This window comes from Oncorhynchus mykiss, chromosome 16 (assembly GCF_013265735.2).
Source record: "Oncorhynchus mykiss isolate Arlee chromosome 16, USDA_OmykA_1.1, whole genome shotgun sequence".
NCBI lineage: Eukaryota > Metazoa > Chordata > Actinopteri > Salmoniformes > Salmonidae > Oncorhynchus > Oncorhynchus mykiss.
Window position 1 is genome coordinate 18,861,902 of NC_048580.1, and position 140,692 is coordinate 19,002,593.

The 140,692-nt window shown below is 43.0% G+C and overlaps 7 protein-coding genes across 18 annotated transcripts in view; 2 read left to right on the forward strand and 5 right to left on the reverse strand.

Annotated features, from left to right (window-relative positions):
* Positions 1–1,120: 1,120 nt before the first annotated feature.
* tap2t (transporter associated with antigen processing, subunit type t, teleost specific) lies at positions 1,121–13,677 on the reverse strand. Its single transcript, NM_001124243.1, is given in 12 exon segments — positions 1,121–2,394; positions 2,665–2,801; positions 3,078–3,237; positions 5,332–5,505; positions 8,450–8,638; positions 8,742–8,870; positions 9,077–9,274; positions 11,551–11,756; positions 12,011–12,141; positions 12,307–12,421; positions 12,607–13,160; positions 13,632–13,677. Coding segments are annotated over 11 exon segments (2,142 nt in total). The 5' UTR covers positions 13,118–13,160; positions 13,632–13,677; the 3' UTR covers positions 1,121–2,202.
* A 4,823-nt stretch (positions 13,678–18,500) lies between these two features.
* On the reverse strand, positions 18,501–26,718 carry slc16a5a (solute carrier family 16 member 5a). Of its 4 annotated transcripts, XM_036946402.1 has the most exons (6): positions 26,558–26,715; positions 25,091–25,330; positions 24,863–24,958; positions 21,240–21,383; positions 20,195–21,025; positions 18,501–19,260 (listed from the first exon to the last, which is right to left on the reverse strand). In XM_036946402.1, the coding sequence occupies exons 2-6, from the start codon at positions 25,221–25,223 to the stop codon at positions 19,001–19,003; spliced, it is 1,464 nt and encodes a 487-aa protein (XP_036802297.1). In that variant the 5' UTR covers positions 25,224–25,330; positions 26,558–26,715; the 3' UTR covers positions 18,501–19,000. The 4 variants fall into 4 exon arrangements, with proteins under 4 accessions (XP_036802297.1, XP_036802296.1, XP_021420715.2 ...); XM_036946401.1 differs by having other exon boundaries at positions 24,863–25,250; positions 26,558–26,718; XM_021565040.2 differs by having other exon boundaries at positions 24,863–25,330.
* Positions 26,719–36,841: 10,123 nt separating this feature from the next.
* Positions 36,842–47,631, reverse strand: kctd2 (potassium channel tetramerization domain containing 2). The gene is made up of 6 exons (XM_021565044.2): positions 47,003–47,631; positions 46,623–46,731; positions 46,375–46,466; positions 45,990–46,085; positions 45,697–45,822; positions 36,842–41,079 (listed from the first exon to the last, which is right to left on the reverse strand). Exons 1-6 carry the CDS (start codon positions 47,450–47,452, stop codon positions 41,050–41,052), a joined length of 903 nt encoding a protein of 300 aa, XP_021420719.1. The 5' UTR covers positions 47,453–47,631; the 3' UTR covers positions 36,842–41,049.
* On the forward strand, positions 46,593–61,443 carry LOC110491524 (gamma-tubulin complex component 2). 3 transcript variants are annotated; one of them, XM_036946404.1, is made up of 18 exons: positions 46,593–46,713; positions 48,477–48,634; positions 48,723–48,851; positions 48,960–49,136; positions 49,378–49,540; positions 51,195–51,402; positions 52,033–52,232; positions 53,362–53,551; positions 53,731–53,876; positions 54,057–54,237; positions 55,204–55,384; positions 56,621–56,793; positions 57,035–57,163; positions 57,266–57,386; positions 57,713–57,856; positions 58,091–58,219; positions 60,551–60,714; positions 61,013–61,443. In XM_036946404.1, the coding sequence occupies exons 1-18, from the start codon at positions 46,692–46,694 to the stop codon at positions 61,086–61,088; spliced, it is 2,691 nt and encodes an 896-aa protein (XP_036802299.1). In that variant the 5' UTR covers positions 46,593–46,691; the 3' UTR covers positions 61,089–61,443. The 3 variants fall into 3 exon arrangements, with proteins under 3 accessions (XP_036802299.1, XP_021420717.2, XP_021420716.2); XM_021565042.2 differs by lacking the exon at positions 46,593–46,713 and adding an exon at positions 47,180–47,300; XM_021565041.2 differs by lacking the exon at positions 46,593–46,713 and adding an exon at positions 47,738–47,892.
* A 1,958-nt stretch (positions 61,444–63,401) lies between these two features.
* Positions 63,402–71,771, forward strand: LOC110491526 (zinc metalloproteinase-disintegrin-like 4a). 3 transcript variants are annotated; one of them, XM_021565045.2, is made up of 23 exons: positions 63,402–63,560; positions 63,875–63,981; positions 64,149–64,222; positions 64,321–64,399; positions 64,535–64,611; positions 65,016–65,214; positions 65,358–65,423; positions 65,523–65,585; positions 65,823–65,992; positions 66,235–66,459; positions 66,579–66,756; positions 67,020–67,109; positions 68,164–68,359; positions 68,611–68,713; positions 68,914–69,085; positions 69,205–69,285; positions 69,408–69,492; positions 69,577–69,697; positions 69,813–69,987; positions 70,262–70,309; positions 70,421–70,471; positions 70,608–70,859; positions 71,064–71,771. In XM_021565045.2, exons 1-23 carry the CDS (start codon positions 63,515–63,517, stop codon positions 71,124–71,126), a joined length of 2,721 nt encoding a protein of 906 aa, XP_021420720.2. In that variant the 5' UTR covers positions 63,402–63,514; the 3' UTR covers positions 71,127–71,771. The 3 variants fall into 3 exon arrangements, with proteins under 3 accessions (XP_021420720.2, XP_021420722.2, XP_021420723.2); XM_021565047.2 differs by having other exon boundaries at positions 70,608–70,838; XM_021565048.2 differs by having other exon boundaries at positions 70,608–70,838; positions 71,067–71,771.
* Positions 71,772–75,953: 4,182 nt separating this feature from the next.
* Positions 75,954–88,743, reverse strand: LOC110491527 (inhibitor of nuclear factor kappa-B kinase subunit alpha). The gene is made up of 22 exons (XM_021565049.2): positions 88,349–88,743; positions 88,040–88,146; positions 87,496–87,590; positions 87,227–87,344; positions 86,864–86,933; positions 86,698–86,786; positions 86,425–86,514; positions 86,173–86,297; positions 85,913–86,020; positions 83,886–84,021; positions 83,433–83,627; positions 82,783–82,885; positions 82,427–82,550; positions 81,634–81,785; positions 81,380–81,441; positions 80,690–80,799; positions 80,047–80,096; positions 79,783–79,888; positions 79,377–79,524; positions 79,073–79,209; positions 78,856–78,955; positions 75,954–77,423 (listed from the first exon to the last, which is right to left on the reverse strand). Exons 2-22 carry the CDS (start codon positions 88,142–88,144, stop codon positions 77,358–77,360), a joined length of 2,289 nt encoding a protein of 762 aa, XP_021420724.1. The 5' UTR covers positions 88,145–88,146; positions 88,349–88,743; the 3' UTR covers positions 75,954–77,357.
* Positions 88,744–93,630: 4,887 nt separating this feature from the next.
* Positions 93,631–140,692, reverse strand: part of LOC110491528 (PH and SEC7 domain-containing protein 1) — a 67,124-nt gene continuing 20,062 nt past the window's right edge. For 2 of the 5 annotated variants that reach the window (XM_036946410.1, XM_036946411.1), the window contains 12 exons: positions 139,749–139,937; positions 138,832–138,912; positions 138,387–138,499; positions 138,238–138,296; positions 135,902–135,991; positions 114,617–114,660; positions 105,191–105,384; positions 104,601–104,671; positions 103,060–103,217; positions 99,602–99,746; positions 99,175–99,318; positions 97,672–98,947 (listed from right to left, as the gene is read on the reverse strand). In XM_036946410.1, the coding sequence (XP_036802305.1) occupies positions 98,681–98,947; positions 99,175–99,318; positions 99,602–99,746; positions 103,060–103,217; positions 104,601–104,671; positions 105,191–105,384; positions 114,617–114,660; positions 135,902–135,991; positions 138,238–138,296; positions 138,387–138,499; positions 138,832–138,912; positions 139,749–139,937 (1,555 nt within the window). In that variant the 3' untranslated portion in view covers positions 97,672–98,680. Of the gene's footprint in view, positions 94,414–94,619; positions 94,730–95,083; positions 95,482–96,391; positions 98,948–99,174; positions 99,319–99,601; positions 99,747–103,059; positions 103,218–104,600; positions 104,672–105,190; positions 105,385–114,616; positions 114,661–135,901; positions 135,992–138,237; positions 138,297–138,386; positions 138,500–138,831; positions 138,913–139,748; positions 139,938–140,692 lie in introns of those variants that run through there. The other 3 variants (XM_036946407.1, XM_036946408.1, XM_036946406.1) reach the window with 3 other exon arrangements.

Here is a 140,692-nt window from a genome sequence, read left to right on the forward strand (position 1 = left end):
CTGTCAACACTGCCTGCTTCAATTTCACCCAGTGGTGCAGGTTTAGTGGTGGCCACAGATTTACTCACTAATTACCATAGAGAATAATTGAATATAGATTGTTATATTTTTCAATCTTAATTCCTTTAATCTCTACCATTATTAGGTGGGAATGACCACCTATAGCTAGCTACGTACACCATATAGACAATTGTTGATAATTAATTACTACTCACCTGATGCAGAGAGGTGGTGATGGTCAAAATGTATGTCAGCTGGGGCTGGATAGCCTTGAATGATCCTTGTACAGTGTACAGACAGGCACATACACCTGTTTGGTATGATTGCTAGCCAGTGGTGATTTTAGCATGTCAATATGGGTTGGCCAACAAAAGGCCAACAAAAAAAGTGGGATGCATGCCAGCAAAGCCACTACACAACACAACACTAAACAATACATTAATTGCACTATACTTTGCAGTTCCAAGTTAACAGTTGCTTTGGGCGCGGCATAAATAATGCTTCATTGACAGCATGGCCAATGTTGAATGTTTATAATTTTCAGCTAGGAAAAGAGACCCTTAATCTTAGACTTGGGACCAAACAGCCACTCCACTGAATAGCAGGCTAACGATTGCTTTGCAATGCTTGCATTTAGCCAATGATTCCTTCCAAACCACTCATTGTTGAATTTGCAATTTCCAACTTGGTGTGTAATGTCCAATGGCCGATGAGAACCGATACGTTTGATCTACAATTTCTCTTCATATGACAAGGATTAAACAGGATTTGCCAGTAGATTGTCGACTTGATTCATGATGATGACTGCTAGCTAAGATTTTTCAGTCCAATCAAAGCTACTGTTTATGTGATTTGACGTCATTTTATCTGTGGCCAATAACCTTGAGCCTTCTTGGATGGGCACTTCTAATGTAACTCTATGGCAGCACCCAAGGGGCTAGAATTTTAGAACTCTACCCTTGGACCTGGCAGTGACGTAGTGTCCCCATGAGTGACAGAACACCAATCACGCCGCAGCGCTCTGTATTTTCTGCTGGCTTGCCCCACCACCACAGAAAGCATTGAGCTAGGCTGAAACACCTGCATTTTGGAGCTGCCTTACTCAAGAAAACAAAAAAGCGACCATGTTTGTATGCAGCTTTATTAACTCAATGATATATATTTTTTACATTGTTTGCAAACTGATATGTTACACGTACTCATGCCAAAATAACATGCAAAACAGGCAAGCCCCAAAAAATTCTAAATCATCTAAATATGTGAATGACATGTGAATGATGTTGCTAGCTAGATTTAGCCTTTTAATATAAGCTCCTTCTCTTGTCTGCCAGTAAAGCCAACAAGCATTGAAGGCAGCTAATTTGCATGACTTGCTGGTGGCCCTTATTTATAACTAACCTGGTAAAAGCTAGCTAGCTGGAGCGATGGGTCAGGTAACATCAGATATTCACATACTGTAGATTTTACTCTGAAAACAGCTAGCACACGTATTCTTTTGCAGTACCTCTATCGCTGTGCATTAATTCAATATTATGGATGACATAAGAAAAATACATTTATGCAATCTAAATGATTATCCTTCTTAGTTGTTTACATTCAGATATTGATTGAACGAACCGAACACGGATCACCTTTGCACTCATTTTCAAAGATGTTTATTATATATATTATACATATATTTTTAAAACTAATTTTCAGTGTTCACAAACTTGTTCTTTAATTTTAACATTTCAGTGCCACTGAAAAAAACATCACATTTTTATTTGATTGTGAATCAAAGCAAGGAAAATAGATATATGTGGATTTCTTGCAGTAAAAAAAACTATTAACATGCGTCATATTCAGGTCTGATCATTGAGTATCATTAGCTATGTTTCTATTAAGTTTGAATGGAGAATAGATGCGACAATTGCCTGCTTAGGGCGCATATCCATTTAACCATAGATACACACGGTTAATTTTGGATATGCTTAGTTGGTCGTTTTTTAACAACCATGTAGTTGTGTCGATTACGTAATGACGTCAGACCAACAAAGAATATTTTTTGCGGCATTGTTTTTGTCGAATAAACCTGTGTCTATGGAAACATGCCTCGTGATAGAGTGTGCAGTTCAATCAACATTTTCACTTCTCATAAATGGAAGTATTTTGTGTGGGTCTCTCTCTCTCTCTCTCTCTCTCCGACAGCTGTGTGATTCCTAATCAGTCCTCAAAGAGTTTCTCTTTGAGCCGATGGTAGCGCCCCTTGCTAGCCATGAGCTCCTGGTGTGTGCCCTGCTCAACCACCTCCCCGCCCTCCATGAAGATGATGTGGTCAGCCTTCTCCACAGTCTGCAGCCGATGGGCCACCACCAACACTGTCAGGCCCACTGAGCCTGCCAGGACGCCCTGCACCTGGGAGAGAGCATTAAGAACCCTATTGACATCATGTTACTGAAGCTATTAGATTTAGTTTCTATGACAATATTGGGTCCTGGTTATAGGCTATACCTAGGACCCAGAGTTGTTCCTGCATAAGTCCAATTCTGACTCCTAAAAAAGATTCAGAGTCTGTAGTCTGTTGTAGTTAGACAGGTTCATTTTGCAGTTGGTTTAGTTCTATGTTTTACGTTAGACATGAAAATCATGTAATATTGTTGTGCTATAGAGGTCTTGAATGTGTACCGCATGCTGTGTGTTGATGTCCATGCCGCTGGTTGCCTCGTCCAGAATTAGGACCTGTGGCTCTCGAACCAGAGCTCTGGCTATGGCGATGCACTGCTTCTGTCCAGAAGACAGCTGCCCTCCACACTCACCTACATCTGAGAGATACACAGGACATTAGTGCTAGGCCAGCTGGTAGCTACACAGACAGATAGGCCTGTAACTCACAATACGACACACAGCAGATTCCTCCCTCAAGCATTGTACAACCGGTTGTTCCAGTCTTACACCTTACATGCTAACTTTGTTAGTCTTTTTGGCAGGCTTTTATGAAGGTAGAACAGCCCCTCTACAGAAAATACAATGCTTGTCAATTAATAAATCTGATGAATAGTGTCAATACAATGGCCACAAGATGACCCATCACTATCTACCTGTGTCGTAGCCCTGTTCCAGCGTACAAATAAAGTCGTGGATGTTGGCGCTCTTCGCAGCCTCTTTCACCTTCTCCAGGGTGCATCCCACGAGGCCGTACTCTATGTTGTGTCTGATAGATCCAGAGAAGAGCACTGGTTCCTGGGACACCAGGGCCATCTTACCTCAAAGAGAGATAATCATTGGGGATGTTTGGTTTAAAAACATATTAAAAACAATTGAACAAGTCACATGGTATGTCTATATGACACGAAACAAGTGTTATTTTCTTCTCAGGAAGGCCAAGTCTGAATATTTTATGTCTGTTACCACTGATAACCTGAATGACCCTAGAAAGTTTTGGAAAGCTATTAAGTCTATGTCTGGTAACAGTAATGTTAATGAATTACCGTCATGTGTTTTGAAGGACTCTGTTGCTATATATGACAAAACTGAAATGCTGAATTGTTTCAATGAGCACTTTGTATCATCTGGTAGGCTGTTTGATTCAGTGTCCTCTGTCTCTGTACAACCCTGTGTGGATGAACCAGTGAGAGCTGGTCAAACTTTTAGCTTTTTGCCATTCTCAGTGCAGGTGGTAGGTAGGAACATAAAGCCCTGAAATCCTTAGATCAGAGAAAGCCTGCAGGTCCTGATCTTTTAGATCCCTGCTTTTTAAATCTGGCAGCTGATTTCAAACCCTTGTGAGTGAACAGCTAAAATAGTTTTTATTTACTAACTCTATTTTATCAATGTACCAATCGGGCTTCAGGAAGAAGCATAGCACAATTACAGCAGCCATGAAGGTTTTAAATGATATCACTGAAGCCATTGACAAAAAACAGCACTGTGTCTCACTTTTTATTGATCTCTCTAAGGCTTTTGATACAGTTGATCATGCTATACTAAGGCAGAGATTGTCGAGTGTAGGTCTTTCGGAGCATGCAGTTGCATGGTTTGATAACTATCTGTCTGATAGAACTCGGTGCACTCAATTTGATGGGCTTATGTCCGTTAAATTGTCTGTCTTGAATGGTGTGCCCCAAAGCTCTGTACTTGGTCCTCTCTTATTCACTATTTAAATAAATTATTTAGACAAAAATGTCCAAAATGCACAACTTCATTTTTATGCTGATGATACTGTTATTTACTGTTGTGCCTCGTCTCTTACAAAAGCTTTCCAGAACATGCAAACTGCTTTTTATACTGTTCAACATACCTTGTGTCAATTGAAGCTTATCCTCAATACTGAGAGAACTAAACTAGTGGTGTTTTCTAATGCAAGAAATAGAACTCTGAACCTTTCACCTATTACTACCTGTCAGGGCAAGGAGATTGAGGTTGTAACCTCATATAAATATATTGGAATTTTAATTGATGACGGCCTCACTTTTAAATGGCATATTCAACAGCTTACAAAAAAATTGAAGCTGAAATTGGGATTTTATTTTAGGAATAAGGCCTGTTTTTCTTTTGAAGCCAGAAGGAGGCTACATTTATGCTTTTACTAGACTATGGGGATATTTTATATATGAATGCTTCCGCTCAGTGTTTGAGATCAATTGACACTCTTTACCATGGCACTTTGAGATTTATTTTAAACTGCAAAACCTTACTGCACTTTGTATTGGCTGGCCTTCTCTAGTCACTCGTAGGCTCAGTCACTGGTATACTTTTATTTACAAAGCCATTTTGGGTTTATTACATTTTTATTTGTGCATTTTTATTGTTCAGAAATGTGGTGGGTACTCTCTTCGTTCGCTTGACTTTATCCTGTTAACTGTTCCAAATGTCCGAACTGAATTTGGTAAAAGGGCTTTTATGTACTCTGCGCCATCGTCTTGGAACACCATACAAAATACTTTTAAACTGGAAGAACTTGTCCCGATTGGTGTTTTTAAATCACTGATGAAGGATTTTGAGGCTGATTCCCTGACCTGTCAATGTTTTTAATTTGCTGTTTTATACTCTTGTGAATTCAATGGTTTTTACTAGATTACTTGTAGTTTTTCATGTTGTCTGTCTGTAATTTTTTTTGTAATGACTTGGTGCTGCCTATCTTGGCCAGGGTGCTCTTGAAAAATAGATTTTAATCTCAATGAGCTCTTCCTGGTTAAATAAAGGTTAAATAAAATAAAGAGGGAGTGAGCTGAACAGTCCTAGTTTGCATAACGGTTGTTCACACATGTATAAAGGATTATGGAAAGCAGAGCCCTATCAACGTGCTAAAGTACTACAGCACATTATTGGACATGGCGGGTTTCCTGTCTGTACCTTCTGATGCAGGTACTGGTGCTGGTAGCAGTGCAGGGGCTGTCCATCCAACAGCACCTGGCCCTCCTTGGGCTCATACAACCTTGCCAGCAGGCTGACGCAGGAGCTCTTCCCGCCACCAGAGGGCCCCACCAGCGCTGTCATCTTCCCCGGATGCAGTTCCAGACTCACAGCCTGGCAGATAGATGGTTAGAGACATTTAACCAACGATATACTGGAAATTATTGCAGATACAGGCAAGCATGGCAGGAAGATAATAGAGTGCCTTCAGAAAGTAATGACACCCCTTGACGTTTTCCACATTTTGTTGTGTTAGAAAGTGGGATTAAAATTGATTTAATTGTGTCATTTTTGCTAACGTTCTACGCAAAATATTAAAAGGTGGAAGAAAAATCCGAACATTGGTAAAAAATAAAAAAAAAAGATTAAAAAAAAGAAAACATGAATATATCTTGATTATATAAGTATTCAACCCCCTGAGTCAATACATGTTAGAATCACCTTTGGCACCGATTACAGCTTTCTGGGTAAGTCTCTCAAAGAGCTTTGCACACCTGTATTGTGCAATATTTGCACATGATTCTTTTTTGAATTCTTCAAACTCAAGTTGGTTGTTGATCATTGATAGACAGCCATTTTCAAGTCTTGCCATAGATTTACAAGCCGATTTAAGTCAGAAGTGTAACTAGGCCACTCAGGAACGTTAAATGTTGTCTTGGGAAGCAACTCCAGTATATTTGGCCTTGTGTTTTAGGTTTTTGTCCTGCTGAAGGGTGAATTTGTCTCCCAATGTCTGTTGGAAAGCAGACTGAACCAGGTTTTCCTCTAGGATTTTGACTGTGCTCAGCTCTATTCCGTTTATTTTTATCATAAAAAAACTTCCTAGTCTTTTCCGATGACAAGAATACCCATAGCATGATGCAGCCACCACCATGCTAGAAAATATGAAGAGTAGCACTCAGTGATGTTTTGTTTTGGGCATAAAATTAATTTCTTTGTTACAGAATGCATGTTTTGGAATATTTGTTTCTGTACAGGCTTCCTTCTTTTCACTCTGTTAATTAGGTTAGTATTTTGGAGTAACAACAAAACTAAATAAAAACACGATTATTGCACACACAGTGAGTCCATGCAACTTGTTATGGTCTTTATTAAGCCCACGTTTTAGGCTTGCCATAACAAAGGGTTTGATTACTTAGTCAAGACATTTCAGCTTTTCAAAAATGTCTAAAAACATAATTACACTTTCACATTATGGGGTATTGTGTGCAGGCCAGTGATATACAATCTCAATTTAAGCCATTATAAATTCAGACTGTAACACAACAAAATGTGGAAAAGTTCAAGGGGTCTGAATACTTTCTTACGGCACTGTAAGTGCTTGGCCAACAGACATAAGGTACAATGCATTCGAAAAGTATTCAGACCCCTTCACTTTTTCAACATTTTGTTACTTTACAGCTGTATTCTAAAATTGATTACATTCAAAAAAAAATCCTCATCAAGCTACAAACAATACCCATAATGAGAAATAAAAAACAGGTATTAACTGTTTGCAAATGTATAAAAAGTAAAAAACAGAAATACCTTATTCATATAAGTATTCAGACCCTTTGCTATGAGACTCAAAATTGAGCTCAGGTACATCCGGTTTCCATTGATCATCCTTGAGATGTCTCTACAACTTCATTGGAGTCCACCAGTGGTAAATTCAATTGATTGGACATGATTTGGAAAGGCACACACCTGTTTATATAAGCAGTTGACAGTGCATGTCAGAGCAAAAACCAAGCCATGAGGTCAAAGGAATTGTCTGTAGAGCTCAGAGACAGGATTGTGCCGAGGCAATGATCTGGGGAAGGGTACCAAAACATTTCTGCAGCATTGAAGGTCCTCAAGGAACACAGTGGCCTCCATCATTCTTAAATGGAAGAAGATTGGAACCACCAAGAGCTGGACACCCGGCCAAACTGAGCATTTGGGGGAGAAGGACTTTGGTCAGGGAGGTGACCAAGAACCCGATGGTCACTCTGACAGAGCTCCAGAGTTCCTCTGTGGAGATGGGAAAACCTTCCAGAAGGACAACCATCCCTGCTGGCACTCCACCAATCAGGCCTTTATGGTACAGTGGCCAGTAAAAGGCACATGACAGCCCACTTGGAGTTTGCCAAAAGACACCTAAAGGACTCTCAGACCATGAGAAACAAGATTCTCTGGTCTGGTGAAACTAAGATTGAGCTATTTGGCTTGAATGCCAAGCATCACATCTGGAGGAAACGTGGCACCATCCCTACGGTGAAGCATGGTTGTGGCAGCATCATACTGTGGGGATGTTTTTCAGCGGCAGGGACTTGGAGACTAGTCAGAATCGAGGGAAAGATGAAGAGAGCAAAGGACAGAGAGGTCCTTGATGAAAACCTGCTCCAGAGTGCTCAGGACCTCAGACTGGGGCAAAGGTTCACCTTCCAACAGGACAAGGCAGATGTGGCTTCGGGACAAGTCTCAATGTCCTTGAGTGGCCCAGCCAGAGCCCGGACTTGAACCCATTCGAACATCTCTGGAGAGACCTGAAAATAGCTGTGCAGTGACTCTCCCCATTCAACCTGACAGAGCTCGAGAGGATCTGCAGAGAAGAATGGGAGAAACACCCAAAATACAAGCGTACCAAGCTTGTAATGTCAAACCCAAGAGGACTCGAGGCTGTAATCGCTGCCAAAGGTGCTTCAACAAAGTACTGAGTAAATGGTCTGAATACTTATGTAAATGTAATATTTCCAGGGGGGGGTTTATATACATTTGCAAACATTTCTAAAAACCTGTTTTTGCTTTGTCATTATGGGGTATTGTGTGTAGATTAATGAGATGGAAATTATTTTTTTAATCCATTTTAGAATAAGGCTGTAACATAACAAAATGTGGGAAAAGTCTGAATATTTTCAGAATGCACTGTATATTTCAATAGTTACATTTTAAAAAATGTGCTGGTTCAAAGACAAGTCTCCCTATTAAAAGATGTAATGGTATCGGTAAATCCATGAAAATAGCAGGGCCATTACGCTTTTTTTGAATATTGATACAATCTTTCATAACAGCTCATATCCTATGAATAGATGCTTACCTTCAGTGCGGGTGTATTTTGGCGTGAGGGATAGTAGAAGCTGACATGGTAGAAAGCAAGTTTCCCCTGAAGCTTTGCAGGAGCCAGCTCTCCTGCTTCTTTCTGGTCTGGCTTTCTGTCCAGAAATGTGAACACCTTGGCTGCCGCCCCGACAGTGCACAGCATGTCTCCAAAGACATACACAAGTTGCTGACAACAACAAAGAAAACATTTCAGTCAGTTTCACATCAGGTATTCCAGAACAATGACCTGAGAATTCAAACGCCTGCTGGTGGTTCATTTGCTTACTCACTTTCATATTGGTCACCATGTCTTTCTGGAAGAGGACAAAAGCCAGCACACTGCCAATGCTCAGCTGGCCAGCCGAGATGAGCCTCCGACACAGGAACAGCATGGCCACCTTTAGGCCCACTGTCACCACCTGGCCAGACAGAGAAAAGACACAGAGGGGTATTGGATACAGGAACACGTCACGTATATAGAGTACTGTATACAAGTTAAAGGTCTTCAGTGTGTAGGGATGTAGGGAGGAACAGACACATCATGTGAGATAGACTACATCTCCATGTTATTTACAGCACCCAGGTGTCTCAAACATCCTAGAGTTATCATTAGTTGAATTTTTACCCTTCTCAGTAAAAGGTGGACGGCACTGATGATGCCCTTGTGCTCCTGGACCTTGTACATCCTCTCCAGTGCTTGGTTGTACCTATCTTGCTCCTTCTCCTCAGCTCTGAAGCTGCGAACCGTTCTCACCGCCCCAATGGCCTGGGATGCCAGCTCCTTGATCTGGGCCTGGCAGTCCTGCAGCTGCTTAATGAACTCCTGTTGGGTGGTAGCAGTCAGTCAGTCAGTCAATTAATCAATCAATCATAATTCTACAAGCATCTATCACTAACCAGTCAATAATCCCATTACTTTTCTATATTTGGTCTTTATTTAGTCTGCATTGCTGTCAGAGTTATAGCTGCATGGGTGTTTGGGTGTTGTTCTAGCTGTAGGTAGGGTAGAATGGGGTAAGTTGAGCCAGTATCACTCCGTCAAGGGAAATATGTATTCTGTATTCTTTCTAAAAAGATATCGACATATATTTTAGGATGTTGTGTGTCCCTGGAAATAATCAGAATTCATGTAAACATTACAGGTTTGAAAACATCACTTGTCCTGAAAAAATGGTCTCTTGGCACAACTTACCCCGGGTTTGGGGTAAGTTGAGTCACGGGACAGGGTAAGTTAAGCCACCTACAAATTTCTGTACTGATTGAAATATTACCTCTACCTTTTTAAAACCATGTATATCTTTATTTCCCCAAACACAATCATTTTTTTGTATTTTAATCATTTTAAGTCTTTTAACACTGGCTTAACACCTAACAAACACTTTGTACTTTTTTGACACTTTTAACATAGGCCAGGCCCTGTTGTTACCTCATATCCCAACAACAATGCCTTGCATTATGCCATGGAAGAAAACACTTCAATTTGCTTAACTTGCCATTGGCTCAACCATTGTCTCAATTTCCCCATGGCCATTGGCTCAACATACCCCAAGGCAAGCATTTTGACTATATTGGCCCACACAGATACAAGGATGCCTAATTTAGGACTTCATATTGAAGCTTATAGAGACCCCAACTGATGTATAGTACAATCTTAAAATGATCTACTTTGGTTTAGATACAAGTATCATATAACACAATAAATTCACGGGGTGAAAATCCTTTTTTTTGGGCCTAACTTGTTTACCACTTGTTCCGTGTGGTTTCTTCCTTCACAGACTCCATGAAATGATGACCTCTTCCTAAATATTTGGTCAAATTATTACATCTGTGTATGGTTTCCAAGAAACCAGAGTGGCTCAAATTACCTATTTGGCTCAACTTACCCCCACGCTCCCCTATTATATTTTATGTGTTTGGCTGTTGTTATGTCCATCTGGCAGCAGGTGTTTGGATGTTGTTGTGTCTATCTGGACGTATAATGGTGTAGGTGTTTGGATGTTGTTGTGTCTATCTGGGCGTATAATGGTGTAGGTGTTTGGATGTTGTTGTGTCTATCTGGACGTATAATGGTGTAGGTGTTTGGATGTTGTTGTGTCTATCTGGACGTATAATGGTGTAGGTGTTTGGATGTTGTTGTGTCTATCTGGACGTATAATGGTGTAGGTGTTTGGATGTTGTTGTGTCTATATGGACGTATAATGGTGTAGGTGTTTGGATGTTGTTGTGTCTATCTGGACGTATAATGGTGTAGGTGTTTGGATGTTGTTGTGTCTATCTGGACGTATAATGGTGTAGGTGTTTGGATGTTGTTGTGTCTATCTGGACGTATAATGGTGTAGGTGTTTGGATGTTGTGTCTATCTGGACGTATAATGGTGTAGGTGTTTGGATGTTGTTGTGTCTATCTGGACGTATAATGGTGTAGGTGTTTGGATGTTGTTGTGTCTATCTGGACGTATAATGGTGTAGGTGTTTGGATGTTGTTGTGTCTATCTGGACGTATAATGGTGTAGGTGTTTGGATGTTGTTGTGTCTATCTGGACGTATAATGGTGTAGGTGTTTGGATGTTGTTGTGTCTATCTGGACGTATAATGGTGTAGGTGTTTGGATGTTGTGTCTATCTGGACGTATAATGGTGTAGGTGTTTGGATGTTGTTGTGTCTATCTGGACGTATAATGGTGTAGGTGTTTGGATGTTGTTGTGTCTATCTGGACGTATAATGGTGTAGGTGTTTGGATGTTGTTGTGTCTATCTGGACGTATAATGGTGTAGGTGTTTGGATGTTGTTGTGTCTATCTGGACGTATAATGGTGTAGGTGTTTGGATGTTGTTGTGTCTATCTGGACGTATAATGGTGTAGGTGTTTGGATGTTGTTGTGTCTATCTGGACGTATAATGGTGTAAGTGTTTGGATGTTGTTGTGTCTATCTGGACGTATAATGGTGTAGGTGTTTGGATGTTGTTGTGTCTATCTGGACGTATAATGGTGTAGGTGTTTGGATGTTGTTGTGTCTATCTGGACGTATAATGGTGTAGGTGTTTGGATGTTGTTGTGTCTATCTGGACGTATAATGGTGTAGGTGTTTGGGTGTTGTTACCTGGTTGTATGTGTTATATTTGGTCTGCAGCAGGGTGAGGAGGGGCATCTCCACCATGGTGAGCAGGGTGAGCTGCCAGGACAGGCCCAGCATCAGGAATAGCATACCAGCCGTCTTCACCAGGCTGCGCACCAGCACATTACTGTTCAGAGCCACAGAGCGTCCCATCTTGTCCACATCATAGCCGAGGCGTGAGACAAGGCTTCCTGTGGGAGGAAGGACATCATTCCTAAATCAATTGGATTATAATGGTGGAAGAGCTGTAATATTTATACCAGAATCATCTGTGAGTAAGGATAGAGATCACATCACATGCCACCAAAACAAGCGAATAGGACATGGCATGACAATATTTGCTCTCATTCTATTACCTCGATGATATAATACCCATCCCACTGGGCACAGACGTCAATTCCACGTTGGTTCACCCAGTGGGATGTTCCTGTGTACATCATCTCACCTGGTTTGTTCTCCTCAAAGAAGGGTATGTCCTGTTGTACCAGGTTGTGGAACAGCATGTGTCTCATCCTCTTGTTGAGTCTGGACAGGCTACACATGAACAAGCCCCCTCGCAGGCCTGAGCACAGAGCACTGAGGGGAAAAACCACAGAACGGTCACAGACAGGTCAATCAACAATCACAGAAGGGTATATCGTTCTTCTCTCTGTTTATTCACAGATAAATCAAAACACAGAGGAGAGGAAACAACCAAAGGAAAAAGTGGAGAAACTAAAAGAGGAAGCGAAACCTGTGTACCTTCCTAGTGAGACGAGTCCCATGCCTCCAATGGCGTACATGAAGCTGTTGTGCTGGTACTGACCACTCAGTGTATCAATGACCTTCCCCTGGTAGTAAGGGATAAACGTCTCACCTGCAACAACAAGATTGGCTCGATCAAAAACGGTTCACTGGAAAGGTTGGCGTAAGTAAGATTAATTATAGCTCAAAAATAACTAGCTCAACAAATTCCTTGAAAACAATTGATAACAGAATACAAACGAACGCATGTGCTTGATATGCACATTTGAAATTACTTTTACACAACGCTATACTCACAGATGACAGCCAGGCTGAGGAAGAGGAAGGCTGCAGCCAGGTAGAGGGTGTCTGGTTTGCAGTATCGCACCATCCTCATCAACTGTGCCCTGGCCTCCTGTTTCCTCTTCTTCTCCTTCCCTTGGTTCCCTCCATCATCAGGGAAGCCCAGCTCCCATGCCAGGCAGGCCACAGTGGAGGATACCAGGGCCAAGACCACCATGCTTGGGCCAGGCACCAGACCCAGGTCGTTGGCAGTCGATGCCGGCACCATGACCATACGTCCACTTTCAAACACAGGAGGTAAGAGGCAGAGCACTGCCACCCATCTCCTCCGCACTGGCTGTGGCTTTCCTTCAGAAAGCACCAGGGTGATTGAGTGGTGCAATGCCCACCTTAGGGCTCCAAAGGCCCATAACCCCACCAGTCCTCCACTACTGGAGAACTCAAGTAGCACTAACCCAGTCCACAGTGCCCCCCACAGCACTAGGTCATAGAGAAGGACCAGCCCATATGTTTTTAAATGAGCCATGGCCAATAGATAGAGTTACAGCAGTATCTCAATTGTGCTTATCCTGGAAAGAAAAAAAATAAACAGGTATGTCGATATGGTGCTCATTATTAACGTAACAATAGCAATGCCTTTACATGCATGATATGAATATCCATAATGAGCACACAAGACACATGGGCAGTATATATTTCTGAATGTATAGTATAACATTTGTATAGTAATACAATTAAGCAATAAGGCTCGAGGGGGTGTGGTATATGGCCAATATAACACGGCTAAGGGCTGTTCTTAAGCACAACGCAAAGTAAACCTCCAACCACCCAGTTTATAATATAGTATAATGCATACATGGAAGACCGGGAGTTTCAGAAAAAGATAGGGCCCATGGCATGCCCATCATAAAATCTATGGAGACTGTAGTGCAATAGACAGCTAGTTTAGTCATATGAAGTCAGAAAACGTATTTGGTAGTCTACATTGACAATCGACCTGCATAACTCTACTTTCTTAGAAAAGCTAACAATATTCTTACCATCGTCTTTGCTGGCTGATGTAAAAGTGGCTTTATAAATACATTTGATTGATTGTTTTCGTGCAGCAGGTTAACGTTACCAAGTAAGGTAAGGTACTTGGATACTTTTACTTTCCCTTTCTACTGACCACCGGAACAACAATGTCTCTGTGAGCGAGCGGTTGAAGTGTCTAGCCTACTCCAGTCCTAGCCTCTCTGTCAACAACATTTTACTATAGCTTTGTAACGGACAACTTGAAAAGTACATATAAAATAATGTAAATATAAATATTTAGCTTTGGGAGAATATCATTCGCTTTTCCTTGGAACAATTCTCAAATTCGATAACCTCGCGTCCTCTCTCATCGACTCCTCAAAATCCTTTGGAAGACAATGTCAGGGGGGCGGGACCGCTGATATTTTCATCCAATGGGTTTTGAGAAGAAGCGAGGAGATGACGCGAGGAATCAAGGAAATACAATTGAGATTCTCCTCTTTGAGTTCAGCTGAAAAACTATTCCGCCTTATTTTCAGCTTGAACTGGCAGGCAACATGGCAGGCAACACTACACTGTCGCCACATCATGTCATACAATGACAACATTTGTCAAATTGGAACACTCCGTTCTCAGAACATTAAGGGATAGCCTACCTTTCTGACCTCGAACGACAGCTTATTTGCTCTTTTTTTTTTTTACTTATGTTTTTTAAAGTGACATTTATCATTTCCACAATTATTTTATATAAATAATGATTTGTATAAAATGAAATAAATAACTATTTGGCCCCAGCGCAAGACACAATAGACCTTTCTATAAAAATACCTAGGAATCGTTCCATGACAAGGGAGCTATAGCCAGGGGCAGACTGGCCATCTGGCATTTCTGGAAAATAGCAGATTGGTTGGTCCAATTTTTGCCTAGTGGGCCTTCTAAGTTGTTGTTTTTTTGTGCAAAATTATAATTATTTGGCCAATAATGGGGGCCTCAAGTATAAATGGGCCAGTGTGTAAGAAATGCCATAGCCTAAAAAGTAGGGTTGCCACATACAGTACCAGTCAAAAGTTTGGACACACCTACTCATTCAAAGATAAAAAAAAAAACTATGAAATAACACCAAAAAAGTCTTCAACAAATCAAAATCTATGTTACATTTGAGATTATTCAAAGTAGTCACCCTTTGCCTTGATGACAGCTTTGCACAAACTTGGCATTCTCTCAACCAGCTTCACCTGGAATGCTTTTCCAACAGTCTTGAAGGAGTTATGCTGAGCACTGAACTCCTCCCAAACCATCTCAATTGGGTTGAGGTCAGGTGATTGTGAAGGCGAGGTCATCTGATACAGCACTCCATCACACTCCATCTTGGCCAAATAGCCCTTACACAGCCTGGAGTGTTGGGTCATTATCCTGTTGAAAAACAAATGATAGTCCCACGAAGCTCAAACCAGATGGGATGGCGTATCGCTGCAAAATGCTGTGCTAACCATGCTGGTTAAGTGTGCCTTGAATTCTAAATAAATCACTGGCAGTATCATCAGCAAAACACCCCCACACCAACACACCTCCTCCTCCGTGCTTCACGGTGGGAACCACACATGCAGAGATAATCTGTTCCCCTACTCTGCATCTCACAAAGACACAGCGGTTGGAACCAAAAATCGTAAATATGGACTCATCAGACCAAAGGACAGATTTCCACTGGTCTAATCCCCATTGCTTGTGTTTCTTGGCCCAAGCAAGTCTCTTCTTATTGGTGTCCTTTAGTAGTAGTTTCGTTGCAGAAATTCGACCATGAAGCCCTGATTCACGCAGTCTCCTCTGAACAGTTGATGTTGAGATTAGAGGTCGACAATCGGAAATCAGTATTTTTGGACACCGATTTGGCCGATTACATTTTTTTTTTTTACACCTTTATTTAATATATATTTAACTAGGCAAGTCAGTTAAGAACACATTCTTATTTTCAATGACGGCCTAGGAACGGTGGGTTAACTGCCTCGTTCAGGGGCAGAACGATAGATTTTTACCTTGTCAGCTCGGGGGATGCAATCTTGCAACCTTACAGTTATCTCGTCCAACGCTCTAACCACCTGCCTCTCATTGTACTCCACGAGGAGACTGCTTGTTACGTGAATGCAGTAAGCCAAGGTAAGTTGCTAGCTAGCATTAAACTTATCTTATAAAAAACAATCAATCAATCATAATCACTAGTTAACTACACATGGTTGATGATATTACTAGTTTATCAAGCGTGTCCTGCGTTGCATATAATCGATGCGGTGCGTATCGTTGCTCCAATGTGTACCTAACCATAAACATCAATGCCTTTCTTAAAATCAATACACAGAAGTATATATTTTTAAACCTGCATATTTAGCTAAAAGAAATCCAGGTTAGCAGGCAATATTAACCAGGTGAAATTGTGTCACTTCTCTTGCGTTCATTGCACGCAGAGTCAGTGTATATGCAACAGTTTGGGCCGCCTAATTTGCCAGAATTTTACGTAATTATGACATAACATTAAAGGTTCTGCAATGTAACAGGAATATTTAGACTTATGGATGCCACCCATTAGAAAAAATAAGGAACGGTTCCGTATTTCATTGAAAGAATAAAAGTCTTGTTTTCGAGATGATAGTTTCCGGATTCGACCATATTAATGACCTAAGGCTCGTATTTCTATGTGTTATCATGTTATAACTAAGTATATGATTTGATAGAGCAGTCTGACTGAGCGATGGTAGGCACCAGCAGGCTCGTAAGCATTCATTCAAACAGCACTTTTGTGCGTTTGCCAGCAGCTGTTTATGACTTCAAGCCTATCAACTCCCAAGATTAGGCTTGTGTAACCGATGTGAAATGGCTAGCTAGTTAGCGGGGTGTGCGCTAATGGCGTTTCAAACATCACTCGCTCTGAGACTTGGAGTGGTTGTTCCCCTAGCTTTGCAAGGGCCGCGGCTTTTGTGGAGCGATGGGGAACGCTGCTTCGAGGCTGGCTGTTGTCGTTGTGTTCCTGGTTCGTGCCCAGGTAGGAGCGAGGAGAGGGACGGAAGCTATACTGTTACACTGGCAATACTAAAGTGCCTATAAGAACATCCAATAGTCAAAGGTTAATGAAATACAAATGGTATAGAGAGAAATAGTCCTATGATTCCGATAATAACTACAACCTAAAACTTCTTACCTGGGAATATTGAAGACTCATGTTAAAAGGAACCACCAGCTTTCATATGTTCTCATGTTCTGAGCAAGGAACTGAAACGTTAGCTTTCTTACATGGCACATATTGCACTTTTACTTTCTTCTCCAACACTTTGTTTTTGCATGATTTAAACCAAATTTAACATGTTTCATTATTTATTTGAGGCTAAATTGATTTGATTGATGTATTATATTAAGTTAAAATAAGTGTTCATTCAGTATTGTTGTAATTGTCATTATTACAAATGAATAAAAAAAATTGCCCGATTAATCAGTATCATTTTGTTTTGGTCCTCCAATAATTGGTATCAGTATCGGCGTTGAAAAATCATAATCGGTCGACCTCTAGTTGAGATGTGTGTTAATAGGCCGTTATTGTAAATAACAATTTGTTCTTAACTGACTTGCCTACTGTAGTTAAAAAAAGGTTAAATAAAACATTTAAAATTGAACTGTGAAGCATTTACTTGGGCTGCAATTTTTGAGGCTGGTAACTCTAATGAATGTATCCTCTGCAGCAGAGGCAATTCTCGGTCTTCCTTTCCTGTGACGGTACTCATGAGAGCCAGTTTCATCATAGCGCTTGATGGTTTTTGCGACTGCACTTGAAGAAACTTTCAAAGTTCTTGAAATGTTTCGTATTGACTAACCTTCATGTCTTAAAGTAATGATGGACTGTCATTTGTTTTTGCTTATTTGAGCTGTTCTTGTCATAATATGGACTTGGTCTTTTACCAAATAGGGCTATGTTCTGTATACCACCCCTACCTTGTCACAGCACAACTGATTGGCTCAAACGCATTAAGAAGGTAAGACATTCCACAAATGACCTTTTAACAAGGCACACCTGTTAATTAAAATGCATTCCAGGTGACTACCTCATGAAGCTGGTTGAGAGAATGCCAAGCTGTCATTGTCAAATCTCAAATATATTTTGATTTGTTTAACACTTTTTTGGTTACTTTAACATTTTTAACTAGGCAGTTCATTAATTACAAATTCTTATTTACAATGACGGCCTACCGGGGAACAGTGGGTTAACTGCCTTGTTCAGGGGCAGAACAACAGATTTTTACCTTGTCAGCACAGGGATTCGATCCAGCAACCTTTCAGTTACTGGTCCAACGCTCTAAACGCTAGGCTACCTGCCATCCCCCCAAAAATGGCACATGTGTTATTTCATAGTTTTGATGTCTTCACTATTATTCTACAATGTATAAAATTGTTCAAATAAAGAAAAACCCTGGAATGAGTAGCTGTGGCCAAACTTTTGACTGGTACTGTATGTGACTATGTTCCTTAGAGTAATCTTTTCTTGATGATACCTGAAAAACGAGCAGGTTGAGAAGTAACAAATCTCTAACACCTACAGTACTTGCTTCAGATCTTTGACAATGAATAGCACCCATGTCCTCGTAACTCCTGCACTTTTACACAAGACATTCTCAGTCATACCAGTAAGCTACTGATCGTTCTATAACTCTGTTACACAATGAACATAAGAACAAGACATGAACAGTATCATAAAGAAATGTTTAGCCCCCCAAAAAATCCAAGAGTTCTTGGGATAAAGAACTTGACTCAGTCAATGATATCCATCTTAATAAACTGGTAGGCCTACAGTACTCATCATTCAGTTGAGGTTTCTTCTGGTGTAGTATATATATATATATATGACATTTATTAGGCCTACAGATATTAAATGTTTATTTTGATTGATTGCATGTACAAGGCACATCTGTTTTTTTTCACAATCTTGGTTGTTGAAGGGTGGGGAAGGATTCCTAAGGTATGTCTTCTTGAACAACTTGATATTGATGAATGTGTAACAGGGTGTGAGGGGGAAAGGCACAGGTTTGTGGAATGTGTGAAAAAGTACTGTATTCGATCACCAATAACAGTATTAGTCCGTATAAACAATGCAGACTGTAATAGCAATGAATAATCCACTCCTAGCAGGAACCCATTGGATTAAATACTCAACCCATTTGCACTCACCAATACTCTAACAGTCAAGAGGCAAGAGTGTGTATACTATAATTGGAGTGTCAGATGCTAACAGATTGGGATATCATATCAATTATCATACACTTGTACTGTAAGATCAGCAGCACAGGGTATACAATCACAAAATCATAGGAAATATACATCTGTGAGTTTGGGGTATGTGTTTGGACAATGATGCTGTTCACAGGCAGCTGACATCCCCAGTCTCAGAGTCTGAGGCCTTGTCTTTGTCCCCCTTGGTGGGCACACTGCTGTACTGGCACTGGGGGACCACATTGTTAACACTGGCAAGCTTTGGTGGGGAGACCTGCGGTGGCACCTGCTGCCCCTTTCTGTCCAGGCAGTAGAAGGACACCATGAGGAATACAGCTGATGAGGCAACAGTCGCACTGCAGGCGAAGAAGACATAGAAATACTCCCCAGTTCGGTCCACCAGGATTCCTGTAACAACAACATAAACAACAATATCAGGAGCCAATCAGCATGAGTAAAGCCCCAGCAGTGCATGACAGACAGTTCATGATGACATAAGGGAATAACTACAACAATAACAGAGTATTACCACAGAAGTTCTTAAACCCAGAGGCGCAACATCGTATGACTTCCGGAAACGCTTGTAAAGGAGACCAGGCCGGGGTTTGAGAACTCAATGAGAGAAGTGAAACATTCTACCTTAGTTGTTCATTTTGGAAAAGGCACAACCTAGACTAGAGCCTATGTCTTAAGCAGTTGAACATGTTATTACTCCAACCTGGTGAAAGTGACACGTTTCCATTTTCATCATAAACAACTATATCGAAGGTGTGCCTTTGATTTTGACAGCCTGCACATGCACAGTTCGGCGCAAGATGACCGTTAGATCCAATGATGTGTTTATGCACGAGCTTAGCTGGCCAACGTCGCCATGACATTGCCTGCAAGTGTGATCAGGGATTTCTATTGGAAAAGCAGTTCCATACTATGCCGTCTTTGATTCTACCATTGCACAGTGAAACACAACCAACTACATAAGCAGTCAGACAGAAGTAGGTTGCATACCTGACATTTGAGCTGGAATGCCCCCTCCCCAGGAAAGAGGGAGCTGAAAATTCCATTCTTATTCAAGTTTGTCTTTAAGACCCCCGCAACATGCACAAACAGGCATGAGCACACACACATGATTGGTTGGATGTCCGTGGAATCCAAGCAACAGGATATGCTCCTTGCCTCTGACCACAGCCTGTCTTAAGCCTAGCACTACTTCAAGTTACACTACAACACTTACTTGATGAATGTGTTCATCATTGAATAGGACATCTCCTCGCCTGGTTTTCATGTAGGGGAGGGAGGCACACACACACACACACACACACACACACCTCAGGGAGTTCGGTACCTGCGAGCGGGGGCCCGATCAGTAGCGTGACACTCTCCATGATGGCGAGCAGGCCCAGGGCAGCGGGGAAGCGACTCATATCCAACGTATCCATGAGGACAGTGAACATCAGCGAGCCCACCACGCTCATGGACAGGCCATAGGTCACCACGTACACCAGCAGCACATGGAAGCTGGCATCGATACAGCAGATACTATTACTCAGTCCGTTCATCAGCACAGCAGCAGAGAACACATAGATGTAGCGCCCCTTGAACCAGGGCAGACTGAAGAGCAGGCCAATGGACGGCCGCACCATGATGTTGACGATACCCAGGATGGAGAGGAGGAGGGCGGCCCGGCTCTGCTCCATGTCGTGGGCCGTGGCGTAGGGCACAAGGTAGATCAGCGGCACCAAGAAGCCAAGCATCATCCAAGTGATGCCCACAGAGAACACGCGGTAACGCAAGTTGTTACATAAGAGGTCAAAGGCCATGTGATGGTGCAAGGCGGCCTTCAGGCCACCCCACAAGGCCCTCATACTCCCCTTTGGCTTTTCCTCCTCCGGCTGAAGAGGCCCGTGGTTCATCAGGGGCTGGCCACGATGTCTGTGGCTCCACAGAGGCCTCATCACAGCTCCACACACACAGCAGTTGAGCAGGACGGCCCCCAGAACCAGAAAGCTCCCCCGCCAGCCCAGCTCAGTGTGGAGGTAGTTTCCCAGGAGGGGCAGGGTGCACAGGCCCAGGGCAGTGCCCGTGGACGACATTGCGTTGGCGAAACCCCGCCGACGCATAAAATAGTGCCCAAGAATAGTCACTGCGGGCTGGAAGCTGAAGCAGAATCCAAGTCCTGTCAAAGGAGAAGACAATGAATAAGGCACATGGCTGAATGCATGGGAGAAGGTAGAGGTTGCCCCTAACCACTAATACAGGGTGTGATTTTTTTTTCCTTCCCTAAAAATAAAGATGGTAAAGATTGGGATGTAGGGTTATCTGATTCTAGATCTGTTGTTAGGGGTTAACTGCTTTGTGGAGTGATTCCATTTTTTTAGGAGGTTAGTGACCTGTAATAACCCCAGCTGTGACGTAGAGCTCAGTGATGGTGTGGGTAAATGAACTGGCCGCCATTCCAAGACCACTCAGGACCCCACCCACCATCACCGTCGTCCGGCAACCAAACCTCTCCACCATTACACTGCAGAATGGACCTAAAGGAGGAGACGTGCTATTGGTTAAACACACAAAGACCTCAAAGAAAGTACAGTAAAACTTAGAGCCTTAGGTACAAGGGAATTTCCCTAATCCAACAATCTTAGCATAACTGCCATCTATGGCTATCTTTATCTTCAACAAAGTGGTGGTTTGTGCAGGGCCTTTTGCCCCAGATGGGACCCCAAGCACAACCCTAAAGAGATACAATGACTTCTAGTAAGTCAAACAACGTTTGGGTTGTGTTTCACTGCTAGGATCTGCTGTTGAGTGAAAACAGAAGGGTCAATGCTCTGCGAGATCCCGCCCCACACACACCCACTTCTTATTTTAGCCTATCCCATTGTTATGCTTACTAGAAGGAAATCTGTGGAAGCAGTCATTGCAGTGGGTGCACCAGACTCAACATTAAAGACAACCATGTCTCATTGGCTCCTTGTCTATATTCAGTTTTTCATTGCATTGGAGTCAATCAAGCTTTGGCACAAACATGGAGTTCCAGGTAAGATGCCAGTAAGCAGTGGTGTAGTGGTACATGGAAAAGTGGGTATACTCTAATTTGTTCCAAAATTTCCCAAATGGCCCACCCGGTGAAGGAAAGGCACCCCTGTGTGAAAAATGCTATGAGAAACAGTGACATACACGCTGAATGACCTCAAATTATAAATCCCATATTGGTATTTCACAGTCAGGGCAACCTGTACTGTGGAAGTAGGCTTACTATTGAAACATAAATGAGATAAATTAGACTGTCAACTGAGTCAGACATATTTTGTGTGAGGTTTTCGCTCTCAGTCACACTTTTTTTATGATTTGAGTGTAGTTACCTTTCAATTCAACTGTGCCGGCACATAGCACTGTTGTTTGGTTAGTGTGTGTCTTAAAGGCCTTTATGGTAGAGTGGCCAGACTGATGCCAATCCTCAGTAAAGGGCACATGACAGCCCGCTTGGAGTTTGTCAAAAGACACCTAAAGACTCTCAGACCATGAGAAACAAGGTTGTCTGGTCTGATGAAACCAAGATTGAACGCTTTGGCTTGAATGCAAAGCATCATGTTTGGAGGAAACCTGGCAACATCCCTACGGTGAAGCATGGTGGTGGCAACATCATGCTTTGGGGATGTTTTTCAGCGGCAGGGACTTGGAATCTAGTCAGGATAGAGGGAAAGACGAACGGAGCAAAGTACAGAGATCCTTGATGAAAACCTGCTCCAGAGCTCTCAGGATCTCAGACTGGGAAGGTTCACCTTCCAACAGGACAATGACCCTTATCACCCAGCCAAGACAACACAGGAGTGGCTGCACGACAAGTCTCTGTATGTTCTTGATTGGAAAAGCCAGATATCGGACTGAAACCTGACCGAACATCTTTGGAGAGACCTGAAAATAGCTGTGCAGCAACGCTCCCCATCCAACCTGACAGAGCTTGAGAGGATCTGCAGAGAAGAAATGGGAGAAACTCCCCAAATACAGGTGTGCCAAGCTTGTAGCGTCATACTCAAGGCTGTAATTGCTGCCAAAGGCGCTTCAACAAAAGTACTGAGTAAAGGGTCTGAAGACTTATGTAAATGTAATATTTCAGTGTTTTATTTTTTATAAAATCGGCTATTTAAAAAAACAAAACTGTTTTTGCTTTGTCATTATGGGTTTTTTATTTAACTAAACAAGTCAGTTAAGAACAAATTCATATTTACAATGACGGCCTAGGAATAGTGAGTTAACTGCCTTGTTCAGGGGCAGAATGACAGATTTTTACCTTGTCAGCTCGGGGATTCGATCTAGCAACCTTTCGGTGACTGGCCCAACGCTCTAACCACTAGGCTACCTGCAGCCCCGTGTGTAGGTTGATGAGCTAGTTAACATTTAATTGAGTAGGGACAGCCTTTCCATCTACCTGAAGAGTTATATTTTTCCTGTTCCTTTAAATTGTTTGAAACCTGGACATTTTACTTCATATTATAAGGCATGTGTTACCTTGCTTTAAAGTAGCCTATAGCCAAAATCCAACAAAATAAACGTTCTTTCATTGTCTAGCAGCCAAAGCCATCATCCTAGTCATATGATATTTGTTGCATCTTTAGATCTCACCTCTTTTAAAATGTCTAAGATATATTTTAATCTCTGTCCATGAAACCGCTTGCATGTGAGGTGATTATTTTAGAACTGTGTTTTCCCGCAAATTGCATTTTGGAACATTTGCGCGTAGGCCTACTGCCATGTGCACATAGCGGCGCTTAAAATGTGAAAAACATTTTAAGATAAACATTCTAAAATATATATATATATATATAAAACATTGAAAAAACATTTTAAGATAAACATTCTAAAATATATATATATATATATATATTTTAGAATGTTTATCTTAAAATGTTTTTCACATTTTAAGCGCCGCTATGTGCACATGGCAGTAGGCCTACGCGCAAATGTTCCAAAATGCAATTTGCGGGAAAACACAGTTCTAAAATAATCACCTCACATGTATATATATTTTGATACACCATATACCTCAAAACTATTTTGATACGCATCATGGGGATAAGAAGTGAGTATACGCAATGCCCACCAAAAAAAGTGGGTATATGGAAAAAGTACAAAATTGTCATACTTGAGTAAAAAGCAAAAAGACACCTTAATAGAAAATGACTCAAGTAAAAAAAATCACCCAGTAAAATACTACTTGAGTAAAAGTCTTAAAGCATCTGGTTTTAAATGTACTTAAGTACAGTGGTTGAAAATGCACTCAATATCATACTTAGTGGAGCCAAGTGCTACGCCTAAGGGAACTGAAGCGCAACAAGTAGTACAAACTGTAAGGTCACGGCAAGTACACCCTGACGTTGCAAGGCCATTGAAATAAGTAATGTACCAGCTTACTGGTTCACGCTCAGTTTATCTTTTGGCTCATCTTTGATTTCTTTGTTGTTGCGCAAAGGCAGTGGACATACACAACTTTCCCAGATGTTTAGGGCTTGAAACCCAAACAGAAATAGACCCCCTGTGAGTGGCTGACCAAACGAAGGCAGCTCATGTGGCGCTACACAGCGTTAGTGTGTGTGTGTGTGTAAGGGTGAGAGACCATCCCCTGAAATCCCACTTATCAAATAAACAAACAGGGGATGTGTTGACTCTCATAATGTACACCTTTTCTATGCTTTTTGTGGCTGTCTGTCTGCGTGTGTCTGATCTGACCAGTCATTATTAGACTGCAAACCTCGGCACTGTAAATCAAATGTGTACACAGTGAATGATCATGACATGCTGAGTGGGTTAGACAATTTGCTTCAAGAGTTTTAAAAAGTGAGGAAGTATTGTACTGTAATAGACTGTCCGTGATTACTGAACTTACTTTGAGCACATTTCCCTGCAAGCATATATGAATGTGTAACTGCAAAAATAACCCTGAAAAAGCCCTACTTAAAATCAGAAGGTGAATCTATGGAAATCTATGGAAACTAGGATGTGACTACTACCATACCTCCAGCATGAAGCACTGATGTCATTATTGAAGGCACCCAGGAAGTCTCTTGGTTGCTGGCCTGGAACTCTGTCTGTAGGTCCGCGTAGAAAATGCCTATGCAGGAGGAAAAGCCCAAAGTCAGGGCTTGCACCAGGATGGTGGACACCAACACCACCCAGCCCCAACCCCCATCAGGTGCAGTGACGGGCCCATCCATGGCCACAGGAACTATGGGTTCAGACTTGCCATTCTCCACCTCTTCAGATTCCATGATCTCTCCATTCTTCTGCCCGATGTTATGCGTCTGCTCGGATGTCTTGCTCTCCATCTGGAGGCTGTCACAGTCCCCTGCCACCTTGCTGCCTTTCCTCAGGTTCATCCTCTGCTCAGATGCTATGGAAATGCCCTAGTAGTACAGTAGTTTGCCATGGTGAATGACGCTCACTAATATATTCCATCTCACAGTCTCCTCAGCAATGAACATGCCTGTTAATAGATGGGAAAAAAAACATGAGCAACCCGATTTGTCCTCTGGCTATGTTGTGTAGTCTTGTTTGTATCAAAGCTTTAGACACACAATTTGCATAGCTTGTGGCAAAAACTATCCAGCTGTCACTTCATATATAGGAAAATACTAACTTTTCCTAGGTTTAGTGTAATTCTGTATGTATGAAGGTAAGGGCCGATTTCCACTATTGGTGTCTGTTAATGAAGGGGGAAGGGAATAGGATATGGAACATATCTGCATGTGCTTGATGAAGTCAAAAAATTCAAATGAATGGCCTACTGTGCAAGACCTTTTCCAGTTTAGATGTCTGGCTGTAATCTGTTAGTTTAGTGGTATTCCTTACAAAAAAAAGAAGATTGCAGTTGTGAAACTGCAGTAAAAATGCATTTAACTGCAGTCAACAGTGGTATTTTGGATGCAGTGACTGCTGGTATACTGCACTCTGACTGCTGGTATACTGCACTCTGACTGCTGGTATACTGCACTCTGACTGCTGGTATACTGCACTCTGACTGCTGGTATACTGCACTCTGACTGCTATCTTTTTTCGTAGGGGACACGTTCGAATTATGAGTGCAATTAGGCTTTAAGATGTCCAAACATAGCCTCTAATTCGCATTTAAGCGCACATTAATGACATAATGAGATGCACGTAATTTAGCTGTAGTTTATCCCATGTGAACGCCTCAGTGTGTGAGCCACTCTTCAAAGACGGCAGACAAGTACAGTGTATGCAATTTGGGCGGCAAAATCCAATTCAATGTTCAGTAAAATTTGGTTGTCATACGTTGTAATCGCTTTGGCACTCTAGTAGCCTACTCACGTGGAATGTCAATTTATTTGATATTAGGAATCTTAACTGTTGGAGATATCCGGGCCAAGAAAGACAGGCGTCGATCCATCCGAACTCCTAATTACTAGAGCGGCTACTTTGAATCTATGTACAGCAACAGCACGACAACGCTCCTCGAGATAACAGGCTACGATGGTGAGAAAAGTTTGCCTGCCCTATAGTTTACTCTCTTATTATTGTTGAATATCATCGTCGTGGCTCAAATACTTGACGTCAAAATACATAGGTTACATTTAATTTAAATCCAGTCTCAAAATAAAAGCACTGACTTAACAAGCAAGATCACTTGTTTTCTGTAGACCATCAGCAAGATCAGCTTGTTTACACTAACACGTTAGCACAATTTGCTTACCTTTTGCGGCTACTCATTATATCTGACGACCATTAGCCTACTCCGTTTCGAATATTTTTACCCTCTCTACCACATCATAAACAAGCCAGTTGTAAGTCCTAGCCCCTGCCATGGAGCAAACATATCGTGTTATGGGTGGGAGGAGACAGGACGTACGAGCGTTGATGGATGTTTATCACAAATTACATTACGGACACTCACATTTTTGGCCATTGGTAGGCTACTGTTAATCCAGACCAATCTGTCGTGTAGCCTAATGTGGTCTCAAAAGCATCAGTGTACCAGGACTATGGCTGAGTGTACACAGGCAGGCTAATTCTGATATATTTTCACTAATTGGTCTAGATCAGTTCTGAAAAAAAGAACAAATAGTGGAACAAATATCAGAATTGGGCTGCCTGTGAAAATGGTGCCCATGTAGCTCAGTTTAAGACCATGTACCTGGAGCGCTACCCTCCTGTAGGTTCTCTCCAACCCCAGTTGTAACTAACCTGGTTTAGTTTATCAACCAGCTAATTATTAGAATCAGGTGTGATAGATTTGGGTTGGAGTGTATTTGTATTTATTAGGGATCCCATTAGCTGTTGCCAAGGCCAAACATATTAAAGCGCTTACATTACAAATAAAACAGTACATCATATAATTTACACCATTACATATCTACAATACAAAATGTTTAATACCACCATACAACAATATCACAATGTATGCATGTGTCTGTACCTTTGTGTGTCTCTTCACAGTCCCTGAGTTAAGGTGTATTTTTGCCTGAGTCTACTGCTTGCACCAAGGGGATTTAACCATTTTTACAGTCATTTTCTTAATGGGCTCCCGAGTGGCACGGTGGTCTATGTAACTACAGACAACTTGGTTCAAATCCAGGCTGTGATTGGGAGTCGCATAGGGTGGTGCACAGTTGGCCCAACATCTGGGTTTGGCCGGTATAGGCCTTCATTGTAAATACAGTCGGGGACTCTTGGTGCTGTTCTGTGAAGGGAGTAGTACATAGACTGATGAGTTTCATAAGAAAGTTATTTGTTTCTGGCCATTTTGAGCCTGTAATCAAACCCACAAATACTGATGCTACAGATATTGCTTCTTTAATCAGGACAACAGTTCAGTTGTGTTAATGTAGTGGAGTTAAAAATGGTTATTCCATCAAACTATTTGGAATAGTACACAAAAAAATCTGATGGCCGAATGGTAAAGAACATCTAGCAATTAGGTTTGTGGTATATGGCCAATATACCACGTCTAAGGGTTGTTCTTATGCGCAATGCAACGTGGAGTGCCTGGATACAACCCTTAGCCGTGGTAAATTGGCCAAATACCACAACCCCCCGAGGTGCCTTACTGCTATTTTAAACTGGTTACCAACATAATTAGAGCAGTAAAAATAACTTTTGTCATACCCGTGGTATATGGTCTGATATACCACGGCTGTCAGCCAATCAGCATTCAGGGCTGAACCACCCAGTTTATAATTGTTATTTACATAGGATTCAAACCTATTTTGCGTCATGCGTATAATTTTGTGAGATTGAAATGCATCCACAGTCAATCATAACCAATGTCAACCATTGTCAATTATGTTACATAGCTAGTTAGTAAAATGATTTACAGTTGCTGATGTTACACATCATTGCTAGCTAACAAGTTACAAATCTGAGGCGCATAAAGTTAGCTGGCGCCAGGCTAACTAACTAGCCAACTCCAGTCATGTGCTAACGTTTGCTGGTAAACCAAGTGGTGGCTGGTTGTAACGTTGTAATTTACTGTTTAATAGCTAGAAATATCTACGTCTAAAAAGAGAAGAGGTTTTTTCAATCGAGATACAAAAGATCTATTGTAAAACCTACCCTATTTTTTTGTCATAGGTATGGCTACGGAGTTGTTTAGCTAGCTAACTTAGCTAGTTAGCTAACGTATCTAGTTAGCTAGCAAATATATATATTTTTTTCAATTTCCTCCCCTGACTTTGAGAAGCGCCGATGTGACTTGCATCAAGCACACCCACCTCATTAGTGGTGGTGAGATGAGAGAAATTAAGTCTGACTAATTTGCAATTGACTGTTATAGCCCCACATTGAAAGTATCTGATGGTGAGTTAAGAATACAATCGGAAATACTGTTAGAACGTTTTGCATTTGACTTCCATAGCACCAATTTAAAAATTTTTTTTTTTTTAAATCAGATATCAAAAAGGGGTCATGGGCCAAAAATGTTGGGGAACCCCTGCCCTACCCCCTAGCCTAGCTAACGTTAGCCTCCTAGCTAGAATTCGTAACTTATCATGCATTTCGCAAATTCGTAACATATCCACCTCATTTTGAACATTGCTATGGGCACAGCCAAACAACGGAAGTGATCGATTCGACTTCCACTTTAATTTATAGAGTATTAAAGTAAAGGAAATGAGTATAAGTGTAATATTATTTATTTATTTCAAGTTTGCTAACGTTATAGCTAGACCTACTAGTAGGCTTGTTCTGATAATAACGTTAGTTGTGTTAAGGGCCATCCACTAAGCCAATAACTACAATGATAAGATATAGGCTACATAACTATAAAATGTGGGTGAGCATCCACACGAGGAAAGTTGGAAATGTTTATCGTTCTACAGTCCAACAAACACCTGTCAATCAACTGATCAATGCATCCTACTGCACACTGCCTATTCATAAGGCAGTAACGCAAGACCACTTGAAAAGGAGAGCCGCACACTCCATGGCCTCAGATGCAATAATTTTATAACCAACATTTCGACAGCCAAGCTGTCTTTATCAAGGTATAATGACAAACACTGTGGTTCACCAGTTGTATGTACAGTGCCTTGCAAAAGTATTCGGCCCCCTTGAACTTTGCGACCTTTTGCCACATTTCAGGCTTCAAACATAAAGATATAAAACTGTATTTTTTTGTGAAGAATCAACAACAAGTGGGACACAATCATGAAGTGGAACGACATTTATTGGATATTTCAAACTTTTTTAACAAATCAAAAACTGAAAAATTGGGCGTGCAAAATTATTCAGCCCCTTTACTTTCAGTGCAGCAAACTCTCTCCAGAAGTTCAGTGAGGATCTCTGAATGATCCAATGTTGACCTAAATGATTAATGATGATAAATACAATCCACCTGTGTGTAATCAAGTCTCCGTATAAATGCACCTGCACTGTGATAGTCTCAGAGGTCCGTTAAAAGCGCAGAGAGCATCATGAAGAACAAGGAACACACCAGGCAGGTCCGAGATACTTTTGTGAAGAAGTTTAAAGCCGGATTTGGATACAAAAAGATTTCCCAAGCTTTAAACATCCCAAGGAGCACTGTGCAAGCGATAATATTGAAATGGAAGGAGTATCAGACCACTGCAAATCTACCAAGACCTGGCCGTCCCTCTAAACTTTCAGCTCATACAAGGAGAAGACTGATCAGAGATGCAGCCAAGAGGCCCATGATCACTCTGGATGAACTGCAGAGATCTACAGCTGAGGTGGGAGACTCTGTCCACAGGACAACAATCAGTCGTATATTGCACAAATCTGGCCTTTATGGAAGAGTGGCAAGAAGAAAGCCATTTCTTAAAGATATCCATAAAAAATGTCGTTTAAAGTTTGCCACAAGCCACCTGCGAGACACACCAAACATGTGGAAGAAGGTGCTCTGGTCAGATGAAACCAAAATTGAACTTTTTGGCAACAATGCAAAACGTTATGTTTGGCGTAAAAGCAACACAGCTGAACACACCATCCCCACTGTCAAACATGGTGGTGGCAGCATCATGGTTTGGGCCTGCTTTTCTTCAGCAGGGACAGGGAAGATGGTTAAAATTGATGGGAAGATGGATGGAGCCAAATACAGGACCATTCTGGAAGAAAACCTGATGGAGTCTGCAAAAGACCTGCGACTGGGACGGAGATTTGTCTTCCAACAAGACAATGATCCAAAACATAAAGCAAAATCTACAATGGAATGGTTCAAAAATAAACATATCCAGGTGTTAGAATGACCAAGTCAAAGTCCAGACCTGAATCCAATCGAGAATCTGTGGAAAGAACTGAAAACTGCTGTTCACAAATGCTCTCCATCCAACCTCACTGAGCTCGAGCTGTTTTGCAAGGAGGAATGGGAAAAAATGTCAGTCTCTCGATGTGCAAAACTGATAGAGACATACCCCAAGCGACTTACAGCTGTAATCGCAGCAAAAGGTGGCGCTACAAAGTATTAACTTAAGGGGGCTGAATAATTTTGCACGCCCAATTTTTCAGTTTTTGATTTGTTAAAAAAGTTTGAAATATCCAAAAATTTCGTTCCACTTCATGATTGTGTCCCACTTGTTGTTGATTCTTCACAAAAAAATAGAGTTTTATATCTTTATGTTTGAAGCCTGAAATGTGGCAAAAGGTCGCAAAGTTCAAGGGGGCCGAATACTTTCGCAAGGCACTGTAGTTTGAAAGAACACAGGTGTCTGTAATCATGGCCGGCTGTGGCTTAATTTCATTGGTTGATTTACAGATATAAATAGGGCATATAAAAAAGCATGAATGGATAACATACAATCAAAGATACAATTTGGCTACATAGGCCTACAAACATTATTTACAACAGATAGCAAAAACACAAGAATCACAAGAATGGCTTCAGATCAAACTCTACATTGAGACCGAAAGGAGCAAGGGTCTTTAAATAAAAGATCCAGGCGGCCTCTCATTTTAACAATAAATTGTCAAGGTCACCCCCCCCCCCCCTCCCCTCCGACTAGGGAGGATGAAATGTTCGATGCAGAGTGTAGCGAAGGGACGAAATAGGGTACGTCGAGTTTTTGCACCCAATGGTGCTACGATGCTCAGATAGTCTTACTTTTAGTTTGCGCTTGTCCACAAGGACAAGCTATAAGACAAATACAGTGCCGTGAAAAAGTATTTGCCACCTTTCTGATTTTATTTTTTTTCACCTTTCTGATTTTTGATACTGAATATTCTCCGATCTTCAACCAAAACCTAATATTAGATAAAGGGAACCCGAGTATACAAATAACACAAAAATGTATACTTATTTACATGGGTGCAACTTTGGTCTTAGAAGTGGGAGTGACATAATTTTTTAAATGTCTTATCCAGTCAGATAAACACTCTACCCGACCGTTCGGAGGCATGGTCCTAAAGCACACCGTTGCCTCATTTTGAATCACATTCCAATGATAAAGCTGGGGGGCGACAAAAATTCAATTTCAGAATGTGTCCCCAGGGAAAGTTGCACTGCTTATTTAATTGGTTTAATTAACAAAGTTATGTAAGACCCAATTCCCCTGTATGAAAAAGCAATTGCGCCATTACTCTCAATAGTTTGTGACACTTTTAACTGCAATTACTGCAACCAAATAGTAGTGGAGCAGGTTGAGAGATTCAAGTTCCTTGGTGTCCACATCACCAACAAACTAACATGGTCTAAGCACACCAAAACAGTCATGAAGAGGGCACGACAAAACTTATTCCCCCTCAGGAGACTGAAAAGATTTGACATGGGTCCTCAGATCCTCAAAAGGTCTACAGCTGCACCATTGAGAGCTGCACCTTCTACAGCTGCCATCCAGGTCCTCTATACCAGGCGCTGTCAGAGGAAGTCTCTAACAATTGTCAAAGACTCCAGCCACCCTAGTCATAGACTGTTCTCTCTGCTTCTAAACAGCTTCTACCCCCAAGCCATAAGAGTCCTGAACATCTAATCAAATGGCTACCCAGACTATTTGCACCCCCCCCCTCCCCCCTGCTACCCTGTTATCATCTATGCATAGTATGTTATGGGATTTTTATGAATAATGACTAAATTATGTATACATTTAGCTTAGAAATATAACTAAACAGAATACTACTCGGTTACTGTATGAATGTATGAATCTTATTATAATCATAATACTGAATATAATGTGTGTGGTTTTAGTCAAGAATTAGAACAAGGACTTTCTGTTCCTTGTTAGAAACTAATGGAGCTATCGTCAGACCGGCTGGAATACTGTGTTCCTTACTGGACATTCTGTCCCCACCCAGGGAGGGGAGAGACCTTGGGCTTGTAGTAGATTGTTTAACAGGTGGCAGACAATGTGAGAAGGCTTGTGAATTATATTGCCATTGTATCTGAGAGGAGGAGAGACATTTATGACGAAATGTGAGGTATATAAACCAATGTACATGGTATTATGACCAGAGCTCTCGGAAATAAACGCTATTGATTAATTTTGAGACTGGTCTCTGTCCATTTTATGCAAATATGAATCTTACAAATTCTTAGAAACGGACAGAGTGTTTTAATTGAATTGATTAATGAACACAAGAACTAAATTCATCTAACAATAGTCACTTTAATAACTCTACCTACGTGTACATATTACCTCAACTAACCGGTGACTCTGTGTATAGTCTCGCTATTGTTAATTACTAGTTACTTTTATTTCTTATTCTTACTCATATTTGTTATTCTTACTCATATTGGTTAATTTTTTAAAAACTGCATGGTTGGTTAGGGGCTCGTAATTAAGCATTTCACTGTAAGGTCTACACCGGTTGTATTCGGTGCATGGGACTAATACAATTTGATTTGACATTCTCCTGTAGAGTTCTCTGATACAGAGCAGAATTCATGGTTCCTTTTATTAAGGCAAGTCGTCAAGATCCTGAGGCAGCAAAGCATCCCCAAATCATAACACTACCACCACCACCATGCTTGACCATTACTATGAGGTTCTACTGTGGAATGCAGTGTTTGGTTTTTTCCAGACATAATGGGACCCATCTCATCAAAAAAGTTGACTCAAGTTTTCCAAAAAGCACCTGGAAGCGCCTGGATACTAGCTTGGAAGAATGTTCTATGGACAGATGAGTCAAAAGTAGAACTTGGATGACAAGTATACAAACCCTCCCCTAACCCGGACGACGCTGGGCCAATTGTGCGCCGCCCTATGGGACTCCTGACCACGGCCGGTTGTGACACAGCCTGGGATCGACCCTGGGTCTGTGGTGATGCCTCAAGCACTGCAATGCAGTGCCTTAGACTGCTGCGCCACTCGGGAGGCCCCAATACAGCCTTATTCTAAAATGGATGAAATACATTTTCCCCCTCATCAATCTACATACAATAACCCATAATGACAAAGCGAAAACAGGGTTTTAGAAAAGTTTGCACATTTATAAAAAACAGATACCTTATTTACATAAGTATTCAGACCCTTTGCGAAGAGACTCGAAATTGAACTCTGTTTCTACAACAGTTGACAGTTCATTTTAGAGCAAAAACCAAGCCATGAGGTCGAAGGAATTGTCCATAGAGCTCAGAGACAGGATTGTGTTGAAGGAACAGATCTGGGGAAGGGTACCAAAAAAAGAGAATGCCAAGAGTGTGCAAAGCTGTCATCAAGGCAAGGGGTGGCTACTTTGAATAATCTCAAATATAATTTATTTTATTTGTTTAACACATTTTTGGTTACTACATGATTTCATGTGTTATTTCATAGTTTTGATGTCTTCACTATTATTCTACAATGTAGAAAATAGTAAAAATATAGAAAAACCCTAGAATGTGTAGGTGTGTCCAAACTTTTGACTGTTACGGTACTGTACATGTAGGCCTCATAAAAAATTATATAGTAACTCTTATTTAAATGTAGCAATTATTTTACAGCATGTCATTGCCTCGCTGCTCAAGTGGTTTGCAAGTGGCTTCCATTTTCCCAATTCCTTTGGGTCTCCTTTTTCACTTTGCTCATCTCTCTGTATGTCCTGTGCAACAATATGATCATAACTGGCCAAAAGGGATCACACCGATGCACCTTCTTTCCTCAACTTTCCCCGACATGCATTTTCTATGCTGTAGGCCTGTTTTACATTCAGCAATTATCAAGAGCAAGCCTGCTTCTTTCCCTGAATAGGCTATTAGGCCTAGAATAAAAATGAGAAAAATTACTGTTCTATAGCTTTTCTAGCCTATTGGAATGGTCTATTGCAGAGAGCCTTGTGAAGCCTATAGCCTGCCTTGCACGGGAACAGCTAGAATAGAAGTGATGTGTAGCTAAAAGTAAGAAGCTAAATATTAGCTAGATATTAGGCCATTTCTTAGCTAAATATTAGAGTTTTAGGATAAATATTTACCTGTCAAAAGTGCAAAAAATAATAATTAACACATGATGTAATGGTAGATCTGTAGTGCATTCTGCTGCGCTCTGTGGTCCCCGGGCTCACAAAGCACCACTATTGATTTGGCCTCTAGGCCTACGTTTTTGACAATTATTATAACAGGGCTAACATAGTGCAATTGTGAGTACACAATTATTTGACCATATAGCCTACATCACTGCAGTTTACAGCCTAATTTTAATATCCGCCCAAAAGTCCTGTTTTGTTTCATGCTGAAGTAACTGCAGAGGCCTACAACCTAGGTCTGATTATGCAACCGTTTGGGTCTATTCTCGACTGTTTAGAATGTCCAGAAAGGTACATTAGCAGGCCACTTTATCAGGATGTAGCCCGGTATTAAGATAGGACTGCTATAGGAAAATATGGGCTTCTCCTTTCCAACTCCCTGCCCGTGCCCATCTTACATTTAGCATGCACAAGCAAGCATGCATCTATCCTCCAATAGGCTATTAGTAGGCTAAAGAAAATGAATTGAAATAAGTTTACAACCAGTTTTTGTAGTATGGCTTTGAGACTCTTGAGATTTAAGAGGAAAAGCCCTGGTTGCGGAGGCCAGGTGCACAATTGTGCAACAGAACAAAGTCAGACAGGCTCGAGATGTAGACTATAACCTAAATTAGAAGCGTATGCATATTAGCCCATAATTCATAAACTCAATGTTAGGCTTAATAGTGAAGATATCCATTCAATTTACACAGCGAAAAAAGAAAAAAAAAGTGATCAGATAATGAAATCGTAGCCTACAATATGTACACTCCCGAAGCTGAGCGCGCTTCCTCCCAGTACCCAGGTATGCAGCTCGAAAAGCTACCCTATTGTTTCAGTTTTTTTAGGGACAAGAAAGGTATCCTACAACAACACAATGTAATGAAACATTTTGTTTTCAAGTGAGTACACAACTCTAGTCTAGGCTGTAAACTGCAGTTAATAGCCTATGTCATTTGAATAATCGATCAAAAGCCTGGCATTTTGAATGCATATTCATTTAGAAATAACTGCATCTAGCCTGCCTGATTGGGCAACCATTTTGATCAGTTATGGGGGATTTTCTCTGCAGTTTAGCCTACATGGTCCAGGCACAATAACAGGACAGTGAAATGGTGTATTTAGTCAGTATGTATCGGCAAACAGAATCATGCTAATGTAGGGATTTCTAGTGACCTGCATATGATAATGCACGAGCATGGAGTAAGTTGTATCCACAGTTTCCGCGTTTGGCTTCCATGTTTTAAAAGTGTTCGAAAATGAGGTGGATAGTACATTTTACAAATTCGTAACATATCTTACAAAAGGGGTGACGGACAACCACATGAATAGATACCATACGAAATGTAACATACTAAATGGAGTGTCTCTGATTTACGTACATAATAATACGAAATGCTCTGACACCAGGTTGCAGCAGCCTCAGGCTACTGTAAAGGCTAATCTCTTTATGTGTGAAGTTTGATACTGAAACATGCAGCTATTTGGGACGGGGACCCAATAATAGGCTAAATCAGAAAGTGTATGAATTTCTTGTGGATTTGTTCACTTTTCTAAAATGATGAAATATAATATTTGAGGTGGTATAAGACCTTTAAATCCACTTTCACACACACACACACACACACACACACAATTTAAACAGCTGTACAAAAACAAGTTACACACACATTTTGAAACACAGAGACACATTTTATAATTAAAAACCAGACTGGATTTTGTTAAAATTATTCAATTGAAAAGAAACGGCATTGGTAGACAAAATTCCAAAATATAAAATAAAAGGGAAAGGAAAATCAGACAAAATGTTGTTTCAGCTTCAAAATAGTTCTCCACAGTCTCCATTGACAATAGTCACATGACATGAATATTGTTGATAAATTGATACACTCAAAATAACTTAAGTTTTCAGTACATCTGAAATGTGTGTACAAGTATGTATGTGTATAAACACATGCAGATGTTACAGATTAACTATGGTAGAAGGAGCCCGGATTAAAATGATCCTCTCTTCATTTTGCGTGTGGACTTGTAGTTTGAGTCCATACTAAATCCAAGGTTGTGGTCTGCAGACGTGTTCAGTTTTCAATAGACAAAAGAGTCTGTTAATTTAGTGAGGTTAACTTTAAACTAGTTTTTTATTTTAGCAACTGTTAAATTGACATGACACAAAAACAACAGAAACAAAACATGATTAGAGAATACTTCTAGTTGCAGACTCACTGTTCCACACAAGAAATGTACACCTACTACAGCCATGCCTCCCTCTGCTCTCCAACCATGCGCCATATACAGTTTGCACTAACACAGATGTCCGACAAACTCCAGTACACAACATCGTATTCTGTAGTACACTGCATGTGTTTTTGCAGATTTGCTCAAATAGCACAAATATCGGAATAGTGCAGTGATAGGGGAAAACACTTTTTTTTGTTGCAATGATCGTTTGTATCCAAGCACAAAGTTCAATTTCAAAATTGGATGAACCAATCTGCAAGTATAAAAGGAAACAAGTAAATGTCAAAGGAGACATTTGGGTTCACTGGAGTGAAAAATAAGTGCTTCAAAGTGAATGCATACATCAACAACAAAAAACGTTTTGTCAGTGTAATTGTCATGGGGTCAAAACAGACAGCATAAGTTGCCTTAAACATGCAATTCAAGATGGAAAGCCAAATAAACATGTCTTGCCATTTTCCCGAAAGAAAAGTGCACTGTTGGCTTTTGGGTCGTTCCACGAAATGAGTGCCTTTTGCGTCCCTTTGATATTTTAAGTGAAATTGTGCACCAATCAATATTGCATTTTAAATGCCTGATGTGCCCTTTTAATATAGACCACATGGAGAATTCAATATTTAAAAAAATATGAATAAATTCAGCAATGGACATGTGCAAACATGCACCTTCTGACTTCCAGGAAGATCCAAGTTTTCACCATCATTGTAAAGCCCTAGTTATTTTGTTGCTTTGACAAATCAATTTCTGAAGTTTATTTATTTCATATGATTAGTGATTCATTTTAAGAAAAATACATTTGAAATTCAAGCCTGTTATGTAAACTGATCTCATTTTGATATGGTGAAACTATTCCTTTTTTAAATATTTTTTTTCAAAAGAAACATTGAACATCAAATAGTCAAATCATTGTGTAAAATCAGGTTAGCTGTTTCTACTCTGCATTTCCTGGTGTTTTGTTGTGGAAAACTGAGTTACCATAGATACACAGGTTAGAAGTGTTTTAACAATTCTGTTTTTTGTGAAGCTTGCGTTCCAATTGCCCCTCCCTGTTGCACACAACTTTCAATTTCCTATGTCACAAGTGGAGTTATGGCTGATTTAAGATGAAATCGTCAACCCTGTTACTTTATTTGGCACTTAATATAGGCATTAAAAACAATTCAAGATGAGAAAACGGGCTCTTTATGACAGAATGTAAAAATGAGGTGAAATCAAATGTTATTGTTTCACCAAGTTACACATGTCAAAAGGCACCGACTTGGTGGAAGGACCCTTTTACTGAGATAAAATCACAACTACAACCACTGTCTCCTGTCCTCTGCCTCTCAGCTGGTGGTGGGGTAAACTTACAAGGCCAACTGCACCTACAGTCTACGCACATTTATGACAGGATAGAAAACAAAGGAATGCAGCGACAAACTAACAGAAATGGTTCAGGAGCTAAGGTACAGGGGTCAACGGGGGGTTAAAAAGTATTGACACAAAAGAAAAAGGAGTTAAGCCTAATAATCTGCACTGTACGTAAACAAACAGGACCTAGTCATGACGGAAGAATAGACTCGGTCAAGGTCTATTCCAGGAGTTTCTCTCACTGACTAATGACAGGAGATCGAACCAACAGAGGAACCACGCCACACGGGTCCCTCGGTGCCTCGTAGCGTTTCATTTCCAATGCGAGAGGAGCCTCAAAAGTCAGGGGGGAGGGGGGCAACAACTGTGCACAACACAGGTCAAAAGGCACAACACTGGACACTGACAGACAAAGGGAAAGAGAACAACCCCCAGGGGCTTTGAAAAAGGCCCAAAGAGGAGAAAAAGAGCCTCTATCAGAGAGTCAGTCATTCTTCCAGCAACACAGTCTGTGCGCTACTGCAGTTTTGTCCCAGTTTAGTAGTAGAATTGCACAGCATACACTCCAAGGGGGGGAGAAAAAAAAGTCACACAAAAAAAAAAGTCAAGGAGCATAACGACAGCACAGGTAATTATTTTGGGGTGTGGTTTTTAAATAGAACGCATTCTTACACATGCCGATATAACATAATCGCACCAAATATTCATTATACACAGGAAAAAGGTGTACAGATTATGTGACATTGATCACCTACGGGGTACTTATTTTAAGTACACAGTCAAAATGACAGAATGTAGTACAAATAGGGGTAATACCAGGATTTACTCCTGGGACAATGATATGCGTATAAGAGAAGGATACTCTAGACAAGCTTGTACCCATCACTGCTGGTTGGCACAGAGAGATGTAACACTTGTTGAGAAACAAAGTATAATTTCCTTATTTTCCCCCAATCCATGCGGCAATTTCAATACCCAATGTTCCTGTGGGTATACCTACTCTATAAACAATTCCAGAGTATGCATTTCAAATATTCATTTCCGCATACTCTATAGTTACAAAACAGTGCATACTGCAAAATGTAAAGCAAAGCTGTTAACTGAACATACGCCAAGGTGTGTAGCAGGCAAATGCACAGTGAGTGATAATTGGCATGAAAATGAAACAGGGCTAGGCAGATTACAGATGATCACAGGTCCAACAGGCACACTGTACTGGACACATGCCATCACAGCTTTTCAGCAACCCGTCTCTTATCTCCGATTACAATTGTAAGATATGCAAAGAGAACACAGAGCTGCGAGAAATAAGGATCGTTTGAAAGGGTTATAAGGAACAGAAAAATCGACTTAGAAGTTGTCATTGAAAAACTCTGGGTCGCTGATCATATTTCCAATCATTGACGTATAGCAGAGAGGAACTGTATACACAGACGTACACCTTTGTCAATGGGGGAAAACACCGAGAGGAGTGATATGTCCTCCCCCAATGGAATAAACTCACCATACTACACAAAAATATGACAATTATTAATAATTTGCATTCATTTTCTCCATATAATTTCATTATATATAGATTTATATTCCTCACATGCCTGACAATTGTGTACATGTGTGTGGTTTAGTCTTTTAAGTTGTGTGTTTTCTTTTGCACTGAAACATCACTAGCACGGCTGCAAAAAAAAAAAAAGAAAAAAAAAAAGATGTGCCCTCCAGGTGACTAAAGAATTTTGACCCGAGCCAAAAAGAAAAATGGATGCTCAGTGTGATGGATGCTCAGCACTCAGCAGTGAAAGTCACTGATGAACCACGGTGTGGGGTGGAGCCTCTGTTAGACAAAGGTCTGTTCCTCCCCACTATCCTCTAGTTTTATTATGAAAGAGTTTGTGTGAGAGCAGGACTGACTGCACAAGATGACCAAAAGAGATGCTGTAGAACAGGGTTTTTCAAATCTTACCCTACAAGGTCCATACTACTGCTGGTTTTCTGTTCTACCTGATAATTAAAATCGCACCCACCTTGTGTCCCAAGTTTAAATCTGTCCCTGATTAGAGGGGGAAGAATGGGGGGGGGGGGGGGTCCAGATTGAGGTCCAGATTTGAATTTGAGGGCTGTAGAAGATTCTGGTGGCTTCATTGTCCTTAGCCCCGCCTTCAGCCTCTAAAGCGACTATGAACTGTCTTGGAGCTCCAGCTGTGGAGATGTTGGATATTCAAGGTTGTAGGTGGGGCGGGTCATAGTCAGTAGATTTTTTTTTTTCGTCCTTTGAAAGTCCTGAGGAGATTATCACAGATTTCCGCCAAATCGACATAGCCGGACAGACAAGGAAAGGGCTCCCCACTAACTGTGTGATCACCTGAATGTGGAAGGTTAACAATGATTTAGCTCTGTGTGGAGGTACTATAGACAAGATGGGGATTATGATCAGGGGCAAAACCTGAATCTTCAAAAGCCAATTTATGACAACAGGTGTTGCATTTAATAATACTCTATTGCCATCTCTTCAGAATCCCTCAAAATGTTCATGAATATAACTGAGAATAAGAAATGACGATGGGGTTATGTTGCAGCACTGTAGGGGAGGGGGATGGGAACCCCCCCACTGTGGAAAGGCACACCCAGAGGAGGGGGAGGTGAAACAGGTGAAGGTTTGGACCGTGGCTGAGGTGGTGCAGGGGACATCAGGAAATGTCACATGAGCTGAGCAGGGTGAGCTCAGGCCTGGGAGTCTCATCACATCCGTGAACCTCTCTCCTGGAGGATCTGTAAGGAGAGAAAATGCATCCGTCTAGATCAGGGATCATCAACTAGATTCATCAGCTGGCTGATTCTTTCTTGAGAGGATGGTCAGGGGGCCGGATCAAGAGGACAAATATGTTGTTGACAGCAAATTGATCGCAAGAAGTCCAAACATATATAATATTTAAATAAAACTATTTCAAACCTCGCTTACATTTGTATACGATCGCATCTCTCTCTCTTATGCTTGGGAATACTTTGGAACAGCTTTCCCAAATTATAATCACTTGGAGCGGAGTTGGTGTTTTTACAGTCTTACAGTCTGTTCAACGACAAAAACGTGTTTGATCTCTGAGAAATTAAGCCAATTGATTGCACCCAAAATTGGCCATTTTAAATGTATAGGAATCATATCAAATTAAATATAGTACCTAACATCCGATTTAAACCGAACGTTTTTCCTACATTGGGGTAGACATGAGGAATCCAAGAAAATGGTGTAAAGCAACCCGCAGACCCCCCATACACCTCACGCCAATCTGACCCCAACAATGAGTATACAGTATCAGTTTGACAAGTAGTATGGAGCTGCGGCTCTGAGTATTGTTTGTTCATCTTGTGTAATGTATTCTTAGTGAATATGGTGATATTTTTGTACCATGTTCTGAGAAATTAGTCATTGAAGTTGTTGGGTTTATGCCCCATCCTACATCCTGATATGACCAGGTTCTGATCACTAGATGGTGTTGTTCCTCCTATTAGGTGATCATTTTTTTAAAGAATCACTCCCTCCCCATTGTTAAAGAGATAGTTCACCCAAATTACATATGTTTTGGTTTTGTTTACCTAGGAAAAAAAAGTTAGTATTTCAAACACTGTAAAGGAAAACAAAAATCGAAATCAAACCAAAATGTATTGGTTGCGTACACAGTTTAGCAGGTGTTGTAGTGGGTGAAGCGAAATGCTTATATTACTAGCTACTAACAATGCAGTAAAATGTCAAACAAGTACAAATAATAAATATATATATATATAAGTTTGGACACACCTACTCATTCAAGGGTTATTCTTTATTTTTTACTATTTACTACATTGTAGAATAATAGTGAAGACATAAAACATATGAAATAACAGATATGGAATCATGTAGTAACCAAAAAAAGTATTAAACAAACCCCAAAATATTTTAGATTCTTCAAAGTAGCCACCCTTTACCTTGATGACAGCTTTGCACACTTGTCATTCTCTCAACCAGCTTCATGAGGTAGTCACCTGGAATGCATTTCAATTAACAGGAGTGCCTTGTTAAAAGTTAATTTGTGGAATTTATCTTTCTTAATGCGTTTGAGACAATCGGTTGTGTTGTGACAAGGCAGGGTTGGTATACAGAAGATTGCAAAAGTATCCCCCTTGGCGTTTTTCATATTTTGTTGCATTACAACCTGTAATTTAAATAGATTTTTATTTGGATTTCATGTAATGGACACACACAAAATAGGCCAAATTGGTGAAGTGAAATGAAGTGAAACTGGCTCTCATGAAGACCACCATAGCAAAGGAAGACCTAGAGTTTCCTCTGCTGCAGAGGATAAGTTAATTCATCCTGTACTCCCTGTTCACCCATGACTGAGTGGCCATGCACGCCTCCAACTCAATCATCAAGTTTGCAGACGACAACATTAGTGGGCTTGATTACCAACAACGACGAGACGGCCTACAGGGAGGAGGTGAGGGCCCTCGGAGTGTGGTGTCAGGAAAATAACCTCACACTCAACGTCAACAAAACTAAGGAGATGATTGTGGACTTCAGGAAACAGCAGAGGGAACGCCCCCCTATCCACATCGATGGAACAGTAGTGGAGAGGGTAGTAAGTTTTAAGTTCCTCGGCGTACACATCACAGACAAACTGAATTGGTCCACCCACACAGACAGCATCGTGAAGGAGGCGCAGCAGCGCCTCTTCAACCTCAGGAGGCTGAAGAAATGTGGCTTGTCACCAAAAGCACTCACAAACTTTTACAGATGCACAATTGAGAGCATCCTGTCGGGCTGTATCACCGCCTGGTACGGCAACTGCTCCACCCTCAACCGTAAGGCTCTCCAGAGGGTAGTGAGGTCTGCACAACGCATCACCGGGGGCAAACTACCTGCCCTCCAGGACACCTACACCACCCGATGTCACAGGAAGGCCATAAAGATCATCAAGGACAACAACCACCCGAGCCACTGCCTGTTCACCCCGCTATCATCCAGAAGGCGAGGTCAGTACAGGTGCATCAAAACTGGGACCGAGAGACTGCAAAACAGCTTCTATCTCAAGGCCATCAGACTGTTAAACAGCCACCACTAACATTGAGTGGCTGCTGCCAACACACTGACTCAACTCCAGCCACTTTAATAATGGGAATTGATGGGAAATGATGTAAAATATATCACTAGCCACTTTAAACAATGCTACCTAATATAATGTTTACATACCCTACATTATTCATCTCATATGTATACGTATATACTGTACTCTATATCATCTTTATGTAATACATGTATCACTAGCCACTTTAACTATGCCACTTTGTTTACATACTCATCTCATATGTATATACTACACTCAATACCATCTACTGTATCTTGCCTATGCCGCTCTGTACCATCACTCACTCATATATCTTTATGTACATATTCTTTATCCCCTTACACTTGTGTCTATAAGGTAGTAGTTTTGGAATTGTTAGCTAGATTACTTGTTGGTTATTACTGCATTGTCGGAACTAGAAGCACAAGCATTTCGCTACACTCGCATTAACATCTGCTAACCATGTGTATGTGACAAATAAAATTTGATTTGAGTGAGCTATCGCAAGAATTCAGTATATAAACATGTGGGGTGTATAAACACTGTAAATAAAATACAATTTACAGTAGTAGAAATATTAAAATGAGCTATGTTGGGGATACAGTATTTTAATACACAGTGTTGTTGGGTTCTGAGAATATTAAATATACTTATGTCACTGAAGGAGAGAGGGTAATGTATAACGTTTACATTATGTCAGGATATGTTATTGTTAGCCATCAGGGATCCTATGGGAAGGATCCTCTGGGAGGTGAAGAGATATAGTCCGGTACCAGGCACCATGACAGCTGTGAGTTGGGGAGGAGTGAGCACTTTGGGGCAGAGGTCAGGTCAGATGAAGTGAGGAAGAACAGATATCACTAAGGTTCTGTCTCGCAACAGAGATGCATTGGCGGTTCAGATGTGTAGGAGGAGACTCAGGAGGAAGTCTTAAATGTCAATGCTTGTGTGAATATATCATCTTCTAATGCAGCTGTATTGATCCTCTGGGAAGAATAAACTTGGTTTGAGCTGTCATAGTGTCCGTTGTGTTTTACTCTGAGAATTAGAACCTGATAGTGTGTAACAGGAAGAGTCCAGTGGTTCAATGTCTCTATAACATGTGACAGCAGCATTGGCTCTCTGTGTGTGTGTGTGAGTATGTGTGATAGCTTATGTGTGTCTATTGTGTGAGTGAGTGTGCGTCACCTGCAAACCAAAGCATAGGTTGCTGTCATACCTGATCCATAGACTGCTTACAGGGTAAGAAAACCAATTTGTAATTTGGATGAACTATCCCTTTAACAATAACCTAATAGCAGGAACAGCACCATCTAGTGTTCAGAACACCTAATATCATGATGTAGGATGGGACATAAACAACTTAAATCACACATTGCTCTGAACAGGGGAAAGAAACATCAACAAATTCACAGAGAATACATTATATAGGATGAAGAAACAATACTCTGAGCCGTAGCATCATACTACTTGTCAAACAGAGAACTGATACTGTAGGATATACTTGTTGGGGTGGGATTGGCGTGGGATGTGGGTGGTCTGTGGATGGCTTTTGACAACTTGTTGGATTCCTCATGTCTTACTCATTGTTAGAAAAAAAAGTTTGGTCCAAATTAGATACTATCATTAATTTAATATTATATATATATAAATAAATAAATAAATGGCCAATTTGGGTGCAATTCCTCCGATATCAAATTATATTGCAACAAAATAATGTTTCTGCAATGCTCATCTTATCTGTTTCAGAACAATCTCTGAGATGACGGGTGTCGTGGCTTGCTGAAAGGACATCGAATGACCCTGCACAGATTTTTCCGTCACTGATCATTCGGGAAAAAAAAAATCACAATCTCACGGAGGTTTGCATTTTTTTCTTTTTAAGAAGGGGAGGGGACAATTGGCACATAAACTTGCCCACAACTAGCAGGCAGAGGGGGATGCAGCTACTGCTCTGCTTCCGCTCCTCTTTCTAGTATCTTTTTCGAACTCGATCGGGCATCTGACATAATTACGCAATATTTTAGCTCTGGGTTTCCGAGATTAGGCACCGGCTGATTTCAAAATATTCAGTGCCTATCATTTCCATTAATTTAGGGTTAAAAAAAAACTGTGAAGCTCAATCTACACAACCGATGACGAGGCCTCATCTATACATTACACCATTTTTGAAGTCTGAAAATGCCTGACAAACTTTGATGTCGCAGTGAACTATCCCTACACGTGAGAATCTTCTGACTTCATGCCTAACACATGACTCACAGACACTCTCAGCAGCTGATCTCACCTTGGCCTTCTCAGTGGGCTCGATGACAATGCCGTTAGTGGAGTTGTTGAGCTCCCGGGAAACCACACACAGGAATTCAGCCTGGTCCTCATTGCCATAGTTGTAGGACGAGCCGATGCTTATGAGCTGTGAGGGGAGATGGGGAAAGGGTGAGCGAGATTGTAAATTAGCTTAAAAAGTCAACTTCACAAGAACATTTTAAGGCACTGGAAAAAGGTATGGACATTACCAGATTTACCACCAATGACCTATGGATTTAAAGACAAGTATTACATGACGACTACTAGGCCCACCTGCTCAAACTTCCAGCCGTCTGACATGGTGGACACCATCTGGGTGAGCTCCTCCTCTTGGCACTGCAGCACCCGGTACACATGTTTCACTGGGCCCTGAGAGAAAACAGATACTACAATAAAAGCCCCTGTTTCCACACAGTGACATGGGTCTACCAGAGCACATTAGGGTTAATTGGCGGGTAGGTGTTTTGCTTTGGAACAGTGAGTGGTGTGTGTGTGTGTGTGTGTGCGTGTGCCAGTATACACACAAACACAGACTTGTAAACACATTCATCCTTTGAAATGTTAGTGTTTGGTTTAGCATGTGTTATTTCACAGCATCAATGCCATCATCCATCCCAGACTAAGGTTTGTTTATCCTGTCTGCCTTTCCCTGGCATACCTGAGATGTCCTGTTCTCGTTGTCCCGTATCCTCTCCTTTACCAGCCTCACCAATGACGCAATATTGTAGAACTCCGCCTCCTCAAGGACACCTGAGACAGCCAACCAATAGTTTAGTGGCATGATACTAATAAGGAGAGGGCCTGTATCACACATCTGCAGAATCCCATTGCTTCTAAATAAAAGCATGGTGTGTGATCGGGATTGTATTTGACAATTTTTTAAAACTATTATTTGGACAGTCTTACCTTCTTCTGCTAGGTTCTTGTCCATGATCAGTTTCCCATGCCGCAGGTAATTCAGAATGGGGCCAAAGTATGTGGGATCTCTGTCAATCAGGTATGCACCGGTCTCATCCTAAGATATTTATAAAAGTTTGAAAAAAAGCCCATTGCATGCCTGCCATTAGTGTCAGATAAATGTTTTTCTGGTGCTTCTTCACATGCAGATCAAAGCATACATTACTATCAAATGGCTGAGCAGTAGACTTTGAGTGTTACCATTTTCGAACATTTTAGCTTAAGGTGATGGGTGTAATCTCATGCACGATCTTCACAGTGGCAATGCATTATGAATGCTACATTGATGCACCTTGATTTATGATATAACGGTTATGATAGATTGTTACCTTATCAGAGTCCAAATCCGGATCTTCTTGACACAATCGGTACAGGAACGATTTGGGGTCCCTGCACAATGTCTGTTTGGTTGTGACAAAGCAGGTTCCACCAACATTGAGGCGAACCCAGCGGGATCCGGGTTTCTCTGCTGGCTCTGACGGGGAACTGGGGTTGCTTCTCATTGGGAACCCAAACACTACTCTGCTAGTACTCGATACCCCGGGACTGGTGGGAAAGCTACTCCGCGGCGGAACCATGAGACTGGACGAAGCCAGCCGAACAGAGCCTCGGACATCACGGTGCTCGGTTTGTTCTATAGTGCTAGTACCACTCTGCTCCACAACGTGCAATTCAGCCATATTTCCTTCGTCAAAAACAACCACACTGCAGGGTAACAATAATTCCGACCGATTCGTGAACACAACGGGGTTCTTTTTATCCAACAAGGTGGCTGACATTAGGGCGTTGTTACACACATTCGTTCATGTCCATGCCTTACAAGACATCTATATTTCTTAGTTGAAATATACGATATTTTTTAGCAACATCGCTTGCAATGTTTTCCTAAAACAAATTGGCCATTCTTGTTTATTCAAACGTTAATCAGAAGAGGACAATTCTTCCGGGTTGGAACGTCAAGACTGTATACTTCCGCTATGTCGTTTTCCCCCTCCAAAATAAGAGTTCATTGTTTAAATATAAATGTTATTTACAGTCATACTATAGTTAGTATTTAAATGAAAAATGTGTTCTCTGTTTATGTTGTACATCTCCTTATATTAAGCACGTTATTAAATTATTTTAATCTAAAAACATTTATTATGAAAGATCTGAAACAGTACATGTTGTGTTGCCAGACAGTTGGCGGTAACTGCTTGTTAGTCAACAGAGGCTTCAGGTAATGTGCTATCAATTTTTCATGTTTTAATCATCCTTTACTCGCTAAGTGTTTCCAGATAATAAATTTCAAGATTCAGTTTATATAGCTAACCAGGTAGCTAAAATGTTTGCTAGCAAGCTCTATTTTCAGACCCTACTCTAGTAGTTTAGCTAACGTGCTTGCTAAAAGTGGTTGGCTAGTTAGTTAGCTATCTAGCTCGACCAAATTGGGTCAATTTGAAGACCATCAAGCTAGCTTCATAACTAGCTAATTAAGGAAATAGTTCAAGAATGTTCTCGGGGAAAAGGCTAGCAAGCTATGTGGTCTAGCCAGCTCAATTCGTTATACTAAAGCCAGAAAGGGCAGCCACTAGAATCTAAAGCATCATCAGTTGTGTCCCTATGTAGCCAGAGAAGCTGCAACATCAATACCAGGGTGGAGGGGAGGGACATATTGATAGATAGCAATCAGCCACATTAATTTATACATTTGCATGCTTTAACTTTTAACTGCCATCATGTCATTATTAAACGGATAAGCTGTTAGAGTTGAACTTGACAGAGGATGGATTATTTAGTTATTGACCTTTCTCATTTCAACAGCCTTAGCCATGAGTGAGTTTCGGATACATCATGACGTCAACGAGCTGCTCAGTCTGCTTCATGTGCGAGGAGGTGATGGAGCAGAAGTGTATATTGATTTACTGCAGAAGAACAGGACACCATATGTCACCACAACAGTGTCTGCACACAGTGCAAAGGTGATTGATGGGGAAATTATTGGCCAATTTTGTAAAGGTTTATGCTCTTTCTACCAATAGCCTTGACTAATTCAACTTTAATTCTCAGGTCAAAATAGTAGAGTATTCAAAGACGCCAGAGGACTTCCTAAGGAAATATGATGAGCTCAAGTCAAAAAATGTCCGCAACCTGGACCCACTGGTCTACCTCCTATCAAAGCTTAGCGAGGACAAAGAGGTAATCATTTTGCATTTGTTACTCAGATGCTGACAATTCCTACACTGTTTAATTTAATGTACAGTATTATGTCCCAATAACAATGTGTTGTGTTTTAATATATTCTAGACGCTCCAATGTCTGCAACAGAATGCCAAAGAAAGGTCTGAAGCAACTGGTAATGTGACATCAAGTACAAGCACAACCTTTGCTATCCCTCCAACCAGCACCAAGATGTCAATGCAGGAACTGGAAGAGCTGCGCAAGAAGCTGGGAAACGTCACTGCCAGCTCCAACGTGCCCCAGGTGTGTACTCACATCATTTTAAAGGTTACTTATAATTAGGGACAGGATATTTTCTGGCCCTTTGTATAGTCTGTTACATAGTTGTAAAGTAGAGTCTGGAGTTTTTCCTGGTGAAGTCATGTAGTTAGAAAAAACTCCTGGCCCACGGCGTATGACTACTAGTGGGCCGGACCAAATAGTTTTGAAAAGGCTAAAGTTGAATACATCTGTAGGTTCTACTACTTGTCCTCCATCTGTACAGTCGGCTGAAGTCACACGAAAGATGCTGAGGGACAGACACAACAAAAAGAACCCCACTCAGCCCAACCCAGTGTTTCCAAACTGGGTGTATGACCGGCCTGCTCTGATTGGGGACTTCATCACCAGTGCCACACCAGCAGGAGGAGACCCAGCAGTGGCTGTTGGTATGAATGTTCTTCATATGTCTGACTTTGACACATTTTGATAGATTTCATCAAGTTTGTGCATACAGTGCCTTCAGAAAGTATTCATTACCCCTAACTAATTCCACATTTTGTTTTTATAGCCGGAATTCTAAATTGATAAAATGTATTATTTTTCTCACCTATCTACTACACACAATACCCCAAAATGACAAAGGGAAAAGGGTTTTTAGAAATGTTTGCTAATTTATTGAAAATTAAATATAGAAATATCAAATTTACATAAGTATTCACACCCCTGAGTCAATACATGTTAGAATCACATTTGGCAGCGATTACAGCTGTGAGTCTTTCTGGGTAAGTCTCTAAGAGCTTTGCACACCTGGATTGTACAATATTTGCACATTTATTATTTTACAAATTCTTCAAGCTCTGTCAAATTGATCATTGCTTGACAACCATTTTCATGTCTTGCCATAGATTTTATAGCAGATTTCAGTTAAAACTGTAACTTGGCCACTGGCCACTGTCTTCTTGGTAAGCATCTCCAGTGTATAATTGGCCTTGTGTTTTAGGTCATTGTCCTGCTGAAAGGTGAATTCATCTCCCAGTGTCTGGTGGAAAGCAGACGGAATCAGGTTTTCTTCTAAGATATTGCCTGTGTTTAGCTCCATTCCATGTATTTTTTATCCTCAAACTCCCCCGTCCTTAACGATTTAGAAGCATACCCATAACATAATGCAGCAACTACTCTGCTTGAAAATATGGAGAGTGGTACTCAGTAATGTGTTGTATAGGATTTTCCCCAAACATAACACTTATATTCAGGACATAAAGTGAATTGCTTTGCTAAATTTTTTTGGCGTATTACTTTAGTGCCTTGTTGCAAACAGGATTCAAGTTTTGGAATATTTGTATTCTGTACCGGCTTCCTTCTTTTCACTCTGTCAATTAGGTTAGTATTGCGGAGTAACTACAATGTTGTTGATCCATCCTCGGTAATCTCCTCAGTGATCTCCTATTGCAGCCATAAACTCTGTATCGGTTTTAAAGTCACCATTGGTCTCATGGTGAAATCCCTGAGCGGTTTCCTTCCTCAACGGCAACTGAGTTAGGAAGGACGCCTGTATCTTTGTACTGACTGGGTGTATTGATACCCCATCCAAAGTGTAATTAATAACTTCACCATGCTCATAGGGATATTCAATGTCAGTTTTTTTTTTTTTTTTTACATCATCTCTGTGTGTAGGGTACAGAGATGAGGTAGTCATTCAAAAATCATGTTAAACACTATTGCACAAAGAGTGATCCAATGCTACTTTTTATATGACTTGTTTTAATCCATTTTTACTCCTAAACTTATTTAGGCTTGCCTTAACGAAGATGTCGAATACTTATTGACTCAAGACATTTCAGCTATTTGTTTTTAATACATTTGTAACAATTTCTAAAAACAACATTCCACTTTGACATTATGGGGTATTGTGTGTAGGCCGGTGACAGAAAATCTCTATTTAATCCTTTTTTAAATTCAGGCTGCAAGATAACAAAATGTGGAAAAGGTCAAGGGGTGTGAATACTTTCTGAAGGCAGCGACTGCTCATTTTTATGTAGTGAATGCAATAAGGAAATGTGTGAAAATGTACCTCAAATCTCTTTGGTGTTTTATGATCAGGTACAATGCCCCTGCCAGCCCAGGAGCAGGCTTTGGTTGATGATCTGTTGTTTGTGCTGATCGGTGTGGATGGCAGAGACATCACAGCCCAGCCTGTCCTCGGGAGGCAGAACCGCTCCTTCATCATTGACCCCAGCCTTGACATGTCCATCAAGGAGCTGGTAAACAGGATACTACCAGTCGCCTCATACTACTCTACTATAACACGGTGAGTGAACTTTAACAAGGTAATATACACCGAGTGTACAAAACATTAAGGCCTTTCCTAATATTGAATTACACCCCCCCCTTTGCACTCGGAACAGCCTCAATTCATCAGGGCACGGACTCTACACGGTGTCAAGCATTCCACAGGGATGCTGGACCATGTTGACTAATGCTTCCCACAGTTGTGTCAAGTTGGCTGGATGTCCTTTGGGTGGTGAAGCATTCTTGATACACACAGGAAACTGTTGAGTGTGAAAAACCCAGCAGTGTTGCAGTTCTTGACACAAACTGGTGCAGACTGGCACCTACTACCACCCTCTCAAGGATTAAAAAGCCTTCTTTAACCTGTCTCCTCCCCTTCATCTACAGTGATTTTGAAGTGGATTTAACAAGTGACATCGGTAAGGGATCATAGCTTTCACCTGGATTCACCTGGTCAGTCTGTCATGGAAAGAGCCGGTGTTCCTAATGATTTGTACACTCAGTCTAGATACTTAACTTTGTTTTGGTTCTGCGGGACTCAAGTTGTGATCCTTACACCATCTGGAGATGTATCACGTGGCTTTCATTGTCAAACAATTTGTTTGTGTTTTGTCTGGTATAACAGTTTGGCTGTGTTTGTGTCTGGCAGCTTCACTGAGGAGAAGTCGTCCTTTGAGTATGGCCAGGTGAACCACGCCCTGACGGCGGCTATGAGGACCCTGATGAAGGAGTACCTGATCCTGGTGACCCAGCTGGAGCACCTCCACAGGCAGGGCATGCTCTCTCTGCAGAAGCTCTGGTTCTATATCCAGCCTACCATGAGGACCATGGAGATCCTAGCCTCCATTGGTAAAGCTGTTATGATCGTTTATATATACGATTTATTGTATGGAGTATACCAAACATTAGAGAACACCTTCCTAATATTGAGTTGCACCTGTCCCCTTTACCCTAAGAACAGACTCAATTTGTCGGGACATAGACTCTACAAGGTGTCGAAAGCGTTCCACAGGGATGCTGGCCTGTGTTGACTCCAATGCTTCTTACAGTTTTGTCAAGTTGGCAGAATGTCCTTTGGGTGGTGGACCATTCTTTATACACAGGGGAAACTGTTGAGCATGTAAAACCCAGCAGCATTGCAGTTCTTGACAAACCGGTGCACCTGGCACCTACAACCATACCCCATTCAAAGACTGAATGGCACACATACACAATCCATGTCTCAAGACTTAAAAATCCTTCTTTCACCTGTCTCCTCCCCTTCATCTACACTGATTTGAAGTGGATTTAACAAGTGACATCAATACGGGATCAAAGTTTTCACCTGATCTGTCTATGTCATGGAAAGAGCAGGTGTTCTTAATGTTTTATACACCCAGTGTATGATCCTTATGCATCATATATACAGTGCCAGTCAAAAGTTTGGACACACCTACAAGGGTTTTTCTTTCTATTTTTGCTATTTTCAACATAATAGTGAAGACATCAAAACTGTGAAATAACACATGGAATCGTGTAGTAACCAAAAAAGTGTTAAACAAATCAAAATATATTTTAGATTTTAGTTTCTTCAAAGTAGCTACCCTTTGCCTTGATGACAGCTTTGCACACACTTGGCATTCTCTCAACCAGCTTCATGAGGTAGTCACCTGGAATGCATTTCAATTAACAGGTGTGCCTTGTTAGAAGTTAATTTGTGGAATTTCTTGAATCCATTCCATATGCATACATACACACAATCATATATATATTCTGGTTGGTTGGTAGCTGTATCTGCATTGCACTTTTGGACATTCAATTGTATTATTGCTTTTTAGATAGATCTGTCAGAGGTGTTATGCCGATACTGTCTTGTCCAGTGGTCTATGAGGATGTGATGGTCGTGTGTGGTATGTTGTTGCAGACTGCCCAAAGTAAAAAGTGCCCCTAGTAAAAAAGAAAAAGATAATCAGTGGGTTGCATGTTCTGCTTCTCAAAGCCTCCTCGGTGGACAAAGGAGACTGCATGGGTGGGTCGACGTTGAGCCTCCTTCACGATCGTACCTTCAACTACACTGGAGACAGTCAAGCCCAGGAACTGTGCCTCTACCTCACGAAAGCAGCTAGTGTCCCTTACTTTGAGATACTGGAGAAATGGATCTATAGAGGCATCATCAAGGACCCTTACAGGTATCGGTTTTTTTTTTGTCACGCAACTCATTTCCCACTTTTCTTCATTTCTACCATTTAATCAAATAAGTACTTCTCTATTATGTCACAGACTTGGACATGAGTTATGGCAATTTTAGGGTTTTTACATAATTAGTTTGTTTTGTTCATGTTTTTTATGATTTATTTTGTCTTCATAGTGAGTTCATGGTTGAAGAGCACGAGCTACAGAAAGAGAAGATCCAGGAGGACTACAACGACAAGTATTGGGATCAGCGGTACACAATCGTACAGCACAGAATTCCATCCTTTCTTCAGAAAATGGCAGACAAAATTTTAAGTACAGGTAAGACGCATCATACTGTTCGCATCAGATTTGCTCAGGTCACCCTTTTAGTGCATCCTGACCATGGCCAGTGCAATTCACAGTGTTTTCTTATAGTGTAGAAAACAAGGAGTATCAAGGTCCTGATCATTTGTAGTGGAGTTTTTGTGTCTGTTTTTTTCTTCTCATCCTGTTCTATAGGGAAGTACCTCAACGTGGTGAGAGAGTGTGGCCGGGACGTGACTTGTCCTGATGCTAAGGAGATCCTCTACACTCTCAAGGAGAGAGCCTACGTGGAGCAGATAGAAAAATCATACTACTACGCCAGCAAGGTCCTTCTAGACTTCCTGATGGAGGAGAAGGAGCTGGTCGCACGCCTTAGGTAAACAACAACAACACAACCATAAATAGATCATTCAAGTTTGATAGGGTATTTCTGATTTGGTATGCTCAAATTAAAATGCAACAATGCAGTTCAAGAAATAGAGTTAAGAACATATTTACGAAATAAACTAAAGTTATTATTATTATTATTATTATTATTTTAAGTAACAAGTAAATTACATAACAATAACAAGGCTATATACAGGGGTTACCTGTACAGAGTCAATGTGCGGGGGTACAGGTTAGTCAAGGTCATTTGTAAAGTGACTATGCATAGATAATAGACAGCGAGTAGCAGCAATATAAAAACAAAGGGGAGCGTCAATGTAAATAGTCTGGGTGGCCATTTGATTAATTGTTCAGCAATCTTATGGCTTGGAGGTATAAGCTGTTAGGGAGCCTTTTGGACCTAGACTTGGCGCTCCGGTACAGCTTCCTGTGCGGTAGCAGAGAGAACAGTCTATGACTTGGGTGACTGGAGTCTTTGACAAAACATTTTTGTCGTTCCTCTGACACCGCCTATTATATAGGTCCTGGAATGGCAGGAAGCTTGGCCCCAGTGATGTTCTGGGCCGTACACACGACCCTCTGTAGCGCCTTACGGTCAGATCCCGAGCAGTTGCCAAACCAGGTGGTGATGCAACTGGTCAGGATGCTCTTCGATGGTGCATCTGTAGAACTTTTTGAGGATCTGGGGACCCATGCCAAAGTCTCCTGAAGGGGAAAGGGTGTTGTCATACCCTCGTCACAACTGTCTTGGTGTTTTTGGACCATGAATGTTCGTTGGTGATGTGGTCACCAAGGAACTTGAAACTCTCGACCCGCTCCACTTCAGCCCCTTCGATGTTAATGGAGGCCTGTTCGGCCCTCCTTTTCCTATAGTCCACGATCATCTCCTTTGTCTTGCTCACATTGAGGGAGACGTTGTTGTTGAGTTGTATGCTAAAATATGTATTCTTCCTAGGTCAATCAAGCACTACTTCTTAATGGACAAGGGAGATTTCTTTGTCCATTTCATGGATCTGACAGAAGAGGAGCTGAAAAAGCCCGTGGATGACATTGTCCCTCCCAGACTGGAGGCCTTGCTAGAGCTGGCTCTGAGGATGAGTACTGCTAACACAGACCCATTCAAAGATGACCTGAAGGTAATTATAAACCGGGTTTTTATTTATTTTAAATGTAATCTTTATTTAACTAGGCAAGTCAGTTAAGAAGACATTCTTATTTACAATGACGGCCTACACCGGCCAAACCCGGCCGACGCTGGGCCAATTGTGTGCCGTCCTATGGGACGGGACTCCCAATCACGGCCGGTTGTGAAACAGCCTGGATTCAAACCAGGGTGTCTGTAGTGGCGCCTCACTGAGATACAGTGCCTTAGACCGCTGTCTCCAGGCACTCTGCATTGCGTCGTGACCAAGAACAGCTCTTAGCCGTGGTATGTTGGCCATATATCAAACCCCTCTGACCTTATTGATTAAATATCCTAGACGAGTACCAGTCTGGAATTTATACTATCTTGATAACAGCAGCACCATCTAGTGGTTACCTTATTCATTCAGTTTCAGTTTTGTAAATGGGTTTAGTTCAAGCATCATGACCTAAATGCATACTACACGGTGTGATTTTAAATATCCTTTCATGCATGCATTATGATGAATAGGCTCATGTAACCTTCCCAAAATATGTCTGAGCATTTGCTTACAGCAGCTGGGGGCACTATTGACTACTTTGAGGTGAATCTAAATTCATTTATTATCTTGTTATTCAAATGGTGCGTCCATTGCTGTTCACTGTATTAGACCATTTCTTATAGCTGCACTCTAGCACAGTAATAGACAATTGCTGAGGGGCAGAATCACAATTGTATAGCAGGGATGGGCAACTTTGATGGAGGTGGGGGCCACCAAAAAATCTGAACTCATCATGAGGGGCCGCAGTGGTTCACGGGTCTGCGTACCCACATCCATAACCACACATGCAGTCAGAGCCGGCCCTAGCCTTTTGGGTGCCATAAGCATCTTTAGAGTACATTTTCTGCAATTCTACACATTTTGCCATAGTGGAGAGAATTTAAAAAAATATATCTGAGCAATGTGGGAGACAACAACACCTTCGCCACATTGATCTTCAACAGTGGCCCCACAGGGGTGCGTGTTCAGCCCCCTCCTGTACTCCCTGTTCACCCATGACTGCCCGGCCACGCAACTCAACCATCAAGTTCGCTGACGACACAAAAGTGTTTTTTTGGGAGAGGGGAAATTACGATCTATAGGATATACATATAAAAGACTGAGTTAAACAACTGGTATGTAATGTGGCTGTTTTGGGAGGGGCGTCACACTGAACTCTTCCACTCACCCTCTGGTCCGGTTTCCCAGATTGACCTGATGCCACATGACGTGATCACCCAACTGCTGCGGGTGCTGGCCATCGAGACCAAGCAGGAGAAGGCCATCATTAATGCCGACCCCACCGAGGTGGCCCTCAGCGGCCTGGAGGCCTTCTCCTTCGACTACATCGTCAAGTGGCCGCTGTCACTTATCATCAACAGGTCGGTACACTGGGGCTATATCCAAGGCCAGGTCTTCTGACCTTGGTATGACTTCCTGATTTAAATGAAGGCAAAAAAAAAAGCTCAATTGAAGATGGGATTAAAATAAAAAATATATACTTTTCTACCCTAATGTAGCTTTTCTCAATCTATTGCCCCCCCCCCCCCGGGACCCAGGGCATGCTAAATGCCAATACTATAACCATGTGTTCTGTCTGATTCAGAGTTTGTATTTTTCTAGGAAAGCGCTTACGAGATACCAGATGCTATTCCGTCACATCTTTTACTGCAAACATGTTGAGAGGCTGTTGTGCAACGTGTGGATCAGCAACAAAACAGCCAAGCAGTACGCCTTGCACAGAGCCAAGTGGTGAGTTGACGAAACTTCTTAACTTCCTTGTTTGTTCCTCTTAGTGCCAACTTCCTAATAGCACGTTCTAATATGATCTATCTGGTTTCCTCCACCCTGAAGGTTTGCAGCAGCGTTTGCCCTGAGACAGCGCATGCTGAACTTTGTCCAGAACATCCAGTACTACATGATGTTTGAAGTCATGGAGCCCACCTGGCATATCATGGAGAACAACCTGAAATCTGTGCGTGGAAAGTAACCAAGGCTGCTCCTCACCTTGATAGCATTCAGTGCTATCATGTATCAGCCTATAGCTACTTGTGGCGTAATTGTTCTGTGCCTAGTGTAGTAGATTGGCATCCATTACCAATGTCAGCCACAAGCATTTTCTTTGCTTTGACCTAAGATTGTTGCGGTCAAACGTTTTTTTCCAGTCCTCACTTTCAATATTACATTCATTTAATATGCTCCTAATAACTGCATGCTGCAGTTTAGTGCACACTGTCATAACCATGCCAAGCCTTGCATTGACCAGGAATGCCCTAATATAGTCCATCTTGTCTCTCTCAGGCCTCCAACATAGACGACGTGCTCTGTCATCACACCAGCTTCCTGGACAACTGCCTGAAGGACTGCATGCTGACCAACCCAGAGCTGCTCAAGATCTTCTCCAAGCTCATGTCTGTGTGTGTCATGTTCACCAACTGCATGCAGGTTAGTGGATGTGGAACGCAAACTACAAAAACTGGGAATGTCAAGGCAGCTTGTTGTAGCTTACACCTAATGGTATTGCATTTAAATTGAATACAAATACATGCAACTCATGCACATTAGCAGTATGGTGATATGTAGCCTAATACACACACACCCCCCCCCCCCCCCCAGTGTGACTATACAGTGTCTCTCATTGCTGATCCTTATTAAATGTGTATCTATTTCCTGGTGTAGCGCTTCACCCAGAGCATGAAGCTGGACCGGGAGATGAACCGCCTGTCTCTGGAGCACGGCACCATGGAGGGTCCTCCCACCCAGAGCGAACGCACCGTGGAGCAAGAGAAGAAGAGGCTCACCTCCAAGGTAACTACACACATACTCACTCATCTGCAGCAGATACTCACTGCTATAGACAACTTGAAGCATGGCTTTAAAAGGTAAAACGTCAAAGTATGACATGGGTTTTACCTGGGTATGTCACATAGAACAACAACCAAATACAATAGTATCGTAAAGATCTCAATGAATGTTTTGTATTCTGTCTCAAGTGTAATCTATCAGATATAACATTTCTGTATCCCAATCAGAAAATGTCTTTACCTACAGATGAAGTCAGAAGTTTACATACACTCCACACATTTAGGCAAGTCGGTTAGGACATCTACTTTGTGCATGACACAAGTCATTTTTTGCAACAATTGTTTATAGACAGATTATTTCACTTACAATTCACTGTAACACAATTCCAGTGGGTTAGAAGTTTACATACACAAAGTCGACTGTGTCTTTAAACAGCTTGGACAATTCCGGAAAAATGTCATGGCTTAGAAGCTTCTGATAGGCTAATTGACATCATTTGAGTCAATTGGAGGTGTACCCTTGGATGTATTTCAAGGCCTACCTTCAAACTCAGTGCCTCTTTGCTTGACATCATGGAACAACCAAAAGAAATCAGCCAAGACCTCAGAAAAAAACTTGTAGACCTCCACAAGTCTGGTTCATCATTGGGAGCAATTTCCAAACGCCTGAAGGTACCACGTTCATCTGTACAAACAATAGTAACCAAGTATAAACATCATGGGACCACGCAAACGTTATAAAGCTCAGGAAGGTGACGCGTTCTGTCTCCTCGAGCAAATCAATCCCAGAACAATAGCAAAGGACCTTGTGAGGATGCTGGAGGAAACAGGTACAAAAGTACCTATATCCACCGTAAAACGAGTCCTATATCGACATAACCTGAAAGGCCACTCAGCAAGGAAGAAGCCACTGCTCCAAAACCGCCATAAAAAAAGCCAGACTATGGTTTGCAACTGCACATGGGGACAAAGATGGTACTTTTTGGAGAAATGTCCTCTGGTCTGATGAAACAATAATAGAACTGTTTGGCCATAGTGACCATCGTTATGTTTGGAGGAAAAAGGGGGAGGCTTTCAAATTTTATTGGTCACATACACATGGTTAGCAGATGTTAATGTAAGTGTAGCGAAATGCTTCTAGTTCCGACCATGCAGTAATATCTAACAAGTAACAATTTCACAACAACACCTTATACACACAAGTGTAAAGGAATGGAATAAGAATAGGTAAATATATGAATGAGTGATGGCCGAACGGCATAGGCAAGATACAGTAGATGGTATAGAGTACAGTATATACATATGAGATGAGTAATGTAGGGTATGTAAACATTATATAAAGTGACTAGTGATACATTTATTACATCCTATTTTTAATTATTAAAGTGGCTAGAGATTTTGAGTCAGTATGTTGGCAGCAGCCACTCAATGTTAGTGATGGCTGTTTAACAGTTTGATGGTCTTGAGATAGAAGCTGTTTTTCAGTCCCAGCTTTGATGCACCTGTACTGACCTCGCCTTCTGGATGATAGCGGGGTGAACAGGCAGTGGCTCGGGTGGTTGTTGTCCTTGATCTTTTTGGCCTTCCTGTGACATCGGGTGGTGTAGGTGTCCAACCGTGAAGCATGGGGGTGGCAGCATCATGTTGTGGGGGTGCTTTGCTGCAGGAGGGACTGGTGTTCTTCACAAAATAAATGGTATCATGAGGAAGGAAAATGATGTGGATATATTGAAGCAACATCTCAAGACCTCGGTCAGAAAGTTAAAGCTTGGTCACAAATGGGTTTTCCAAATGGACAATGACCCCAAGCATACTTCCAAAGTTGTGGCAAAATGGCTTAAGGCCAACAAAGTCAAGGTATTGGAGTGGACATCACAAAGCCCTGACCTTAATCCTATAAATCTGTAGGCAGAACTGAAAAAGTGTGTGCGAGCAAGGAGGCCACTAAACCTGACTCAGTTACACCAGCTCTGTCAGGAGGAATCGGCCAAAATTCACCCAACTTATTGTGGGAAGCTTGTGGAAGGCTACCTGAACAGTTTGACCCAAATTAAACAATTTACAGGCAATGCTACCAAATACTAATTGAGTGTATGTAAACTTCTGACCCACTGGGAATGTGATGAAAGAAATAAAAGCTGAAATAAATAATTCTCTACTGTTATTCTGACATTTCACATCCATAAAATGAAGTGGTGATCCTAACTGACCTAAGACACTGCATTTTTACTAGGATTAAATGTCAGGAATTGTGAATAACTGAGTTTAAATGTATTTGGCAAAGGTGTATTTAAACTTCCGACTTCAACTGTATGTCGTTGTTCCCCGTCATCAGTTCCTAGCGGAGCACATGGACGCCCTGCAGTCAGACTCGTGTTTCGAAGCCACCATCAGCAAGTTTGACAGCAACTTCAGCACACTGCTCCTGGACCTGCTGGACAAGCTCAGCGTCTACAGCACCAACGACTGTGAGCACAGCATGATTAACATCATCTACCGGTGGGTATACTACTGCACAGGTCTATCTCTGGTACTGGAGAGATACTGGCTACGCACGCTTTTGTTGCTGCCCAGCACCCACACACCTGATTCAACTGATCAAGGTCCAGACTGAACACTGTGAGAAGTTGGTTATTGGAAATGGGTGCGTTAGTGCCGGGCTGGAACAAAAACCTGCGTACCCCGCAGCTCTCCAGGACCGGAGTGGGGAAACTCCTGGTCTATAGATAGTTGCTTGAATGGATATGCTAAGATAGTTACAATCCTAGTAAAAACTGCTTTGAATTTGATTCCGTAGGTTGGATTTCAACGGGTTCTACACAGAGCGCCTTGAGAGGATGGCTATAGAGAGAAGTCAGAAGGCTGCTGCATAGCATTGTCAAAGTGTGCTTGATGGTAACCCAAGCAATATGTATTTATTTCTCCTACTCCAGCCCATATAAAAACCACCTTCAAAGACGACATTTCTCCCCGTATCAAACATAAAACGGTTTAGTGTTTGATTCAAGAAACTAACAACATAGATATTGATGTGTTTTGAAACCGGCTCTATGGTGTTTCCCCCTTTTTAAGAGGGGCATAGAATTAAATAACCAGGAACTGTATGCATTTCTTTCAGAAGAAATAAAAGAACCTGGAGCTCTATAGGGGTAACTTGTTTTTTACCTCATGTTTTTTTTGTGTGTGCTTCCTGTGTACAATAACACATATTAAATGTCCCCAAGCATTCTCTTTGTCATCTTTGCTTACATAATTAAAAAAACACCTTAGATAGTAAACAGTAGGGGGGAATGGGTGCCAAAGGGTAAGTTGAGCCACCCCTTGTTTCTAGGAAACCATACACAAAATGTATAATGTGACCAAATATTTAGGGTCTGTGAAGAAGAAAACACTTGGGAAAATTGGTAAGGAAGTTAGGTCCAAAAAATGTATTTTCACAAAGTTAAATACATTTGTGGTATAGGTTTCATGATGTTTGTATCTAAACCAAAGTAGATTTTGGTTTTTAAGACTTTTATACATCAGTTGGGGTCTCTATAAGCTACAATATGAGGTCATGCACCTAGCATGGGAGTGCATCCTTGTAGCTGTGTGGGCTAATATAGTCAAGGCAACAACTACTCTTCCTGGGGTACAAACACATTAAGGTACTTGCATATAAAACAAAATATAAAACGGTACATCATATAACATTATTACACCACTACATATCTACAATACAACATGTATAATACCACCATACAACAATACTGTGTGTGTAGAATGCGTGCTAACATTTGTGTGCATATGCGTGTCTCTTCACAGTCCCCGCTCTTCCATAAGGTGTATTTTTACCTGTTTTTAAAATCTGATTCTACTTGCATCAGTTACCTGATGTGGAATAGAGTTCCATGTAGTCATGGCTCTATGTACTACTACCCATAGTCTGTTCTGGACTTGGGGATTGTGAAGAGACCTCTGGTGGCACGTCTTGTGGGTAATGCATGGGTGTCTGAGCTGTGTGCTAGTAGTTTAAATAGACAGCTCGGTACAGTCAGCTTGTCAACACTTCTTACAAAAACCAGTAGTGATGAAGTCATTCTCTCTTCCACTTTGACCCATGAGACATTGACATGCATATCATTAATGTTAGCTCGACTTGCTCAATTTCCACATGATTCATTACAAGATTTAGTTGAGGGTTAAGGTTTTAGTGAATGATTTGTCCCAAATACAACGCTTTTAGTTTCTGAAATATTTAGGACTAACTTGTTCCTTGCCACCCACTCTGAAACAAACTGCAGCTCTTTGTTAAGTGTTACAGTCCGTTCAGCCGCTGTAGAAGCTGACGTGTATGGTGTTGAGTCATATGCAGACAATAGACACGCTGGCCTTACTGAAAGCCAGGGGCATGTTGTTAGTAAAGATTGAAGAAAGTGACATCATCATGCCCTGTGTATACAAACGGAAAACGAGCAGGGGTCTGCCCCCCCCCCCCCCCCCTTTGAGGTTCTTGAAAGTGAAGGGAAGAAGTCCATTTGAGCAGCATCAAGGGATGAAAAAAATGAGACTGAGTGACACTGAAGAGGAACATTGACAAAAAATGAACATGTACCTGTGCAAAAGAGTTGATAGAGTAGCAGAGAAGGTCTTTCCTGATGACATGGAGTCTGAGCTTGCTGAACATATCAAGAATCTCACTGACCAGTTTCATGGGTTTAGTTGCTTGCCCACGAATGTGAAGGTGGCTCAATTTATCCTGTCCTTATATTAATTTGACCCAATACCTGGTAACTTGTGCCAAGAGGTCACTTTTGGACATGCTATGTTTTCAGAACTGTTATGTTTACATTAATTTGGATTATTGACATGGATACTCCACATCCTGAAATCTATGTTATAAAGAATACTATATTTCCCTTGACCTAGTGATGCTGAATGTAAAAATGGCTAAGTTTAACCCACTCACCCCTATTAATGAGGAAGAGGCTATAAGGACACAGCTGAAGCTTAAACCGAATAGCAAAAACGTAAAACTGATCCTTACCTTAACCCTAACCTTCACCTAATTTTAATCAATTCTGAAATATCGATTTTGGCGTAAGGCGTGGCTTTATAGCCTTCTTATAAATCTCGACCGGTTTTCCGGTAATATGTGAGTGATGTCATGATTGCTATGAGGAACAGCTGCCCCTTGGCGATAACGTACGTCATGGAGAGGCGGCACTGGAACAGAGCTGCTTAATTTCTATGTTCACTATCAAATTAGTATCGGTGCGTACAGCACATTTGAGAAACTCTGGGATATTACGCTCCAGCCATGCGATACACTATATATACTTTCCTGTTGTGCATCACGTATTGGGGTAAATTGAAAATATATCATTATGGTTTAATATTTGCTATCTGAAGGTCTTTATATCACATATATTCATGTATAATTATAATGAACAACTACAAAAAATAAGGTGTATTTTACTGTACAGTATTTGTAAGGACAGCGACCTAATTAGCCCAAATGTTAATAGCACATTTAGTACTTATTTATAACATTGCAAAGTTGATAACTTGTATGATGCTCGTGGTATGATCAATGTCTACAGTCTAGACTTTAAATCAATGACAATTACTATAAGAAAAAGATGACTGTTAAAGTAGGTCTGGATGTCTGTTCTTTCAGTTGTACTGGTCAAGGGCGCAAGGAAATTGGATCATGTGGAGCGTTACGATGTAGTCCGACCTCAGAGACTGACTGGTCGGGTCAAAAGAAACATTTTCTCAAACCAGGTGCTTGCTTACATACCGTTACATACCGTTATATCTCTATAATTAGGTAATAGTGGTAATAGTGGTTCCCTGCAAATTAGGGAAATACTTCAATTCCCAATGATGAGGGACGTTATAAAGAACAGGATAGCTTTTCATTGTCGACAACTAAACAACATCTTTGCTAGGTTTATCCTGACGAGTTACAATATGCATTAACCATTGATGGAGAGAACCACACTATTCATCTGGAGAAAAATAGGTAAATCATTTTTAACTGTCCACCAATTACTAGACGAGTTTTGGTAGCATATTTGGTAGCAGTTATATTAATTGTTCTACTACTTACTCTTTTCATAGGCAACTTATTGGGAGGCATTACGCTGAAACACACTATTCAGAAGATGGAAGACGGGTGACAACATTTCCAAATTATGAGGTATTTAAGCCATTTAAATTAATAGCTTACATGTTGTGTCACATTTTTGATTCATTGCATGTTATGCAGATTTAATGTGTAGAGTATTTTAACATATGTTCTCAACCAATACTTGTATTAATTTCAACATTTTAGGACCACTGCTATTATCATGGTCATATTCAAGGCATTGAGGATTCATCCGTTAGTGTTGGAATCTGTTCTGGCATTAGGTAAGTGAGATATCTATATATTTCCTGTTTTCTATCAGCAGTTTCTGAACTTTTTGAATGACTTTGAATGACTTGACATTTCACTGGAAGTCAAAGTTCTCTTTTGAGAAATTCAACATTTCCACAGATGTGTAATAGGAATGACAAACATTTGGGGTTGAAATCATTTCGAAAGAGGTCTTACACCTTTAGAAATGTACCTGTCTTTTATGACATTGGCTCTAGTGCCATTTCACCTCCAAGACAATGATTAGAGTTTCTATACTGAATAGCTTACTGATGTTGATTATTCATACTATATCATATCGTTTGATGGAACAATGCTATGTTCATTGGGGAGAAACTGATTGTCCATGCTTTCCAATGCAACACTTAGAAAACCGCCCTCTGATGTGTCTTTCCAGTGGCTTTGTGAGGGCTGAGCAGAAAGTCTACCTGGTTGAACCTTTAGGAGACTCTGCCGATGGGGAGCATGCTCTGTACAGACAGGAGCACCTCAGAGCCAACAATACCAGCTGTGGTCACTCCAACGACAGCACGGTCTATGACCATGACCAGGGACCGGCCCCCAGACTCTTAGGCCTCTTCAAGTCCAAAGGCTGGGTACGCAGTTACTTACTAATGCTTCCTTTTGGTTACTTACACAATACACATCCAAAGTGTTCAGAGATTATGTATGTTGTATTTATCTTGTAAGAAGAGTCCAATGTTTTCTTATCTCTCTCTTTAAACATTTTTTTTTATAGAAAAGTAAACCCATCTCTGGGCCTCAAAGATATGTGGAGATGTATCTGGTGGCTGACTATGCAGAGGTATGTTATGTTATGTATCAATATAGATGTATGTTTTCTTTCTTGTCTCCTGACAGCCTTTGTTGGAGGCTAACCTATGTGTGTTTGTTGTTTTTTCAGTACAAACAATTTGGAAGCCAAACCCGAGGTCGAATGCTGGAAATTGCCAATCATGTTGATAAGGTACCTTTTCAAGGAAGTCATTTTGTGTGTTTGTTTGTGAATGGCTGCATGAGCATTGTTAGATCAAGGAGTTTCTCTGAGCTGGTCCAGGCTCTAGTTATAGGTACTTAGGATGCTCTATTGAATTAGCCTCCTGTAATAACAAGAGCCTGGAGTCCCCCACCCCACCTGCCTCTAGTACATATATCTTATATTAATGAAGGAGTTATTGAAAAGACCTCTGTCTTTACATCCTAGTTGTATCGGCCATTGAACATCCGGGTCATGCTGGTGGGGTTGGAGATATGGACTACTAGGGATCACATTGACGTCACAGCCAGTCCTGAGAACACCCTGAATGGTTTTCTCCAGTGGCGCCAAGACGACCTTCTGAAGAGGGCAAAACATGACAATGCCCAGTTTGTCACGTGAGTAGTTAGCCTTATCTTCCTTGTGTTTGTGTTGTGTGGAAGGAAATGGATTGCAATTCATCACAATCATTTTTCCATTCTATTGTTTGGTATTATATGCTGTAAAAAAATATCCATATAAAATTTGGTTTTCAATGCATAGCATTGAAACGACGGCCAAATGTCTTGTTTCGGGGGGTTTGCAAAGCTAATGACAGTTCTACAGCTTTCCTCCAACATTTGGTTGTTGTTTTCAACAGTGGTAAAGATTTCTTGGGCGATACTGTCGGACTGGCAAATAAACTTGCCATGTGCACTGGAAGTTCAGGTGCAGTCAACCAGGACCACAACATAAACCCTATTGGCGTTGCCTCAACCATCGCTCATGAGATGGGCCACAACCTGGGCATGTCCCATGATACCTCAGGCTGCACCTGTGGGACATCGCTGTCCAACGGCAACTGTGTCATGGCAGGTCGGGTCAGGTAAATACAAAAACACTCACGCGTTTCACATTCACTAACACACTGACACAGTGTGGAATGTCCTATGTTAGTTATTATGTTAGTCATTCTAAAGTGAGCCATCATTCCCACGCCTTTAGATCAGAGTACCCAGGGCTGTTTAGTGGCTGCAGTCAGGAGCAGCTGAGTGACTTCCTGGAGAGAGCCAATCCCAGATGTCTGCTGGACACGCCTGGCTCTGATAGGCTGTATGTGGGGGCTGCCTGTGGCAATGCCTTCCTGGACCCGGGAGAAGAGTGTGACTGTGGAACTGTGGAGGTAAGTCAGGCTCACAAGGTGCACTGGCATTGATTATATCGTCTCACACTATTCCACGGACTCAATCCAAGGTTTATCTTTGTTGGAAGGATGATAAAACTTTGCAAAAGCTTATAAAAGGGCGAGAACAAAATACACACACGACTGCTTTGTTTGCACTGTAAATGATACATTTTGGATGACTGACTAAATGATACATTTGGTTAGATTAAATTGTTATTTTGTCTTTTGTAACTGATTGGTGTGATTTTTGTCCCTTCTAGGAGTGTAAGAATAGCTGCTGTGACCCCACTACCTGTCGCCTCACTGAGGGATCCAGCTGTGCTCATGGAGCATGCTGTGAAAACTGCCAGGTAAGTGCATTTTCGGTCATATGTAAAATCCTGGGAAATCTGGGTGCTTTATTAAACGTACGATTGAATGAGTCAGACCAGCTGGTAACGTCCACCTCTGATCTCTCTCTGCTCATCACCGTATGATTGAGTGAGTCAGACCAGCTGGTAACGTCCACCTCTGATCTCTCTCTGCTCATCACCGTATGATTGAGTGAGTCAGACCAGCTGGTAACGTCCACCTCTGATCTCTCTCTGCTCATCACCGTATGATTGAGTGAGTCAGACCAGCTGGTAACGTCCACCTCTGATCTCTCTCTGCTCATCACCGTATGATTGAGTGAGTCAGACCAGCTGGTAACGTCCACCTCTGATCTCTCTTTGCTCATCACCGTATGATTGAATGAGTCAGACCAGCTGGTAACGTCCACCTCTGATCTCTCTCTGCTCATCACCGTATGATTGAGTGAGTCAGACCAGCTGGTAACGTCCACCTCTGATCTCTCTTTGCTCATCACCGTATGATTGAATGAGTCAGACCAGCTGGTAACGTCCACCTCTGATCTCGCTCTGCTCATCACCACTCAGACAGACACACACAACCAAGCAAAAAAAAGAACATAACCACAAGAGAAGTAGTGTTCGGAGAAACCAGGGTTGAAATGGCAGCAATAATACCAGGAAACAGACTGATGCACTTGTGTTTCCTTGTACTGTGCTGCACATATCCTTCCTTAATATGACAGTCAGGGGACTGTAAGAGGCAGACAAACAAAATGGTTTAATGGGTCCGCGCTCAAAAAGATTTTGCATAAACTTTATTATTCCATTTTTTGTATTATTTTCAGAGCATCAGGGACAGCGTACACAGACGTTTCAGCGGGCATAGTCAGTCATCGAAAACCATTTTTACTGTATGAACCAAACTTGGCGTCTAACCAAGAATCATACACTTTCCCGTAGTAGTAGAGTCCAATTTTCGTGTTGAAGTTAGCGCTTTGAGCGTAGTGTTTGAGAAGCACTGTACAAATAAAGCAATTCCTCAACCACTAAACTATTTGTTCTCAATCTTCAGCTGAAGCAAGCAGCCAGTTTGTGTCGAAGAGCTTCCAGTGACTGTGACTTGGCAGAGTACTGCACTGGAACTTCTGAGCATTGCCCAGAAGATACCTTTCAGATGAATGGGAAACCTTGTAGCTATGGTCGGGGCTACTGTTACAATGGGCAATGTCCGACACTTCAGCAGCACTGCAAGAGACTGTGGGGACCAGGTACATCTGTCTTTATCGTTTTAAGTACATAGCCACTCATTTTACACTACACTAGTTATGACACGGTGTAACCATCCCAAACCGCATGACGTTATTTCATTAGCACAAAGCAGAACCCTTCCAGAGAAAAAAAACTAGGCCTAGATATAATCTCATTCAGTCAGTGCAGGTTGAACGTCACATTGTGCAACGATGATCATCTACAGTAAGGATTCATGTCATAACTGTCACACCGTTCTCTTGTTTTCTAGCGGCACAAGTAGGCACGGATTCCTGCTTTAATCTAAACCTGGGTGGCAATGAAGGAGCCCACTGCGGAAGGACCAAAAATGGCTTTGTTCGCTGCACACCACAGTACGTGCCCCCGCCCATCTGACTTCCTGTGTTCTGACATTTCCTGTTTCCCATCGAATGTGACCACACAATGTCCCTCCTCGAGGCAATTTACAAAAAGAAAAACAGATATTACAAGACTTCCATACGTTTGTGGTGTTAAGAAACATGTTGCCATATTTTGACGTCAAATACTAAGTCAATTGGTTTTCTTCTCCTAGGAATATGAAATGTGGAACACTATTTTGCTTTGGAGGAGATGAGTATCCCATCACTGGGCAGAAGGCCTTCTACAATATGCAGGGAGGGGGGACATGCAACATAGCAGTGGACCAGGATAAGATAAGATCTCTGGACATGGTCCCAACAGGAACTAAATGTGGTGTGAATGAGGTAAGACTGTTTATGAATTCCAAATCACCCCTCAGGAGGGCCTATATGAATTCATGGACACTAATTCATGGTGTTCATATGAGAGGGCAAATGAAGTGAACAATTCTTTGTTTCCACAGGTTTGCTATGATCACAAATGCCAAGATGTCAAAGTCTATGGTCAAACGGAGGACTGTTCATCCAAATGCCACAACAATGGGGTGAGTGCATTGGCTGTCGATTTCGAGTCGTTTGTACAACTTAGCTAGAATTGTATGGACCCAATCACACCCTGTGTGATCCCACCCTTTTGATGATCTGTGTGATCCCACCCTTTTGTTAGGTGTGCAACAACAAGGGACAGTGCCACTGTGACCCAGAATGGGCTCCACCCTACTGTGACGTCAAGTATTCAGACTTGCCTCAAGGTACGCCTCATTCACTCTGTTGTTCATTTTCATGAACAACCATGCATGTCACATCTTAATGATTGGTTATGTTTTGCATTGCAGACCAGTTTGGGGTGGTAGCTGGTATCTCAGCAGCGATAGCTGTGTTGCTGCTGCTCACTTTCCTGGTTGCAGGACTGATGTGCTGCAAGAAAAACAAGAGAGAAACCTACACCTCCAAAAAGTGAGTTTTTTTTTCACCAACATACACATTTTTAAAACAAATTGTTAATGCCACTTCGCAGTTGTCATTACAAATGATTTGGTACATAATCAACATGTTGATGTGTGATGCGCAGGAAAGTCCACTCTACCTCCGGCCAGTTGAACCCAATGTTCCGGGAGAGGGGTGAGAAGGGCAAACCTCTGAGCAAGCCCCCCCAAATTAGCCAACCCACCTTCATGGAGTCATCTGCAACACAAGCCTGCACCGCTCAGTTTGTCAATGTGGTCCCTTCCAGGCCCCCTCCACAGGTGAGCTACATTACCACAAGTTAACATTATCTCAAAATTACCACTACTCCAGACCTGTTATGTGGAGTTACTAGTATTATCATACCTGTTGTAGGTAGTTCCTATGTAAATATATATTGATAGCAACAAGAAGTGAAACAGCTGCTGAACTCGTAAAGATAGCCTGCCTAAAGTTAAGGGTTGGTATGCTTTGAATAGACTAGGGATATTTGGAAAGAAAAATAAATGCCAATTAAATGGAGAGGAATATTTATGAGAAAATGTTGTCTTGCAGCCACCAAAGAGCTTGCCTGCAGTGCAGCCCCAGTCTCGCATTGAAGCGGTGAGCTATGCCAATTGAAATACCTAAATGTATCATATTAATAAACTCTGTAATCTTCTAAATGTATTCTGCCGTGCCAAACTCATTCAAACATTTTTATTTGATCATCAGACTAAACCTCTACCTCCATCAAAGCCTTTGCCGACTCTGAGTAGCAAACCGGTGAGTCATTCCAGCCATTACAATGACTAACGTGTTAACAACATGGTATAACAACTGTTATAACAAGTAACTACATGGTCTCCACACACAGTCTAATCATGAACTGATTATCAATTGTTTTATATTGTTCTATTAGAAAATCAAACCTGTCGTCCCAGTGCCACCAGTGAAGTCCTGTCCTTACCCAGTGCCACAAGTGAAGTCCAGTCCTTACCCAGTACCTCCAGTCAAGTCCAGTCCTTACCCAGTACCTCCAGTCAAGTCTAGTCCTTACCCAGTACCTCCAGTCAAGTCTAGTCCTTACCCAGTGCCTCCAGTCAAGTCCAGTCCTTACCCAGTGCCTCCAGTCAAGCCCACAGCACCAAAGGTACCCAGCAAATACCCACAAGTAATTGTTTAGATTTTTCGTAGTCATGTCTTGCAAATTCTTCGTAGCAGTTAGATTTTAAAAAAAATTACTTCTGAAACCATTGCATTGCAGGAAAGTAAAAGTAAAAAAATGTATATACATTTTGTGTTCGTAATTCTTTGCGTAACCAGAATTGAAGGGCACGTTTCAAGATGGCTGTCTAATTGATCCCTGTGTTTTCAGCAGACCTCAGGAGGAGCAGCCCACAAGATTGCATTGAAGCCTCCCCCCATGCCACGTCGATGATGACTGCTGCATGGAGCAGTATGGTGACTCATAGGAAGACAAGGCTTTGAGGAGGAGCCTAGTCCTGGTTTCAGGCTCTAGGAGGTCCTGGAGGACCGAGTCTAAAGTCAACTGTGGAGAATGTCTTTGAAGACTCAACATCAACATGGTGGTGTCTCAAAATGTCCTCCTCAACCACTGTGGAAAAGTGGTTTGGAAAATGCTGGAACAGAATTGCTGGTGCATTTCTCACGCAGTGTTTTTTTTATTATAATTATTTTTTTTTTTACAATAATTTTACAGTAGACCACTCCCTTTTAAATAAACCTAGCAGTTATACTTGTTTTTATAGGCTGCTTCAAAAAAAAATATGAGGTGGAGAGCCTCATGGTATTATGCATATGAATGTTCATTTTAAGTTTGTCATGTGCTCAAGCCATTGTCTTTTTTTTTAACGAAAATGTATTTATTACATTGATATTAGTTCTTTTTATTCTTTTTAAGATATTACTAATGTTACAAGTGAGAGATAGGCTTCCTGAAATGAAATACTGTATGTACTATACCTGCTTATTGTGATATGTGCAATAACCCAGTCCAATGCATCCTTGTTCTTCAAATGGCCTAGGAAAACTGTTGATTGTAATAAAAATGTGCCTAAACAAATACAGTGTTTGTCTTCGTTTTATCAGACACTACTCATCTCAGCCCAGAAGTAGGACAGAGAAAAAGGGGAGAGCACTGTTTATATTCAAGAAAAGCTAAAAGAAATGTTTACATATTCATTGCATTCCTTCGTCTGACAGCACAATCATTCATTTTTTTATGATAAGCTAATGCTCGAGTGGAACTGAATAGTTGTACTCAGACAGAATTCACCAAGGAGTCACCTAGTTAATTGCACGATAAGCCAAAAGCAGAAAAGTCTCACTAGCTAAGAGCATTAGTTCCACAGTACTTCATGGTTTCATAATATCTCTTGCTGTTAGCCACTTGTTTTTGTTAACATGCTGCAGAACCGCTCTGTGTCAAGCACCGCAGTCATGGGGTGCCCGAGTCTGTGGGAAACGAGCTGAGGAGCACACAGGATTTCATACATGCTCAATGAATAGTGAATCATTGTGAACCTCCAGTCAGTGGCCTGGAGGTTGACAATATAGTATGTATCTCACTAGAACAATACAGTATTCACTAACAGGTTGTGTATGTTGCAACCAACAGAACAGGAAATGCCCCCAGTTGCTCCAGGAGGCTAGACCCATCTATATATTGCGCAATTGCTACATCTAGGAGAACAAAAACAGCTCAGTGACAAATTCAGTTTGGATTCTGTCAATATCTAATTCGATGGCAAATGTGCCAAACGGAAACGTTGCATTAAATCAGTAAGATTTCTAGTCTTACAGTGTCTTAAGCTCCGTTTATACCTGGCGCTAACATTCATCCTTGGTCCTGATCTTGTCCACATTCTGAGATAGGCGTTTACACGTGGTATTAAAAGGTGTCTCTTATCTGTCCACTGTGTCTGCATTGGTCCCTTCTTTTATGCAACGGCAGTCTTCAATTACTCATTTTATCTCCCTTGATATCTCTGGTGTTAATAGCCTGAAACCATTCCTAAAATATCCCTAATTCATTCTGGCGGGGGGGGGGGGGGGGGGGGGGGGGGTCATGACGGGAACACTCATCCAATGAAAGAACAATCGTTGATGTAACATCATTTCAAGTGTAATATGTCTTATGATATACTTTCCCCAGACACTTTCATCCAAAGCCTCTGGATTCAAACTCACTGTGTTGTTGCTAGGACCATGCCCTAACCAGCTGACCCATATACAGTGGACCATTCTGTGTACTGTATATTAAGTGTTGACACAGACTGACTTTGAGAATAGTTCCCAGATTGATGCTTTTCCTGTGCAGTCTCATGAGTGACCATCCAAAATTACCAAAGAAATGCTAAATAGAGGATGCTAAAGGAGGAGCTCAGCCCTCTCTCTTTGCAAGTTACAGGCCGAAGGTCCCCTATCCTTCCGAAATTCAAAAGATGCTAACACCTGAGAAATCTTGATTTGTCCAAATAACCAGAGACGAAAAACCCAAACACAGGAACTACTGCTACTCTTATCCTAGACATCCAGTTCAGTTCTGACAGATTCTCTCAGTTCACACACAAAATCTTTCCACAAAAGAAGATGGTTTTGCCAGCCAGGAGTCATAGGCCTATTGGCCACAAAGCCTATTGCTTACAGACTGACTCAGAACAGCTCCCAGATTTACAGGCAGTCTCCTGGGCAGTCTCGTGAGTGACTAAGGAAATGGTTTGGGAAGCATGGAGTGACTCCCCAGAGAGGCCCTGATCTGGGTCAGCTCGGACTGAGGAGTAGAGCAGACAGGAATCCTGATCTAGGATCAGTTTGGCCCTTTAGACCCAAAGGAACATGGTAACATGGACAGGGAGGACCTGGTCCAAGATCAGCACGCAGATGCTTTATGCTCAGGAATGTAGCATTAAGTAGGGGTTGGTCTCAGGCATGCTGAGGCCTCCGATGATTCAGTCTGATTCACTCAGTATCAACGTATTAAAACACTGCTGGTTGTTATTAGAATGGGGGATGGGATGGCTGTGTCTGTGCTTGTTTTAATAGTTTAGTACTTGGTTCACTAACATTGAAACAAGGATGTCTTGTTTTCTATTTCGGAGTTAACTAACAACGAAACAATGAATATTATTGTTCACTCAGATTTCAAAAGTAGTTATTGGGTTGGCGGGATTACAAAGAATAAGTATTATTAGAAAAGAGTACATTCACAACACTTGGAACACGGAACAAAACGTACAGCAGTTATTGGGGTCTTGTATTAAGGAATGTTCGTATTGTAAAATGCTAAATGAAAAACACCAGACAAAACCACTTTGCCTCGTGAAACCTAGAGTCCTAGACTGGGCTTCAGGACAGTCCGACCACAAGTTTATTTTTATACAGTTCTACAGTGGCAGTTGTTACTTACAAGCAGTTGCTATTTTAGTGCAGTTTGCCAGGCCACAGCAAACGCTGAATAGTTTAATTCATTTTCCTCATCCATCACTGCAAAGTGAATGCAAAGCAGAAACTAACTCAGATCCTGAAGACGTGATGACACCCACAGAGTAGGATTGACTAATAGCCTATATTTAAATTATGCCGTGTGAGCAAAGAAATATGAGAAGTTCCACAGAACCATGGATGATGAAGATATCTTCTTCCTTTCTTTGGAGCAAAAAAGAAGCACAAACAACAAGCAACTAAAGCTCAATTACTAGGTGAAGAGAGAACCAACTGCCCCTTGAAGAAGGGAATGCAAACATATTCATCTGACAAAAGCTACGGTCACATGTCTGAAGAGAGGACAAAAAGACCTACTATTCCATTTAATAAAATTATCCAAGAAGGGGAGTAGGTTACATTCCCCTGCCGGACATGACCTGTCCAGCTCCACAGGCACTCACCCCCCCACTGTTCTTAAATCATTTCCTGACATCTGCAGTAAAACTAATATGTCAAATGGCCAGCTGAGAGTGACTCTTTTCAACGGAAACAAAGAAACATTGGTGATAATGACAGGGTGGGGAAAGTGCAAGACCAGTATATCCTGCACATCCTTCAGTGGTCAGTGACTCATGTATTGAATCAGTGACTGTCTCTTAGGCTGCGTTTACAAAGGCAGCCCAATTCGGATTTTTCTCCACTAATTGGTCTTTTGACCAATCACATCAGATCTTTTCACATCCGATCTTTTTCAGAGCTGATGTGATTGGTCATAAGACCAATTAGTGAAAAAAATGATCAGAATTGGGATGCCTGTGTAAACGCAGCTTGTGTGCAGGAACAGAATTTGGCCCATATCCACAAAGCATCTCAGAAAAGGGCTTAGGAATCCTGTTTATACCTGTTTTAAAGACACACACAAAAAAACAACTTTACAACTCAGAGTAGGTTTTGGGATGATGTTAAGATTGTCTGGGTACTAACTGTGAGCCAGGAATCAAATGAACTCATACAAGTTCATCTCAGATGGTAATCAGGACAGTTTGAGGTACCGCAAAGGAAAGATAGTGATGACGCTCATTGACGTTGTTGCAAACCGAAAAACTCTACAACACACGTTGCTTCAGACAACCACAGTGAATGTGACTGCATCAAATGTTGCAATGGTAAAACATTTGATATACATTTTCACCTGACATGATCACTTTGTCTACTCTCAATTATTGCCTAATTCTGATGGTTGTTAAAAGTGGAATTTTGACAATAATTACCATTATATCAACACACTCCTCACTCCCGTTTAACAACTAAATCCCTTTGGCACAGTAGGCAGTCAACGTTTGAAAGGTCCACCATTTTCATCGAACACAATCAAAGTTAACATAAGTCCTAGATTCCTTCAATTTCATCATTTAATAGGCATGCCCAATTTAGACATCCCTTTCAACGTCATGTTGTGCTCCAAACGGATAACTTGAAATAACAGGTAGGTAATGAAATAATGGCAAGAAAAACGTGTGTATTTAGTGGTTATAAGTATTTAGGCATACCATGTAAAATAGGCCTCGTGTGAAATCATTGCCAAAAGCACAAGAGACAGAGTCGCCTGTAGCTCTAGATGATTCTATACGATCAAACCATGAAATAATCAAAACATTCTTTAAGCAACTCCTTCACACAGACGCCTCCGTCTTCAGCAAGCCTCAGTTAAAATCCACCATTGGAATTTGGTAGAGCAGAAAATATAGACAGTGGGCACCACTTGCAGAAACAAGGAACACCACAAACATGAGCTTCTTAGAACTAATATAAAGCAATGCAAATTCATGCCAAGTCCATTTTTATTGTAATACCAAGTCAATGTTTGATATCTACACAATACAATTACTAAAAAAAAGTAAACATTCAGACATGGGTTTTAACATCAGATGGTGACAAACCTTGAAGAGGGAAACTGACATAGCAGGTCACTTAAATACTACAAAATAAACATCCATTGCACTTAAAACTACATAAATACAACTTATAGATTTAATGTACATGTCTTTCTGGAGCAAAGTGTGTACTTCATCTTTGTTACACCTCTCGGGTGGTACGTTCAATCATTTATCATGGCCCGCCATATGTTTCTATTCAATGAGCATCAAGTGAAAAGAAAGAATGACAGTGCACCTGACAAACTGAATTTAACTTGTGGTATTCTATTTTTCAGGTTTAAACATTTTCAACATGTGGGAAAAAAACATACCAGCATTCTTGGTGACACAAACGTCACAAAGTAACTTTAGGATTTCCACCCCCCCCCCCCCCCCCCCCCCCCCCCCCCTTCCATGTAAAGTGTGTTTAGTCATGATAGAATACTTTTAGTCAATCAAAATACAATTTATATATGGTCAAAACCCTTTCCCCTTGATCGATGCATGACTTGATTTCAAATACAGCTGATACATTTCCTGTCCCGTTGGATGGTTGTAACAAGAGCTGTGTCACAAGGGCCCAGACTGATAAACAGGGTTCTAGAGGGCATCTAAGACCCCAGATGTCTGACTACTACTTCCTCGGCACAAACAGGATGGAGGATGCTTGGGAATGTCAAAAGTGCTGCTGGTCGATTGTAATTTCCTCTCCCCCCCTCTCTTTTCCTTGTGCTGTGTCACATCACGAGACATGATGGGGCTCAACACAAACGCGCGTGCATAGAAAGCTTTCTTATCACTCCCATTTCCTTAGCCCAAACACTTTCCAGCTCTGTCATTCCAAAACTTTGACTCACAATCAATTGCAGTTTACTCTGATACTTTGATAAGATAATAGTAAAATATGGATTTTGATGAATAGTGGTACTTAGATTTGCACAATGATCTGCGAGGTAAAATTAAAAGGTTACATTTGCTTGAAGAGTAATGGACGACTGACATGTCGTGTTCAGACTCTTTTTTTTTTTGTTCATTTAAAAACAAAATTATACATCATCCACACTCCTCACCAAATAGATGAGAAAACGGAGAATAGAAAACCATTGAGCATTTGTATTTTTTGATCTGCCTTTTTAAGAAGCCCAGGTTAGCCGTTAAAGTGAGTTGCCAAATCCGCACATCAAGATGTACAATTACATGAACTGCCGTGACTCCATTTTGTTAACAGCATTCTGTCCTTAGTGTTACTTGGTTGGAGGGCAGGCAGGGATGAGCTGGACAGTGCTTTGTTTACTGTTGACATGTATTCACACATTTCGTTTGAGCAGTTTCGTAGACAATGTTTCATATTTAGTCCAGCTCCAATCTTGCTCCTACAAAGAGATGACATAACACTTGACCTCAATGAAGCTTTAAGGTTGTCGCTGTAACAAACAAAGGGTTAACTGTGGAGTCGACACAAGGTCAAAATGGTCTATATTGTGAAAAACCATGAACAAAAATGTGTTTTGGGGTTTTTAATTTAAGGCTAGGCATGAGGTTAGCAGTGTGGTTAAGGTTTAAAATCACATTTTAAGAGGACAAATTGCAGAATTAGGTGGGGTTTGACTTCGGGGCTGCGGTAACTAGTGATGACCATGGTGTTTGGTTTGTGGTTTAGACACCGTATCAGACATGTTTCGAATGGATGAGATTCGCCAGTTAGCCTTAAGGACATGTCTGAGCCCACTTAATACAACACAAGGTTGGGAAAAAGACAAGAGGGAACCTTATCACCCTCCTGACCTGGGACACCTAATCCCACCCTGATAGGGAGTGGACATAGAGAAGAGTGTTGACTGGTAAATGACGCACACCAGTGGTGCCAACTTAACAAGTACCTACATGTTTCAATTCCACGTTATACACTGAACAAAAATAAATGCAACATGTAAAGTGTTGGTCCCATGTTTCATGAGCTGAAATAAGAGATTCCAGAAATGTTCCACATGCACAAAAAGCTTATTTCTCTCAAACTTTGTTTGCATCCCTGTTAGTGAGCATTTCTCCTTTGCCAAGATAATCCATCCACCTGACAAGTGTGGCATATCAAGAAGCTGATTAAACAGCATGATCATTACACAGCTGCACCTTGTACTGGGGACAATAAAAAAATGCCACTGACATGTGCAGTTTTGTCACACCACAATGCCACAAACGTCTCAACTTTTACAGGGGAGTGCAATTGGCATGCTGACTGCAGGAATGTTCACCAGAGCTGTTGCCAGAGAACGTCATGTTAATTTCTCTACCATAAGCTGCCTCCAACGTAATTTTAGAGACTTTGGCAGTACATCCAACCGGCCTCACAACCGCAGACCACGTGTAACCACGCTAGCCTCAGACCTCCACATCTAGCTTCTTCACCTGCAGGATCGTCTGAGACCAGCCACCCGGACAGCTGATGAAACCGAGGAGTATTTCTGTCTGTAATAAAGCCCTTATGTGGGGAAAACTCATTCTGATTGGCTGGGCCTGGCTCCTCCAGTGGGTGGGCCTATACCCTCCCAGGCTCACTATGGCTGCACCCCTGCCCAGTCATGCGAAATCCATAGTTTAGGGCCTAACGAATTTGTTTCAGTTGACTTGATTTCCTTATATGAACTATAACGCAGTAAAAATTTTCTTCAGTACAGACGTGCGTGTGACTTAACACACTGTAGAAAACGTGGTGACGTGCAACACTGAAATATAAGACGCTGCATTGACAGAATACCAGGCTTCCATTACAAGTCTTGCCAGCTGAGATAAAACGTCCCAACTCACCACTATGCTTTTGGACTGCTCGTCAGCAGCTTCCTGCATCAGGCTGGTCAGCTGACTGAGGTACTTCTGGTTCTCCTGAAGCAGACGCGGGGCAGCATCACTGGAGGGAAGGAGAAACAAAGAGAACAAGTCACCTACTGTCCTAAGGGCATTCCTTTTCATTCTGCTATATATAACATGTCAACCCCTCCCGTCTGTCTACTGTATAGCCCAGTACCTATCGTTGGGTCCTGGTAGGGAGGTCAGGGGGTGAGGGTTGCTGATGGGCTGGGCAGACTGGGCCCACTGGGACACCTGCAGGGGGTTGGACAACTCTGGGCTGGCTGCTATCGAGTTCCTTGCAGAGTTCTGAGCCTGGGAGAAGACAAATGACTTACACTGAACACGTGTTCACTTATTATGACCTAGCTAGCTGAGTTCAATAGAAAATTGCACGATGTAAAATAACCCAATGCCATCTTACAGTAGATCTCATGACCTTATTACTAACTTAACTCTGGTTCTACCACTCTGTCACTCACACAGGCAATCTTCAGTAGGTGCCAGAACTCTCTCTGTCTCTTGACCTGCATCTGCATCACAGTGTTGTCGGCATCCTTGATGTTCTCCAGCGTCTTCTCAATCCGTGGGAACAGGTCAATTATCTTCTGCTTGCTCAGTAAGATCTTACTGCATGGGGGGGGGGGCAGACGGTAAAACCTCAGGAATAGCAAAGAGGGCAAAATCCAACTAGGCAGCCATATCACCACATTTCTGCGGAACGTTCAGAATTCCAAGATAAATATATTGCATTGAACAGACACATGCCTCTCTGACATGTAGAGTGTAGAATCATGTCAGCTCTACTCATGCTATTTCTATCTGCAACGCTCAGTTGATGACCCGGGTGAGGTGACGGTCCATTGAACAGTGCCGGACCCAGTCTACCTGAGATGTGCGTAGAGGTCTCGGAGGACCTTGTCTTGGTTCTGGACAGTCTGGATGATGGCTTTAACCATCTCGGAGCTGTCGCTGCTCACATCAGGGCCAGGCGCTGAGGGAAGAACAGCACACTGGTGTCAGGTGGTGGTAGCGTTTAGAATGACAGTTGTACCATTACAGATTCTATTCCATATCCAAAAGTACTACGGTCTTATGGACATTTACGACAACTGCAGTGCAGTGACTGTTTATTGGTCCAAAGTGGCTTACTTCTGCATTTCATCTTCAGTTGTTTGTAGAGTTCAATGGCCTTCTCCTCTCTGAAAACAACGAATAAACAAGTCATTATTTTAGAACATTCATTTTATACAGAAGAGTTGACCTTTTCTTCTAAAATCAGTGTTTCCCAACCCTGGTCGTCGAGTACCCCCCAACAGCACACATTGTGATTGTAACCCTGGACAAGCACACCTGATTTAACTTGTCAACTAATCATCAAGCCCTCAACTAATCATCAAGCCCTTGAACGAGGTACATTTGTCAAGGGCTACAACGAAACTGTGTACTGTTGGGGGTACTGGAGGACCAGGGTTGGGAAACACTTCTCTAAAATGTATATGACTGGCAATGCAAATTAAAGAACAACATTAGGTTAGCTGTCAGATCAGCTACTAGCTTTAGCTGGATACAGAAGCCAGACATCTCAATAAGGTTCCATCCACTTCTACTTAAAAAGGAAAGATTCACCCGGTTTGAATGTTTGAACAACGTAGAGTGCAGATACACAGGAAAACATGAAATGACCCCAGGAATCTATAGAACATCGCTCAGACACTCAAGACAGATAGACCCTTGATGCGTTTCATGGAGGAGAGACAGAGCGTGTCATTCACGCCTGGTATAGAACACTCACAGCTGCTCCATGACGTCTCCTTGGCGACGGGCGTAGGGACTCCGCTGCAGCTCCACAATCTCAGAGTGTAACGACATGATTTCCTCGTCCAGGTGGCTCACCTCTGCCACCTGGTGGACCAGACACATTACACCTGGTCTTTCAATGGTAATAGGTAGAGTTGTCCCTGAGCACTGATAGAGGGTCATACTTTTATTAACCTGACGATAACAGTTGGTGGGGTAATCTGATTCTAGACCTGTGGTTAAAGGGGCAATCTGCAGTTACCACATCCATTTTTTTGGGACATCTAAATTAATGATATGTACCCATTGATTCCTGAAGAATATAACGTCTTAATAGGTCATGAGTTTAGTTCAACTGTCGTACCCCATCAGAACCCCAAAAATACACTTGTTTTAGTCCAATGTTTGTAAACAATGTCATTCTAAAACAGTTTTATAACATCAAAACTATACATTTTGATATCATGGATGGTCAGTCCTTGCATCCAGAGCTCTGTCTATGAATTTGAGTGGTTACATTTCTCCAGACCCATCCCTTAGCCTTTTACCAAAACAAGGGCAGATGTGTTCTATACCAACAATCAATTTGGAATGATATATATATATATATATATATATATTTTTTTTTTTACACCCGGAATGCACGCGGCAAGGTTCCTAAGTTTGTCCCCACCCCTGCTGGTACCTGTGCATAAGCAGCAGCTTTCCCCTCGTTCTCCTGCCACGCTTTCAGCATCTTCTCTGACGCTGAGGGGTAAAAAGAACCAAATCTCACGAAAACAACTCCATCTTTTCACAACCCAAAACCATTGTTGCTTCTGAACTGGCACCATATTCTCTACTATGGGCCCTATGTAAGGAATAGGGCACCATTTCAGACACAGGGCCATGTGGGTGACTATTCTTGGCACAACCAATCATTAGCCGGCAGACACTCACAGATCCCATAATGCATCTGGTCGCTGTACTTCTCCAGGTCGTATTGAATGCTGCTCTTGAAGAAGTCCAGCTTGGCCTTCAGCTGCTGGGAGAAGGCAAACATGCCGTTCTTGCACCGGGTCAGGTTGGTGTTGTAGCGTAGGAGGCTCAGCCTGGACACACACACAGAATAGAATAACTGTCTGTTCAAAGACAGAAATGTACATCAAGATAACACGGGATCAATTTCCCTCCAAAAAACACCAGCCTCGAGCTAATTTCAGCGCACGTGAACGGAAAGGTGAACATCGTGAGCCTTCTGTGCGATTTCTGGAACGCTTTAACTGAACACTGAGGCTGTACCAGTTAAGAGCATCTACTCGTAACTGAATGAGCACTCCTACCTGTCAAAATGCACTAATTCTACTGCAACCTTTTTCGCTTACAATAAAATCGCCGACTCAATCTTGCAAAGTTAGGTTTGCTGCATTTAAAGAGGCTGACATTATGTTAATTCGATCAAAATTCCCACATCAGAAAAGTTGATCTGAAAGCTAGTGTAAACTAATGGGGCAACACTAGTGCAGTTCACCGAAGTTCAATCTCATGTGTCTCAGCGCGGGCTGGCATTGCTTCTGCACGGCTGCGCGTGCAAAGCTCATTGGGAACATTGAATCCCACACCACAGATGAAAAAGCAACTGGCCGATTCTTCGAAAGCAAGTCTGGGAACTTCTTTTAGCAATTTCAGTTTGGTAATATGGTAATGTCTCAACGTAAAGAATCTCACTTCCTTGCTGTGCTGGCTTACTCACATGGCAGCCCTCTGGCCCTGGAACAATCTGCTGTAGTCGTCCTTCAGTCCACAGATGTAACTAACCGCCTCGCCCCACACCTTCTTCAGCACCACCAAGGGAAGCTGGGACTTAGCTTCCCGTACTGGGGAAAAAAGACGACATGCTTCTACATAAGGCTTGGCACATATGAAGGAAGAACAAACTGAAGACATTTTTGACCCAAACGATGGAAGGAGGACTAGTTTAACCGAATGCTCAATTTTGTTTTTGCCCAAAAAAAAAACACTACCTCTAATTGCATGAGCTTGTATTCCGATCCAAATCGGCTTAACATCTCAAAACATTTATCAGCGGGCAGAGAAGACAGTACTCACCAATAGCGTTGACTTCATCAGGCAGCTGTCTAGCACTGAAGGGACCAGAGTACTTGGTGAGGCTCTTGTCAAACAAATAGATGATGTAACTGTCCCAGCCTCGCTGCACAACACACAAAGACAACCACTTTACATGGGGGTCAAATGCTAAACATGTTCATGCTGAAGAGGTGAGTAAGATTTACAAAGTGTTGCATCGAAACCTGCCCGACGACTCAAAATGAATTATTCCGCTGCTCTATCGTTTGCTACATACTTCAGTCTGAGACAGCCGTCCTTTAAGTCGTTTGTGGTGAAGTCAAAATGAGGGGTGTTGTACAAGCCAAAGTTATCAGCGATTGGATCATCTCGAACCAAACAGTATCAATGCCAAATTTTTCTAAACATCGCTTTACCCACATGTGTTTTGGCTCTGGCCCAACATATTGGTTTCTGCGACCAATCAGACGGTCTAGAACGGATTTCCATTCTAGAAATTGTCAGGGAGGTACTCCGATCCAGACTCACCGCGGAGAACAAACTAACGTCCGTGGGCGTGGTGTAGCGTTTGGCCGGAGCAAGGAGTTTGGGAAGCCAGGCAATCAAAACAACATTCTAACAAATAACATAACACCAACGAAGTAGCAGAGTGGAACCAAAAGGAGTCTTACCACCCCGTCAAGGACACACTGGGCTGCAGCCTTCCTGGGGTCCAGCGACACCCCCGTCTCCTGCAGCAGCTCCTGGTTGACCAGCTCAATCTTGGTCTCAGTCTCGATGCGGCGCTGCAGGCTATGGAGGCTCTCCTCTGGGACCAGTTGGAAGGAGTGGACCTGGGCTGTGGTCATGTTTAGGATGTGGACAACCTGCAAATGAGAGAGAATATATGGGTAAAATAAAGGAAGCCGACTGGCTAGCAGATTGAGTCAATCCAAAATATCAAGCACTGACAGTCAAACTTAACATTTTGCTGAAAAAGTATATTAATTGCACATTCACTCACTGAGGAAAAATAAGTAGTTCACTGAATTTTGCCTGAGACCAAACCAAATAAATGAGGCCAGCCTTGACAGAGAATCTATGGTCAGCTCAATAAATACAGTATGATACATTACAGAACTAACCTTCATGCATAATATTTGTTCCAGCACTTCAAAGCACTGGGGTTTCTTGCTGTCAGCGTTGGTCTTGCCTCCCCTCTGGACAGGATCCCATTTCAGCATCAGCTGAAGCAGCATCTCCATGCGCTCCAGCAGTGTCCTGAATGAGCACAGCGCAAATTAACATTGCCCCCGGTGGAGGGGAAATAAATAGGTTCACTCTATACAGGTCATGGGTCGTTTCTCTCGAGTTAAGAGTCCCGGTTTTCAAATTTCAAGTTATGCTTCTCAATGAGGTGAAACGTTTAGAATGTTGTCATAAATTGAGCTGACATTATTCACTGTTCTACATGACAGAAAATCAAAAGTTTGGACACACCTACTCATTCAAGGGTTTTTCTTTATTTTTACTATTTTTCACATTGTAGAATAATAGTGAAGACATCAAAACTATGAAATGGCACATTTGGAATCATGTAGTAACCAAAAAGTTGTTATATGAAAATATATTTAAGATTTTTCAAAGTAGCCACCCTTTGCCTTGATGACAGCTTTGCACACTCTTTGCATTCTCTCAACCAGCTTCATGAGGTAGTCACCTGGAATGCATTTCAATGAACAGGTGCGCCTTGTTAAAAGTTAATTTGTGGAATTTCTTTCCTTCCTAATGCATTTGAGCCAATCAGATGTGTTGTGACAAGGTAGGGGTGGTATACAGAAGATAGTCCTATTTGGTATCGACAGCTCAAATAGACTGTTGTTTCTCTTTGCCTATCATCACTTTAAGACATGAAGGTCAGTCAATACGGAAGATTAAGAACTTTGAAACTTTCCTCAAGTTCAGTTGTAAAAACCATCAAGCGCTATGATGAAACTGGCTCTCAGAGGACAGCCGCAGGAAAGACCAGAGTTACCTCAGAAATCGGCAATTAACTGCAACTCAGATTGCAGCCCAAATAAACGCTTCAGAGTTCAAGTAACAGACACATCTCAACATGAACTGTTCAGAGGAGACTGCATGAATCAGGCCTTCATGGTCGAATTGCTGCAAAGAAACCACACCAATAAGAGATTTGCTTGGGCCAAAAAACATGAGCATTGGACATTAGACTGGTGGAAATCTGTCCTTTGGTCTGATGAGTCCAAATTTAAGATTTTTGGTTCCAACCGTCATGTCTTTGTGAGGCGCAGAGTAGGCGAACGGATGATCTCCGCATGTGTGGTTCCCACCGCGAAGCATGGAGGAGGTGGTGTGATAGTGTCACCAGCAAAGCACTGTCTGTGATTTATTTAGAATTCAAGGCACACTTAACCAGCATGGCTACCACAGCATTCTGCAGCGATACGCCATCCCATCTGGTTTGGGCTTAGTGGGACTATCTTTTGTTTTTCAACAGGACAATGACCCAACACACCTCCAGGCTGTGTAAGGGCTATTTGACCAAGAATGAGAATGATGGAGTGCTGCATCAGATGACCTGGCCTCCACAATCCCCCGACCTCAACCGAATTGAGATGGTTTGGGATGAGTTGGACGCAGAGTGAAGGAAAAGCAGCCAACAAGTGCTCAGCATATGTGGGAACTGCTTCAAGACTGTTGGAAAAGCATTCAAGGTGACTTCATGAAGCTGGTTGAGAGAATGCCAAGAGTGTGCAAAGCTGTCATCAACACAATGGGTGGCTACTTTGAAGAATCTCAAATATATTTTGATTTGTTCAACACCTCTTTTAGTTACTACACGATTCCATGTGTTATTTCATAGTTTTGGTGTCTTCCTTGTTATTCTACAATGTAGAAAATAGTACTTAAATGAGTAGGTGTGTCCAAACTTTTGACTGGTACTGTGTGTGTGTGTCTATATATCTCAATGCTCTGTTACATGACACCCTACTGAACAGGCACCTGGTTGCCCAGGTAGAAATATGTCTGTGGCTAAAGGTTATGATGAGAACCAGCATACACAACCTTTGAGGACCCTGCTGTACATAAAGATGTTAGGCGACAGGTAGCTAATAACGCCATCAGAATGAAGTGTGTGATGGCGTCGGACCTGCTCAGATTGTTGGGGTATGGTAGATGTGTGGAGAATCTGACGTCCCCATTCAATTCCTCCACGGCCATGATGTCTTTGGGACCTTTGCTCCGCACTTTGCTGGCCCTGAGGAATAACAACATTGAAATGGCATTTAGGATGGTTACCTAGTGCCCCTTGGAGGATAACTTAGAATTAAAACTAGCACTTGAGAACTGTGTTACTGTATTAATTTATTTCGGGGTTGGAGACACAATCAAATGCAGAGGGACAACTACCATTGGACCGGCTGAAGATTGTGCAGAAACGGACGGAATCCACAGCTGCATTCAAATATCATTGTGCCAAAACTCCAGTAGTCCACTGTGACAGTGTAAGGCTTATTCTCAAATAGCTCAGGTGCCTGGGGAAAAGATATGCAATGTATCAATATGGAAGTCCGGTTTTATCAAACAAACAAAGACAGTGGTGTAATGTTGAATCAATAGGGATCTAGGAGTGCTTGCGGGGGGGATGGATATTATGCTCACCAAGTACTGCAGTGTTCCCACAAAAGAGGTGCACAGACTCCCCTGGTCCAAGTCTTTGGCATAGCCCAAGTCTATGATTTTGTGAACCAACTGAACAAGGAAAAACATGAGAAATAGTAACATTGCAAGATGAACAGTAATCTTTCAAAATAACAGACAATGTCACCATTGTCGATTTCACACTTTACAACACCAATAGCACAAAAATGTAGACTGTTTTAAAACAGAGCATGGTGATACATTCTGTGTGCTGGTCCATAAATGTTGGGTTACCTTTCCGTTGACATCCTGCAGCACTACATTTTCTGGTTTAAGGTCTCTGTGTATGATCTTGTTTTCATGTAAATACTGGACGCCTGAACCTGTTAAGACCATTCAGAAAATCAGCTCTATGCAGAGCAACGATTGACACAACACAACGGTGTGGTACAGTACATACCGACGTCATTAAGCAGGGAAAGCACTTCACTTTCTTTCAGGCCACAGCAATTTTCTGGCTTGCTCAGCATCTGTCAAATTCAACCATGAACACATTGTTAGACAAATGGCTGCTAATATGAAGAAAAAAATGTATACTTCAGACCTCGTGACAGAGCAAGCCCCCCAAAAAAACTATTTTGTTGTCGTGACCTTCCGCGAGGAAGCCACTTAGCTACTCCAGGGGCACTGCGCTGTGGCTAACCCTGTTTCTCTAACCCCCCAAGGAGAGTATGTAGGTGCCAAGGGGTTTCAAATCAAAATGACACATTTGCGTGGACTTTAAGGACAATTGACAAGTAAGTATTCATCCTCTGCAGTCCACCTTTCTGAGGTCTCCCTTGGAGCAGTACTCCATGGCCAGCAGTGGAAGGTCGTTTAAGGCAATGTGCTTCATCTCCTCTGGCACGTCTCGCGCTGTCACTACATTGAGATTATTCAACCTGAATATGAAAGAGATAAGAAAAACATTGTACTTGATACTAACAAGCCAATGCCGATATGTCAATGTATCAGTGAAAAGGTAGAAGTCACACTGTTCAAATGTGTGTGGCGTTCAATGATGTACAAAAGGATAATACGATGAAGACAAACTTTTTCATGATCTGGATCTCTCTGCTCCACCTGTCTTTGTTTCTTGGTATTAACTCCAGACGACACATTTTCACTGCTATTTTTTCCGATGTATCCTTGGAAACAAGGGGGGGGAGTATAATCTATTATCTTGATTGAACCTGTAACAGCTGGTCAATTCAACAGATGTGTACTTATGAATTCACAGAGGGAAAATGACAAAACAGTAGGTATTCCAAAAGCTATTTTTAGGCTACAAAGTGTTTCTCTCAACTGGTGGCCATTGGACCTGTGATACATTATCTTTATTTATTTTTATTCAAATACAGATCAACAACTTACATCATACTAAACAGAACGCAGGTATCTATGATACATTATCTGCCACCCAGTCAGGCCTACTGTTTACATCTAGGAAGTGGTTGACAACCTTTCACCTACTTGTAAACATATCTCCAGATCTGATTTGGCAGCCGGATGTGTAGCTACCTTTATTCAAATCCAGAACAACCAGGGTTAACTATAGAAATGTTGCTAACATTCGCTAGCTAGTTGGAATACTTACATGATTTTGATACAGGTAGACATGGGCAAAACTGCCCATGCCCAATCTCTCTTTGAATTCCCAGTCTCCACAGTTTTGGTTTTGTCTGAAAGGAGGCTTATCCATTGCTGTAACGTTAATAACATGAACGATTACTGTTACATTTGGCTATGCAAATTGGCAACATGTACAGTTAGCCAGCTATGCTGTAAATCAAGCATTTACTATCTAACTGTTAGCTTGATAGCTAAACTACTTACAACAGCTAACGTTAGTGGTGCTAGCTAACATTAGCTAGCTAAACAACTTTCAAGTTTGCCTTACTAGTACCTTCAACTTAGCTCCACCGTCAGATGATGTCCGTAAACAAAACGTATTAATAGCCAATATAGACGTTTAAACTTTACAATCGCCCATATTTTCCTCGCAGGGTTGTACCCATGACTGTTCAACGAAGCTCGTAGACGAAGTAAACATAGCTACCGTTAGCTAGCTAGCTCGTTGGACAGACAGCTAGCTAACGCTGCTGGCTATCAAAACTGGGAAACTATTGGAGTTATACTATCATCTAAGATAAGTATTACGTTACTTTGCTATTTCATACGAGAGTCATTGGCTGTTTTTTTCCAGAAAAATAAAGATAATCTTCTTGTGTCTGACCAATGCACCTAGACAGGAATGTGCGCTTTCCTAGATGTGACGTCACCAAGAAACCCGGCAGCTTTTCTGAATTTAAAAAAATGAAACGGGGGGCCAGGGGCCTCATTTATTTACGATGACTGTGATGGTTTAATATTCGCGAAATAGTTAGGATAGTCTACCATTCGCTCCATCTATTATTTAACTGGAACCACTTCACAGTAGCAAATAGATAAGCCATTTCAAGTATTTGCTCTATTTGACCCGAACTGATGCGCAGTTTAACAGTAGAACAGACGGTTCACCTTTTCCATTGACATTTGTAGGCTACTGCATCTGAATAATGTAATGTTACATTTCTTCAGTAGACAATATTTAATTTATTAACATTGTACATATACAGTATCATAACCATTGTAGAATAAATTCCTCACCTTTGCTGGCCATGATGAGTTCATATTCCCGAAGTAGCCATACAGCGAATTACCATGCACATCTCTCATTGTGCCTATTAGATATTGTAATTTCAAGTTTTTGCATCAGAAAGGGAGCGAGGTTCATAACTTACAGTAGAATTTAACAGATGAATAGACAGTTGATATTTTGCATTGAAGTGTATAGACTACCACTGTAAGTAGGCCTGTAGCCTGCTTGTGTAGTCTTTTCAGAAATGGCACACGCAGATATTTATTACATGTATTATACGGTTATAATTGAGCTCCTGATGAGGACTAGATTGTATAAAGCTAAGGACATTTACTTTTCGTAGCAGGTTAGGAAAATTAGGTTAAGGTTAGGACAATAGTTCGTTTTAGGGTTCGTTAACGTTCTCCCCGAAAATACAAAAAAAACGTTTTTTGACGATTTATGCATCAATTCCGTCGGTAGCTGTATCCATCTAGCCACAACTGTTGTGTCCGACAAAAATTGTTGCTCAGTATTACGTCATGCCAAAGACCTTGAACGCCATGAGGGAGAAAGTACGTGACTGACACACACAGTTTTACTTTCTTCTTGTTCCATACGCTCTGGCCTATGACAGTCCAGAGAGGATATATAAATAAATAAATACATTTGCCCTGGTTTTGTCGAGATCAGAAGATAATGCTTTTCCTTATCAAAAAAATAACACAAGTTATTTTGTCAAGATCAGGAGATAAACTATAAATAGGAGTGGACTTATTGATGATAGATTGACTATGGCTGAGGCAGAGCCCACGGTGGATCAGCGCATCCGTTTTTTATTTTGATCAGTGATTAACACATGCAAAAACGTCATTATGTCTGTCAGTTATAGATGTCTTCCAGATTTGGCTCCACTACAATCACATTTTAAAGGCATGCAAAAGGTGGGGTCGCACTTCTATTTTAAATGGATTGAATGTGCAATGTTCAGTGCAAGAAACGTTAACATCGAGGTCTGTGGTTTCAGACTACCAATGAAAGATGATCAAACTACCAATAAAAGTTTATTTTAATCTCGTAAATAGTTTTAACAGAGAGGTCAGCCTCTCAATAGAAGAAAAAAACGCAGTCGCAAATAACAATTAACAGGTAGTACAGAACATTTTTAACAGCAAAACAGGCGAAGTGAATCACATGTTGAGGTTTCTAAATACTCCAACATTTAATGTAGGATACAGTCGAATGGTTATTTCAGTCCCAAATGGTGAGTCAAAATGTTGTGGTGCTGAAGGACAGCTCCTCCGGTCATACAAATCATTTCACTGACTAGACACATACTCTACTGTAACACCTACAGTTTGTTTGGAATTCCTCAGTTTGCCATTGTTGGCCATTGTTGGCTGCTCGGCCATGGAAATCCTTTTCATGAAGCTCCCGACGAACAGTTCTTGTGCCGATGTTGCTTCCAGAGGCAGTTTGGAACTCGGTAGTGAGTGATGCAACCGAGGACAGACGATTTTTAAGCACTACGTACTTCAGGAATGGTGCCACCCTATGACGGTGCCACATTGAAAGTCCCTGAGCTCTTCAGTAAGGGTAATTTTGCTGCCAATGTTTGTCTATGGAGATATCATGGCGTTGTGCTTGATTTTATACACCTGTCAGCAACAGTTGTGGCTGAAATAATTGAATTCACTCATTTGAAGGGGTGTCCACCTTTGGCCATGTAAATCGTGTAAGTCGTGATTTCAACATAATGAGGGAAACATTTTGTATTTATTTCTATGTCCTCTGGAGTTCCAGTACTGGCCCCATTTGTGGTGGTATCTTATTTTATGTCGTTTTACTATGATATTTGACAAAATACAACAATGCACAAACAATCACTTTCTGAAACACTTTTATTTTCCCCGCTATGCCTCCCCAGAAGAGCTCATATACAAACAATGTTTCCTTAAAGAAGTGAGGTTTTAACAGGCAGTCGACACGTGTACAGCTAAAAATGAGTAGAACTACCCAAGTAAAAACATTTCAAACGTCTCTCCTTGGCAGCAGTCTAAGAAAACTGAAATCAGTCAGAACCCCACTGTAGTACACTATATCACAGTTTTGAATGCATTGGTGGCTTGGGGTGGTGTCTACAACACATGAGCAGAAAACAGCATAAATACAACAACTTTTCCTTCATTCAGCTTTATAATTTAAAAAAAAATCATGACAATGAACTGCAGGACAAAAATGTTGTTCTATATATTAACCTTTCATTAAATACTCTAAACATAATACAAAGGAAAGCAGACCATTATAATATTATCTCATGCTGTATATATACAGTATATACACACATGTCACATTCAGAAGTGCTGGCTGGGAAAGGGTCAAACATACAGTAACACCTAGGCTTTCATTTCAGTATCAAGGAGCCAACATTTAGATTTGATTTCCCGGAAATGTCACAATCAAATAGGCACATTTGATATACTTGGAGGGAACTAGCGGTTTCCATGCAAACCAGTGCCATGGAGACCCTGCAGCTGCTCTGTGATAACGTCAGAGGGGGCGGGGTGGCAGGGTGGGGCATAGAGAGCTCGCTGAGCTTGACGCGGAGTCCTGACTATCATACTGCTGTACAACAGACAGCGTACCGTATCAAACTGTCTGTGCCTCTCTCCCTCATGGTTAGTGCCTGGGCCAGAGGGAACAGGGCAAGTACTGCATAGACCCCAACATATGAAGAAATAGTGTGTCGAAGATGACATTTTCAGTGTGATTCACCTGTTGATTGAACTACACAACGTCCATTTGTATGTAAAGGGCCCTCATACCTTGTACCCTCCAATGTCCCGAGGTGACATGTCCTTCTGTGATAGACTAACCTGATCACATATTCCACAAGTGTCAAACATCTATCAGTAAATACAAGTACCAAGCAGTAATATCACAGCAGTAACATCAAGTTACAATACAATTCAAGGTATATGTCATCAGTAATAGTAACAATATACACAAGCAAATGATGATGAAGGCAGCTTCCCAAAAGATGGTGTAGCAGAGTGATAGCAGTGAGATGATGACTGAGACAGAGGGCAGAGCAAACTGACAAGGGGGAAAGGAAGTGACGCGAGAGAGGAGGATGAGTGAAGGGGAAAAATAGAGACGGTATGAGGTTGGAGTGGAAAGAGATCATGGAAAAGGAAGGTGACAAATGGAAAAATAGCTGAAGTGAGATAGGAAAAGACGAGAGGCAAAATACACCAAGTGAAACTTCGACTTAACATTCAATTGTCTGTACTAAAATTGTACAGATATTTTTTTTTCAGCAAGGTAACTACATGCGATGGACACAGCTGGATAAACCATTCCTGCTTCAAAACATTACATGAATCTGCCGGCTAGAATATCCTCCTCAGCCACATTCCTTAAATAGGCTCCTTAGTAGAACAGCAGGTCATCCAGGTCGCAGCATACTGCATTCAATGACATTCACAAACCTACAGCAGAACAGCCAGGTCGCAGCATACTGCATTCAATGACATTCACGAACCTACAGAACAAAAACACATCTCCTCAGATGTACGCATTCGCGCGCACACACGCGCGCGCACACACACACACACAGAACTATCTGTCAACGATCACAGATAGCTCCGCAGTACTCCCTAGCCAGAGACTGCGAATGGGCCACCCTAAAAAGCTTGTGCAGTGCGGGGGCAGCAATGTTATGGCTGAAAGTTAACTGAATGTCCTGCTAAACAGCTCTCTCTGCTGGTAGGATGCTGGCAACACAGCTGTTCAAGGCGACGTTTGAAAGCCTGAGTAGAAAATGTCTATCCTTCAAACATATTACGCAACTATATGACATTCTCCAGTGAATGTTTGAAACTGAAGGTATGTCATGAAATGGCTATGTCGATTATTTTTTATCTACATTGATTGAGGATATGGTATGGATAAGCTTCCATACATATTTCGCCAGTAAATGCATTGCCCCCCCCCCCCCCCCCCCCCCCCATCTGTAGCCTGCAAGGCAAACCTCTCACATTCCACTTTTCACATTCACCTGTTACATTATTCCATGTCTGTTTTTTGTGTAGCAACAACAGCAAAACATTACTCTCTGACAAGAGTAACAAATACCTTCAAAGTAAATCATGCAAACAATTTAAAGAAGAATACCTCTCTCACTCTCTTCAAAATAATTCAGACCAGAGAGTTGAAATCATGATGGGAATTGATTGTGGCACTGTCCCACTTCGCTAGGTCTCCTTTCTCAGTCTCATCATTTTTTGATAGAAACATAGGCTTTTAGATAATACTCAGATTGTGCTGGTGCCTTTGTTGCTCCTTTACATACAGAAGAATACTACGTAAAAACACATGATTATCACAGAACACTTTCAGGACGTTTAAATACAGGGAATGTATAATATCAACTCTGTATGTTTATTTTATGCATATTCACCAGGATATATTGTAAAAGTACATATACTGTATAATGTATGATACAATATAAGCTTAATATAGTAGCTGGCAGGTTATTATAAAACGTCTGCCATAAGTTTACTATGAATATGAATAAAATACTTCTTATATTCTTGATATTTCATCGTACAATGACGCTTACAACAGTACACAAGAGGAAGAGGAGCATGTCCGACAGACTATTGTAAAATACTGTAAAAATATATATAAAAAAACAAGAACATTCAGGGTCTGCCTGGTGAGTGTTATATAGGTCTTATAAACAAGTGCCCTATACATATACACATAGATTAAGGGAGTAACAGGGAGGACATGTCAGGGGGCAACAGGGAGGACAGGTCAGGGAGTAACAGGGAGGACAGGTCAGGGAGGACATGTCAGGGAGTAACAGGGAGGACAGGTTAGGGAGTAACATGGAGGACAGATCAGGGAGTAACATGGAGGGCAGGTCAGGGGATAATATGGAGGATAGGTCAGGGAGTAACATGGCGGACAGGTCAGGGAGTAACATGGAGGACAGGTCAGGGAGTAACCTGGAGGACAGGTCAGGGAGTAGCCTGGAGGACAGGTCAGGGAGTAACAGGGAGGACAGGTCAGGGAGTAACATGGAGGACAGGTCAGGGAGTAACAGGGAGGACAGGTCAGGGAGTAACCTGGAGGACAGGTCAGGAAGTAACCTGGAGGACAGGTCAGGGAGTAACCTGGAGGCCAGGTCAGGGAGTAACAAGGAGGACAGGTCAGGGAGTAACAAGGAGGACAGGTCAGGGAGTAACATGGAGGACAGGTCAGGGAGTAACATGGAGGACAGGTCAGGGAGTAACATGGAGGACAGGTCAGGGAGTAACATGGAGGACAGGTCAGGGAGTAACCTGGAGGACAGGTCAGGAAGTAACCTGGAGGACAGGTCAGGGAGGACAGGTCAGGGAGTAACCTGGAGGCCAGGTCAGGGAGTAACAAGGAGGACAGGTCAGGGAGTAACAAGGAGGACAGGTCAGGGAGTAACATGGAGGACAGGTCAGGGAGTAACATGGAGGACAGGTCAGGGAGTAACCTGGAGGACAGGTCAGGGAGTAACATGGAGGACAGGTCAGGGAGTAACCTGGAGGACAGGTCAGGGAGTAACCTGGAGGACAGGTCAGGGAAGACAGGTCAGGGAGTAACATGGAGGACAGGTCAGGGAGTAACCTGGAGGACAGGTCAGGGAGGACAGGTCAGGGAGTAACCTGGAGGACAGGTCAGGGAGTAACCTGGAGGACAGGTCAGGGAGGACAGGTCAGGGAGTAGCCTGGAGGACAGGTCAGGGAGTAACAGGGAGGACAGGTCAGGGAGTAACATGGAGGACAGGTCAGGGAGTAACAGGGAGGACAGGTCAGGGAGTAACCTGGAGGACAGGTCAGGGAGTAACCTGGAGGACAGGTCAGGGAGGACAGGTCAGGGAGTAACCTGGAGGCCAGGTCAGGGAGTAACAAGGAGGACAGGTCAGGGAGTAACAAGGAGGACAGGTCAGGGAGTAACATGGAGGACAGGTCAGGGAGTAACATGGAGGACAGGTCAGGGAGTAACATGGAGGACAGGTCAGGGAGTAACAAGGAGGACAGGTCAGGGAGTAACATGGAGGACAGGTCAGGGAGTAACAAGAAGGACAGGTCAGGGAGTAACATGGAGGACAGGTCAGGGAGTAACAGGGAGGACAGGTCAGGGAGTAACCTGGAGGACAGGTCAGGAAGTAACCTGGAGGACAGGTCAGGGAGGACAGGTCAGGGAGTAACCTGGAGGCCAGGTCAGGGAGTAACAAGGAGGACAGGTCAGGGAGTAACAAGGAGGACAGGTCAGGGAGTAACATGGAGGACAGGTCAGGGAGTAACATGGAGGACAGGTCAGGGAGTAACATGGAGGACAGGTCAGGGAGTAACATGGAGGACAGGTCAGGGAGTAACCTGGAGGACAGGTCAGGAAGTAACCTGGAGGACAGGTCAGGGAGGACAGGTCAGAGAGTAACCTGGAGGCCAGGTCAGGGAGTAACAAGGAGGACAGGTCAGGGAGTAACAAGGAGGACAGGTCAGGGAGTAACATGGAGGACAGGTCAGGGAGTAACATGGAGGACAGGTCAGGGAGTAACATGGAGGACAGGTCAGGGAGTAACCTGGAGGACAGGTCAGGGAGTAACCTGGAGGACAGGTCAGGGAAGACAGGTCAGGGAGTAACATGGAGGACAGGTCAGGGAGTAACCTGGAGGACAGGTCAGGGAGGACAGGTCAGGGAGTAACCTGGAGGACAGGTCAGGGAGTAACCTGGAGGACAGGTCAGGGAGGACAGGTCAGGGAGTAACAGGGAGGACAAGTCAGGGAGTAACATGGAGGACAGGTCAGGGAGTAACAGGGAGGACAGGTCAGGGAGTAACCTGGAGGACAGGTCAGGGAGTAACCTGGAGGACAGGTCAGGGAGGACAGGTCAGGGAGTAACCTGGAGGCCAGGTCAGGGAGTAACAAGGAGGACAGGTCAGGGAGTAACAAGGAGGACAGGTCAGGGAGTAACATGGAGGACAGGTCAGGGAGTAACATGGAGGACAGGTCAGGGAGTAACATGGAGGACAGGTCAGGGAGTAACATGGAGGACAGGTCAGGGAGTAACAAGGAGGACAGGTCAGGGAGTAACATGGAGGACAGGTCAGGGAGTAACAAGAAGGACAGGTCAGGGAGTAACATGGAGGACAGGTCAGGGAGTAACATAGAGGACAGGTCAGGGAGTAACAGGGAGGACAGGTCAGGGAGTAACATGGAGGACAGGTCAGGGAGTAACATGGAGGACAGATCAGGGAGTAACAGGGAGGACAGGTCAGGGAGTAACATGGAGGACAGGTCAGGGAGTAACATGGAGGACAGGTCAGGGAGTAACCTGGAGGACAGGTCAGGGAGTAACAGGGAGGACAGGTCAGGGAGTAACATGGAGGACAGGTCAGGGAGTAACATAGAGGACAGGTCAGGGAGTAACAGGGAGGACAGGTCAGGGAGTAACATGGAGTACAGGTCAGGGAGTAACAGGGAGGACAGGTCAGGGAGTAACATGGAGGACAGGTCAGGGAGTAACATAGAGGACAGGTCAGGGAGTAACATAGAGGACAGGTCAGGGAGTAACATAGAGGACAGGTCAGGGAGTAACAGGGAGGACATGTCAGGGAAGACAGGTCAGGGAGTAACATAGAGGACAGGTCAGGGAGTAACATAGAGGACAGGTCAGGGAGTAACATAGAGGACAGGTCAGGGAGTAACAGGGAGGACAGGTCAGGGAGTAACAGGGAGGACATGTCAATACAACAGTGTGAATAAAAATACAACACAACCCAAACAGTTGCTGCTCTCTTTTTTTTCCAGGAAGAAGAAAAAGGCATAAAAGAAAAAGCTGAGCTCAATGCAGACATGCTGAGAAAAAAACAAAGTTCAGCCCAGAGAAGTAAGAAAGAAGAACAGAAGCCCACCACAAGACAAAGCTAAAGCAACTGGCTAGGTAGGAGTAGTATCAACTGTTATTAAATGGGCACTCTGCGATTCAACAATACAAAGCATCCACCCTGCCACTGATTTGGTAAACAGCTGAGGGATGGGGCTGGAGAAATGTAACCCCTCTAACATCCATGGACAGCGCTATGGATACAAGGACTAACCATCAATGATATCAGAAACGTAGTTTTAGCCATGTTTTGTGGAGATTCTGTTTTTGTTTACAATTACACTTTTTACAAACAAAGGAGTAAAACAAGTTTATATTTGGGGTTCTGATGGGGTACAACAGTTGAACTAAGCTCATGAGGCATATATACTGTACGTTATATTATTCAAGAGTCAATGGGTATATATCAATCGCAGAGTGCCCCTTTAAGAAAAAGGAAAGAAACCATGGGTCTCTCTTGCTGAGAGGATGATGCAGTACAACTAAGCAATAAGGCACAAGGGGGTGTGGTATATGGCCAATATACCTCGGCTAAGGGCTGTTCTTATGCACGACGCATCCCCCGAGCTGCCTTATTGCTATTATAAACAGGTTACCAACGTAATTAGAGCAGTGAAAAATAAATGTTTTGTCATACTCAGTGGTATACGGTCTGATATACCACAGCTGTCGGCCAATCAGCATTCAGGGCTCGAACCACCCAGTTTATAATGAAATGTCTCAAATGACATCCGTCACTCTGACAACCCATTTGGGAGATAGGATAGAGATGGGAGCCACAGTTACCCCCTCTCTGAGAGGGGAGAAGACTGAGAATGTGTAGAGAGTGGAGTGTCTGAAGTCATGAGAGCTCAGTCTCTCCTCTGCCCTCGCCCTGATTCGGGCCAGGAGGAAGAGTTGCAACTGAACCTCCATTGCTGATCCTGATGCATAGTGCACTGCCATTACGGATCCACTAGAGCCACCTTGTTGCTGCCATATTTGCCCCAAAGAAAAGTTCAGGAACTGCAAGTACCCTAGTGTTTAGGCTCCCTCATGGAATGTGGACACACCCTGATGTTGTGGAAAAAATGGAACTGCAATGAGTCTAGGGTCTAGCTCCTCTTACTGCAGTATTACAGTACTGTAACACATGTTGAAATCAACAGAACAGTCATTGGAGACTTAAGGTGTCAAACATGTAAACATGTTTGGTCCCAAATCAGAAAAAACAACGTCAAGAAAAAAGGTTGGTAGAGGGGTTTGTGAGAGAGGTGACCTCAAAGAATTAGAAGGAAAGGATGCTGGATGGGAGTCCCTGTACGGCGGAGCTACCGCTTACAGGAGGACCCTCTGTCTTACCGTATGGTATAGGACAGTCTATTAGTGTATCCAGAAAGCCTTCTCTCAAATACTTTCTGTCCAAGCTCCGTGACCTCTCCAATGCTCCTCCCTTCCTCATGTCCCAACACACCGCTGGCATTGGCCATATGACCTGCACCTCTGCACCTCCTCTACTGGCTGAGGAGATCAGGGGTGCTGGATGGGGGCTCCATGGGAGGGGAGGGGGGGGGGGGGGGCGTGGTGTATACAGTAAACTCTCACCCGCTCCTTTTCAAGCTCCTATAACCCCCCCTCACGCGGATCTCAAATAACCTGCGCAGGGAGACAAGCCTGCCACGTCATCACCACCCAGCACCCCGCCCTGACTCACTTCTTGACGGCCTGGCGGTAGCTGTATCTCTGGCCCTCTGTGCGCTTGGAGCCTTTTCCTATACCGCTGCAGCCCACCGGCTCCTTGGTGCTGCTGCCCTGGGAGGCCTGGCTGGCCTGGCTGCTGTCCTGCAGTGTGGGGCTGGAGTGGGCGCGCTGCAGGCCATTGTCCTCCAGGATCTGGGCCTCGAATACGGACAAGTCATCCTCGCCGCAGCGGATCTTGGCCCGCAGTAGCATGGCGTAGGTACCATAGCGCGTTTTCTACATTACAGAAGAGGGAGGGGAGGGAGGCAGAGGGAGACAGAGGGAGAGAGAGAGAGAGAGGGAGAGGAAGAGGGGGGAAGGGAGAGAGAGAGAGAGGACTGAGAAAGTGAGCGAGGCAGAAATGCAGTGCTGCATAATTGCTTAACGCTTGACTTGATTCCAATTTCTTTCTTTTCTTTTCCTGTAGCCTTTGAAAAGTTCACACACTGTCGCCTCGGGCTCACCTCAAACTCCAGGTACTCGTCCCGCTGGCGGTACTCCTCCAGCTCACGGCCTTTGACCTTTCGGTCTGGAGGATACGAGCGCAGCTCAGCCAGTTCAGTGGAGATGGCCCGGAACCGAGCCTCATGGGACTGGACCTGCTCCTCCTGTAAGCACAGATACTTAGGGTCAGAGTTCACCACCCAGGTCACCAGAGGGCCATGTATTCTCTCCCAGCACATGATCATCACTAGTTTGACCTCTGTAGGTCTATACTTTATTTCTGAGATCATTGCGAGTTTTGTCCTTTAATCATCCTTGTGGACATTTAAAATAATAGCATTTATTCATTCATTTTGAAGAGTGCCTTCAGGGATGTTTTCAATTATGGTAGTGATGTGGTATGGTAAATGTGATTGGTGATATGAGTACATGGTACGGGGCGGGTACCTGTGACAGTTTGGAGGTGGAGCCTGGCAGCAGCGGTCGGGAAAATTTCTTCTGTGAACCAATGGCTGCAGGGAAGGGTGGTGCTGAGAACATGGCTGATACCGTGTTGATGCGCGTGATCCACGACTGCATTTGCTCTGCGTTTCTATGGAGGACAAAACACACACACACACAGAGTTTATGAGATCTTGTTGTACAAACACACGCACGCACACAAGCTTACACACCACACCCCACACATATCAATCCCTACTGCATAGAGCTAAACTAAGCCATCATAGTGATTATCATCACAGCTGCTGTATTGAAAAACGCTGCTTTGCTGTTGAGAAATAAATCATTGAGGGGCCAATTAATAGATGTTATCTACTAACGGGCCATTAGAGACCCCAGAGAGTAATCAGATTGAATCAGACGGTTTTGTCACAGCTACCTGGACACTGGCTGAGAAATGAAAGAGAGGACGAGAGGGTGGGAGGGAGGGAGAGAGGAAGAGAGAGAGAGATAGGGAGCGAGAGAGAGAGGGGGGAGAAACAGAGGAAGAGAGAGAGGGTGAAAAAAAGAGGGTGAGAGAGGCAGGAAAGGAGAGGGGGGGAGGGAAAGGAAGTTAAGTGAGAGAGAGGGAGGGAGAGAAAGGAAGGAAAGTGAGATGGAGCGAGAGAGGAAGGTATCTGGGACAGGCTGCAACTGGAGCAGAGCTGGTCCTCCTGGGCGACTGGAACATGTGGCCACATCATGTGCCTCTGCATTCTTGATTTACACCCCCCTCCTCCTCACTCACAGACAGACAGACAGACAGACAGACAGACAGACAGACAGACAGACAGACACACACACGCACACACACACACGCACACTCAGCAGGAGGTAGTAACAGCCATGACTGCCTCAAGACAGCTAGTGGGCAAACAAGGAGACAAGAGGAGGGGGGAGCCCTTTCAAAGTCAAGATCAGGTTTATTGACCGAGGCAGATGTTAACTGAATGGCGCATCGGTCTAAGGCAATGCATCTCAGTGCCAGAAGCGTCACTACAGACACCCTGGTTCGATTCCAGGCTGTATCACAACCGGCAGTGATTGGAAGTCCCATAGGGCGGTGCACAATTGGCCCAGCGTCGTCCATGTTTGGCCGGTGTAAGAGTCATTGTAAATAAGAATTTGTTCTTAACTGACTTGCCTAGTTAAATAAAAGTTAAATAAAATAAACAAATAATAAAAAGAAAAACCAGGGCAGATGTTAACAGAGGGCAGATGTTAACAGAGGGCAGATGTTAACCAGGGCAGATGTTAACAGAGGGCAGATGTTAACAGAGGGCAGATGTTAACAGAGGGCAGATGTTAACCAGGGCAGATGTTAACAGAGGGCAGATGTTAACAGAGGGCAGATGTTAACCAGGGCAGATGTTAACAGAGGGCAGATGTTAACAGAGGGCAGATGTTAACCAGGGCAGATGTTAACCAGGGCAGATGTTAACAGAGGGCAGATGTTAACCAGGGCAGATGTTAACAGAGGGCAGATGTTAACCAGGGCAGATGTTAACCAGGGCAGATGTTAACCAGGGCAGATAATAACAGAGGGCAGATGTTAACCAGGGCAGATGTTAACCAGGGCAGATGTTAACCAGGGCAGATGTTAACAGAGGGCAGATGTTAACCAGGGCAGATGTTAACCGAGGGCAGATGTTAACCAGGGCAGATGTTAACAGAGGGCAGATGTTAACAGAGGGCAGATGTTAACCAGGGCAGATGTTAACAGAGGGCAGATGTTAACCAGGGCAGATGTTAACAGAGGGCAGATGTTAACCAGGGCAGATGTTAACAGAGGGCAGATGTTAACAGAGGGCAGATGTTAACAGAGGGCAGATGTTAACCAGGGCAGATGTTAACCAGGGCAGATGTTAACAGAGGGCAGATGTTAACCAGGGCAGACGTTAACAGAGGGCAGATGTTAACAGAGGGCAGATGTTAACCAGGGCAGATGTTAACCGAGGGCAGATGTTAACCAGGGCAGATGTTAACAGAGGGCAGATGTTAACAGAGGGCAGATGTTAACCAGGGCAGATGTTAACAGAGGGCAGATGTTAACCAGGGCAGATGTTAACAGAGGGCAGATGTTAACAGAGGGCAGATGTTAACCAGGGAAGACGTTAACAGAGGGCAGATGTTAACCAGGGCAGATGTTAACAGAGGGCAGATGTTAACCAGGGCAGATGTTAACCAGGGCAGATGTTAACAGAGGGCAGATGTTAACAGAGGGCAGATGTTAACCAGGGCAGACGTTAACAGAGGGCAGATGTTAACCAGGGCAGATGTTAACAGAGGGCAGATGTTAACCAGGGCAGACGTTAACAGAGGGCAGATGTTAACCAGGGCAGATGTTAACCAGGGCAGATGTTAACAGAGGGCAGATGTTAACAGAGGGCAGATGTTAACCAGGGCAGATGTTAACCAGGGCAGATGTTAACAGAGGGCAGATGTTAACCAGGGCAGATGTTAACAGAGGGCAGATGTTAACCAGGGCAGATGTTAACCAGGGCAGATGTTAACAGAGGGCAGATGTTAACAGAGGGCAGATGTTAACAGAGGGCAGATGTTAACCAGGGCAGACGTTAACAGAGGGCAGATGTTAACCAGGGCAGATGTTAACAGAGGGCAGATGTTAACAGAGGGCAGATGTTAACCAGGGCAGATGTTAACCAGGGCAGATGTTAACAGAGGGCAGATGTTAACCAGGGCAGATGTTAACAGAGGGCAGATGTTAACCAGGGCAGACGTTAACAGAGGGCAGATGTTAACAGAGGGCAGATGTTAACCAGGGCAGATGTTAACAGAGGGCAGATGTTAACCAGGGCAGATGTTAACAGAGGGCAGATGTTAACCAGGGCAGATGTTAACAGAGGGCAGATGTTAACAGAAGGCAGATGTTAACAGAGGGCAGATGTTAACAGAGGGCAGATGTTTACAGAGGGCAAACGTTAACCGAGGGCAGATGTTAACCGAGGGCAAATGTTAACCGAGGGTAGATGTCCACCGAGGGCAAATGTTAACCGAGGGCAGATGTTAACCGAGGGCAGATGTTAACAGAGGGCAGATGTTAACAGAGGGCAGATGTTAAACGAGGGCAGATGTTAACCGAGGGCAGATGTTAACCGAGGGCAAATGTTAATCGAGGGCAAATGTTAACCGAGGGCAAATGTTAACAGAGGGCAGATGTTAACCGAGGACAGATATTAACCGAGGGCAGATGTTAACCGAGGGCAGATGTTAACACAGGGCAGATGTTAACAGAGGGCAGATGTGTTCTGTGCAGGGAGCAGTTGCAGGTTATGGCTCCAAGCCAAATAATAAACCATCTCGCATTCAATTTATAGTGTGTAACCTGAACTCGTGAAAGCAAGGGATGGCTCAATCTTACAGAGGAATGAGAGAAGAAGAGTGAAGCGAGGGATGGGACTCACGGTGCCTGGAAGAGGTAGACCCTCCAGTCGGCGGTGCGGAGGTAGAACACATTGGGTCTCTTGCTGTAGTCAGCAGCCCTCATGGCCAGAGAGTGGTGGATGGACACGGCGTTCTTCAGATCCTCATCTGACAGCTGTTTATCTGGCCGGTACTCTCCCTGCATGGTCAAACAATGACAATCATCATAAAGTGTGATTACATCCTGATATCATTATTGACCATCGCAGTAGTTCTGACCACAGCGTAGTGTATTCAACCCCCAGATGGGTCTTTGAGTACCAGTCATCTAATTGAGTTGTAATATGAGAATGTCCAGCATCAGTGAGTTGGCACTGGATGTTATGGTGTGAAATTCCAGCAATCAAAAAACACAGCAATTGATTGTAGCCCTTTCCTGCAATCAAATGACCAAATCTCCCCCTAGTGGCCTCATGGATGGAATGTTATTACTATCTTTTATAAATTCATAATTAATAAACATTATTTTTAAAAACCTGCACATAATCCGGTGTTTCTATGTCAAACTGTTTTGTTATATTTCAGTCTTCTGTGATTTAATTCAAGTGTAATATTGGGATGCAAACTCAAATTTGAAAACATTTGTAGTCTATCTCTGACATGGTACAGGTGTCTTCTTTCGTTTAAGCCCATAACCATGTTTGTCAGGTGTATACTCTTTTTCAAAGTAGATTTGTTTAAGACTATCAAGAAACACTCTGTGTGACCCTGATTTAGCCCACGGCAGTAAAAGGTTAACTGAACCGTAGGTGATTGAATCAGGACAATCTAGAAGATAACTGTGTCCCGACCTCTCTTTTAGCAGGATGACTTGTTGATGGGATGTTACAGAACAAACCATACTAAGGAAATGGGTATTTTTGACACCCGAGTAGGTGCCTTGCCTCTGCCCAACTCAGACATGACCGTTGGACCAGAGACCACTACCAATAGACATACAGTAGATACATCATTGGCACAGCTGGGTCGCCATGGGACCGCCTCTGGTTGGGACCCTTGCTTCTGTTCAAAGTGGCCGAGTTACACACAAGTCCAAGAAGCTGGCAGGGCTGCCCGTAGCAAAGGCCAGGACCACTGGTCCAAATGGGTATAGACGGCAATGCCAGGTCTGCAGTCTGAAGGCACTGAACCAAGGACTCAACCTTTACGCATTACCTCATACTGACAATATCAACACCCAACAGAGTATGGAAAGTCATCCGGATGGCTGGAGAGGGAGATCTGTATTTCAGTGTGTGTCAATCAAAGATGGGTATACTTCCAGGTGTATCACAACTGTTATTGTGTATGAGCACGTAACAAAGTAGGATCATCTTAGCAGTCTTTTTAGACTTACATTCTCTGGAACATTTGGGGGTTTTCATTGGTGCAAACACATACATAATGTCACTGAATACGAATATGTAAAAAGTGAGTTGACTGAGCAGGCATTTATAGACTTTTCAGAGTTTCGGGACAGTGAATGTGTTGCGAGCTCATAAAGTGAGACAGAAGTGACAGAAGTGTAGTCACACCTGCTCACCTTCTGCAGGTAGAGAATCAGCCCCTTCAGAATGCCATAGAACGTCTTCCATCCTCTCTTCCCACGCGGTGCTGAGATCAGGAGAATAGTTTGGTCAAAACATAGTAGGTCCCCTTCAAATGTCCATACTACCTTCACACCTATACATACTCAATACATTGCTTCATACTAAGTGGTAGGCAAGTATGGATGTTGGAACAGAGCCACCAAACTCTCATTGTTCCAAAGAAAGTTATACAATTTACTGTATGTGGACCACAATTGGTACGCTGTAGATAAAAAAACAGCATGGGGCTAAATGATTAATAATGATAATAATAACAGTAAAAAGAATGGGAGTTATATAGCGCGTTTCAAGGACTCAAAGTCACTTTACAAATGTAGAAATGAAAACAAAACAAAAAAATAGCAGTCAAAACAAAACAAAAGTGTGAATATAAAGAGGCGTGGGCTTAACAAATAAACAGCGATGAGGATAAGGAGGGAATAAAACACATACTATGAGGAATTAGGGGGGGGGGGGGGGGGTCAATGGGGGTTCAGACCAATAAGCTATAAATGTACAATATATCTATGGTTTTGACACGTACTTCTCTTGCCATCTGAGTCGGCGTGCACCTTGCGCACCAGGAAGCCATTCTTGTACAGCAGGGCTCCCGAGGGCTGGGCCATGGTCACTAGGTGTTTCTCACCGCTGGCCATGCTCTTCATGTGTTTAGAGGTGGAGTCAGCCTGGTTGGTGTCCCCCAGCTCCGAGAAAGACTTCCGCATCTCTTCCTCATCGCTATGGCGACAACAAACAGAAGGATGAGCAACCTGGTTGCTGTTTTACCACGCCTCATTAGCAACAGGTCAACCAATCACCTTTCAACCAATCATTTTCCAGCTGTCTCCCTCTGTGACTGTCCATTATTAGACAGAGATGAGAAAGAGTAGTTTCAATGGCCGAACACATACAGTTGAAGTCGGAAGTTTACATGCACTTAGGTTGGAGTCATTAACACTTGTTTTTCAACCAATCCACAAATTTCGTGTTAACAAACTATAGTTTTGGTCAGTTAGGACATCTACTTTGTGTATGACACAGGTCATTTTTCCAACAATTGTTTACAGACAGATTATTTCACTTATAATTCACTGTATGACAATTCCAGTGGGTCAGAAGTTTACATACACTAAGCTGACGGTGCGTTTAAACAGCTTTGAAAATTCCAGAAAATGCTGTCATGGCTTTAGAAGCTTCTGATAGGATAATTGACATAATTTGAGTCAATTGGAGGAGTACCTGTGGATGTATTTCAAACTCAGTGCCTCTTTTCTTGACATCATGGGAAAATCAAAAGAAATCAGCCAAGACCTCAGAAAATAAATTGTAGGCCTCCACAAGTCTGGTTCATCATTAGGAACAATTTCCAAACACCTGAAGATACCACGTTCATCTGTACAAACAATAGTACGCAAGTATAAACACCATGGGACCATGCAGCCATCATACCGCTCAGGAAGGAGACGCGTTCCGTCGCCTAGAGATTAACGTACTTTGGTGCGAAAATTGCAAATCAATCCCAGAACAACAGCAAAGGACCATGTGAAGAGGCTGGAGGAAACAGGTAAAAAAGTATCTATATCCACAGCATAATGAGTCCAAAATTGACATCACCTGAAAGGCCGCTCAGCAAGGAAGAAGCAACTGCTCCAAAACCACCATAAAAAAGCCAGACTACGGTTTGCAACTGCATATGGGGACAAAGATGGTACTTTTTGGAGAAATGTCCTCTGGTCTGATGAAACAAAAATAGAACTGTTTGGCCATAATGACCATCGTTATGTTTGGAGGGAAAAGGGGGAGGCTTGCAAGCCGAAGAACACCATCCCAACCGTGAAGCACAGGGATGGCAGCATCATGTTGTGGGGGTGCCTTGCTGCAGAAGGGACTGGTGCACTTCACAAAATAGATGGCATCATGGGGAAAGGAAATTATGTGGATATATTGAAGCAACATCTCAAGACTTAAAGCTTGGTCACAAATGGGTCTTCCAAATGGACAATGACCCCAAGCATACTTCCAAAGTTGTGGCAAAATGGCTTAAGGACAACAAAGTCAAGGTATTGGAGTGGCCATCACAAAGCCCCGACCTCAATCCTAGAGAAAATGTGTGGGCAGAACTGAAAAAGTGTGTGCGAGCAAGGAGGCCTACAAACCTGACTCAGTTACACCAGCTCTGTCAGGAGGAATGGACCAAAATTCACCCAACTTATTGTGGGAAGCTTGTGGAAGGCTACCCAAAATGTTTGCCCCATGTTAAACAATTTAAAGGCAATGCTACCAAATACTAATTGAGTGTATGTAAACTTCTCACTCACTGGGAATGTGATGAAAGAAAGAAAAACTGAAATAAATAATTCTCTCTCCTATTATTCTGACATTTCACATTCTTAAAAGAAAGTGGTCGTCTTAACTGACCTAATACAATTATTTTTTTACTAGGAGTAAATGTCAGGAATTGTGAAAAACTGAGTTTAAATGTAAAAACTCCTTCACTGGTTATATTGTGCTTTTTGTCATCTACCAAAAACACCGAAGTGAATTTTGTGGGCATAGCCTTGGTTATATAACATTTATACAAAGCACAAGTCTTCCTAGGGGGAACCTGAGTGAATAAAAGTGTTTCTTCTTCTTCAAAGCCTTAATTCAGTGTCTTTCCCGTTCCCTCTGTCCTTCCCTCCTCGACCATGTCGTTGTGATTCCCTCCTGGTCTCCAGAGAACCAGTCCACTCTCCTAGATCAAAACACACTGCAGTAGAAGAGCGACACGATCCATCGCGTGGCGGCCTTGAGGTGAAAAACGAGGGCATTCCGTTTCACTAGGGACTTCCTATTTTTGAGACTAATTTCAGACTTGTCACTGTTTTTTTCAGTTTTGTTTTTCCCCATTGATCAAGAGAGGAACTGCTCCAGAACTGTGAAAAGTCATAGTTTTCCCAAATGTGTAATTACCTCAAACAAAACAAATAAATGGGCTACAATTGATGTGTTATTACAGAACTAGAAAATGTCGGTGTGTTTTAGTGCACGATGAAAATATAACTGTATCTTAGTATACAGTTGAGAGTAATTCTTATACCAATGGAGGCTGGTGGAGGGAGGGTGGCTTATTGTAATGGCTAAAATGTAATGATTGGAAAATGACCAAACACATCAAACACATGGTTTCCATTCCATTTGGTTTTCATGTGCTTGATGCCATTCCATGTGTTCCCTAACCATAATCCCTACCCTAACTGTAACTATAACCCTTTACTTAACTAACCCTACCCTTAACCATTTAAAATGTCAACTTCAATGGGATAGGGATGTCCCAAGGATCCCGGATAGCACGCTTCTTGAGGCAGGTTCAAATGATGATCACTCTAGTCCCACTCAAAATGAAGATACTGTACTTAGTATAAGCCATGTACACCACATGTCCCTTTACTGATATGATAATCCTACAACCATGGTTGGGGTGTTGTTAACATCTTTTTACATGTGGGATAATCTGGACCTGAGGCAGCAGTTAAGAGGATGACTCATGTTAAAAGCTAAACCTTTCTTATAATGTTTCCCAACACTAGTCAGTCAATCCACCCGAAATCAGTTTAAAACGAGGACTACACACTTGTTACCTCACCATGTGTAAAAGTTCACATTTAAAATAGACAAGCAAACCACCATCAAAATGGCTTCTCTTGTAACCCTTTAAGAGTATGAAATGAGTAACCAGCCGTATATAACAACAGTTAGCTCTACACGAGAGAGAGCATGATGGATAGCTAGTGAGAGCTGATGAGCATGTGTCTCAGAATTCTAGCCTGTTGCCTGGTAACTGCTGGTCTGTGTGAATCCCACTCTACACTGAGTCAAAATAAAAGGGAGAGAGAGAGAGAGAGAGAGAGAGAGAGAGAGAGAGAGAGAGAGAGCGGGGAGAGAGAGAGCGGGGAGAGAGAGAGCGGGGAGATGGACGGAAATGAGGGAGCGAGGGAGCTAAAGAGAGGAGAGAAAACAAAAGCCTAGAAACACAAAGCTGAGATGAGCCATGTCCAATCAATTGAATTTACCACAGATGGACTCCAATCAAGTTGTAGAAACATCAAGGATGATCATTGGAAACAGGATGCACCTGAGCTCAATTTCGAGTCTCATAGCAAAGAGTCTGAATACTTCTGTAAAAAAGGTATTTCTGTTTTGTATTTGTAATACATTTGCAAAAATGTAAAAAAAAAAAACTATTTTCACTTTGTCTTTATGGGGTATTGTATGTAGATTGATGAGGAAAACATTTTATTTCATACATTTTAGAATAAGGCTGTAACGTGAATACTTTCCGAATGCAATATATATTGAACAAAAAAATGAACACAACATACAACAATTTCAATGATTTTACTGAATTACAGCTCATATAAGGAAATCAGTCAATTGAGGAGCCATAATAAAGAGTAGAGGAGAGGCGGATGGGGTTGTGGTGCGGAGGAGGAAGAGAGTGAACAGGTTGATTAGGTGTAGGTTTATTTGAACATCTTGCAGAAACATACGTACATCAAATATGATGTCATAACATAAAACACAAGTTTCCAAATAACACAGTGGCCGTGATTCTTCAATGGAAGAAGTTTGGAACCACCAAGACTCTTCCTAGAGCTGGCCGCCCGGCTAAACTGAGCAATCGAGGTAGAAGGGCCTTGATCAGGGAGGTGACCAAAAACTCTGACAGAGCTCCAGAGTTCCTCTATGGAGATGGGAGAACCTTCCAGAAGGACAACCATCTCTGCAGCACTCCACCAATCAGGCCTTTATGGTAGAATGGCCAGACGGAAGCCACTCCTCAGTAAAGGGCACATGACAGCCCACTTTTTCCAAAAGGAACCTGAAGGACTCAGACCATGAGAAACAAGATTCTCTGGTCTGATGAAACCAAGATTGAACTGTTCAGCCTGAATACCAAGTGTCACGCCTGCAAAAAACCTGGCACAATCCCTACGGTGAAGCATGGTGGTGGCAGCATCATGCTATGGGGAGTTATTTCAGCGGCAGGGACAGGGAGACTAGTCAGGAAAGAGGGAAAGATGAACGGAGCAAAGTACAGAGAGATCCTTGATGAAAACCTGCTTCACACTAACAAAATGTGGAAAAAGTCAAGGGGTAATACTTTCTAGTTTTTTCTATGACATGCACTGTCAACTGTTTGACCTTATATAGACAGGTGTGTGCCTTTCCAAACCACGTCCAATTAATTGAATTTACCACAGGTGGACTCCAATCAAGTTGTAGAAACATCAAGGAGGATCAATGGAAACAGGATGCACCTGAGCTCAATTTCGAGTCTCATAGCAAAGGGTCTGAATACTTCTGTAAAAAAGGTATTTCTGTTTTGTATTTGTAATACATTTGCAAAAATGTTTAAAAAAAAACTGTTTTCACTTTGTCTTTATGGGGTATTGTATGTAGATTGATGAGGAAAACATTTTATTTCATACATTTTAGAATAAGGCTGTAACGTAACAACATGTTTAAAAAGGGAAGGGGTCTGAATACTTTCCGAATGCATTGTATACTGAACAAAAATATAAACACAACATGTAAAGTGTGGGTCCCATATTTCAATAAAAATAAAAGATCAGAAATGTTCCATTTGCACAAAAAGCTTATTTCTCTCATATTTTCTGTACAAATTTGATTGCATCCCTGATAGTGAGTATTTCTTCTTTGCCAAGATAATCCATCCACCTGACAGGTGTGGCATATCAAGAAGCTGATTAAACAGCATGATCATTACACAGGTGCAACTTGTGCTGGGGGAAATAAAAGGCCACTATAAAATGTGCAGTTTTGTCACACAACACAATGCCACAGATATCTCAAGTTTTGAGGGAGCGTGCAATTGGTATGCTGACCGCAGGAATGTCCACCAGAGCGGTTGCCAGATATTTAACTGTTAATTTCTCTACCATAAGATGCCTCCAAGGTCGTTTTAGAGAATTTGGCAGTACGTCCAACCAGCCTCAAAACCACGCCAGCCCAGGACCTACCTGCAGGATCGTCTGAGACCAGCCACCCAGACAGCTGATGAAACTAAGGAGTATTTCTATTTGTGATTGGCTGGTCCTGGCTCCCCAGTGGGTGGGCTGTGCCTCTGCCCAGTAATGTGCAGTCCATAGATTAGGGGCTAATGAGTTCATTTCAATTGACTGACTGACTATGACTGACTATATGAACTGTAATTCAGTACAATTGTTGAAATTGTTGCATGTTGCATTCATATTTTTGTTCAGTATACAGTATTTATAATAACGTATAAAAAAAAACGTTTGTTTTTGTTGGACATAAGACTGTAACATCACCAGGAAATCAGCTCAAAGTTATTTTAATTTCTGAAATCTGTTCCCAAGTATCCCCACGCATAGATAGAGAGGCATATGTGATCATGTCCCAATATAATCAAGGTTTGAAATGATTCTGTTTTTGTCAAATACTATACTGTATGTGTTTGGGATTCTTGAGGTCAATTTGCAGTGTACCAAATATATATATCTGGCCCCCCGACCATCCGCTCAAGGAACAATTGGCCCACGGCTAAATGTAATTGGGGACCTCTACGATAGAGTATTGCCTTAAACTCCTTAGATTATGCGGTCTCTGTAGGGTAGAAACTAGTGCAGAGGATTTGTGTGGCCATGCAGGAGTCCTTTGAAGGTCTTGACTGTAGGTTCATCATGCCTGCTCTCCAGAGATGGGAGTGAGTTGCAGGGAGTGCCAATGACGCAGCAGATCCGTCTCTGAATGCCTTCTAAGTCCTTAGAGAGACACTTTGGAAGGCCAGGCCACACTGGCGAGGCATACTCCATGATTGGGACGAATGAAGGTCAAGTATATCTGCAGTAGGACTTCAGTTGGGAGGCCAGCTTGTCTTGCTTCACTTAGGTAGTAGATCCTGGGTTGAAGCTTTTTTTTTAGGATATACCGGACATGCTCGTCCCAGTACAGGTCAGCTGACACCATCACACCTATCAGTCAGAAAAACTGCAAACGCTCAACTGTGAGGCAGTTTACAGCAACCGCGGGTGGAAAAGCCTTGTCAGCCAGCAGCCCTTCTGAAGCTGATGAGCATATCCTTAGTTTTCTTTTCATTCACATACAGGCAGTTGGTTTTTCCCCACTCAGCCACTGCATTGACGGCGGCTTGTGTTTGGCCAGGTAGATCGCCAGGAAACAATTCTATGAGTGTGAGGTCATCAGCACACTTGAAAGGATGGATTCTGATTGGAAGGCTGGAGTCTAGGGTGTTCATGCATAGCACAAACAGTAGGGGAGAGAGCACACCACCCTGGGGAACTCCAGCTGGGACTGGCTGTGAGTTGGAATGGTATGTTCCCCACCTCACCATCTGCTTGCGGTTATCCAGGTAGCTCTTGAGGTCTGAGGCTGGGGATGTGTGAAGACATTGCTGCACAGCAAGCTAACGGTAACATGCATTTTTATACAAAAGTATGTGAACACCCCTTCAAATGAGTGGATTTTATCTATTTCAGCCACACCCGTTGCTGAGAGGTGTATAAAATCGAGCACACAGCCATGCAATCTCCATAGACAAACATTGGCAGTAGAATGGCCCATACCGAAGAGCTCAGTGACTTTCAACGCGGCACCGTCATAGGATCCCACCTTTCCAACAAGTCAGTCAGTCCATCAAATGTCTGCCCTGGCAGATCTTCCCCGGTCAACTGTAAGTGCTGTTAGTGTTAAGTGGAAATATCTAGGAGCAACAACGGCTCAGCCGCCACACAACGAACAGGACCGCTGAGTGCTGAAACGCGTAGCGCGTAAAAATTGTCTGTCCTCACTACCGAGTTCCAAACTGCCTCTGGAAGCAACGTCAGCACAAGAACTGTTTGTCGGGAGCTTCAGGAAATGGGTTTTCATGGCCGAGCAGCTGCACACAAGCCTAAGATCACCATGTGCAATGCCAAACGTCGGCTGGTGTGGTATAAAGCTCATCGCCAATAAACTCTGGAGCAGTGGAAACGCGTTCTCTGGAGTGATGAATCACGGTTCACCATCTGGCAGTCCGACGGACAAATATTAGTTTTGCGGATACCAGGAGAATGCTACCTGCTCCAACGCATAGTGCTAATTGTAAAGTTTGGTGGAGGAGGAATAATGGTCAGGGGCTATTTTTCATGGTTCCGGCTAGGCCCCTTAGTTCCAGTGAATGGAAATCTTAACGCTACAACATACAATTACATTCTAGACGATTCTGTGCTTCTAACAGTTTGGGGAAGGCCCTTTCCTGTTTCGGCATGACAATGCCCCCGTGCACAAAGCGAGGTCTGTACAGAATTGTTTGTCAAGATCGGTGTAGAAGAAGTTGATTGGGCTACACAGAGCCCTGAACTGAACCCCATCAAACACCTTTGGGATGAATTGTAAGACCGACTGCGAGCCAGGCCTAATCGTTCAACATCAGTGCCTGACCTCACTAAAGCTCTTGTGGCTGATTGGAAGCAAGTCCCCACAGCAATGTTCCAACATCTAGTGGAAAGCCTTCCCAGAAGAACAGAGGCTGTTATAGCAGCAAAGGGGGGACCAACTCCATATTAATGCCCCATGATTTTGGAATGAGATGTTCGACAAGCAGGTGTCCACATACTTTTGGTCATGTGGTGTAACACAATAGTCTTGTCATACCTGTGACACTTCCCATTAAAACACATATGACACCTGTTACTGACTGTATACAGTTGTGGCCATGTGAAATATGTATACTGTGAATAGGGCACCTGATGCAGAGCAGAAGTGATCACAACACCTGACGTAGATTACCGTGATGGTAGAAAGCATTTCAGCCATGATATCCGAATAATCCTTATCGTAACCAAAATCTATGAAAAACATCATCATGCAAATGAGGTACGTAGCTTTAGGTACATGGTCCCTTATAAACAAATGAATAAATACATCATTGAAACGGGACTGGTATATTGGTATTATTATGATTTTTCAGATGACTGGTGGTGTCTATTTTGTAATGCCAGTGAAATAGGTTCTTCTTATCTCTTTTTCTAACAGGCGATAGACGCTAGCAGGAGAGGAGACAATGGAAGACAGGATGATTAGAGCCAATAATGGAGGAGAGCAAGATTAGGAGAATAGAAGGAATAATAGAGCAGATGGGTCTCTCTCTCTCTCTCTTTCTCTCTCTCTCTCTCTTTCTCTCTCTCTCTCTCTCGCTCTCTCTCTCTCTCTGTATAGATGTGTCTAAAAATGACTAGTCTATCCTCAGCCTCTTGTCCCCAGCATCATGGCCATGTATTTTAATTGGGTGTCTGTTTCTGTGGAGATGTTTGAACTGGATTGCCTCTCTCTCTGTGGATCTGTTCCCAGACCTGTTCCTCTGACCACCTTTCAGTCAGCTGCTCTGGGAGTGCTGCTATTTTTGGGAAGTTAGTGGGAGGCTGTGGTCACACCTTTGTACAGGATGCAATGTGGACCCTTTTATTGGAATGATAGGTGTGTGTGTGTGTGTGTGTGTGTGTGTGTGTGTGTGTGTGTGTGTGTGTGTGTCGTCAGAAGTGTGTGATTGTGCTTGCACCAGAACACAGAGGCAAGAGCAGAACGGTCGCTATGTAGCTGTAGCCATGGTGCTGTAACTATGGCAACAAAGCTTGGAAAGCCAGAGACTTAATTGGCATCTCTGAAGCACAGTGAGCTGAGATCCAGAATAGCAACCCTTGACACACAAATGTTTCCATCACAACCTGACAACATGCACGTCATTAATAAGGATGCTATCGAATCAACCAATACTCTTCACTATCCAAACACTATGTGTGTGTATGGATTCTAGGTGAACTGTGTGTGTGTGTGTGTGTGTGTGTGTGTGTGTGTGTGTGTGTGTGTGTGTGTGTGTCAGAACATACACTTAAATGCACAAATACTGTATATACTGTTGATAACAAGGCATTAAAGTGGAACTCACATTGTCCATTGAAGCTTCTCATTCTTGATTGAGTTGTACAGGGCCTGTGGAAGAAAAATCCATGAGACAATAACGACAAAATAGTACACAGATTCACCTGGGAGAAACAAATGGTTGAATCCATCAATCAATAAACTATTCAGTCAGAAAGCCAGTTAACCAATCAATCATTTGTCTCCTCCTTCCTTTCAAGAATCCTCTTTGGGGCAAACACGACCGTTGACCTAAACTCGTGCACCATTTCTATGTTATATTCTTCAAGAATCAATGGGTAGACATCCTTAATGTCTAAGTCCCAAAAATGGATGTAGCAACTGCTGATTGTCCCTTTAAGGGGAGTCTATGGAATAACACAGCAGGATTTGAAGAAAAAGGCTGCAGTTTCTGTGTGCACCCTCATTGACAAATACAACAGGCTTTTGGAGTCACCGCGTTTCGCTTCGCTTTCCTATTAATGTCCTGTGACAGCCAAGCCATTTAGACATTCCTATTCAAATCCAGCCCCTTTTAGTGACAATGGGATATGCTAGCGGAATATGATCTACCGTTTAGCACTGAGGTTCTGTGAAAGGAGTTTCGGGGAAGAGGAGTGCAGAGCTATCAGCCCCTGACGGTGAATTCAGATCAAGGCCCTAGAAGGGACTGACGGACAACTGTGACAGCTGACGTGATGGAGAGGACTCTAGCAGGAAGTACATCATCACCATGTCCCTCCCAGATCCTCTGAAGTCTGGGAAAATATACAATGGCATTTTCATAAGGAGATGGGACAAATGGCTGTACAAGGTAGTAGGTCTTATCTGCCATTGAAATCAGTTTGAGCTTATTTATTTTCAAATGTTGTATGATTGAGAAACTGATTCTGATGATATTCAATTCGATCGAGTTGATTGACAGTTTGTGTTGGTTTCCACTGACTGTTCTAGACATAATATTGAGGTGTGGTTTCTCAGTCAAACCCATTGAAATGAACAATGTGTTCGATGTAGTGTATCCATTCAAACTAATTTCCTACGTTTCCTATTATACAGGCACTAATTGAAATACGTCTGAATATTCATGAGCAGCCAGACCATTTGGATTTTAGGTTCTGGGCTCAAATGTCCCCTCGCTATGGAGACATACTGTATACAAATCGAGACTCAAACTGTGTTACGAGCTTCATGAATATTAGTATTCAGCCCATTTCAAAGTCTAATTTCAATGCACTCTCTTTTGTAGCACAAAAGTCTTCAACATATCAAATCTGGGGGTCAATTTGTGAACCCGAAAAACAGATGGATTGATCTACTGTTGCTAGTATCAACAGCAATTATAGCCATAGTGGCTCATTGAGAAATGTCATTAACTTGAGATTCATGGTCAAATTTGAGTCAATTATTGATTTCTACATATAGACGCTCAAATGTCATTGCTTGGAAAGACAACGCCATTGCTTGGAAAGACAGTACCGTGCAGTATCGAAGAGCCCTTACTGCTGCTCGATCATCCTATTGTGAAGATGAAGGTGGTAAATGACCTTTTAATGGCATCAGACCAAGGCTCCATCTGTCCTCGTGCTCCTAGACCTTAGTGCTGCTTTTGATACCATCGATCACCACATTCTTGTGGAGAGATTGGAAACCCAAATTGGTCTACACGGACAAGTTCTGGCCTGGTTTAGATCTTATCTGTCAGAAAGATATCAGTTTGTCTCTGTGAATGGTTTGTCCTCTGACAAATCAACTGTAAATTTCGGTGTTCCTCAAGGTTCCGTTTTAGGACCACTATTGTTTTCACTATATATTTTACCTCTTGGGGATGTCATTCAAAAACATAATGTTAACTTTCACTGCTATGTGGAAGACACACAGCTGTACATTTCAATGAAACATGGTGAAGCCCCAAAATCGCCCTCGCTAGAAGCATGTGTTTCAGACATAAGGAAGTGGATGGCTGCAAACTTTCTACTTTTAAACTCGGACAAAACAGAGGTGCTTGTTTTAGGTCCCAAGAAACAAAGAGATCTTCTGTTGAATCTGACAATTAATCTTAATGGTTGTACAGTCGTCTCAAATAAAACTGTGAAGGACCTCGGCGTTACTCTGGACCCTGATCTCTCTTTTGACAAACATATCAAGACTGTTTCAAGGACAGCTTTTTTCCATCTACGTAACATTGCAAAAATCAGAAACTTTCTGTCCAAAAATTATGCTGAAACATTTATCCATGCTTTTGTTACTTCTAGGTTAGACTACTCCAATGCTCTACTTTCCGGCTACCCGGATAAAGCACTAAATAAACTTCAGTTAGTGTTAAATACGGCTTCTAGAATCCTGACTAGAACCAAAAAATGTGATCATATTACTCCAGTGCTAGCCTCCCTACACTGGCTTCTTGTCAAGGCAAGGGCTGATTTCAAGATTTTACTGCTAACCTACAAAGCATTACATAGGCTTGCTCCTACTCCTATCTCTCTGATTTGGTCCTGCCGTACATACCTACACGTACGCTACGGTCACAAGACGCAGGCCTCCTAATTGTCCCCAGAATTTCTAAGCAAACAACTGGAGGCAGGGCTTTCTCCTATAGAGCTCCATTTTTATGGAATGGTCTGCCTACCCATGTGAGAGACGCAAACTCAGTCTCAACCTTTAAGTCTTTACTGAAGACTCATCTCTTCAGTGGGTCATATGATTGAGTGTAGTCTGGCCCAGGAGTGTGAAGGTGAACGGAAAGGTTCTGGAGCAACGAACCGCCCTTGCTGTCTCTGCCTGGCCGGTTCCCCTCTTTCCACTGGGATTCTCTGCCTCTAACACTATTACAGGGGCTGAGTCACTGGCTTACTGGTGCTCTTTCATGCAGTCCCTAGGAGGGGTGCGTCACTTGAGTGGGTTGAGTCACTGATGTGATCTTCCTGTCTGGGTTGACGCCCCCCCTCGGGTTGTGCCATGGCAGAGATCTTTGTGGGCTATTACTCGGGCTTGTCTCAGGATGGTAAGTTGGTGGTTGAAGATATCCCTCTAGTGGTGTGGGGGCTGTGCTTTGGCAAAGTGGGTGGGGTTATATCCTTCCTGTTTGGCCCTGTCCGGGGGTATCATCGGATGGGACCACAGTGTCTCCTGACCCCTCCTGTCTCAGCCTCCAGTATTTATGCTGCAGTAGTTTATGTGTTGGGGGGCTAGGGTCAGTTTGTTATATCTGGAGTACTTCTCCTGTCTTATCCAGTGTCCTGTGTGAATTTAAGTATGCTCTCTCTAATTCTCTCTTTCTCTCTTTCTTTCTCTCTCTCAGAGGACCTGAGCCCTAGGACCATGCCTCAGGACTACCTGGCATGATGACTCCTTGCTGTCCCCAGTCCACCTGGCCGTGCTTCTGCTCCAGTTTCAACTATTCTGCCTGCGGCTATGGAATCCTAACCTGTTCACCGGACGTGCTACCTGTCTCAGACCTATTATTTGACCATGCTGGTCATTTATGAACATTTGAACATCTTGGCCATGTTCTGTTATAATCTCCACCCGGCACAGCCAGAAGAGGACTGGCCACCCCTCATAGCCTGGTTCCTCTCTAGGTTTCTTCATAGGTTTTGGCCTTTCTAGGGAGTTTTCCCTAGCCAACATTCTTCAACACCTGCATTGCTTGCTGTTTGGGGTTTTAGGCTGGGTTTCTGTACAGCACTTTGAGATATCAGCTGATGTACGAAGGGCTGTATAAATAAATTTGATTTGATTTGAAATGTAATTACAAATCCTGTTCATATTTGACTCCGATTGGAAAACCAGGCAAACTGAACCGAAAGCACAACAGTAAACATGAGAGTAAGTCGTATAGCTGAGACATACAGGGGGTCCATAATTATTGGCATTACAGTAGTAGTACATTGGAAGGAGATCAAGCTGAGAGAGACAGATGTTAATATACACGTAACACTGGTCCTGACTGCCAAGGAGTCGGTGGAGGGGAGTCTAACGTAATAGAGGTGTGGGGGTGAGGGGGGGGAGTTCATGTGGGAATAAGTGAGATGTATGGGGAGGCCCTGTCAGAACCATAAGAGTGGGAGAGAGAGGGGGAGGACAGGGTGTAGAGGCATAATCAGTGTCACTGGGAGCAGTCGGCCTCATTCAGATCAGGATGAATGTTCGTCACCTTCACCTACGCGCTACGTCAGAGTCCCACGGCACCCGGGCAGCGAATGAGAGTTAGCCTTGAGGGCTGGTGTTACCACCGGTTACTACACACAACATGCGGTAGCCTAGATTACGGAAGGGCCTGTCAGCCTGGTGATCACCCAATCTGCAATCTACTCAACTAACAAATTATTCACTTTCCCTATAAAAGTCATTTATAAATGTATGAATCTGTGGATGTACAAGGTTGCATTGTCTTTGGTTGACAGACAAAAATGTCCCTAAATTACAAACACCTACAGTGCTAGGCATGGCATTTTACAGTATGTTGACATGACAGCGATAAACAATGTCTTCAGAAATAAGAAATAGCTTGAAACACAACCCCACTTTAACACATGCAAACACAACCAAAGTGCTGAATTAAGTGTGGAACAGTTTAACGCAGCAGGTTGTGCTATGTTAGTCGGTGTCTTACCCGGGTGGCACATTGTACCTTCTTCCTCTTGCGGGCCTGCGGGTGGTTCTGTCCGTCTTGGGCCTTGCCCAGCAGGTCTGGGAACATAAGGGGCTTGAGGGAGCGCGAGCGGGGCGTACGGGGGTAGCGGAAAGGGTCAATCATCCGGAAGTCTCGGCCATAGCGGACCGAGCACAGGGAGCGCGAGCGCAGGCGCCCCGCCGAGTGCAGGCTGTTCACGCCGATCATGGCCCCCCCCGAGGATAATGTTTCACAGCAGGACTAGATAGGCCAATCAGAGAAAGGTACACACTGCACACAGCCAAGCGATGGTTCCAGATACACCCAGATTTCGTCTTCCTGTTCAGAGAGCTGTACAGTAGGGCATGGCCAAGAACAAGAGGAAAAAGGTGCCTGTCTGTCTGTCTGTCTGTCAGTCAGTCTGTCTCAGCAGCTCTTAAGTACAGTGACGAGACTGAGGGCCAAGCAGTTCAGTGACAGTTCATAGAGGGCCGTCTGTTGCAAGAAACAGCGCGTAGCTCTTGTCACTCTCACAGCATCCCCGAGAGCATCAAACTGTGGTACACACTCTCTCACACACACTCATTAGGTCATCTGGAATCTGATCAAATAATGGATGATCGGACAGTTCATCTATAGAACATGGTATGGCAATTCCTTCATTGCCACTCAATGTCACACTGACATGTTTTGGATTGAATGTATTAACCAAGCGACACCGTCCACAGGTGGGCGTATCAGGTGATCAGTTAACACTGTTCTTGGATCAGATCCTCATTGAATTGATCCTCCAGGAGGTTTAATAATAGTCCTACCGGTCCTATTGGGAGAAGACAGTAGAATCTCTCAAACTGTTCCCTTGACAGCTGTTGGCTAAGCGGGCCCTCTGTCCCCCTTCTGCCCAGCTTAAACAGTATGCCGGGCTGTGCCTCCAAAAATGGTAACTGGCCAACTTTTGACCAGTGGCGTAACTGTGGGTGACAGATACTTACACACACTCACATTGACACACACGCTCACTCCCGTTGACACACACTCACATTGACACACACTCACTCACGATGACACACACACAGATGGTGCACAACACTTGCAGAGGTGTGAAAGGACAGCCAGCATGAAACAGATGGGTGCCAAGGGCGGAAATAAGGAGGTAAAAAGCACAGAGGCTCGCACACGTAGAAACACAAACACACACATAGAAACGCACACACACACGACGTAAAGAGTCCACATAGGACTCCTCCCACTTCCCGAGCAGGGATTCCAAATAGCACTCTCGATTGCGTCACTTGCCCCCAAAATACAAACAAAAAGTAATGAAGAAACAGGAGAAGAATTGAAGGAACTGTCTAACTAGACCAACGTCCAGTTAAAAAGAGAAGAGGGGAACAAGATATCGTAGGACTGCCTGGTTCAGTCTACCCAGTAGAGTAAAAGGGGGCTATGTTATATCCTGTTGCTCCCAGTGTAAGATGGAAGATGACCACCCTTTTGTCCGTCAACCAGAATGATGGAGGGATGACTACCCCTCTATTTTAGGAGATCAGCGTCCGTCCATCTGTCCGGGTCCCTTGTCGGCATCTACTCCTTCTTTGATCCCTCACTTCTTTGATCCCTCACTTCTTTTGATCCCTCACTTCTTTGATCCCTCACTTCTTTTATCACCTTCTCCTTGTTCTTCAACGTGCCATCTCTCAATGCTTCTTTTCAACGGTTCCAAATCTCTTCCCATTGTGCCCTCTGGAGGGGGGAGGGGGAGTTAGAGAAAAGCTTGTCCTCCTTCTGTTGTCTTTCCCTCCTTGTTTCTCTCTGTCTTTCAGTCGTCTATCTTTTTGTCATCCTCTTTTTGGTTCTGTGTCGGAGAGCTGCCGGAATCGTACTGAGGAGAGAGACCTGACGGCAACTGTGTATGTGCTCTCTTCTCTATATGAGCCCCTCCCTCTATCCCTCTCCTCCCTCTCTCTCTCTCTGTCTGTCGGCAGCGAATCACAGACTTCCAACTCCCTCCTCCAGTCACACACACACATACTCACGCGCGCAGCACACACACACTCCTGAATATTCTTTGAATGGTGATTAGCATTCAGTGCTTGTCTCCTCAGTCAGGTGGTGGAGAGAGTGGTGGGAATCAGCAGGAAAATGTGTTTATGCACGTGTGTGTGTGTGTGTGTGTGTGATATCTTGTGATATCTTGTGTGTGTTTTTTTTTCTTCTCTCAAATCAAATGTTATTTGTCACATGCTTCGTAAGCAACAGGTGTGGACTAACAGTGAAATGCTTACCTACAGGCCCTTCCCGACAATGCAGAGAGCAACAACTAAACAAGAATCCATAACTTCAACCCGTAACGAACGAGCTCAAACCAGCCCGCATGTGAGCAACAAGCGTGTTGAACATTCAAGACAAACGCTATTGAACAACGAAACAAAATGCAGTAGCACCATTTCTAAAAGCCTATTTGTTTTGCTCCTGTTCTGAATGATTAGGTTGGAGTTCGAACCTTTCCCCAAGAGCAACCCAGCTACAATCGCACACCTGTAACCTAAAACCCTATCACCACTGCTAGAAAATAGGATTTGCATGTAAGGTATGGTCAGGGAAGAAACATGATAGAGGAGATAGAGGAGAAAAATGTAGCCCTGGTCAGCAACCTGGGATGAGAAGATCCATGAAGGAAGAGGACTGGCCTCTTGTCAGATAGAATCGTTGACTTAAAGGGGCAATCTGCAGTTGCTACATTAATTTTTGGACTGAGAAATGAATGATATACACCCATTGATGTGTGTAGAATATAACTTAGAAATACCTCACGAGCTTAGTTCAACTGTCGCACCCCATCAGAACCCCAAATATAAGCACTGCTTGTAAACAAACACTATGTAGCCTCAAAACACGGTTAAAACTATCATTTTGATATCATGGATGGTCAGTCCTTGTGTCCATAGCTGTGTCTATGAATTTGAGAGTGGTTACAGTTCTCAAGCTCCATCCCTCGGCTTTTTTACCGAAAACAGGGGGCGGCTTTGTTATTGTTTCAACTGCTGATTGCCACATTAAGAATCAATAAGAGGGACAAGGGAACAGGATTAATCACACGATCTACAGCCATTGGGCTGACAAGAGATATAATGAGGGTGTCACTCACGCAGCGTGTGATTCATCGATATGACCGCAAGACTGAAACCACTCAGGTTTCCACACCGAGAGGCTAGACAATGGAGCTAGATCTATTCTCCGTATGCTAATGAGCAGTGCCCCCCCCAAAAAATACCACCGACAAGATAGACTGCGGGGAAGTGGGAGGGGCAGAATGGACAGAGAGAACAGGGCAACAACTTAGATCCAATGAGAGATAATGTTTGTCCAACATATATGCTTTACACCTGCCAGTGCCTTGTGTGACCTTATCAAAGTCCGTGGCCGGAGCTGAGAGGTCCAGTTCAAATGCAGGTTGACGTTTATTGTCCTTGAGGCAGAACTGAGCGATCTCCGCTAGACGGGCCAGCTGCAAAGTCAAAATTGGCTAAAATGTAAAAATTCATGAACATGTAAGGTTAGGGTTAGGCATTAGGGTTAACAGTGTGGTTAAGGTTAAGTTTAAGGTTGTCAGATGTTATGACGTTGTAGCTGTGCCAGCTATTGACCACACTGCAGAGCTGCCTCCAGAACAAGATTAATGACAAAAAACGCTAACCTGCCACATGTCATGTTTTCTCTCTCTCTCTCTCTCTCTCTCTCTCTCTCTCTCTCTCTCTCTCTCTCTCTCTCTCTCTCTCTCTCTCTCTCTCTCTCTCTCTCTCTCTCTCTCTCTCTCATGTTCACTTGTGAGACAGCTTGGGGAGCGGGTGGGGTGCACTCTACACCCCACGTCTCTGCTAATTTAAGCAGGCAGCTAGCACCAGACATGACCTCTTTCCCTCAGCCCAGACTGAAAGGCTGGCACCCAGCAGCATGGCATAAGATATGGTGGCCTGGGTGAATGGCTGCCAGAGCTTTTGGGTACAGACACACAGCCAAATGTAGATGCAAAAGCACCGCCCACCCTAAAAATTCCACAGAGGTGAAAAGGTGGTAAAGTATTCAGACCACTTGACTTTTTTCAAATTTTGTTAGGTTACAGCCTTATTCTAAAATGGATTAAATAGTCCCCCCCCCATCAACCTACACAAAATACCCCATAATGACAAAGCAAAAACAGGTTTTTATACATTTTTGCAAATGTATTAAACATTTAAAACCAAAATCTAAGTACTCAGCCCCTTTACTCAGTACTTTGTTGAGTCACCTTTGGCAGCGTTTACAACCTTGAGTCTTCTTGGGTATGTCGCTACATGCTTGGCACACCTGTATTTGCAGAGTTTTTCCCATTCCTCTCCAGATTCTCTCAAACTCGGTCAGGTGGGATGGGGAGCGTTGCTGCACAGCTATTTTCAGGTCTCTCCAGAGATGTTCAATCAGGTTCAAATCCGGGCTCTGGCTGAGCCACTCAAGGACATTAAGAGACTTGTCCCGATGCCACTCCTGCGTTGTTTTGGCTGTGTGCTTAGCTGTGTCATTGTCCTGTTGGAAGGTGAACCTTCGCCCCAGTCTGAGGTCCTGAGCACCCTGGAGTAGGTTTTCATCAAGGATCTCTCTGTACTTTACTCCGTTCATCTTTGCCTCGATCCTGACTTGTCTCCCAGTCCCTGCCACTGAAAAACATCCCACAGCACAATGCTGACACCACCCACAGCATGATGATGCCACCACCATGGTTCACCGTAGGGAAGGGTACCAAAACATTTCTGCAGCATTGAAGGTCCCCAAGAGGGCAAGCTTACAGTAGATACCTGGCCCTGCTAGCCTTTGACCTCTGCACAGTGACACATTGGCTTGGGCTAACAGCCAACAAATTAAAAAGAGGGGTTTTAAGGGGTTTGGGCTCAAGGTGAAAATCTCAACTATGTGCTGGACAAGGGCCCCAAAATGCTAATTCTTTCCAATAATTGGTGATGGGAAAGTTCTGGCTGTCTAGTTACATAATTTAACACTGAATCCTTTGGGTGGTTGACTATGACTAGTCTACAAACATCTCTCTGTGTGACATACACTAACTGTCAACAGTTTTAGAACACTGACTCATTCAAGGGTTTTTCTTTATTTTTACTATTTTCTACATTGTAGAATAATAGTGAATACATCAACACTACGAAATAACTCATATGGACTCATGTAGTAACCAAAAATGTGTTAAACAAATCAAAATCCATTTTATATTTGAGATTCTTCAAAGTAGCCATCCTTTGCCTTGATGACAGATTTGCAACCTCTTGGTATTCTCTCAACCAGCTTCACCTGGAATGCTTTTCCAACAGTTTTGAGGGAGTTCCCACATATGCTGAGCACTTGTTGGCTGCTTTTCCTTCACTCTGCTGTCCGACTCAACCCAAACCATCTCAATTTGGTTGAGGTCAGGGGACCTTGGAGGCCAGGTCATTGGATGCAGCACTCCATCACTCTCCATCTTGGTAAAATAGCCCTTACACAGCCGGGAGGTGTGTTGGGTCATTGTCCTGATGAAAAACAAATCATAGTCCCACTAAGACCAAACCAGATGGGATGGCGTATCGCTGCAGAATGCTGTGGTAGCCATGCTGGTTAAGAGTGCCTTGAATTCGAAATAAATCACAGACAGTGTCACCAGCAAAGCACCCCCACACCATAACACCTCCTCTTCCATGATTTGTGGTGGGAAATACACATGCAGAGATCATCCGTTCACCTACTCTGTGTCTCACAAAGAAACAGTGGTTGGAACCAAAAATCTCCAATTTGGACTCCAGACCAAAATACACATTTCCACCGGTCTAATGTCCATTGCTCGTGTTTCTTGACCCGAGCAAGTCTCTTCTGCTTATTGGTGTCCTTTAGTAGTGGTTTCTTTGCAGCAATCCGACCATGAAGGCCTGATTCACACAGTCTCCTCTGATCAGTTGATGCTGAGATGTGTCTGTAAAGCATTTATTTGGGCTGCAATTTCTGAGGCTGGTAACTCTAATGAACTTATCCTCTGCAGCAGAGGTAACTTTGTGTCTTCCATTCCTGTGACGGTCCTCATGAGAGCCAGTTTCATCATATCGCTTGATGGTTTTTGCGACTGCACTTGAAGAAACGTTCAAAGCTCCGTATTGACTGACCTTCATATCTTAAAGGAATGATGGACTGTTGCATATTTGAGCTGTTCTTGCCATAATATGAACGTGGTCTTTTACCAAATAGGGCTATCTTCTGTATACCCCCCCTACCTTGTCACAACACAACTGATTGGCTTGAACACATTAAAGAAAGAAATTCCATAAATCCCACACCTGTTATTGAAATGCATTCCAGGTGACTACTAAGCTGGGTGAGAGAATGCAAAGAGTGTGCAAAGCTGTCATCAAGGTGGCTATTTGAAGAATCTCAAATATAAAATATATTTTGATTTATTTAACACTTTTTTTGGTTACTACATGATTCCATATGTGCTATTTCATAGTGTTGAGGTCTTCACTTTTATTCTACAATGTAGAAAATAGTCCAAATAAAGAAAAGCCCTTGAATGACTAGGTGTTCTAAACCTTTTGACCGGTAGTGTATTTTGGCTGAGCGATAGCATGTGGGACTAGGGGACAGGACAGTGGCCCCTAGCGCACATCTGGATAGTTTATAGTGTCCTTGGTATCAATTGGGTACACCCAGGCACAGACTACTAGATGTATAAATAGCTTGATAGAGTGTGTGCGCTACCAGAAGCACACGTACACGTTACAGTAATATGATCTACTAGAAGCAGCTGACGATGCACTGAACTAGGTTAGACTTAGAGAGGCAACGCAGGAAAGGGGGACACGAAACATCAGACATGTGGGTTACGTATGCCAAGGAACTCTTAAAGCAGTAATCATTTATACCATTGGTTATCTACTCGCAGACTTGACCATCTTTTCACCTCTGTGGAAGTGTGACGGTGGACCTGTACTTATTACAATCATTATAAGCACATCATTCATCCACTTATGAAACCTAACAACAACATCCCTCCAAAAACGTACAACAGTGTTGTTGAACAAAGTAATTGAAAATGAATGCCCTCCAACCCGCTATCATAATTAGTTTAATAATTATTATATTATTAAGAAGGAATAGCCTGGAACTGAGAAAATCTGCTAAACTCCTGCTATGGAGGCCTAATATTGTGTTGAGAAGGCTGAGAGATAAGTGTGACGCCATAGCCAGCTATCTGCACAGTACAGGAGATTGCTCCATTCTGTCTCTCTATTGTAGTGTTAATGGGAAACATATCACTGGGTTTAATCTGAAAAGGCTGCAGAGGCGAGAGAGAGGGGGGGGGGATGGAGAGAGGAAGAGAGGAGAGGGAAAGTTAGTGAGAAAGAGAGTTAGAGCGTAAAAGAGAGAGCACGAAGTACAGAGGGAGAGAATGAGAGACGGTGAAACGGGTACCGCGGGGGTGCTCAGCCTGCTCATTATTTTACATACCGCCTGGTTCCTGATTTCAGCTGTAGCTGGAGGGTTCAGTTTAGTACCCCTCTGTGTAGCCTGTCCCTCCCAGCCATCCCTCAACATATGGCACAGGTTGAAATTCCCCAAAATATCACCTCAGACTTGTCTATAATCTGTATAACTGAAAATGCTCCCTTTGTGTTTTTCCAGTATTGTGGATGCAAAAGGTATTCCCCCCCCACCCCCAATATCACCTTACCCTCCTCTATAAAACTCGGGATCTTCTGATCTGAGATCTCTATGTGATTTCCTTTAACATTCTACAATAGTCTAGATATAAAACAGCGTCTCTACGATGTATTTGAACATGAATATAAACTTGTACATAAACAAACAAACAACTGTACAACATGCCTTGTAACTTCATGGTAAATAAAATATGCATAAAAGAAGGGGGCGTGCACAAAAATAATAAGGAAAGGTGGGAAAGTAAAAAACAGAGGAGTGGCCATGAGCTCCCTAGTATGTACGTTGATGATTGGAAGTGTTGTAGCAAGAGAGAGTGTGTGAGAAAGAGAGAGATACTGTGAGAGAGAGGTAGTGTGAGAAAGAGAGAGATACTGTGATAAAGAGAGTGTGAGAAAGAGAGATATTGTGAGAAAGAGAGAGAGTGTGAGAAAGAGAGAGTGTGAGAAAGAGAGAGAGAGTGTGAGAAAGAGAGAGTGTGAGAAAGAGAGAGAGATTGTGAGAAAGAGAGAGTGTGAGAAAGAGAGAGAGAGTGTGAGAAAGAGAGAGAGAGTGTGAGGAAGAGAGAGAGTGTGAGGAAGAGAGAGAGAGCGTGTGAGAAAGAGAGAGAGAGTGTGAGAAAGAGAGAGAGAGAGTGTGAGAAAGAGAGAGAGTGTGAGAAAAAGAGAGATACTGTGAGAAAGAGAGAGAGAGTGTGAGAAAGAGAGAGTGTGAGAAAGAGAGAGAGAGTGTGAGAAAGAGAGAGAGAGTGTGAGAAAGAGAGATAGTGTGAGACAGAGAGAGATAGTGTGAGAAAGAGAGAGATACTGTGAGAAAGAGAGAGATACTGTGAGAAAGAGAGAGAGAGTATGAGAAAGAGAGAGATAGTGTGATGTTAGAGCTAGAGATTGAAGAGAAGAGCAGCACACAGGTTTGCCTCCTCCGGGGGCACTGCTATTTCATACCGCTGAAAATAAAACACTTTGAACCTCAAGAAAAAGGGAGGGAGGGAGGGAGGGAGGGAGGGAGGGAGGGAGGGAGGGAGGGAGGGAGGGAGGAGAGGAGAGGAGAGGAGAGGAGAGGAGAGGAGAGGAGAGGAGAGCAGGCAAAGAGTGAGAGGGTGGCATGGTGGGGGTGCTGTGGTGCTACACTGAAAACAGAAACAACAGAGAGAGAGAGAAAGAGAGAGAGAGCGACAGAGAGAGAGATCAAGAGAGAGAGAGACCAAGAGAAAGGCCGAGAGAGAAAGAGAGAGAGCGAGAGCCCGAGAGATTTAGACTGAGAGACCATAATATAGAAATTAGGAGGAATGTAGTGTGACTGTGTGTGTGTGTGTGTGTGTGTGTGTGTGTGTGTGTGTCTGTCTGTCTGTCTGTCTGTCTGTGGACATGTTTTCCTATCTTTTCAAGACCACAATGTCCTGACAAGTCACCAGAATGTCCTGACACAGTAGGAAAACAAGAAATAAGTCAGGACTTTTTTCATGTCCTGAATTTGTTAAAATGCTATTTCAGGCTTAAAGTGTAACTGACAGTGTTTTACCTACTTTGCAGATATGAAACAAACAATCATAAGATCAGTCAAAAATATCAAACTCCCAGTTGATGTTACAAAACTAACTTTATAATAGCTTTTAAAAATAGGTTATATTTGACTCAAAATCCCATGACGTTTGCTGGCATTGCTGGCAGAATAGATGGTTACAGTTCAATGCATGATTAATATAATTCACCAATACATTTCCTGGTAGTCCACAACATATTGCTGTCAGGTTGTAAATAAAAGCTGTCCTGATACATTGTTTGCTTCCTCCATCCATTCGGGGTGCACTGTTTCAGTTTCAATGACTCAATAACAAAAACGACTGTAATTAAGGCTGGGAATGTCAATACAATCAATCTAGCAAGGGCAATGATCACAAGCCTGTCATAACATGAGTAATAGGCTAGCGCACGTGTCACATGTCAAACACAAGGCGTTACACATTTCTATCCCGCCACGCAATGATTTGGGTTGTCAATCCATACCGGCCGCGTTGCGCTGCCAATGTGCTGCACGACTAGGAAAGGCGCGATTCGGGTGATGTTGATCGTGGAGAAAGTGGCAGAAACAGAGGTTTTGTTTTAAGCTGCCAGTGAGTCGAGTGAAGCTAATAGCACAGAAAGGGAGAACGAGTGTGTTACAGTGGTGAAGAAAAGGGGAAACAGGAGAAGAAAAGCTGTGGTGGAGGAAACCACTCAACTCATTTGTAGTCGGAGTGAGGGATTTGGATCAAAGAGTGGAGTTGTGGTGAGAGTCACAAACAGTGGTCTTATTTCGATTTTTGGCGTGTTTTAAGACTCAAAAAGATGCCGGAGTGGAATGTTTTCCTGTATGGATTTTCGCAGCAGGTCACCCATCAAGGGGGTTATTTCTGGCGTGGCACAAGAAGTAAAGTCAGAGGATATAACTGAAAACATCGATGGAGTGGTTGGTGCACGTCGACTGACCTGTATGGTGGACGGAGAAAAGGAATTAACTTCATCCATGCTCCTGTTCTTTCATGAAGAGTCTCTCCCTTCTCAAACCAAGTTAGGATTCATGAGATACCCTGTGGGAGCTTTTTGTGCACAAGCCCCTTCAGTGTCATAAATGTCAAATATTTGGTCATGTGTCAAGTGTGTGCAGAGGGGAAGAGTATCGTACGCCAGATGAAGTGAAATGCTGCAACTGTGGAGGTGAACATGAGCCTGAATTCCTGGAGTGCCCTGTTCGTGTGAAGGAGAATGAGGTGGAAAGGGGTGTCCAGCGTGTCTCCCATCTGGAGGCGGTGAGAAGATGGGAAGGAACGAGTGGCGGGGGAGAAACAATGGTAGTAGAGCCACCACGACCAGTGAAGGGTTCTCATTAATCGAAGGCATAGTGAAATGCTACCTGTTAAAAAGGTGTACTTTGTATTATTTATTGACATGGTCATAAACTACAAGCGGAGAACAAGTCTGAGAAAAACTGGAATCATTGTGAATGCCGCTGAACGTTTTTCGGGTCTTTGTGATTTCACAGTCGAGGTCATGCAAGAAATCCTGTCAGTGAATGTACCGCCATCACAGGCCCCTGAGCGTGTGAAGGGATGTATTTTGGAGTGGACTGGGATTGAAGAAGTGGGATGGGTTTTCTTAGTTGACGTGTTTCATTTTGTATGATGTCGTTTTCCCCCTTTCTCGCAATGTTTTTTTTGTTTAATCCAGCTGGTGGCGGTAATGCGCCATTAACATTGGATGCCAACCGCCATTAAACCCCATCGAAGAAGAACGTCCTGCACACCAAACGGCAGTGCATTGCCACTCACACAACACTCCTCCCTGACCAACAGGAGCCAGCCCATCATCACTAATGGCACTGAACAAATCTTGTACCCGACCGAAAGTTTAAACATGTTGTATCAAATCTAATTGCATTGGTCACATACACATGGTTAGCAGATGTTAATGCGAGTGTAGCAAAATGCTTGTGCTTCTAGTTCCGACAGTGCAGTAATATCTAACAAGTAATCTAACAAATTCACAACGACTACCTAATACACACAAGTGTAAAGGAATGAATAAGAATATGTACATACAAATATATATGGATGGCCGTGAGGCATAGGCAAGACGCAGTAGATGGTATAGAATACAGTATATACATATGTAGGATGTAGAAATGTAGGATATGTAGATATTATTAAAGTGAGGTTATTGAAAGTGACTAGTGATACATTTATTACATTTATTAAAGTGGCAAGAGATTTGAGTCTGTATGTTGGCAGCAGCCACTCTATGTTAGTGGTGGCTGTTTAACAGTCTGATAGAAGCTGTTTTTCAGTCTCTCGGTCCCAGCTTTGATGCACCTGTACTGACCTCGCCTTCTGGATGATAGAGGGGTGAACAGGCAGTGGCTCGGGTGGTTGATGTCCATCTTTTTGGCCTTCCTATGACATCGGGTGTTGTAGGTGTCCTGGAGGGCAGGTAGTTTGCCCCCGGTGATGCATTGTGCAGACCTCACTGCCCTCTGGAGAGCATTGCGGTTGTGGGAGGAGTAGTTGCCGTACCAGGCGGCGATACAGCCCGACAGGATGCTCTCAATTGTGCATCTGTAAAAGTTTGTGAGTGTTTTAGGTGACAAGCCAAATTTCTTCAGCCTCCTGAGGTTGAAGAGGTGTTGTTTTGCCTTCTTCACCAAGCTGTCTGTGTGGGTGGACCATTTCCGTACGCCGAGGAACTTCTCCACTACTGTCCCGTCAATGTGGAGTCAATGAACAGCATTCTTTTTTTTTTTTTATTTATTTTATTTTTTAAAATGTTACCCCCTTTTCGTGGTATCCAATTGTTGTAGTAGCTACTATCTTGTCTCATTGCTACAACTCCCGTACGGGCTCGGGAGAGATGAAGGCTGAATGTCACGCGTCCTCCGATACACAACCCAACCAGCCGTACTGCTTCTTAACACAGCGCGCATCCAACCCGGAAGCCAGCCGCACCAATGTGTCAGAGGCTACACCGTGCACCTGGCAAACTTGGCTAGCGCGCACTGCGCCCGGCCCGCCACAGGAGTCGCTGGTGCACGATGAGAGAAGGAGATCCCTAGCCCGGACGACGCTAGGCCAATTGTGCGTCGCTCCACGGACCTCCCGGTCGCGGCCGGTTACGACAGAGCCTGGGTGCGAACCCAGAGGCTCTGATGGCACAGCTAGCGCTGCAGTACAGTGCCCTTAACCACTGCGCCACCCGGGAGGCCTCAATGAACAGCATTCTTACATAGGTATTCCTCTTGTCCAGATGGGATAGGGCAGTGTGCAGTGTGATGGCGATTGCATCGTCTGTGGACCTATTGGGGCGGTAAGCAAATTGGAGTGGGTTTAGGGTATCAGGTAGGGTGGAGGTGACATGATCCTTGACTAGTCTCTCAAAGACTTCATGATGACAGAAGTGAGTGCTATGGGTGAATATGTCCGTAAACACACCAGTCAGCTGGTCTGCACATGCTCTGAGGACGCGGCTAGGGATGCCGTCTGGGCCGGCAGCCATGCGAGGGTTAACACTTTTAAATGTTTTACTCACGTTGGCCATGGTGAAGGAGAGCCCACAGGCTTTGGTAGCGGGCCGTGTCAGTGGCACTGTATTGTCCTCAAAGCGAACAAAGAAGTTGTTTAATTTGTCTGGGAGCAAGACGTCAATGTCCGCGACAGGGCTGGTTTTCTTTTTGTAATCCGTGATTGACTGTAGACCCTGCCACATACGTCTTGTGTTTGAGCCGTTGAATTGCGACTCTACTTTGTCTCTATACTGACGCTTTGCTTGTTTGATTGCCTTGTGGAGGGAATAGCTACACTGTTTGTATTCGGTCATGTTTCCAGTTGCCTTTCCATGATTAAAAGCGGTGGTTCGTGCTTTCAGTTTTGCACGAATGCTGCCATCAATCCACTGTTTTTGGTTAGGGAAGGTTGTAATAGTCACAGTACAACATCACCGATGCACTTGCTAATAAACTCGCTCAGCGAGTCAGCATATACGTCAATGTTATTGTCTGAGGCTACCCGGAACATATCCCAGTCCACGTGATCGAAGCAATCTTGAAGCGTGGAATCCGATTGGTCAGACCAGTGTTGGATAGACCTGAGCACGGGCGATTCCTGTTTTAGTGTCTGTCTATAGGCTGGGAGCAACAAAATAGAGTCATGGTCAGATTTGCCAAAGGGAGGGTGGGGGAGGGCTTTGCATGCATCGCGGAAGTTAGAGTAGCAATGGTCCAGAATGCTACCAGCCCGTGTTGCGCATTTGATATGCTGATAGAATTTAGGAAGCCTTGTTCTCAGATTAGCTTTGTTAAAATCCAGTTTCCAGTTTACATATAGTCCACTGAAGTTATTTCAGGGCCGTCGAGGTATCTGCTTGGGGGGGTGGGGGGTTTGATTGTAAGGAATTCTAGGTCAGGTGAACAAAAGGACTTAAGTTCCTGTATATTGTTTTGATGCCACCATGAATCGTTAATCATAAGGCATACACCTCAGCCCTTCTTCTTACCAGAGAGTTATTTGTTTCTGTAGGTGCGATGCGTGAAGAAACCGGGTGGCTGTACCAACTCTGACAACATATCCCAAGTGAGCCATGTTTCCGTGAAACAGAGAATGTTACAATCTCTGATGTCTCTCTGGAAGGCAACTTATGCCCTAATTTTGTCCACCTTGTTGTCTAGAGATTAGACATTGGCGAGTAATATGCTCAGAAGCATTGGATGGTGTGCTCGCCTTCTAAGTTTGACCAGTATGCCGTTCGGTCTGCCTCTCCTGCGACGACCACGTTGTTTTGGGTCGCTCTCTGGGATAAGATCCTATGTCCAGGGTGGAGGTCAGAACAAAGGATCCGCTTCAGGAAAGACGTATTCCTGGTCGTAATGTTGGTATGTTGACATCGCTTTTATATCAAATAGTTCCTCCCGGCTGTATGTAATAACACTTGAGATTTTCTGGGCTAACAATGTAAGAAATAATACATTTAAAAAAAAAGAACTGCATACTTTCCTAAGGACCTGAAGCGAGGCGACCATCTCTGTCGGCTAAATGTCTATGCCAAGTTTAGGTTCCAACAGGTCATTGCTGTAGCTTACAGAAAATGTCATCATGATTGTCAAAAAGTTATAAGATAAAGGATTCACACCTGGCGAAAAATCACTACTAAAGTACAATAGGACACACAAGCGAGGGTAAATTAGTCAACAGTGAGCTGGCATCGTGAATTCAATTTCTTTCGTGTGTCCCTTTCACAGTGCACAGAGGAGGGAAAGTGTACAGACATGCCACAATCCTAGCTAGGCTACTAAAATGTTGCAGTCTGGTTTCGGTTTTTAAAGTTTGACAATGAATTACCCAAAAAGTAAACCTGCAACAAAACACCATGTAAATGAGAAACCTATAGGCTTATTACAGCAACATTTGATCAGTAGCCTAGGCAGGCTACTCAACTACAAGACATTTTGAGTCCACCATGGTGGAGCCTATCGTTAGCTAGCTAGCTAGCTGTTAGGAGGATGTCATGCCATGTCATTGAAGGAGTGGGTGAGTGACAGACTTCCCCCCCTACAGCTAGAGATGCAGGTGTCATTTGGTTAGCTAGCAAGAAATATGAATCGCTTTGCTAGCTAGCTATGCTGAACTTGAACAACTGTTATCCAAAGTTAGCAAAGTTAGTTGTTAATCAAATGTTTTTGTCATTGATCAAATGGGAGGGCAGGCAAGTTCCCATTCAGTTGTAAAAATGTGCATGCATGCACTGGCACGCATGCTGCAGAAGGGTGAGCAGGCTACTATTACTATCATTTATCAGTGCAACTTCTACTAGCTGAAAAAGTGTGACATGTTTAATTTAATGTTTTGTTCAGTTAGGTTAGGGTTAGGAGTTAGGAGTTAGGTTAGGGCTAGGAGTTAGTTTAGGGTTTGGAGTTAGGTTAGGAGTTAGGTTAGGGCTAGGAGTTAGGTTAGGGTTAGGAGTTAGGTTAGGGTTAGGAGTTAGGTTAGGAATAGGAGTTAGGTTAGGGCTAGGAGTTAGGTTAGGAGTTAGGTTAGGAGTTAGGTTAGGGTTAGGAGTTAGGTTAGGAGTTAGGTTAGGAGTTAGGTTAGGGCTAGGAGTTAGGGATAGGGGTAATAGGATTTAAATGGAAATAAAATGTTTACTCCCCCAAAAAATCCATATGTGTGTGTGTGTGAGAGAGAGAGAGAGAGAGAGAGAGAGAGAGAGAGAGAGAGAGAGAGAGAGAGAGAGAGAGAGAGAGAGAGAGATAGCCCCTCTACTTTGAGTATTTTAGTGGGGATGTCAGGCTCAGGTTGGCCCAAGCATGAGTGTGTGTGTGTGTAATGTAACATTATTATGATAATGGGTGACCAGGGAATACACACCAGAGATAGAAGGGAAATGGGAAAGCAGGAAAAGGAGGGAAGGGAATGAAGGATATGAAGCAGATTATCGGGAACAACATGACAGTCATTTAGTCAGAATGAAATGATGTTGGGATAAGCTAGGATGGGATTGGGGCAGCGAGGAGAACAAGGAGTGGGAGTGAAAGAGAGAAAACGAGAGATAGAAAGTGGGCAGGGAAAACATTTGGAGAGTTAGAGAAAGAGGGAGAGAGAGGGAGAGAGAGGGAGTTGGGGGAGAGGGAGAGAGAGGGAGAGAGAGGGAGTTGGAGGAGAGGGAGAGAGAGGGAGTTGGAGGAGAGGGAGAGAGATGGAGAGGGAGAGAGAGGGAGAGAGAGGATGTTGGAGGAGAGGGAGAGAGAGGGAGAGAGGGAGTTGGAGGAGAGGGAGAGAGAGGATGTTGGAGGAGAGGGAGAGAGAGGGAGAGAGGGAGTTGGAGGAGAGGGAGAGAGAGGGAGAGAGAGGGAGTGGGAGGAGAGCATGATTTAAAATACACTTCCTAGATATATACAGTGCATAAATAAAACAGCTACCACCTCTCTCTCTCTATCTATCTCTCTCCATCTCTCTCTCACCTTAAAGCTGTACCATGGCAGGGGAGCTGATGCTATCCTGACTTAATAACAGCAAAGCCTGTCATTTTTAGAATTCATATTCCTTCATTTCTGGGTGAAAAATATTGCCTGGTTCCCTTTCTCTCACATGTATTATAGATACACCATTACAACTTGTTGACTTACGCGTTGAGGGAACCCTTTGCAGACAAAACGAATCAAACGCATCATCATTAGCCACGTCAACGGCAGGCAACCCCACTGATTTAGCTCATCTGGCATCCGCTGGTGTGCCTGTGGGCTCCCAATGAATGGCCCCAGATGAGCCTAACCCCATTATGCTGCCCACAACAGGGAGAAGCTAATAGCATAATCTAACGTTGTCCGATCTCGAGCAGAGATTCACCAGAGGGAAGGTACAGTAAGTCTTCTCCTGGTCTGCTAGACAACACAACAATTAGTGTGTGTATGTGTATTTTTATAGCAATGTACAGTACAGTGACTCACCTTCAGCAAGTCTTTGGGAAAGTCTTGACCCTCATTCAGACCCTCCAGGTTTTCAATGAACTGTGTGCAGGACATCCTTTTGCCAATGTTCTGAAAAACATGACACACAGTACTTACTCTATGCTATTAGTCTCTCTAGACCACAGATGGGCAACTTTTGAACTCATAATAAGGGTCCTCAGTGACTCGCTGGTCTGCATACCCACATCCATACCCACATCCATGCCCACATCCATACCCACATCCATGCCCACATCCATACCCACATCCATGCCCACATCCATACCCACATCCATACCCACATCCATGCCCACATCCATACCCACATCCATACCCACATCCATGCCCACATCCATGCCCACATCCATACCCACATCCATGCCCACATCCATACCCACATCCATTCCCACATCCATACCCACATCCATACCCACATCCATGCCCACATCCATACCCACATCCATACCCACATCCATACCCACATCCATGCCCACATCCATACCCACATCCATACCCACACATGCAGTCAGAGACCTAGCATTTTAGGGGCCCTAAGTTACATTTTACAGCTAATTTCCTGCCATTTTAAACTATGTTTTGATAGCTGGCTAGACTAACTTACCAATGAAAAAAGTGTTAGCTGACATGGGCTAATTGAGTGACTGTCAGTGACTGTTAGTGACTGTTAGTGACTGACATAACATGAGAAAAACTGCTGATGCACAACCACATTTAGAAATTGTACCTGGTGTATTCTACTATTGTAACTCATAGTAGAATATCGTTAGGTATCCATCCCTGCTCTAGACAGGTGGGTTTTCTCTCACAATGTACCAATGTTCCAGCATACATGTCTGTCCTCAAACCAACGTCGGTTTGGCAGAGAGGAAAGGGCGGAGTTGGATGCTGGAAAATCCGTCCAGAGCCCTGCCGTAAACATCTCCGGTAGCTAGCTAGATATTTTCAATGAGTGTGTTTCGCAAGTGAGTAGTTTGCATGCGCCATGATGTTAGCTTTACCAGCTTAAAACCACTGACTGGTAGGGTCAGTGGCTAGCTATCCGCGTCTATATTGTGTGTCCGCCTCTGCTATGTTTCCGAGGGGATTCTTTTTAAGCCCCGCCTAGCCAAACTTGTGATTTGTTAGACCTAGCGCTATTGCCCTATCCCTGAGATTTCCGAGACTACTATGCTATAAATGAATATCATCTTTAAAAAGCACCACCAACATCAGTCATCTAAAATATTCGAGGCACAGATTGTCTAATTCATCTGTCCTTCTGCAGCTCTTCGACAAACTATTATATTAGAATTCATCTCTGAAGGATGTTATGGGGAGAAACGACTTTCAGGGACCTCATCCAATTGATTTAATCTAGCTGATGAGCTGAGAGTGTTCAGAAGGAGATTGTTTAAAGGACGTCACGCTGCTTGCTTAGCGAGTACCGCTTTCTCCTGATTGGGCTCCCACTGAGGCTCGAACGCATGACCTCTGCCTCGCAAACAAACGTGGCCGCCCTCCTGAGGCGTCTTACTCAGTCACACCGCGGAAAAGCTCGTTTTTCGGCAGCGCAAGGGGAGACACTTCAGGCTGAGGAGTGAGTTTTCACAGAGCCCCATCTGCTACTATTGCATGCTGGGAATATTGCTGAAAAGAGATAGTGAGTGAAGATAAAGACGAAGAAGATGCTGGGGACTATGATGATGATGATGATCAGGATGACGCCATTGATGACAATGATGATTTTGAAGAAGAAGAAGATAATGACATTGGTGACAATGATGAATGATGATGATGATGATGGTGATGAAGCACAGAACTATACCAGCCAGGCATCTCTCAATCCCCCCTGCCCCTGAGAGAGTGGGTTTCTTATCAAGCCAGCTCTAGCCCCTTCAACCAGACCTGAATATTTCCATATAATATAAATGGTTTCGACTAAACTACCTGGAGTCATCTGTAGAGGTTGCACATCACACCATGCAGCAATAGATGGCCTAGATTTAGAGTTATATGGTAATCAGTCTACAGTTTGATATGGACTGGATTATATGATAGTGTAGGAACACATTGAAATCAGGAGGCTGGTCCCAGATCAGCTTTTGATAAGTCGGGGGCTTATTTCCCAAAGCTACCACTGTACTGAGTCAGTGGAGCCTGGGGGGGAATGGATCTCTGAAAAATGTCTCTACACTGAACTCTACCCTGAACTTAATGACATTTGTATCCCTAACACACACACACACACACACACACACACACACACACACACACACACACACACACACACACACACACACACACACACACACACACACACACAGAACTCAACTTACATGGCCATGCAGGTCTGTGTTTAGCAGCATCAGGGCACAGGTCAAGGTATGAACACCATCTGGATAAGGAGGAGACATTTCAATCTATTACCATGACGACGGAGCTGTGCTATTTCTATAGTGGAAATGAGACAGTGGCGTCCTCTTACCCTCAGTATGTATGAGTATTGGGTTACAGTGCAGGTATCTCCTGGAGAAGTGAGACAGCACCCGCTCCCTCTCCTGAGTCTCTCCCATCAGGGAGAACTGCTTGAGTAAGGCTCTGGAACACACAGACACACACATTGAGCAGAAACACAGTGCTTCTCAACCCCAATCCAGTATCCAGTTTCTCTAGTATCCTAAAGGGTGGCAAATGTTGGTTCCAGCCCAGCGGTAACGCACCTCATTACGCACCTGTCCACCTTATTCAACGACTTAATTAATGACCAAGCCCTTGATTAATTGAATCAGGAGCGTTTTTTCTGGGCTAGAAACACAAGTCTGGCATATTAGGCTACTTTCCCTCAGCCTGCCACCAGAGAGCAGTATTACCATCTACTAACCAGTGGCTGGCTAGTTGAACAAGTCAGTCAGTCAGTTTGAACCTCTCACCTCAGAGCCTGGTCCACATTAAGACCTGTGAAGTTAAAGAAGTGTAGATACTCCTCTGCAACCTTATGACTGAAGTCATTGCTGGGGAGAGAGAGAGAAACATAGATAAATGAATAGAGAGAGAGACAGGAAAAGAGAGAGAAAAAGGGAAAGAGAGAAAGAGGGAGAGAGAGACAGGAAAAGAGAGAGAAAAAGGCAAAGAGAGAAAGAGGGAGAGGGAGTGAGAACAACATGTTAATCAGCTGCTGGCTTTCCCAGCTCAAACACACAAGGCCACAGTTGGGTTGTGTCCTTGAAACGAAGACTTGGGGCCAAAAACGATGATTCCCAGAGTGCATCTGTCAGAGAGGAGGAATCTCTTTTCATCCTAAATTCCTTTTCATCAGACAGATGGACGGACGGATGGATGAGCAGAAAGATGGACGGACAGACAGCTTTTCATTGGATATGATCATTGTAAGAGTTTAAGATGCGCCCCCACCAACGTGACAACTTTGGACTAACTCCCCTTATAATAACACTCAGTTTGAAACTTTGATTCCCAGGGTGAATCTGTCAGACAGAAGGAATCTCTTTTCATCCTAAATTCCTTTTCACCAAACAGACGGACGAAGGTACAGACAGACGGACGGACGGAGAGACAGACAGGCAGACAGGCCGGAGAGACAGACAGACAGACAGACAGACTAATCGAAGAGTACAACCGCGGAGGAAAACCAAGGGGTCAGACAAGGTCCAGACCAGGTTTAGTATAGAAGAGAGCGAGAGAAAGAGAGAGATCTTGGAAATGTTAGCCACATCCATACTAGGTGTTGTCATCGGCAGTATACACGCTACACATAGCATAGACAAAGTACAGCAGCACATCGTAAAGAGAAGGATCAATAACACGAGAAGGCTGGGTGCCAGGTGCTCACTTCTTGCTGAGGTGACGGGCCACGTCGGACTTCCTGAAGCCGTCCAGGGTGAAGAGGCGCTTGGCCAAGCGCTTGGCGGCCTCTCCGTCAGCACGGTTACCGTTGGTGAGGGTGTCGCTGCTCCCCAGTCCCAGCCGCTCACTGAGGTCCTGATCCAGCTCCGAGTCTGTCGCCAGACGAGCCTTCTCCCTGGGGGGAGAGAAAAAGTAAGAGGGGGAAAGAGAGGGAGAGACGGGTTAAGAGGGAGAGGGAGGGGGATAGAGGGAGAAAGGGAAGGAGCGGGAGGACAAAGACAAAGAGTGAAGGGAGGTGTGGATAAATTAGGATGCAACCCACTTTGTTGTAATTTCTTCACGGCAACACTGTAAAGCTTGCAGCAAAACTGTAAGTCTCTGGTCAGGTCTACTGAAAAAAAATAGTCCTGGAACCTTTCCTATTGTAGGCCAATGCTTTCTTCTGGTGTGACACAATGATAATTCAGTACATTAATACACTCAAATGTGGACCATGTTAAGCATACATAGGGCACAATAAACAGAAGGACACATTATACAACCTCCTTCCATAAATCTATCCTTTCCTGCAACTCTCTCTATATCACCCAGTCATTTAACCCCCTTTCAAGCAGTAGAGGGTTCAGGAGGGCACACCGCACTATATCTCAATTATGCTGTGGTAATAGCTTTACGCATGTTATGTCACCTTGGAACAAGAACAGAAACAGAAAATTAAGACCTGTGAGTTCCATCTGTTGATAATACATGGTTTCAAATGATAGAAGAGGACTTGAACTACAAGTCTGGACTTCAGCCATAATATATCATAATAAATGTCCTCTCACTGTCTACTGCGTTTATTTTCTGCAAACTTAACATGTGTAAATATTTGTATGAACATGACAAGATTCAACAACTGAAATATAAACTGAACAAGTTCCACAGACA

Excerpts from the sequence above, each read along its gene's own strand:
- LOC110491526 (XM_021565045.2), top strand. The coding sequence starts at position 63,515 with ATGCGATACACTATATATACTTTCCTGTTGTGCATCACGTATTGGG. Across the intron at positions 69,286-69,407 it reads CCAAATGCCACAACAATGGG|GTGTGCAACAACAAGGGACA; the intron begins GTGAGTGCATTG and ends CCCTTTTGTTAG. Across the intron at positions 69,698-69,812 it reads GAAACCTACACCTCCAAAAA|GAAAGTCCACTCTACCTCCG; the intron begins GTGAGTTTTTTT and ends TGTGATGCGCAG.
- kctd2 (XM_021565044.2), bottom strand. The coding sequence starts at position 47,452 with ATGTCAGCCACCTTGTTGGATAAAAAGAACCCCGTTGTGTTCACGAAT. Across the intron at positions 46,732-47,002 it reads CGGATTTGGACTCTGATAAG|GATGAGACCGGTGCATACCT; the intron begins GTAACAATCTAT and ends TAAATATCTTAG. Across the intron at positions 45,823-45,989 it reads ACGGCTGGAAGTTTGAGCAG|CTCATAAGCATCGGCTCGTC; the intron begins GTGGGCCTAGTA and ends CTCCCCTCACAG.
- LOC110491527 (XM_021565049.2), bottom strand. The coding sequence starts at position 88,144 with ATGGATAAGCCTCCTTTCAGACAAAACCAAAACTGTGGAGACTGGGAA. Across the intron at positions 86,515-86,697 it reads TGCAGGATGTCAACGGAAAG|TTGGTTCACAAAATCATAGA; the intron begins GTAACCCAACAT and ends TTCCTTGTTCAG. Across the intron at positions 81,786-82,426 it reads CAGGGCCAGAGGGCTGCCAT|GCTGAGCCTCCTACGCTACA; the intron begins GTGAGTAAGCCA and ends GTGTGTGTCCAG.
- LOC110491524 (XM_036946404.1), top strand. The coding sequence starts at position 46,692 with ATGTGGGATCTCTGTCAATCAG. Across the intron at positions 54,238-55,203 it reads GAGCTGGTCGCACGCCTTAG|GTCAATCAAGCACTACTTCT; the intron begins GTAAACAACAAC and ends TATTCTTCCTAG. Across the intron at positions 57,857-58,090 it reads TGTTCACCAACTGCATGCAG|CGCTTCACCCAGAGCATGAA; the intron begins GTTAGTGGATGT and ends TTCCTGGTGTAG.
- slc16a5a (XM_036946401.1), bottom strand. The coding sequence starts at position 25,223 with ATGAACCTGAGGAAAGGCAGCAAGGTGGCAGGGGACTGTGACAGCCTC. Across the intron at positions 21,026-21,239 it reads CACAGCTGGGGTTATTACAG|GACTTGGATTCTGCTTCAGC; the intron begins GTCACTAACCTC and ends CTCCTTTGACAG. Across the intron at positions 19,261-20,194 it reads GATCGGGCCCCCGCTCGCAG|GAATCCTGGTGGACCGAACT; the intron begins GTACCGAACTCC and ends TTGTTGTTACAG.